The sequence below is a fragment of the Cololabis saira genome, chromosome 18 (genome assembly GCF_033807715.1).
Source record: "Cololabis saira isolate AMF1-May2022 chromosome 18, fColSai1.1, whole genome shotgun sequence".
Lineage (NCBI taxonomy): Eukaryota > Metazoa > Chordata > Actinopteri > Beloniformes > Belonidae > Cololabis > Cololabis saira.
In genome coordinates, this window is record NC_084604.1 from 35558856 (window position 1) to 35682709 (window position 123854).

At 43.0% G+C, this 123854-nt stretch overlaps 2 protein-coding genes across 2 annotated transcripts; one reads left to right on the plus strand and one right to left on the minus strand.

Annotated features, from left to right (window-relative positions):
- Positions 1–2021: 2021 nt before the first annotated feature.
- snap25a (synaptosome associated protein 25a) lies at positions 2022–80889 on the plus strand. The gene is made up of 8 exons (XM_061746455.1): positions 2022–2179; positions 32941–33084; positions 35974–36015; positions 58089–58137; positions 65419–65536; positions 71900–72019; positions 75979–76123; positions 79755–80889. The coding sequence occupies exons 2-8, from the start codon at positions 33013–33015 to the stop codon at positions 79821–79823; spliced, it is 615 nt and encodes a 204-aa protein (XP_061602439.1). The 5' UTR covers positions 2022–2179; positions 32941–33012; the 3' UTR covers positions 79824–80889.
- Positions 80890–97070: 16181 nt separating this feature from the next.
- Positions 97071–103652, minus strand: LOC133418630 (uncharacterized; the record flags this gene model as incomplete). The annotated part of the gene is made up of 3 exons (XM_061707430.1): positions 103581–103652; positions 99200–99511; positions 97071–97333 (listed from the first exon to the last, which is right to left on the minus strand). Coding segments are annotated over exons 1-3 (624 nt in total), but the record flags the coding sequence as incomplete, so codon positions are not given.
- Positions 103653–123854: the final 20202 nt, after the last annotated feature.

The window sequence follows — 123854 nt, forward strand, 5'->3', positions numbered from 1 at the left end:
ATTAGCAACCTGTGCTTTTATTATTATTATTATTATTATTTTACCTTATTTTCTTATAATTTCATTTCATTTTATTTGCTAAGTACTCTACAATTATCTCTTGCTGCTTTTAATGCCAATGTAAAGCACTTTGAATCACCTTGTGTTGAATTGTGCTATATAAATAAACTTGCCTTGCATTAGTCATTTTTTTGATTTGGTATTTATTTCATTAGGGTCAGAAAAAAGTTTTTCCTTATAAAATAACATTTTTGTGGGGAAAAAAAATGCAACTTTCCATTAAACTAATAAAAATGAAAATAAAGTCAAAGAAAATCAGAAAAGGCTGTTTGATAACTCTATATTTTAAGAAGGGATATAACAATGTAGGAATATACATCATACTCTCGGATCAGATTATTCAGAGACACAAGCTATCTGTGGGAGTTTTTACTTTGATTATTGAGCAGTTTGACAGATACAGGACTGTCTCAGAAAATTAGAATATTGTGATAAAGTTCTTTATTTTCTGTAATGCAATTACAAAAACAAAAATGTCATACATTCTGGATTCATTACAAATCAACTGAAATATTGCAAGACTTTTATTATTTTAATATTGCTGATTATGGTTTACAGTTTAAGATTAAGATTCCCAGAATATTCTATTTTTTTTAGATAGGATATTTGAGTTTTCTTAAACTGTAAGCCATGATCAGCAATATTAAAATAATAAAAGGCTTGAATATTTCAGTTGATTTGTAATAAATCCAGAATGTATGATATTTTTGCATTACAGAAAATAAAGGACTTTATCACAATATTCTAATTTTCTGAGACAGTCCGGTACATCATACTCTCGGATCAGATTATTCAGAGACCCAAGTGGGAGTTTTTACTTCTATTATTGAGCAGTTTGACAGATATATCAGATGGCCAACAGTTTGAAAGCAGGAAGTTTAGCACAGAGGGAGAGAAGAGTGGTTAAAATCTCTTGACGTTGCCATGAAAGAATCAGGGTGTTGTGTTTATGATCTGCCAACCTCGCAGGTCAGAGTCCGGAGGAAACAACTCCCTCGGAGATGACATGAACAGAAACTAGCTGCATCTATCAACATCCAGGGTGTCTAGACATTCCTTCACTCAGGATTACACTCTTAGCAACAACTGAAGTGCCTGCTCCTGTTCCGTCTGCCGTCTCTTTCTGCCCACGTTTGTTCAGAGAGGCTTTAGAGCCTGGAATATGCTCCTGCATCCACGTCTTTCCTCGTTCTCATGAATACTTTTGTTATCACATCAATGATTGAGGGAGGACATTATTTAAACAACCCACGTCTTCAGTCTCTCTTAATCTCACGTGAAAGGACCTGATGTCTCAATCAGCTGCTCTCTATATGCTATCACCCATCAAAACAGATGTTTGAAAGTGCCAGAATTATCAGCAGATATTAATTCAGCATCTCACAGTGTGGAAAAATCTTTAAGAAATTCAGTTTTCTGATGAAAAAAACAAAAGTTCAATTAAAAATCTCCAGAATTTGCCAGAACAGCAACTGCAAAGAGGCCTCCTCTGCTACTGTGGTGCATTGGAGCAAAAACTTAACTCCTCAGTCGATGACAGCGTGATTGAACTTCTTTATGAATCAGAGATTGGCCCAGGGCAATCAGAATAAAGATACGTTTGATCACAGATCTGCCTTGTCTCCAAATCAGGAAGTAATTAAATAATGCATGGTTCAGGTTTGCAAACGCTTTCCTGAATGAACATCGTTGTTGATGGAGTGATGCAACACGATGACCCTGCATGTCGCAGCAACCTGATCTCCTGGATCTCTGTCTTACACGCTGGTTTATGGAGCATGCAACATGCAAACATTCCCTTACTGAGCTGCAAACAGCCGACTCTTTTTTTTTTTTTTTTTTGAAGTCCTTCTGCTTCTCTCTCGCTGACAGATATCTATTAAAAGCTGCTGCTGACGTCAAAAGTGTCCGCCATCTTTGACAAGAACTGCACTGCCCCCCCATAACCCCCACCAATACCCCCTCCTCACTGAAGAAGAAGAAGTGAGGAGGAACCAGTGGACGCGCAGTGCCTTTGCAGCATCCCCGTCATATACAGAGAGAGCTGGTATCGCTTAGCTGTTGATATAGGCAGACATTTCCTCCCATCCTGACGGCGGGGAACCCACAACAGGCACAGGTAGGACTCTCCAGACCATTTCCAGGATATTGCTTTATACCAATTGTCGATTATATATATTTTACATCTTTTTTAGTAGATTTTTTAAACACGTGTGATACGTGGACGGCGCTGAATGGTCCTTATATCGAAGAGAATTGTGTGTTATTGCGTGTTTTCGAGGATGCATGTGATTTCTGAAGCTGAGGAGAGCTGAGACATGAGGGGAAAAGGAAGGCAAGGAAGGAAAGGAAGGCGATGCGTGACCTCCCGGGTGATAAACCCCCAGCACGCAGTGGTTTTCTGCGGGGAGACGAGGCTGCGCTGCAGCGGCTGATGCGCAGATTCACAGTGGGGCGTTTTCGGTGATTTCAGCACCTCGGACAGCGCCTTCTCCGGCGCTGTCCGAGGTGCTGAAAACACACAGGTGGAATAATAATCACCCTGGCTGATCGATGCATGTGTTATAACACTCAATCATGAGGGGTGACTCGGAGCAAAATCATAGTCTCTGCAGTGTTTTTTTTCCGGAGGGGAGAAGGTTTTTTCTCCGCGCTTCGGGATCCTGGTCGGATCAGGAGCCTCGAGGAGGCTGATGGAGCAGCAGAGAAGCAGGAATCAAGTCTGCACCTCTCAGAGCTCAGAATGCAACAGCACACACACCACGATTCTGCATTTGAAAAGAGCAAAAGAGCTGATTGCGGACGTGGTGCATGAGGGAATGTCGAGTAACAACTGCGCCACCGATTCCATGGAATCGGTGGGAGGAAGGAAAGTAGCCGAAATAAACAGGAGAAGGAGGGAGGGTGCGTGTGCGTGTGCGTGTGTGTGTATTTGTGCGTTTCAAGCTGTATGAATGCGTATCTCCTTTCTCATGTCACGCAGACTCTTGGCATCGCAGGGCGCATGTACGTGACCGTGGCATGACAGCAGCGCCACAATGTACCGGTGCTGGTGTGGTGGGCGGGAGGGGTTTTTCCCGCCGTGAAACCCGCACTACGACACCCCTGCACCCCATCCTCCCCCCTCCTCCCCCCTGTGCATCTTTCCCATCACTAAACCGTGAACGAGCCCTGAATGCGCGCTCCCGGTCCGTCCAGGACGCGCGGCGCGCCGCCGCTTTGCGCTTCTCCCCACGGGCGCAAGTGTGTGCGTCACTTCGGATTGGTGCAGGACTGGATCTGATTTAAGGCTGAAAAGCAGCGTAGCTGTGATTCATTTTCCAACAATATCACCATTTTATTGTAATCATAGCGGTTTTTTAGGAAAACCTCGTCATCTTCCGGGGTTAGAGGCTCGGATGAGTCTCGGGGTGATGGACTGACGCATGAGGCCATGCCTGCCTTTGATGCAGGAATAGAAACATGACTGTCTGCTGGATATCCTGAGGTGTGATGATGATGCAGCAGATTGAATATTGAAGTGGTGTTGATCTGTGGCGCAGGTGGAATTAGTTCATCACACTACAAGACGCAAACAGACGGCTGGCCGAGGGTCATGAGAGATGATGCACCTGAGCTTTGATTTCATGTTTGACAATCAATGTGAGGATGAGAGTCAACAAACTGCTCTTCTTTTTAACTGTGAAGTGTTTATTATTTACAATAAATTTCTCCAGAAACATGAGCTTTTTTAGAGAAATAAACACCTTAGAGCAGCGGTTCCCAACCTTACTAGCACCAAAATAGTATTTAATTGAAAAAAATTTACATTAATGATGTTTTTTGATACATTTCTCTTTGGTTTACTCTGTATACATATGACTTTGTTTTTCTCCAATGTCACCAATGTATAAAATACGCACAAAAGGACATAAATGACATAAACATGTTTCTGAAAAATGTCTTTTAATATGAGACCAACATTTTTTTTACATTTTTCCTTTAACAACCTATCGGAGTAGATTAAATGTTGAGTAATTATATAATAATAAGGAATTAAATCATTTCCTGTGTTTGTCACTGGTGTATAAAAAACACAAAAAATATTTAAGACATTCATAAATTATTCCTAACAATGTCTTATGAGTGACTCATTCGCAAATATAATTTTTACAACTGCATAATTTCAAATTAGACAAAGTTTCGCGCCCCCCCACTCCCCAGAGATCTCTGGCGCCCCCCCAGGGGGGGCCCGGACCCCAGGTTGGGAGAGACTACCTTAGAGGGTTTGTATTTGTGAGACTGGCTGGAAACGGCAGTAACAGTGAAGCCCCCCAGGACGCCCTGGTTGCCATGACCGCTGTCGCGTATCGGTGTGTGTTTGCACTGTTTGGACCTGGTGAGGGAGGGAGTCAGAAACGAGGAGAGGAGGGGTGGGCTGCACAGTGACGGGCTAGATAAGTGGTGACTCACAACATCATACCCACCCACGGGTTGTTTCCCAGAAACAGCCATTGTTCATTTCAGAAGGACAAGTTTATACGGAGCCCCTCTGGTGACATTTGAAAAAAATAAAATAATGCGTGGCCACGAGTTAATATCTTGTGGCCACGAGATAATTAATCCGTGGCCACGAGTTATTAATGCGTGGCCACGAGTTATTAATGCGTGGCCACGCATTATTTTATTTTTTTCAAATGTCACATGTTATTACTACACTAGCAATGACAATACTCTTGCTCTTTAATATAAATAGACTATAATTACCGTTATTAATGATGCATAACCATCCCACCAAGGAAGTTGCATCCACGAAGTCCAGACGGTAGGTTATAATGCCATCCACGAGTAAAATAATGCGTGGGCACGAGATACATAATGCGTGGCCACGCATTGATTATCTCGGTGTGGCCACGAGTTATTTTATTTTTTTCAAATGTCACCAAAATTAAAAAAAAAAAAGAAATAAAATTCCAGACTTGACATGAAATGGCATCTCTGGCTTCAGCATCTCTGCTGGGAGTTGGCGAGGCCTGAGTCGACGCCTGCGCACTGCGTGTTTCGGCTGCAGGTCTTATTTCCCCCAAAGCAGGTTCTTTCACCACCAAATCATCCTGATGAAAACCTTCAACACCGGGCTGCAAGTGAGAGCTGGCTACGATGTAAAACCAGCATTCAAAACACGTGTCCTTAGATGACATTGACATAGATTATTCATTTGATTATTAGATTAGATTATTTAATTTATTCATTTGGGAGAAACAATCAAACAATCTGACTTTAACCCTTGTGCTGTCTTCAGGTCAAGGAAGGAGGAAGGGAAGAAGGGAGGAAAGAAGGAAGGAAGAAAGAAAAGAAGGATGGAAGAAAGAAAAGAAGGAAGGAAGGGATGAAAGAAAGAAGGAAGGGAGAATAGAAGGAAGGAAGGGATTAAAAAGAAGGAAGGAAAGAAGGGAGGAAGGAAAGAAGGAATGAAGGGAGAAAAGGAAGGAAGGGAGAAAAGAAGGAAAGAAGGGAGAAAAAAAGGAAGGAAAGAAGGAAGGATGGGAAAAAAGAAGGAAGGAAGGAAGGAAGGAAGGAAGGAAGGAAGGAAGGAAGGAAGGAAGGAAGGAAGGAAGGAAGGAAGGAAGGAAGGAAGGAAGGAAGGGAGAAAAGAAGGAAAGAAGGGAGAAAAAAAGGAAGGAAAGAAGGAAGGAAGGGAAAAAAGAAGGGCGGAAGGAAGGAAGGAAGGAAGGAAGGAAGGAAGGAAGGAATGAAGGAAGGAAGGAAGGAAGGAAGGAAGGAAGGAAGGGAGAAAAGAAGTAAAGAAGGCAGGAAGGGAAAAAAGAAGGAAGGAAAGAAGGAAGGAAGGTAGGAAGGAAGGAAGGGATGAAAGAAAGGAGGAAGGAAGGAAAGAAGGGAGAAAAGAAATAAAGGAAGGGAGAAAAGAAGGAAGGAGGGGAAAAAAGAAGGAAGGGAAGAAGGAAGGAGAGAGCAGGAGGAAAGAAGGACAGGAGAATTAGGTCATTTTGACCCAAAGACAGTACAAGGGTTAAGGTTTACGTAGCATCACAAAAACAAAGTTTGGTAGTTAGTGAGACAAATGTACCTGTTTGTGCTTGAAAATGCCCTTGAAACTTCATCTTTAATGAAGTGTTCTGTTCCTGCGGTGCAAACTAAACACTTACTGCAGTTGTTTCTCATCGTCTCACGCTGCAATTCAGGTTTCAGCCCAGTGAGGAACAAACTCCTCCTCACTGGTACAGTGGTTTTTATCCTGCTGCTGCTGTGGCATCAGCACCTCTGGGATGGGAGGAATGTGACCCCGTGGTGGTCAAATGTTCCAACCTCCGTCTCTGTGTGTGTTCATGATGACACCTGGAGAGACGGCGGTTCTGTCTGAGTACACTGAAAAAAATAAATCCAAGCGCATGTAAATCTGTGATATTAACAATTAAAAATGAAGTTTGTTGCTTTACATGAACACATCTAGTTTTGAACTTAATCTGCATTTGTTCAAAAAACAAGAAGTTGTGCATTTTTTCCTTAACCAGCAGTATTTATGTAATCCCAGGCAATCTTTTCATTTACACACAAACAACAAGCAATGATCTTGTTGTTTTTACTTTTCCTTTAACAATTTTAATCTATTGGGCAGATTGACCAACGTTTAGATGAAACATGCTTTATTTTTTTAAGTAGAAACCACAGTAAAACATATCTTGCTTGATCTACTTTTAAAAATTAAGGCGATTTTTTCGCATGAGATTTTTATGTAGATTAAGAAAAACTAGTCTTTGTATAAACGACTCAATTTTTAGTATGTACAAAATTAATTTGCAAGTAAAGTGAACTTAATATTGATAAATAAAGTCAACTTAACACAATTAAGTATGTATGCAAAATGTATTATTTACATACAAAAAATTAAGTAGTTTAAACAAAGACTAGTCTTTCTTGATCTTCATAATAATCTCATGCAAAAAGTTTCCTTAATTTTTTTAAGTAGATCGAGCACAATATTTGTATCAGTGTAGGGGATGCTTTAGCATCTTAACAGGTTATTTGCTCTAAGGACCTTCTATCTTCTGACTTAAAGCCCCCCTTACTACCTTGCTACAGTTGTTTTTTTATTGGGTAAATCAAAACACAAGTAAATAAGATGTTGATCATTATGACACCACTAATGATTGTCATTAGTTAGTGCTCGTCAGCCCATTCAACACATCATTTGTTGGAAGCAACTTTACAGATGTTTCTTCTCCAAAGAATCATCATTTTATTGGTCTGCGGCACCTTTTCACTCGTAAAACATTTGGTCCATTTAGTAAAAGGAGCAAAAGACTGTAAGACAGAGAGAATGATATGGCAGAATTAAAAGAAAACTGAAGTAGATTAGTTCATGAATTTAAGCTTTTTTGATCAAGAAGAAGAATCAGATCAAGAGTTGGATGAGTTTCACTCCCAACTTACTACATACAGGACTGTCTAAGAAAATTAGAATATTGTGATAAAGTCCTTTATTTTCTGTAATGCAAAAATGTCATCCATTCTGGATTCATTACAAATCAACTGAAATATGGCAAGCCTTTTATTATTTTAATATTGCTGATCATGGCTTACAGTTTAAGAAAACTCAAATATCCTATCTCAGAAAATTAGAATATTCTGGGAATCTTAATCTTAAACTGTAAGCCATAATCGGCAATATTAAAATAATAAAAGGCTTGCAATATTTCAGTTGATTTGTAATGAATCCAGAATGGATGACATTTTTTTTTTTTAATTGCATCATAGAAAATAAAGAACGTTATCACAATATTCTAATTTTCTGAGACAGTCCTATATTGACACTTTGTCGGGCTTCTCATTGCAATGCACCTTTAACTTTTACCTTTTCATCAAAACGTAACTAAATATGCAAGAAAAATAAAAGTAGAAAAAATAAGAGAATTGAGAGGACTAATAATCACTCCTGCACGGTCAAAAGAGGTTTTGCATGCATGTCAGACATGTTGAAAGACTTTTATCATCCGTATTCAGACACATTCAGACCAGACAGTCGTTACGAGGATGTTTTCACAATCTAAAGCTCAAACCTTGATTATTTTACAGCAGTTGAAGCAAATGCTGCAGTCTGGGTTTTTACGATGCACCACTTGTAAATGGACCAAAGGAAATGTTGCTGCGTGTCATTCAGGTCCCAATAATCCCTCCTCTGCAGGCGTTAGCGCTCACAGACTCTTCCCTCAGGAACATCCACATGTCGTCTTTCATCCCAGCTAGTTTTATCCGTCTCACGGTTGTCGGTTTGGGGTTAGACCCCCGAGACGGTGAACGGCCACTAACGGAGGGATTACTGACCTGCTGCAGGAACTGATAATAGAAACTTTGCACAAACTCCTGTTAAAAAAAAACACATGCAAACAACTTAACTTTATTTTTTTCGAATCTTAGGTGTGCTAGGTTAGGATGACGAGTAGGGATGGGCATTTTTTTTTATCACAATATTTTCTGGCATTTATCCCGATAACGATAAAAATGACGATAAAAAAAATACTATTTCAACTCCATCTTTGTAACTATAAATCTATCTCATCATCATTTCTTTTTCTTTCTTTCTTTGTTTCTTTCTTTGTTTCTTTGTTTCTTTGTTTCTTTCTTTGTTTCTTTGTTTCTTTCTTTCTTTCTTTCTTTCTTTCTTTCTTTCTTTCTTTCTTTCTTTCTTTCTTTCTTCTTCCTTCCTTCCTTCCTTCCTTCCTTCCTTCCTTCCTTCCTTCCTTCCTTCCTTCCTTCCTTCCTTCCTTCCTTCCTTCCTTCCTTCCTTCCTTCCTTTATCGTTTTTACCACGAGATGACAAATTCTTACCGTGGGGAATTTTTTTGACGGTTTATCGTGAACGGTAAAATATCACCCATCCCTAATGACGAGTACTTAGCTCACGAACTTCGCTAATCTTAGTCTAAATCCTGTATTTTTTAAATATTATTGATCTTTTTATTGGTCAGGGTTGTTTTTTTTTTTTACCGACTTTACTCATCCTTCTCGTGTCAAACTTATGAAATAGGTTTGACACCTTTCCAAAGAAATGTCCTGGAGGGATTTCAGAGAAAAACGGAAACAAGAGAGCCTAGTTTCTGCAGGAAAAGCACGTCTCGTCTGTAGCAGGGTGAAGGAAATGGAGAAGAAAATGTCAGTTTTGCAGCAGAAATGGTGGCAGAAGAAATGTAAGAAAACTGCGTTGAGCATTTTTGACCCCAGTCGAGTCTCAGGGGACGACGTCTTATTTTCGACGAGAATTTACGGTAAACAGAAACAAAAGGAACCATTCTGAGGTTATCACTTATATCAAGTTTCTAATGTCTTGACTTGGAATTAATTAAGCGGGACAGAGAATACTCACATTAATGATAATTAGTGCCGACACACACACTGACAAAGACATGATTTGTCTATATTTAGTTCTGATCATTGTTCCTCGCTTGTACCTTTTCACAGAGGAGACGTGACAGCTGCGGAGAGTTAAAATTAACTCACTATAGTCGCATCTTTGAAGCTTTTCTGTAAAAGCTGAAAAAAGCTCTGTTTTTCCTCTTTGAAATCCACTTTTATGAGATCTGTGTCAGGGACTGTCATCATCCTGCCATCTGTCCTCCCCGTCTCTCGCAGGGATAGATTATTGTTCTTTTGATTAATGAAAGGGGTTTAAAGGAAAAGGAGAACGTTATTAAAGAGAGTGAGAGATTAAGTCTGAGTTATAAATATGAGGAAAAGAAAGTGCCACCGACAGGATTTGAAGAAAATGTGCACTCTCTCTGGAGAAACGGATGTAAATATCTCATGTGCAGGTGTAGCTGCAGAAACGTCCTGTCGTCTGCTAGAGTCTCATCATTCATGTGCAGACTGGGAAACTGCAAACGGCCTCATTTGCATATTGAGAGCTGGCAATGAAGATTTCTTTCACCACTGAATCTTCACTGGTTTTCCGCAGCGTCTTTGTCAACGACGGACATAAAAACCTCCATGTTCAGGATGAAAGCGTGCACAGACGTGTGACGTGTCCCCACGTGTCAGTGGAGCATGGAGTCAGTGATTAGTCGACATTAGGGGTTTAACGATACACTAATCCCACGATACGGTACGATACACAATATTGAGGTCACGATAACGATACAATATTATAGCAGTATTTTTTTAACAACCTTGAATGAGGAACATATGACTGGAAAAAATTGTCTTATATTTGAAAGACACAAAATACAAAACAATACTGTACGTTTGCCCTATTGTTACAGTTTGTAATGCTTTATAACTGTTTAAGTTTTAAAGAGAAAGCCAGGCCAACCATTTTCCACAAACTGAACTAAAAGTAAATGTCAGGTTTGCATTATGCATCTTCAGTTTCATACAATAAAAATATTTTTGCCACAATCTGAATAGTTTCTCTCATGTATGATTTGACTTTTTTCTTTTCCAGAAATTTAACAACTAAAATTAAATAAATAAATAAAAGTAAATAAATACATACAATTTTACATCATAAAAAAGATTGATTCATGCTCACTTTATAAGTGTAAGAGGAGATTTATTTTTGTTAAGAAGGTTATTTTGGTAATTCAGGGTTCATTATTTTATAAATATATTCTTTATATTCTGATGTAAATCAGGGACTATAATGACACTAGTCAGTTTATCTGTAGTGATTAGTCTGTTTTAGATTGGGCGGAGTGATACGCCACAGTACGGCACTAGGTGCTGTGTTGATGTTCTAAAATCCTACACTGTTGAGGGACATTAAAGACATTTTGTGGCACGATATATTGTTACACCCCTAGTCGACATGCAAGCAGGCCGTGCTGGTGTGGAGGGTCGTGGTGACGCCACCAGGAGTCTGGAGACTGGAGACACTGATCTGCAGAGCTGCCGGTTGCTGCTGCAAGTCTGCCAGGTCGTTGTGTAATTTATGTTGCTGCAGTGCAGCTCGCCGGCACCTTGGACAAGACGAGCATCCACATGCTTCTATGAGCATGAAACAGCAACTAAATGTACAATGGTTTAGATTCCGAGGACATCTTATTATTGTTTTGTGTTTTTAAGCCGTATCCATACAGGACTGTTTCAGAAAATTAGAATATTGTGATAAAGTGCTTTATTTTCTGTAATGCAAAAATACATTCTGGATTCATTACAAATCAACTGAAATATTGCAAGCCTTTTATTATTTTAATATTGCTGATCATGGTTTACAGCTTAAGAAAACTCAAATATCCTATCTCAAAACATTTGAATATTCTGGGAATCTTAATCTTAAACTGTAAACCATGATCAGCAATATTAAAGTAATAAAAGGCTTGCGATATTTCAGTTGATTTGTAATGAATCCAGAATGTATGACATTTTAGTTTTTTTAATTGCATTACAGAAAATAAAGAACTTTATCACAATATTCTAATTTTCTGAGACAGTCTTATAGATTTCAGTGACATTGCTGCTTATACGGCATGGATATGCTGTGCATGTGCACGTCTGTGCCACTTGCTTTGCGTTTCTGCATTGGATTTGAAACGTGGCAGTTTTGTCACATTAGTGTTTTTCAGTAGGTGCAAACGCAGCAGGATTTATATTTGCATTTATCTGCTGCTGGGGGTTAAAATAACAGATCTCAGCTGCATCTTTTCATCTGCAGTAGAAATTTACACCCCAATAAAATTCAGTTAAAGAAAGATGAAGATCTTCTAGGTGAATGTAATTCCTTTTTAATGTCTCTGCGTTTACGACCGACTCAGCATTCATCAGCAGCTTCCACGACACTAAATTGGCCAGGTTTGCTGAGTCCTGTCATAATTAGTGGTTGCTCTGTAGAAACCAGTCCGAAACTGTTAAATCTTTCCTGTTACAAGGTGAAACGTTTGGGGATCGCTGGCCAGGAACAATGTGACCACAGGAACAATGAAAAGGATCCGTATGCTTAAAGGCGTGACAGCCTGCTCTTCAGGGCTGCTGCTGCTGCGGCATCTCAAAAACTAAAACTCTGCTTCAGCACTTTGATGCCGATCTGTTCGCTCGCCGCCTGGGGTTTCATCAGAAGTGCTGGGATGAAAAAAGGATTTCTGCTGCATTTTTAACCCGGAGAGCCTTCAATATCTCGCTGCCCTGATATTTATGCGGTCGTAAAAGGAAGAATCTGATCCAAAACATGCTGCAGAGGGCTATAAGGAGCCTTTACCTGAGAGGTTACTGGTCATAATATCCATCTAGGTCAGGGGTCGGCAACCCAAAATGTTGAAAGAGCAATATTGGACCAAAAACGCAAAAAACTAATATGTCTGGAGCCGCAAAAAATGAAAAGTCTTGTATAAGCCTTAGAATGAAGACAACACATGCTGCATGTTTCTATATTAGTTATAACTGGGTCCTCGGCTGCAAATGTAGCATGTTAATGTCTTTCCACATGACTCTTTTTGTTACGTGAATCTGTGGAAGAGTATTAGGGCCAGGCAGGAGAAAAATCTAAATAATATTTTAGAGGAGGAATATTTTTTTGTTTCATTATGCACTTCGAGAACAAAGTCGAAATGTCGAGAAAAAATTCGAAATGTCGAGAAGAAAGTTAAAATGTCGAGAAAAATGTCAAAATGTTGGGAAAAAAGTCAAAATGTCGAGAAGAAAGTCGAAAGGACAAAACAAGAAAAAAAGAGAAAAAAAGGAAAAAAGAATAAAAGGAAAAAAAGAAGAAAAAAGAAGAAAAAAAGAGAAAAAAGAAGAAAAAAGGAAAAAAAAGAAAAAAAGGAAAAAAGGTCAAACATTTTTGAAAAATCTCCAGGAGCCACTAGGGCGGCGCTAAAGAGCCGCATGCGGCTCTGGAGCCGTGGGTTGCCGACCCCTGATCTAGCTCGTACCAGACTGCCCAGTCTGGAGCTTTTTCAGCTTTAACACAAGCCCCCGCCCCCCCCGCCCCCCCTGCCGTGCTTTGCTTGTCTAATGTCACAGGGTGACGCAGCTACAGCTCTCTAGGAGCCAAACCGTCATGTAGGAAAGCCTGTGGTGATAAAAGCTGCGACTGTGGCCGCAGGAGCAACGCCCCGATGATGCTCTTATTTAACCCTTGTACTGTCTTTGGGTCAAAATGACCCAATTCTTCTATCCTTCTTTCCTCCTGCCATGCTCTCTCCTTCCTTCTTCCTTTCCTCTTTTCCTCCTTTTTTACCCTCCTTTACTCCTTTTTCTTCCAACCTCCCTTTCATCATTCGTTCCTTTATTACCTGTTTGCTTTTCCGTCCTTCTTTCCTTATTTTTTTCTCCATTATTTCCTTCTTCCCTCCCTTCTTTCTTTCCTTCTTCTCCCTTCTTTCCTTCCTTTCTCCCTTCCTTCCTTCTTTCCTCCCTTCCATCTTTTCTCCCTTCCTTACTCCCTTTCCCACTTCCTTCCTTCTTTCCTTCTTTTCTCTCCTCATTCCTCCCTTCCATTTTTTCTCCCTTCCTTACTCCCTTTCCTACTTCCTTCCTTCTTTTCTCCTTTCTCCCTTCCTTCCATCTTTTCTCCCTTCTTTCCTCCCTTCCATCTTTTCTGTAAGGAAGGGTCCTTACTCCCTTCCATATTTTCTCCCTTCCTTACTCCCTTTCCTACTCCCTTCCTTCTTTCCTCCCTTCCATCTTTTCTCCCTTCCTTACTCCCTTTCCCACTTCCTTCCTTCTTTCCTTCTTTTCTCTCCTCATTCCTCCCTTCCATTTTTTCTCCCTTCCTTACTCCCTTTCCTACTTCCTTCCTTCTTTTCTCCTTTCTCCATTCCTTCCATCTTTCCTCCCTTCCATCTTTTCTCCCTTCCTTACTCCCTTTCCTACTTTCTTCCATCTTTCCTTCTTTTCTCCTTTCTTTCTTACTTCCTTCTTTCCTTCCTTCCATCTTTTCTCCCTTCCTTCATTCCTTCTTTCCTCCCTTCCCCCTCCCTTGACCCAAAGACAGCACAAGGGTTAAGTCAGTAGGTGATTCTCGTGGGAGCTTGACAGAAACACCCACTGCTCCCCTGAAGACATTTCTTGAAACAATGAAGCCATAAAAGCCCAGACCAATAAGGAAAGGAGCTGGCCGGGTGGGGGAGGTGATTAGTGCTCCTCTTCTTCAGTCTATCCTATCTTTATTACAAAGAAGGAGCTGCAACATCACCATCAAGAGGCAATAAATACGATGATGATATTGTTTCTTATTTCCGTGCTGCACGGTAATAGCAACATTAACATACACAGGAGTAATTTTCTGTCTGCCAGGATTCTCAGAGTGAGTGATGGCTCAGGAAGAATGGAGTTGATGAGTTGATATGTCGGTGGAGAAACTCTTATCCTCCCTGCTGGAAAATAGAACCTGCTCAGAATCATAAAACAATTCCAATCAATATAGATTTGAGACGGGGTCCGGCTTGTAACGGTTCCTAAGTTAATGAGCCTAATAAAGCTAAAATAACCCACGCCTGCTCCGTCCTCTCTCTCGCTACCGCGTGGTAAACATCCGCGGGCAAGGACAGGCCTGCAGAATCCACACACGTGTTGCGTAACAGGATCATATTTAAACGTTAGTGTGTCTCCACATAAAGAACATTTTGGCTCTTCCCCTCCAGTGATTATAATTTTCATGTTGATCACAGTCACACAGAAAGAGCATTCTACTTTGCACACAGTCGGTTCTTTTTTCTGCAGCTTTTTTTGACCCAATTCTTCTATCCTTCTTTCCTCCTGCCATGCTCTCTCCTTCCTTCTTCCTTTCCTCTTTTCCTCCTTTTTTACCCTCCTCTACTCCTTTTTCTTCCTACCTCCCTTTCGTCATTTGTTCCTTTATTACCTTCTTTGCTTTTCCTTCCTTCTTTCCTTATTTTCTCCATTCTTTCCTTGCTCACTCCCTTCTTTCTTTCCTTTCCTGACTTCTTTCCTTCCTTTCTCCCTCCCTTCCATCTTTTCTCCCTTCCTTACTCCTTTTCCTACTTCCGTCCTTCTTTCCTTCTTTGCTTCTTTCTCCCTTCCTTCCATCTTTTCTCCCTTCCTTACTCCCTTTCCTACTTCCTTCCTTCTTTCCTTCTTTGCTTCTTTCTCCCTCCCTTCCATCTTTTCTCCCTTCCTTACTCCCTTTCCTACTTCCTTCCTTCTTTCCTTCTTTTCTCCTTTCTCCCTTCCATCCAGCTTTTTCTAAGAGATAATCTCCCCCTTCAAACTCTTTCAGCCTCCTTTACATTTACCATGGCGTCCTAAAGGCCAGATCAATAAAACATCACTCATAAACCATTAGTTTTCCAGCAGATATTCCACTTCTCTATGTAAAATGTCTTGACAACGAGATGTTCTATGTTATATGAGCAATGCAATTATTTTGATCTCATGCCGCTTGTGTTAGTTTCGAGTACCATTTACCAAAATCTAATTTGATTTGCTGCTTCCTTAAAGTCAGTTTTATTCCCTGTCATTGGTATTTTTATTTCTTAAAAAAAAAGGACGTTCATTTGGCTTCAAGAAAATGTCTTAAAAGAAGGATTTCTGTTTAGTTAAAAATAAATGACGCAGCTGTAAAAGTTGGATGGACTGTATTTGAATGTTTATCTTATGTAACCGGCTGCATTATGACACCGCCCACCCCCATCAGTGGTGCTGAAATAACATTTAGCTATTAAACTGCAGTATTCACTAACAACAGTTTATAAATACATCTCACAATCGCTTTCTCAATACATGTATTGATAGTTTGGTCGATGTCAATTCAAAATTACTGTTTTTTACGTGACCATCATTTTACAGTTTAACCCTATACTGTCTTTGGCTCCCTTCCTTCCTTCCTTCCTTCCTTCCTTCCTTCCTTCCTTCCTTCCTTCCTTCCTTCCTTCCTTCCTTCCTTCCTTCCTTCCTTCCTTCCTTCCTTCCTTCCTTCCTTCCTTCCTTCCTTCCTTCCTTCCTTCCTTCTTTTCTCCCTTCCTTCTTTTCTCCCTTCCTTCCTTCCTTCCTTCCTTCCTTCCTTCCTTCCTTCCTTCCTTCCTTCCTTCCTTCCTTCCTTCCTTCCTTCCTTCCTTCCTTCCTTCCTTCCTTCCTTCCTTCCTTCCTTCCTTCCTTCCTTCCTTCCTTCCTTCCTTCTTTCCTCTTGCTCTCTCCTTCCTTGTTCCCTTCCTATTTTCTTCCTTCCTTCCTTCCTTCCTTCTTCCTTCCTTCCTTCCTTCCTTCCTTCCTTCCTTCCTTCCTTCCTTCCTTCCTTCCTTCCTTCCTTCCTTCCTTCCTTCCTTCCTTCCTTCCTTCCTTCCTTCCTTCCTTCCTTCCTTCCTTCCTTCCTTCCTCCCTTCCTTCTTTTCTCCCTTCGTTATTTTCTCCCTCCTTCCATCCTTCTTTTCTCCCTTCTTCTCTTCCTCCTTCCTTGACCCGAAGACAGCACGAGGGTTAAAAAACGTAATTTTTTCATTTTCTTTTTAACTCAAAGTAGCATCTATAGATAATTATTATAATTATCAACATTTTCAGCCGTCTAATCTTCTTTAGCCCCAATCTTTAGCTCCCAGCTCAGCGTTTAACTCCATTCACTGCTGAGATCCAACACAAAGTCTAGAGTCTAGACTGTCACGAAGCCACATTCAGGAGACTGTCCCTGTCCAGAGTCCTGAAAGACAGATACAAGTGAAGTGCTAAAACTGATAAAGGATTATGACAGCCACTGAATGATAATCTAACGTGGACGTTTTTAGTCAAAACCACACATCTAGACAAGTGTGCAAATACCTGAAACACTTGAAAGCAACTAATCCACCCGGTTTCCAGTGTGCAGTATCGGCACTCTGCTTTGTAGAAACCAGAAATATCAAGCCATTTCATGTTTAATTCAATTCACTTCATTTGTGGAGCAGCAATTCTGAATAAAAGTCATGTCGGGGAACTTTGCATGGATGCAAACCCGGTTTGATTGTCTTGTCTTTGATTGTCTAATTAAAAACAATCCCATTCAATCTCTTGTCAGTGATATAAATATGGAATATAGTAATCATGTTTGATTCCCTTCAAGTTCATAATTAAATATCTTCATATCATGCTGTTTGCATCTTATCTATGAAGATCAACAGATTGCATCTAATCTTAACTTTGATTGAATCGTCTTGCCCTGTCTCATCCTGCATGTGCTGCGTTATCAGTCAGTAAGTCTGTAGTTAGAGACTGAAGGAACATCAGGTGATGGAATAAAGCACCGAACAGTTCTCTAACTTTTAAGTTATACTCAGTTAGTTCAATTCAATTAAATTCAATTCAATTTTATTTATATAGCCTTTAATACAACAAAAGTTGTCTCTAGACGCTTTCCAGAGACCCATACCCAGAACATAAACCCCCGAGCAGTTATTACATAAACAATGGCAGGTAAAAACTCCCCTAGTGGGAGAAACACCTTAAGCCAAACAGTGGCAAGGAAAAACTCCCCTTTAGGAGGAAGAAACCTGGACCAGGACCTGGATCATAAGGGGGGACCCTCCTGCCGAGGGCCAGACTGGGGTTCGGGGACGGCCACAGCACAGCAGGCAGGTGGAAGCAGCAGCGGGATGACCAGGGGTGGGGACCGCAGGCCAGCATGCAGCTCCCGAAGCTCTGGCCCAATCTGCAAGCCCCAGGTTGGGGTGCAGGGTCGGGGAAAGGTTGAGAAGGGGCAGGGCCAGGGAGAGGAGTCTTGACGGACAAATCTCTCCCCCGCCTGCCCGGGCCGTTACCCTGCCCCTCTCACTCCCACGCTGCAGGTTCCGGTGTTGTGCATTCAGAGATGCTCTTCACCACCAGCAGAGGATGCTGCACCATGTACAAAAGAGAAAAAAGAGAAGAGTAGGGGGGTGGGGGGGGCAGCACAAGAAACTACAGGAGCGACTCTAACACACTAGAGTTTACACTAACTAGAGATTTACCAACACCAGCTAGAGGTTTACTAAACACTAACTATAGGCTTTACTAAACAGAAATGTTTTAAGTTTAGTTTTAAAGGTGGAGGTGGTGTCAGCCTCCTTAACCCAGATTGGAAGTTGGTTCCATAGTAGTGGTGCCTGATAGCAGAACGCCCGCCCTCCAAATCTACATTTGGATACTCTAGGAACTACGAGTAAACCTGCACTCTGAGAACGGAGAGCTCTGACAGGAACATAAGGCACTATCAGGTCTTGTAAATAATGCAGAGTTAGTCTTGGTTTCACCCTGGACACCATTGGTTCCCTTTCCTCCTTTTCTATTGATCATATGATTAGTGTTTGTCATGAAACCATCTTGGTTAGGATTGGAACAATATCATGATCTGGGATTGAATAATACAAATGGAGTCAAAAATGAGCAGAGCTTTTTTTTCGTTTTTTCTAAAATTCTTACAAAATAATAGGACAGGTGAGGTTTGACTGGAATATGTCTGAATATGAGTTCAGTTTCAAGAGCAAGGAGTTGTGAAGTTCTCTCGTTCTCATTAGGGGTCATAAATATTCTATTTGTAAAATGCAAATGTCATTATGCAGAAAAAGCCCCACGAGGCCTCTCAGATTTTACAAGGTTCAAGATGACTTTAAAGCAAATATTAAAACAACAGATGGCACGTGGAGCGGTTTTGACGAGAATAAAGTGCCCCCCTCTTAACACACTTAATAAAACTGCCAATAAAAACAGTAGAATGGAGGTGTTTCATTACAGCACGGTCAAATCGTTTAGCGTCCAGCTCCGAGCACGTGCTGGACTGCATGATAATGTCCTCTCTCTGCAGCCGACCTTCACCGTTACAGGGAGGTCACGGCTTAAATGCCTTTTAACTGCTCCAATCCTCCACCGTTTTTCCTTTTTTTTTCATCAGCCATGTATTTTGGAGATGTGGCTGCTGACGGCGATAAATTAGCGATGGGGTCTCGGCCTTCTCAGGTCAATGATGCACGAGACTCTTCATGGCGCGCTGCTGGGATACTGCTCCTCTTTGGAGACCGACTCCTCAATGGTAATGACTACGTTTACATGCAGTCAAAATTTGGGTTATTGCTAATATACCGGTTACTGAAACATTGGGAATATTCCTGTAGCAGTGTGAGTGCCACGGGGGCCCGACCGACAGGATGGAGAGGACACGGAGCTTTGTGCAGACCCTTTTATTTAATAATCACCCAAGCCAAGACACGTGCAAGCACCTTCTCCCAGCAGCAGACGAGACCCTTGCTGCTGTGCAGCTATGCCTTATGAAGGCTGGCAGAGTGGAGAGGCTGATTGGGCCCACCTGTGCCCTAATCAGCCTAAGTGGCTGCAGCTCCTCCACCCTGCCACATACCCCCAACGCCAAACTCGCGCCGGGGTCCGTCCGGCCGAGCCTACTCCCCCCCCGTCCATCTCGGAGCGGGAGAGGAAGCCCGGAACCGCCGTCTGCGCCCCCGGGCCCTCCCTGGTCGGACGGACGTCGAGACCGGTCGGGAGGCCGCCCTCGGCGTCGGGCTGACCAGCGGCAACGGTCGGGAGGCCGCCCTCGGCGTCGGGCCGACTGCCGAGAAAGCTGCTTTCGGGACCGGGCCCATGGTGGCCTCGGGCCAGACGGCATCCGCAGCCGTGGCCGGGGTGTGTCCAGGACCACCTCCTCCGTCACGCTGCCCTGCTGGTCCGTCCCCGGGACCGCCTCCTCCACGGCGCAGCCCTTCTCTGGAGCTGGTGTGTCCAGGACCGCCTCCTCCATCACGCCGCCCTGCTGGTCCGCCTCCACCTCTGCAGCCGACTCCGCCTCCGACTCCGTCCCAGGAGCCGTCGCCTGGCAGCCTGCAGCGACTGCCTCACGGCCGGTCGGCTGCAGCGCCGCCAGCACTGCCGCGGCGAACCTCAGGCGTGGAGCCGGGGTGGGCCGCTCCGTTGGCCCCGCCGTCTCGGGAGCCGTCGCTTGGCGGCCCGCAACTTCTGCCTCCCGGCCTCTCAGCTGCGGCGCCGCCAGCTCCTCCCACGCTGCTGCGGCGACCCTCCGGCGTGGCGCAGGGATCGGTCGCTCCGCCCTGGTCCCGGCGCAGGGCGGCCAGGTCCGCTATGGCCTGGGCGAGCGCGTCCAGGGCCCGCTCCATGCCTCTCCTCCCATCGGGCCCCACGTTGGGCGCCAGTGTAGCAGTGTGAGTGCCACGGGGGCCCGACCGACATGATGGAGAGGACACGGAGCTTTGTGCAGACCCTTTTATTTAATAATCACCCAAGCCAAGACACGTGCAAGCACTTTCTCCCAGCAGCAGACGAGACCCTTGCTGCTGTGCAGCTATGCCTTATGAAGGCTGGCAGAGTGGAGAGGCTGATTGGGCCCACCTGTGCCCTAATCAGCCTAAGTGGCTGCAGCTCCTCCACCCTGCCACAATTCCGTTTACATGGTAATTAATCATTCGGGATATCTGGATCAAACCAGCGACGCCCGGAGAACATCACTCATAAACCATTCGTTTTCCAACAGATATTCCACTTCTCTATGTAAAGTGTCTTGACAACGAGATGTTGTATGTTATATGAGCCGTTTGATCGGGATATTCCGTTTGGCGTTTACATGACCAAATATTCGGGTTTTAAAAGGAGTAACCCAGGGCTCATATTCGGGTTTTTAAAAACCCAAATATGAGCAAATTCGGGTTATTCAAAGGGGTTATTGGTGTTTACATGGCTGTGCAAAACCGGGTTATTGCCAATATTCGGGTTTTAAAAGGGTTATTGATGCATGGAAACGCAGTCACTGTTACATCACGGCTCAGGTCGACTGTTGTCGTAGTAACGTGTGCAGAGAAAGGCCAGAAGAGACACTGACACGTGCAGAACTATAGTCTCCAACTGGATATTATACAGTTAAGGGTTGCATAAGATACAGCGTGTGAAAAATGTGTGCTTTGGTATTCTGGTTTCCACTAGTGGTTGAGTCACGAATGCCAAAGCACGTGCTGGTAAATAGAATAACACACTCTGCAAAAAGCTTTTATATGTGAAGTATGTGATTTTAAAAAGGCCATTGTCTATTTCAGACCCAAAACTACTGGAGTTTCACTGCATTAGCGTTTCACTCACAGGGTTTCATCTTCACTGCAAAAACTCATTTCTGGGAGAGTGCATTAACAAAATAAAAGCCTTATTTTAAGAAAATGAATCTTCCTTTTAGTCTCGGAGCTTGTCTTTTATCCTACGTTTGAGATTTCGTGTCAAGACGAACTTCCTTTCCCCACGAGCAGTTATGTTTTACTTAGTATAAGAGAATTTGACTAGATTTAGGAATATTATGCTGATTTCTCAGGGCTGTTTTTTACATTTCAAAATAAACTTCCATGTTGAAGCATTCGGCTTTAATGCTTTTGTCTTTTTAACCCTTGTGCTGTGTTTGGGTCAAGGGAGGGTGAAGGGAGAAAAGAAGGAATGAAGGAAGGGAGGAAAGATGGAAGGAAGGAAAGAAGGAATTAAGGAAGAAAGGAGAAAAGAAGGAAGGGAGGAAAGATGGAAGGAAGGGAGAAAGGAGAAAAGAAGGAAAGAAGGAAGGAAGTAGGAAAGGGAGTAAGGAAGGGAGAAAATATGGAAGGGAGGAAAGAAGGAAGAAAAGATGGAAGGGAGGAAAGAAGGGAGAAAAGAAGGAATGAAGGAAGGAAGTAGGAAAGGGAGTAAGGAAGGGAGAAAAGATGGAAGGGAGGGAGAAAGGGAGAAAAGAAGGAAAGAAGGAAGGAAGTAGGAAAGAATGGAGAAAAGGAAAGAAAGAAGGGAGGGAAGAAGGAAGGAATGGAGAAAATAAGGAAACAAGGAAGGAAAAGCAAAGAAGGTAATAAAGGAATGAATGACAAAAGGGAGGTGGGAAGAAAAAGGAGTAAAGGAGGGTAAAAAAGGAGGAAAAGAGGAAGGAAGAAGGAAGGAGAGAACATGGCAGAAGGAAAGAAGGATAGAAGAATTGGGTCATTTTGACCCAAAGACAGTACAAGGGTAGAGACAAGTAGTTTCATGTCAGCAGCTGAAATGACGGCTGGTTTTAAGTTCCACTTCCACATCAGTAACAAAGATCTGTTGTCTCCTTTGAGCTGCAGCAACTAGGAGCAAACCTTTCTTCCTCAGAACACGACTGAGGGAAACATGGAGCATAAACACGACTCTCCTGCAGCCACAACAGCACAGAACACAGTAGAAATGAGCCTGACGGGTCATAACTGGTGTCAACACGGGGATGGTTGTGAGATTTTGTCTCGTATCCACTGATATAATCAGTAAAATAAATCAGGGGGGATGGTGGATTTTATCATATGGGGACAGATAATACAAATAATATAATATATTACAAATAATAGCGCTGACCAAAACACGTGCAGAAATACTGCAGGAATGACATAGCAGCAGTTAAATGCAGCCTTCTGTAAGCTTTAAATATCCACTGGGCTTACATCAAATACATCAAAACACAACAATAAAAAACACTTTTCTGAACTTATCAATATGACTCTGTCCTTCACAGGATAAGTAACATGGATCACTGCAAAAACTCACAATCTTAACAAGAATATTTGTCTTTTTTGTAGTTAAAATGTCTCATTTTAGTAAAAGAATCTCATTACACTTAAAACAAGACTCATCACTGGAAAAAACAACAATTTTCACCTGTTTCAAGTAGATTTTCACTTGAAATAAGTAGAAAAATCTGCCAGTGGAACAAGATGTTTTTGCTTGTAATGAGATGATAAATCTTGTCCCACCGGCAGATTTTTCTACTTATTTCAAGTGAAAATGTACTTGAAATAGGTGAAAATTGTCAAATAAGTTATTTTTCTGGTGTTATTTTTCTGGTGATGACTCTAAATGTTGAAATAGCAGTAAAACCACATTCATTGATGAAATGACATAAGGGATGGAAAGGGGGGATGTCAGTTTTACAGGGGGGATGATTTGGGCCATTTTTATTTCGGGGGGCGATGACATCCCCCCTCATACCCCCTCAACTCCAGTACTGGATATAATTGAATTTGGCTGTTCAGGTGTTGTCAAACCATGATTTCTTAGTTTTCTTACCAAAAAGATGTAAAAGGAGAGGAGAGATATTAAAGGTGAGCAGTGGAGGAAGAACGAGGCTGAGCATCTGGTGGGGGCTGGTAATCTGCTCCAGGTAGAGGGGGATTGGACCGGGTATGAAATATACACCTTTCTCTGGGGCGGGATGTGCCAGGAATGGAAAATGAGGGCAACTTCATCTCCTCTCCTCATTGCTCCGGTGGCGATTATATGGAAGTGTCGCTCTGGAGGCAGTAAACACAGTGATGGATGGACAGAGAGCTGAAAGTATGAATATTTGATCAAACATTCATGGAAGTTATTCCGTGAGAGTGTAATGTAAGCAGTGAATGCACGTATTAGCTGGGGGGGTTTCTTGCTTTATTTAAACCCGCGACGACTGCAGAGCAAATCGTCCATCATGTTTGTCCGCGTCTTTCTAGTGCCATAAATGAAATCACGCTGCATATCTGCAAACCTCATTCTGCTTCAGTCCCTGGAGCAAAATGGATGTAATAAAGCGTGGATATGACGGTATCTGCTAGACTTGTAGTGAAAACCGAGACCAAGACTCTACCAAGACCAGAGAGTATCAAGACCGAGACCGAGACTAGTTCAGATCAAGACCGAGACCAAAACAAACCTTTCCTGATCCTGCGTGATTGTAGAACATCATGCTGGTTCTAGTTTCCATATGAGCTTGTTTTCAACTGCAGCTCAATAACACAGAGAAGTGGATGATGATGTTGAACTCACTATAAATGTTTCCATCCATCAGCTGAGATCAGATATGTGTGGCGACTGCACTACCGCTATTTCTACACTATTGGAGGATTGACTCCAGTGCTTTTAAGGATTGACACGACTACTAACTAGTCCCAAAGTCCTCTAGCAGAATAACCAGCTCCAACACCCCCCTCCACCTCAGAAAAGTACTGAATAGTAAATGTTACTGATTTAAATTGGACTTAATTTGGAGATGAAACCTGAATTTTAAATATTAAAGATTGAAATTACATTATTTAACATTATAGTAATCAGATTACACCGTATATCAGCATCACTGAAATGGACCTGATGCTTAATCAATCACAACGATGTGCAAATATTATTCATATACAGGAAATTGGAATATTGTGATAAAGTCCTTTATTTTCTGTGATGCAAAAATGTCATACATTCTGGATTCATTACAAATCAACTGAAATATTGCAAGCCTTTTATTATTTTAATATTGCTGATCATGGCTTGCAGCTTAAGAAAACTCAAATATCCTATCTCAAAAAATTACAATATTCTGGGAATCTTAATCTTAAACTGTAAACTTGTCTAAAATGTGTTGAAAAAGGTGATATTAGAGTCTTACCTTTTCACAGAAGAAATTTTAAGACAGGTCAAGGTTGTCTTACGGTAAAGTTAAAGGAGCATGAGGCTCCTTTTAAGAAATGAGACTCTCTAGCGCCACCCTTCACCACGACGGTCGTCGGGGGTACTGCAGCCAACAGTGACGCCGGCACGGGAGAACGTGCATTAAGCGTCATTTGACGTCACATCCGCCGGACAGCGCGGGAAATTCGGGCCTGGAATTGCAGCACATTTTGCAGCACACAACCTGTTCAAGGCAACAGAGAGATACACTAGAGGGCTCATTCTTTTTGGTTTGGAACGCTTCATCTGACATTATTACTAGAAAACTTGAAACGTTTACGAATTTTTTTCATAAATCCTGCCTCAATCTCCTTTAAGAAAAAAGTCAAGAACAAATTTGAGAACTTTTATTTCAAGAATACCATTTTTTTCTTTCTTTTTAAGTTTCTTCTTAAGTAAAAACTTAAGAAGAAAGTTGAGAAATTAATTAGAACTTTTTTGGAGAATATGACTTTGTCAAGGTTTGACATTCCCCCCAGCTTTCAGTTTCTGTTTTGTCCCGCCTGTGTCCCATCTGCCCTGATTGTCTGCACCTGTGTCTCGTCATGTCTCGTTATCCCCTGTGTATATCTGGTCTTGTCATTCCCTTGTTCCGGGTCGGACCGTACTGTTTGTTCCCCATGTTTCCGGCCACGTTTTGCTCCTCAAGTTTTTTGATCCCTTTTTAGTTTGTCTTGATCCTGCCCAGCAGCGCCTTGTTTTTGCCTTTTCTTGTAATAAATCCTATTTTTTGCCGACTCCTGCCTCCCGCCTCCTGCTCTCTTGCGTTTGGGTCCACACTATACCCCCAAGACGTGACAGACTTCTTCTCTTTTTTCTTCTTAAGACTGAACTTAAGAAAAAAATGACACTTAATACGATTTTTTTTCTTAAGAATGTTTTGTGAATCCGGCCCCAGGTGCTGCAGAGGACAGGCGGCGTTGGGCCGGCCCCCCCGTAGAGCAGCAGGGAGGTGGATGCTGATCCCTGTCAGTAGTGGGTGTTGAGCCACCTGTGTGGCAGATGTTTGGGGGGGTGAAGGAAGGGACTCCATGTTAATTATATAAAGGACTCGGTGAGCGACAGATGGAAGGAAGTGTTGGTTAGCAGGGATCAAGCATCACACGTCGTGACAAACTCTCTTTTGATCATCTTATCGAAAGCCTGTTTAATGTTTTTTAAGGATAATCTCCTCATCCATGTTGCTTCTGATAAATTATTTTGGATATTGATCAAAACAGATCTGACACTTGTTTCAGACCTCCCAATGCTGTTTTTAAATGTTTAAGATATTCGTTTTACTTGGTTTCATGGTAAATCTAAAGAAAGTTCATTGTAACTATCCCATATGCTTGAAAAGTACTAAATCAAATAAAAATGTATTTGTACAGCACTTTTCATACCATAATATGGCAAAGTGTTTTACATAATAAAATCAACATTTAACATAGAAAAACTCATGTTAAAAACACACATCTGGTCATTTCAAAACACTCAGCTGCTTCGTGGCGGTACTGCAGTGTGGGCGGCTGCCGGCAGCTCTACGTATTTGCATTTCGCGTTATGTAATCTGAAAGTGTTTCCTCATTGTGTTGTAGGACCTTTCTAAAAATGAGATGGTGCATTTCAAGCGACCGTCCTTTAACCGTTGTGCTGTCTTCAGGTCAAAGAAGGAGGAAGAGAAGAAGGGAGGAAAGAAGGAAGGAAGGAAGGAAGGAAGGAAGGAAGGAAGGAAGGAAGGAAGGAAGGAAGGAAGGAAGGAAGGAAGGAAGGAAGGAAGGAAGGAAGGAAGGAAGGAAGGAAGGAAGGAAGGGAGGGAGAAAATAGGAAGGGAAGAAGGAAAGAGAGAGCAGGAGGAAAGAATGAAGGAAGGGATAAAAGAAGGAAGGAAGGAAGGAAGGAAGGAAGGAAGGAAGGAAGGAAGGAAGGAAGGAAGGAAGGAAGGAAGGAAGGAAGGAAGGAAGGAAGGAAGGAAGGAAGGAAGGAAGGAAGAAAAGAGGAAGGGAAGAAGGAAGGAAGGGAAAAAAGAAGGAAGGAAGGAAGGAAGGAAGGAAGAAAAGAGGAAGGGAAGAAGGAAGGAAGGGAAAAAAGAAGGAAGGAAGGAAGGAAGGAAGGAAGGAGGAAGGGAGAAAAGAGGAAGGGAAGAAGGAAGGAAGGGAAAAAAGAAGGAAGGAAGGAAGGAAGGAAGGAAGGAAGGAAGGAAGGAGGAAGGGAGAAAAGAGGAAGGGAAGAAGGAAGGAAGGGAAAAAAGAAGGAAGGAAGGAAGGAAGGAAGGAAGGAAGGAAGGAAGGAAGGAAGGAAGGAAAGAGGAAGGGAGAAAAGAGGAAGGGAAGAAGGAAGGAAGGGAACAAAGAAGGAAGGAAGGAAGGAAGGAAGGAAGGAAGGAAGGAAGGAAGGAAGGAAGGAAGGAAGGAAGAAAAGAGGAAGGGAAGAAGGAAGGAAGGGAAAAAAGAAGGAAGGAAGGAAGGAAGGAGGAAGGGAGAAAAGAGGAAGGGAAGAAGGAAGGAAGGGAAAAAAGAAGGAAGGAAGGAAGGAAGGAAGGAAGGAAGGAAGGAAGGAAGGAAGGAAGGAAGGAAGGAAGGAAGGGAGAAAAGAGGAAGGGAAGAAGGAAGGAAGGGAACAAAGAAGGAAGGAAGGAAGGAAGGAAGGAAGGAAGGAAGGAAGGAAGGAAGGAAGGAAGGAAGGAAGGAAGGAAGGAAGGAAGGAAGGAAGGAAGGAAGGAAGGAAGGAAGGAAGGAAGGGAAGAAGGAAGGGAAGAAGGATAGGAGAATTAGGTAATTTTGACCCGAAGACAGTACAAGGGTTAAAAACAACAAGCCAGACATGTCAGGAGTCGAGTGGAGAGTGGGTGTTATGTGTTACTTGGTGTCATTGGACCAGACAGGGAAGTGGAAGTGGACCAAATGCACAGATGAGGGATACAAGTGCACTAAATGGGCACACTGTGTGGCTCCTAAAATCCAGGTAGAGTCCAGGTTTAGGGAAACCTGCAGGACCCTTTTGCAGCCCACTTTCAGCCCGTATAGGGCGGCTACATCGCCAACCCTTCCTTTGCACAACTGGATGGTTTTCTGGGGACAGAAACTGCACAGAAACACGAGACGCTGCCTGAAAGATTAGATTAGACATCCGTGATTTGTCCTCCCCAGAATCCAGACATTCCAGGTCTCTGTGTTCATTTAAAAATGAATATCTCCGCTGCAACATCTAATCAGATGGCGACCTCAGGACAGCTCGTGTCCTTCGAGTGGAAAAGCTTCATGAATGACGGAGCAGACTCTCAGATCAGCAGACTGATTTCCCGATGTCTCCGAAGCCGTTTCATTCAGCCAGATCATGTGACGTGGCTGCAGATCGAATGTTTATCACTGCTTAACCCTTGTACTGTCTTTGGGTCAAAATGGCCCAATTCTTCTATCCTTTTTTCCTTCTGCCATGCTCTCTCCTTCCTTCTTCCTATCCTATTTTCCTCCTTTTTTACCCTCCTTTACTCCTTTTTCTTCCAACCTCCCTTTCGTCATTTGTTCCTTTATTACCTTCTTTGCTTTTCCTTCCTTCTTTCCTTATTTTCTCCATTCCTTCCTTCTTCCCTCCCTTCTTTCTTTCTTTCCTTTTCTCCATTATTTCCTTCCTTTCTCCCTTCCTTCCATCTTTTCTCCCTTCTTTCCTCCCTTCCATCTTTTCTCGCTTTCTTACTCCCTTTCCTACTTCCTTCCTTCTTTTCTCCTTTCTCCATTCCTTCCATCTTTTCTCCCTTCCTTCCTTCTTTTCTCCTTTCTCCATTCCTTCCATCTTTTCTCCCTTCCTTACTCCCTTACCTACTTCCTTCCTTCTTTCCTTCTTTTTTCCTTTCTCCCTTCCTTACATCTTTTCTCCCTTCCTCCCTTCCATCTTTTCTCCCTTCCTTACTCCCTTTCCTACTTCCTTCCTTCTTTCCTTCTTTCCTCCTTTCTTCCTTACTTCCTTCTTTACTTCCTTCCATTTTTCTCCCTTCCTCCCTTCCATCTTTTCTCCCTTCCTTACTCCCTTTCCTACTTCCTTCCTTCTTTCCTTCTTTTCTCCTTTCTCCCTTCCTTACATCTTTTCTCCATTCTTTCCTCCCTGCCATCTTTTCTCCCTTCCTTACTCCCTTTCCTACTTCCTTCCTTCTTTCCTTCTTTTCTCCTTTCTTCCTTACTTCCTTCTTTACTCCATTCCATCTTTTCTCCCTTCCTTCATTCCTTCTTTTCTCCCTTCACCCTCCCTTGACCCAAAGACAGCACAAGGGTTAAGCATTTATCAGCCGGAGCAGACACAAAAACATGAAAGGTTTGGGAAAATGAGACCACAATAGATGTCAGATCCAGAGAAATACAGAATGTGTCGTAAAGATGCAGGCGGTGCAAAGGGCAACTAACACGTCAAATGTGACGCTTCTTATTGAGATGTAAAGCGAAAGGTCAGTGTGGCCCGTTAGAGTGTAATTGCCTGGACTGGACGATGGCTCCCTGTCCTCCCTGCGCGGCTCGTCCTGAAGGATTCTTCTTTAATCTGCCCGGGCTCAGACATTAAACCCTGATATACTGGGTCGTTTATGTAACCCGGCAGGACCGCTGCCGATGTGAGGCGATGCAGAAGGAGGACGAGGAGGAGACGGAGGGAAGATCTGAATTAATGAACTGAATTAATGCCGTGACCAGAACACGCCTGCGCGGGACGCAGCTCTGAATTATGACGCAGCTGTTTTTGGATGAATATAAATGCATACGGCTTTTATATTCTATGATACGACTCGGCGAGGCTTTATGGTCCAGACTGTGACAGGGTTTGTGATATGAGCTGTATGATAGTGATAGGAGATGTTGCTGTGGACATCTCTGGACATGTGTAAGTTGCATATAATTATTACAAGAAGGTGTTATTTCAGTCTGTGGGTGACTGTCAATAGTAATTATATGTTGTTTAATTATGTATTTGGTTCCAAGATGTTTTTATTATACAGGACTGTTTCAGAAAATGTGAATATTGTGATTTTCTGTAATGCAATTACAAAAACAAAAATGTCATACATTCTGGATTCATTACAAATCAACTTAAACATTGCAAGCCTTTTATTATTTTAATATTGCTTATCATGGCTTACAGCTTAAGAAAACTCAAATATCCTATCTCAAAAAATTTGAATATTCTGGGAATCTTAATCTTAAATCCAAACCAGGAAGAAAAGAACAATTCAAAACTAGACAATTTCCTCACAGAAATTTCGAGAGTGCCATGGCGGGCTGCTGCCCATTTGTGTACATTGCTTCATTTTGCAAGCAATAAAGGTTAAGGACTCACATATCGGCCAATCAGAAGGAGGGGCGGGGCTAATTTGCACCAAAGAAGGTCAAGGACTCAATACCGAGTCCAATGACACCACCCATGACTCTCTATGTCAAACCATTCAAAAGTTATTGGACTATAACATATAAACCAATCAGAAAAAGGGGCGGGGCTAATTTGCACCAATGAAGGTCAATGACTCAATACTGAGTCCAATGACACCACCCATGACTCTCTATGTCAAACCATTCAAAGGTTATTGGACTATAACATATCAACCAATCAGAAGAAGGGGTGGGGCTAATTTGTATATATAATATACAAATGTATATATTTATATATACAGGTTAAAGTCTGTACTGACTGAGTCATGTGACTAGTTCTGGCTCAGTCAATCAGTCAGCAGCTGAGCTCTGGTTGCCCCGGCAACAAGAACCTCGACTTGAGGAACATTCCAGAATAGCTGTGAGAAAACCCCAGATTTTGCCTTGTGACAAGTTCTCAAATAACTCTGATTTGTGAGAAAACCGTAGCTCTTAGCAGAAAAACAAAGACATTGTAAGAGACACAGAACCCAGCAGATTCTGACAATCTTAATTTTATTCAGATATTCCTTCAAATGTGTTAGTAACGGCAGTGCGAAAACAAAGTGAGATTTTTTTGAAGAAAGCTTTAGCCCTCCCCGTTTAAATTTTGTGCATATACCCGCCTGTCAAAGTCACATTTTATTAATCCCAACACGTATGTCTACATTCTGACCAAAAAATATTTTTCCAGGTTTCACGGTTTGGCCGTGAGCTCGAGTTACAAATAAAAATTAAGGTTATTTTTTTACTCTCTCTCGCACTCTAGAAAATGACAGCTCCACTCTAGATTTGACAAAAAAGTGATTTCCTGCTTGAGTGCTCATATCTTGAAAAGTGTACATCGTAGGAAAAAACTGGTTGGTGTTTTGGAGAGAAGAGAAGTTTTCCTCCGTTTTGAAGTTTGGATGACATTTCTACGTGCAGGTATGGGAAAGTTAGATGACTCAGAAAAAAGGTGATTTTTTTTTTTGACGTTTTCCCATCCGCTTTGAATGGGTTTTTTTGGCCGTCTTTTGGGAATAACTTTGGGAAAAATGGGAATTTCAACACCAATACTCAGAACACACTATTCCAGATCGAGCCGCACGTTTTCATATATGATGTGCCTCGGTCGTCTGAAATCTGTAGGAGGAGTAGCAAACCGAAATCTGTCCGGAAAATGAATAAGCAAAATAATAAATCCACACAATAACAATAGTGCCTCTGGCGCACTCCTCCTCCATTGCTATGGTATAGCTTTGGAGGAGGCGTGCCTCTTGGCGCAGCTGGCACTAATAATAACAGTGGACTTGTTGAAATGTTAAACCCCTACTTTATGTTCAGTTTTCTTTTTCCACTGCAACTTGGGACCAATAAGCCATTATTGTTGAATGGTTACATTTGTTCAAAATTAAAGGACCAAAATATTATTTCTACCTTTCTTTATTCCCCATTGTACCAAGCTTGTACCTAACCGTGACTTCTGTGTACCGTTACACCCAGTACTCGAGTTGTAAAAAAAAATCAGGGGGGATGGTGGATTTTATCATATGGGGACAGATAATTTGTGCTGATTACAAATAATATAATATATTACAAATAATAGCAGTGACCAAAACACCTGCAGAAATACTGCAGGAATGACATAGCAGCAGTTAGAGTGTTACATAAACGACCCAGTATATCAGGGTTTAATGTTGAAATAGCAGTAATACCACATTCATTGATGAAATGACATAAGGGATGGAAAGGGGGATGGCAGTTTTACAGGGGGGATGATTTTTTTAATATTTCGTATATTTTCGTATACGTTTTTATTTCAGGGGGGGATGCCATCCCCCCTCATCCCCCCTCAACTCGAGTACTGGTTACACCCCTATGTATGCCAAGGTCAATTGCGCAACCCCCAAAAAATGTTAGCACCAGCCGCCACTGCTGAGGTCCCTGAAAACATATCTGCTCTCATTGGGCTCGGGGCCCCGGCTGCTGTTCAGGTAAACCTGATTATACTGTATATCCATGAACAGATCGTCTCTTCCTCTCACCGGGCGTGGGGGCGGGGTTATGAGTCTTCCTGTTCCTCCGGGGCCCTGGATGCAGCATCATGGCAGGATCACTGAAAGTTGGAAGAGAGAAAAGCCGATTTGATCCTTGAAGGTTTAAATGAAGCTGAATTCAACCCAGGGACTGTTTGTGAGGACGTCCTGCAGACATGTCCAGGGATGACTGTTAACCGCTCTGACACATGGCACAGTGTGTCACAATCAGTACTCCAGTTGTAAAAGAAAATCAGGGGGGATGGTGGATTTTATCATATGGGGACAGATAATTTGTACTGATTACAAATAATATAATATATTACAAATAATAGCACTGACCAAAACACCTGCAGAAATACTGCAGGAATGGCATAGCAGCAGTTAAATGCAGCCTTCTGTAAGCTTTAAATATCCACTGGGCTTACATCAAATACATCAAAACACAACAATAAAAAACACTTTTCTGAACTTATCAATATGACTCTGTCCTTCACAGGATAAGTAACATGGATCACTGCAAAAACTCACAATCTTAACAAGAATATTTATCTTATTTCTAGTTAAAATGTCTCATTTTAGTAAAAAAAAATCTCATTACACTTAAAACAAGACTCATCACTGGAAAAAACAACAATTTTCACCTGTTTCAAGTAGATTTTCACTTGAAATAAGTAGAAAAATCTGCCAGTGGAACAAAATGTTTTTGCTTGTAATAAGAAGATAAATCTTGTCCCACTAGCAGATTTTCCTACTTATTTCAAGTGAAAATTAGCTTGAAACAGGTGAAAATTGTCAAATAAGTTATTTTTCTGGTGATGACTCTAAATGTTGAAATAGCAGTAAAACCACATTCATTGATGAAATGACATAAGGGATGGAAAGGGGGGATGGCAGTTTTACAGGGGGGATGATTTGGACCGTTTTTATTTCACGGGGGGATGCCATCCCCCCTCATCCCCCCTCAACTCCAGTACTGGTCATGATCATCTTCAGCCTCCTCACAGCTTCCATAGCAACAGAAAGGATGGTGGTAACAGGGTTGTTTACGTCCCAAACAAACCTGCTTTTACGTGTTTCACCTATATGAAAAGGATGGATGCTGACAGCTGTGTGTGTTTCTCGTCCTCCTGCAGCCCACCCCTGACTCCCGTTAGGATCTTCTCGTCCCTGTCGGAGACCTTCTCCACCCCTCACATCCAGCAGCCATGGCAGACGACGCCGACATGCGCAATGAGCTGTCCGACATGCAGCAGCGCGCCGACCAGCTGGCCGACGAGGTGAGAGCCGCACGCTGACCAGCACCAGTCCCAAACACCAGTCCCAAACACCAGTCCCAAACACCAGTCCCAAACACCAGTCCCAAACACCAGTCCCAAACACCAGTCCCAAACACCAGTCCCAAACACCAGTCCCAAACACCAGTCCCAAACACCAGTCCCAAACACCAGTCCCAAACACCAGTCCCAAACACGTCTAACCTGGTGCATGTACATGCTGGTGTGCAGAGCCGGCCCAAGGCATAGGCCAACTAAGCGACTGCTTAGAGCCCCATGACCACTAGTAGTCCATGGTCCAGACCAGATATTAGTTCCACTCAAGGTGACAAACTTACTTATCATTTTTGAAAAGATCCATGTCTATAGATGATATTTTGGTATGATAACCTTCCTGAGTGGCAGCTGGATCATAGTTATCAGCTCATGAAGTTACCCAGCCCCTACAGAAAATTGCACTTTAGATGCTTGTTTATAAAACTAAGCTGGTTCCTTTATGTCCTGTATATGCATGATAAAGACCAGTTTGTGACATTAACCTAGTGGCTGTTATAGTTTCATAGGAGCCTAATGATGCTCTTCTAGTTTAAGGCTCACAATGACCTAAAACAATGATATAGTAGGGGTATATTATACATTTGCTGAATCCTTATGGTCCTATGAGTATTCCAGTTTTTGTATTTTGTGTCTCTGTTGTTCCTAGATGACACAGGGCTAAAAGATAGTATATCTTTTAGGCGAAAATTGTGTAAAAATGTGTGTTGTTTATAGTTTAAAGAGCTGCAGTGACCTCTATGTTGGTCAGAAAGATCCACATCTTAGCTTAGCTTAGCTAACCAACTACATTACCCACAATCCCCCTGACTACAGTAACAGAAATTACCGTAATGATCATATACTGTATAAGGCGCACTGCATTATAAGGCACTGCCGGTTTTTGAGAAAATTAAAGGCTTTTAGGTGCGCCTTATAGTGCGGAAAATACGGTAGTTTCACAAGTGTATTTGTAATGGCAGGGAAGAACATTAAATAAGTTTATAGTGGGTGTGTGAATGATCAATAATCAGTATTATTGGCAGTAATAGAGGGCCCCAAAATCACAGTTTGCTTAGGGCCCCATGGAGGCTTGGGCCGGCCCTGCTGGTGTGCCGGCCATGGATCCGACGTTATATAACCCCCCGAGAGTGCGTTTGTGAGGCATGCTGGGTACTGCGTGTGCAGGAATGTGTGTGTCTGTGCTGGTGTGTGTTTGGAGTCTTTGTCACGGCCCGGAGCGGCTCATCTCCAGACCTCTCCAGCTTCACACGTGACTAACGACTGCCGCAGCTGAGCGGAATACTAAACTAAACGCTCACGCACACGTGCATGAGTGCCGGGTGATGCACAAAATGGCGCCGGTAGAATAACAGTTTCCATCGCAGAGACGACGGCAGCAGCTCGTCTGAGTGTCACGCGCTCAAGTGTCGTGCAGGAACAGAAACAAAGAAAAGATGAATTAAAGCAAATCAAGAAGAAGAGAAGATCAGTTCTGCTGTGTCGTTATAATAAGGACCAAATATCCGCCGTCCTCTGGTGCTTCATCGGCCGGAGTGCAGCTCCATATCTGCCGCCGCACAGACTAATAATAAACCTCCTCCCCCCCCGGAGTGGGAGTGGGGGGCTGGGGGGGATCAAAGCTTCCTTTTATTATAAAACTGCAGTTATTTTTATCAGCAGAGCTGCAGCTTGCCCCAAAGAAAACAAGCACTCATGAGTCGCTCGATCCAAAAGTAGCTGCAGTTCCGGAGCCGAATCGTCCTCCATGAAACCTCCACGAAGACGGCAAAAGATGTTAACCCTTGTGCTGTCTCCGGGTCAAGGAAGGAGGAAGAGAAGAAGGGAGGAAAGAAGGAAGGAAGGGAGAATGAAAAGAAGGAAAGAAGGAAGGAAGGGAGAAAGAGAAGAAGGGAGGAAAGAAGGAAGGAAGGGAGAATGAAAAGAAGGAAGGAAGGAAGGAAGGAAGGAAGGAAGGAAGGAAGGAAGGAAGGAAGGAAGGAAGGAAGGAAGGGAGGAAGGAAGAAAAGAGAAAGGGAATAAGGAAGGAATTGAGCAGGAGGAAAGAATGAAGGAAGGGAAAAAAGAAGGAAGGAAGAAAGGAAGGAAGGAAGGAAGGAAGGAAGGAAGGAAGGAAGGAAGGAAGGAAGGAAGGAAGGAAGGAAGGAAGGAAGGAAGGAAGGAAGGAAGGAAGGAAGGAAGGAAGGAAGGAAGGAAGGAAGGAAGGGAGAAAAGAGGAAGGGAATAAGGAAGGAGAGAGCAGGAGGAAAGAAGGAATGAAGGGAAAAAAGAAGGAAGGAAGGAAGTTCTGTATTTATTTAACAAAAAGTAGGTTAAAAGTCAAGGCTGTTGGCAGCCAGGTGCTGATCAAAAGCTCTGGATTAATCAATCATCAATGTTTGGTTTTCCAATCTGAACTATTAGGTTGCATGTAAACACAATGTCAATGAGGAAAAATGTCAGCCAGGATCGGAGAGGTTTATAAGGATATTTCCAAACATTGTCTAAGTCCTGATTCTACAGTGGTGAAGATTTATCATGAATATTAAAACATTGGAGACGGCCGCCAGTCTTCCCAGCAGGTTCCCCCCCCCCGAGGTCCAACTATTCTGCAACCATTGTTGCAGAAAAACACCCATGAGCTTCGTCTCACATTCGTGTGTGTGTGTGTGTTTGTCTCTATGTGTGTGTGTGCGTCCTGCTGTATAATCAGTTCAGTCTCCAGTTCTTTTCACACAAACTTGCTAGTTTTCTCTGATCGTATAAGGAAGGTATGTTTTTATTTCACGATGACTGAACCTGTTAGGAGGAATCATCTCATTTCCTGTGAACGTAAACGTCTTCTTTGTGTCCCTGCAGTCGCTGGAGAGCACCCGTCGTATGCTGCAGCTGGTGGAAGAGGTGAGACACGCACAACACACTCTCAATCACCACTTTATCACAGTCAAATCAACAAGAGCAAGATAACAACCGTAGGATGCTCAAAGTCCCATGAGTTCAGTAATTTACTGTCCTGAATCTGTGTTTTAATCACAGGGAAGAATTAAATGAGGTTTATTGTAACTTTTATATATGTGGATGAAGAATTTAATTCAATTCAATTCCTTTATTTTCATTATAAGCAGTGCGAACAATGAAATTAGATAGCAACTCTGTGGTGTTACAACAACATAAAAAACATAGGACAATGAAATAATAAAAAGGATGTATCAACTAAGATCTGCTACTAAGCATGTATAATAATACATAATTAAAGCTGCAAGCAGCGATGAACGGGCCCTCGCACTCACGTCCACCGCCCCCCATAAGCATATCAGAAATTACACCACCCACAACTCTCTATGTCAAACCATTCAAAAGTTATAGCAGAAAAAAGGAACAACCAATCAGAGGAAGGGGCGGGGCTAATTCAGGCCAATGAAGGTCAAGGACTCCATAAAGAATCTGATGACACCACCCACGACTCTCTATGTAAAACCATTCCAAAGTTATAGCAGAAAATCGGGACAACCAATCAGAAGAAGGGGCGGGGCTAATTAAGGCCATCGAAGCTTAAGGACTCATTACAGAGTCCCATGACACCACCCACAACTTCCTATGTCAAACCATTCAAAAGTTATGGCAGAGAAAAGTATTCTAGGGGGCGCTGTTGAGCCGTTAGGCCACGCCCATTAATGCAAACCATGAAATATCACATTTATCGCCAAGTCTGTCTTGCATGTAAAATTTGGTGACTTTTGGAGAACTATTAAATATGGACCAATCAGATTTCAAAATGGCCGACTTCCTGTTCGGTTTCGGCCATGGCTCCAAGAGACTTTTCTTTAAGTTGCGCCATGATACAGGTGTGTACCGATTTTCGTGCATGTACATCAAACCGTATTGTGGGGCTTGAGGCACAAAGTTTTCCGGGGGGCGCTGTTGAGCCATTTTGCCACGCCCATTAATGAAAACCATGAAATATCACATTTATCGCCAGGCCTGGCTTGCGTGCCAAATTTGGTGCCTTTTGGGGAACTATCAAATATGGACCAATCAGATGAAGGGGGGTGCGCTTGTTGGCGTCTAGCGTCGCCACGGTAACACTTTTGAAAGAGAAAAGTAATGCGTGTAGTCGCAGGATGGAGACGCATATTTTGATGTATAACACACCTGGGTGCACGTTACGGTTCGGGCCGTATTAATTCTCGAAGGAATGGCATGTATTGCTCCAAAATTACGTGATTAATTCAGAATGTTCAAAATGGCCGACTTCCTGTTCGGTTTTGGCCATGGCACCAAGAGACTTTTCTTTAAGTTGCGACATGATAAAGAAGTGTACCGATTTTCATTCATGTACGTCACACCGCATTGTGGGGCTTGAGGCACAAAGGTTTTTCTGCCTGAACCAATCAGATGAAGGGTGGGCGCGCTTTTTGGCGTCTAGCGTCGTCACGGTAACGCTTTTGAAAGAGAAAAGTAATGCGTGGTGTCGGAGGATGGAGACGCACATTTTGATGTATAACACACCTGGGTGCTCGTTACGGTTCGGGCCGTATTAACTGCCGAAGGAATGGCATGAATTTCGCCAAAATTACACGATTAATTCAAAATGGCCGACATCCTTTTCGGTTTCGGGCATGACTCCAAGAGACTTTTCTTTAAGTTGTGCCATGATACAGGTGTGTACTGATTTTCGTGCATGTACGTCAAACCGTATCGTGGGGCTTGAGGCACAAAGTTTTCCGGGGGGCGCTGTTGAGCCATTTTGCCACACCCATTAATGCAAACCATAAAATATCAAATTTTTCGCCAGGCCTGGTTTGCGTGCAAAATTTGGTGACTTTTTGGGCACGTTTAGGGGGGCAAAAAGGCCCTCCTTTCGTCAGAAAAATAATAATAATAATTAAAGCTGCAAGCAGCGATGAACGGGCCCTCGCACTCACGGCCACCGCCCCCCATAAGCATATCAGAAATGACACCACCCACGACTTCCTATGTCAAACCATTCAAAAGTTATAGCAGAAAAAAGGGACAACCAATCAGAAGAAGGGGCGGGGCTAATTCAGGCCAATGAAGCTTAAGAACTCATTACAGAGTCCCATGACACCACCCACGACTTCCTATGTCAAACCATTAAAAAGTTATAGCAGAAAAAAGGGACAACCAATCAGAAGAAGGGGCGGGGCTAATTCAGGCCAATGAAGGTCAAGGACTCCATAAAGAATCTGATGACACCAGACACGACTCTCTATGTCAAACCATTCCAAAGTTATAGCAGAAAATCGGGACAACCAATCAGAAGAAGGGGCGGGGCTAATTAAGGCCAACGAAGCTCAAAGACTCCATACAGAGTCCCATGACACCACCCACAACTTCCTACGTCAAATCATTCAAAAGTTATGGCAGAGAAAAGTATTCTAGGGGGCGCTGTTGAACCGTTAGGCCACGCCCATTAATGCAAACCATGAAATATCAAATTTATCGCCAAGTCTGTATTGCATGCCAAATTTGGTGACTTTTGGAGAACTATCAAATATGGACCAATCAGATTTCAAAATGGCCGACTTCCTGTTCGGTTTCGGCCATGGCTCCAAGAGACTTTTCTTTAAGTTGTGCCATGATACAGGTGTGTAATGATTTTCGTGCATATACGTCAAACCGTATTGTGGGGCTTGAGGCACAAAGTTTTCCAGGGGGCGCTGTTGAGCCATTTTGCCACGCCCATTAATGCAAACCATGAAATATCAAATTTATCGCCAGGCCTGGCTTGCATGCCAATTTTGGTGCCTTTTGGGGAACTATCAAATATGGACCAATCAGATGAAGGGGGGGCACGCTTTTTGGCGTCTAGCGTCGCCACGGTAACACTTTTGAAAGAGAAAAGTAATGCGCGTAGTCGCAGGATAGAGATGCACATTCTGATGTATAACACATCTGGGTTCATGATACGGTTCGGGCCGTATTAATTCTCGAAGGAATGGCATATATTGCTCCAAAATTACGTGATTCATTCAGAATGTTCAAAATGGCCGACTTCCTGTTCGGTTTCGACCATGGTGCCAAGAGACTTTTCTGTAAGTTGCAACATGATACAGGTGTGTACCGACTTTCGTTCATGTACGTCAAACCGTATTATGGGGCTTGAGGCGCAAAGTTTTTTCTGTCTGAACCAATCAGATGAAGGGTGGGCGCGCTTTTTGGCGTCTAGCGTCGCCACGGTAACGCTTTTGAGAGAGAAAAGTAATGCGTGGTGTCGGAGGATGGAGACGCACATTTTGATGTATAACACACCTGGGTGCTTGTTACGGTTCGGGCCGTATTAACTGCCGAAGGAATGGCATAAATTTCGCCAAAATGACACGACTAATTCAAAATGGCCGACATCCTGTTCGGTTTCGGGCATGACGCCAAGAGACTTTTCTTTAAGTTACGTCATGATACAGGCATGTACTGATTTTCGTGCATGTACGTCAAACCGTATCGTGGGGCTTGAGGCACAAAGTTTTCAAGGGGGCGCTGTTGAGCCATTTTGCCACGCCCATTAATGCAAACCATTAAATATCAAATTTTTCGCCAGGCCTGGCTTGGGTGCAAAATTTGGTGACTTTTTGGGCACGTTTAGGGGGGCAAAAAGGCCCTCCTTTCGTCAGAAAAATAATAAGAATAATAATAATAATTAAAGCTGCAAGCAGCGATGAACGGGCCCTCGCACTCACGGCCACCGCCCCCCATAAGCATATCAGAAATGACACCACCCACGACTTCCTATGTCAAACCATTAAAAAGTTATAGCAGAAAAAAGGGACAACCAATCAGAAGAAGGGGCGGGGCTAATTCAGGCCAATGAAGGTCAAGGACTCCATACAGAATCTGATGACACCACCCACGACTCTCTATGTCAAACCATTCCAAAGTTATAGCAGAAAATCGGGACAACCAATCAGAAGAAGGGGCGGGGCTAATTAAGGCCAACGAAGCTTAAGGACTCATTACAGAGTCCCATGACACCACCCACAACTTCCTATGTCAAACCATTCAAAAGTTATGGCAGATAAAAGTATTCTAGGGGGCGCTGTTGAGCCGTTAGGCCACGCCCATTAATGCAAACCATGAAATATCACATTTATTGCCAAGTCTGGCTTGCATGCAAAATTTGGTGACTTTTGGAGAACTATCAAATATGTACCAATCACATGAAGTGGGGGCGCGCCTTTTGGCGTCTAGCGTCGCCACGGTAACACTTTTGAAAGAGAAAAGTAATGCGTGGTGTCGCAGGGTGTAGACGCACATTTTGATGTATAACACACCTGGGTGCACGTTACGGTTTGGGCGGTATTAATTGCCGAAGGAATGGCATAAATTTCGCCAAAATGACACAATTTATTCAAAATGGCCGACATCCTGTTCGGTTTCGGCCATGGCTCCAAGAGACTTTTCTTTAAGTTTTGCCATGATACAGGTGTGTAGCGATTTTCGTGCATGTACGTCAAACCGTATTGTGGGGCTTGAGGCACAAAGTTTTCCGGGGGGCGCTGTTGAGCCTTTTTTCCACGCCCATTAATGCAAACCATGAAATATCAAATTTATCGCCAGGCCTGGCTTGCATGCCAAATTTGGTGCCTTTTGGGGAACTATCAAATATGGACCAATCAGATGAAGAGGGGGTGCGCTTGTTGGCGTCTAGCGTCGCCACGGTAACACTTTTGAAAGAGAAAAGTAATGCGTGTAGTCGCAGGATGGAGACGCACATTTTGATGTATAACACATCTGGGTTCACGATACGGTTCGGGCTGAATTAACTCTCGAAGGAATTGCATGTATTGCTCCAAAATTACGCCATTAATTCAGAATGTTCAAAATGGTCGACTTCCTGTTCGGTTTCGGCCATGGCGCCAAGAGACTTTTCTTTTAGTTGCGACATGATACAGGAGTGTACCAATTTTCGTTCATGTACGTCAAACCGTATTATGGGGCTTGAGGCGCAAAGTTTTTTCTGTCTGAACCAAGCAGATGAAGAGTGGGCGCGCTTTTTGGCGTCTAGCGTCGCCACGGTAACGCTTTTGAAAGAGAAAAGTAATGCGTGTGGTCGCAGGAGGGAGACGCACATTGTGATGTATAACACACCTGGGTGCACGTTACGGTTCGGGCTGAATTAACTGCCGAAGGAATGGCATAAATTGCGCCAAAGTGACACGATTAATTCAAAATGGCCGACTTCCTGTTCTGTTTCGGCCATGTCGCCAAGAGACTTTTCTTTAAGTTGTTTACTGATACAGGTGTGTACCGATTTTCGTGCATGTACGTCAAACCGTATCGTGGGGCTTGAGGCACAAAGTTTTCAAGGGGGCGCTGTTGAGCCATTTTACCACGCCCATTAATGCAAACCATTAAATATCAAATTTTTCGCCAGGCCTGACTTGGGTGCAAAATTTGGTGACTTTTTGGGCATGTTAAGGGGGGCAAAAAGGCCATCACTTTGTCAGAAGAAAAATAATAATAATAATTAAAGCTGCAAGCAGCGATGAACGGGCCCTCGCACTCACGTCCACCGCCCCCCATAAGCATATCAGAAATGACACCACCCACGACTCTCTATGTCAAACCATTCAAAAGTTATAGCAGAAAAAAGGAACAACCAATCAGAAGAAGGGGCGGGGCTAATTCAGGCCAATGAAGGTCAAGGACTCCATACAGAGTCTGATGACACCACCCACGACTCTCTATGTCAAACCATTCAAAAGTTATGGCAGAAAATTGGGACAACCAATCAGAAGAAGGGGCGGGGCTAATTCAGGCCAATGAAGGTCAAGGACTCAATACCGAGTCCCATGACACCACCCACGACTCTTTATGTCAAACCATTCAAAAGTTATGGCAGAGAAAAGTATTCTAGGGGGCGCTGTTGAGCCGTTAGGCCACGCCCATTAATGCAAACCATGAAATATCAAATGTATCGCCAGGCCTGGCTTGCATGCAAAATTTGGTGACTTTTGGAGAACTATCAAATATGGACCAATCAGATGAATGGGACGAGCGCTTTTTCGTGTCTAGCGTCGCCACGGTAACACTTTTGAAAGAGAGAAGTAATGTGCGTCGTCACAGGACAGAGACGAACATTTTGATGTAAAAAAAACACAAAAATTGCTGACAAAAGTTTCGGGCATATTGCCAGGCTTGAACTCCCAACCTCTGGCACCAAATACCGAAATAATCTGGCTGAGCTAAGTCTCAGCTATTCCTTTCATTTGACCTACTGGCTTAGGACAGACCAACATAGCGATAAAATGTGTGGAACTTTTTTTTCCTAATTTTTTAAATATTTGTAAGTTATAAATATTAGTAAAACCCTACTATTTTAATTATTACTTTTTCTGTAACCATTCTGCCAAGGTTGTAACCGGGCTGAGCCGGGAATATTTCTGAGGTCACCACATTACAGGGAACTGATTGGTCGGGGGGCGGGGCCGTCATCACCCTACTCGCCACTGATTGGTCGGGGGGCGGGGCCGTCATCACCATACTCGCCACTGATTGGTCGGGGGGCGGGGCCGTCATCACCCTACTCGCCACTGATTGGTCGGGGGGCGGGGCCGGCAGATGTTTGAATCAGGAAGCGGGACTCTCTATGTCAAACCATTCCAAAGTTATGGCAGAAAATTGGGACAACCAATCAGAAGAAGGGGCGGGGCTAATTAAGGCCAACGATGCAAAATAACTCATTACAGAGTCCCATGACACCACCCACGACTCTCTATGTCAAACCATTCCAATGTTATAGCAGAAAAAAGGGACAACCAATCAGAAGAAGGGGCGGGGCTAATTAAGGCCAACGAAGCTTAAGGACTCATTACAGAGTCCCATGACACCACCCACAACTCTCTATGTCAAACCATTCAAAAGTTATGGCAGAGAAAAGTATTCTAGGGGGCGCTGTTGAGCCGTTAGGCCACGCCCATTAATGCAAACCATGAAATATCAAATGTATCGCCAGGCCTGGCTTGCATGCAAAATTTGGTGACTTTTGGAGAACTATCAAATATGGACCAATCAGATGAATGGGACGAGCGCTTTTTCGTGTCTAGCGTCGCCACGGTAACACTTTTGAAAGAGAGAAGTAATGTGCGTCGTCACAGGACAGAGACGAACATTTTGATGTAAAAAAAACACAAAAATTGCTGACAAAAGTTTCGGGCATATTGCCAGGCTTGAACTCCCAACCTCTGGCACCAAATACCGCAATAATCTGGCTGAGCTAAGTCTCAGCTATTCCTTTCATTTGACCTACTGGCTTAGGACAGACCAACATAGCGATAAAATGTGTGGAACTTTTTTTTCCTAATTTTTTAAATATTTGTAAGTTATAAATATTAGTAAAACCCTACTATTTTAATTATTACTTTTTCTGTAACCATTCTGCCAAGGTTGTAACCGGGCTGAGCCGGGAATATTTCTGAGGTCACCACATTACAGGGAACTGATTGGTCGGGGGGCGGGGCCGTCATCACCCTACTCGCCACTGATTGGTCGGGGGGCGGGGCCGTCATCACCATACTCGCCACTGATTGGTCGGGGGGCGGGGCCGTCATCACCCTACTCGCCACTGATTGGTCGGGGGGCGGGGCCGGCAGATGTTTGAATCAGGAAGCGGGACTCTCTATGTCAAACCATTCCAAAGTTATGGCAGAAAATTGGGACAACCAATCAGAAGAAGGGGCGGGGCTAATTAAGGCCAACGATGCAAAATAACTCATTACAGAGTCCCATGACACCACCCACGACTCTCTATGTCAAACCATTCCAATGTTATAGCAGAAAAAAGGGACAACCAATCAGAAGAAGGGGCGGGGCTAATTAAGGCCAACGAAGCTTAAGGACTCATTACAGAGTCCCATGACACCACCCACAACTCTCTATGTCAAACCATTCAAAAGTTATGGCAGAGAAAAGTATTCTAGGGGGCGCTGTTGAGCCGTTAGGCCACGCCCATTAATGCAAACCATGAAATATCAAATGTATCGCCAGGCCTGGCTTGCATGCAAAATTTGGTGACTTTTGGAGAACTATCAAATATGGACCAATCAGATGAATGGGACGAGCGCTTTTTCGTGTCTAGCGTCGCCACGGTAACACTTTTGAAAGAGAGAAGTAATGTGCGTCGTCACAGGACAGAGACGAACATTTTGATGTAAAAAAAACACAAAAATTGCTGACAAAAGTTTCGGGCATATTGCCAGGCTTGAACTCCCAACCTCTGGCACCAAATACCGCAATAATCTGGCTGAGCTAAGTCTCAGCTATTCCTTTCATTTGACCTACTGGCTTAGGACAGACCAACATAGCGATAAAATGTGTGGAACTTTTTTTTCCTAATTTTTTAAATATTTGTAAGTTATAAATATTAGTAAAACCCTACTATTTTAATTATTACTTTTTCTGTAACCATTCTGCCAAGGTTGTAACCGGGCTGAGCCGGGAATATTTCTGAGGTCACCACATTACAGGGAACTGATTGGTCGGGGGGCGGGGCCGTCATCACCCTACTCGCCACCGATTGGTCGGGGGGCGGGGCCGTCATCACCCTCCGCGCCACTGATTGGTCGGGAGGCGGGGCCGTCATCACCCTACTCGCCACCGATTGGTCGGGGGGCGGGGCCGGCAGACGTTTGAATCAGGAAGCGGGAGTCAGCGCGAGAGCGACTGGCGACTCGTGGCGATTTTATTATAAAAATGGGACAACCAATCAGAAGAAGGGGCGGGGCTAATTCAGGCCAAAGAAGCTCAAGGACTCATTGCAGAGTCCCTTGACACCACCCACGACTCTCTATGTCAAACCATTCAAAAGTTATGGCAGAGAAAAGTTTTCCGGGGGGTGCTGTTGAGCCATTTTGCCACGCCCATTAATGCAAACCATGAATTATCAAATTTATCACCAGGCCTGGCTTGCATGCAAAATTTGGTGACTTTTGGAGAACTATCAAATATGGACCAATCAGATTAAGGGGGCACGCTTTTTGGCGTCTAGCATCGCCACGGTAACACTTTTGAAAGAGAAAAGTAATGCGCGTAGTCGCAAGATGGAGACGCACATTTTGAGGTATAAGTCACCTGGATGCACGTTACGGTTCGGGCCGTATTAATTGCCGAAGGAATGGCATTAATTGCGCCAAAATTACACAATTAATTCAAAATGGCCGACTTCCTGTTCAATTTCGGCCATGGCGCCAAGAGACTTTTCTTTAAGTTGCGACATGATACAGGTGTGTACCGATTTTCGTTCATGTACGTCAAACCGTATTATGGGGCTTGAGGCTCAAAGTTTTTTCCCTCTGAACCAATCAGATGAAGGGTGGGCGCACTTTTTGGTGTCTAGCGTTGCCGCGGTAACGCTTTTAAATGAGAAAAGTAATGTGCGTCGTTGCAGGACAGGGACGCACATATTGATGTAGAAAAAAAAAATTGCTGACAAAAAAGTCTGGATACTGCAGGAATCGAACTCTGATCTCTGACTCCAAAGACGGGAACGCTCTGGCTGAGCTAAGACTCAGCTTCTCATTTCTATTTGACCTACTGACTTAGGAGAGACCAACATATCGATATTTAGTAATGTAAGTCTGGAGCTGTTTTTTCTAATTTTTTAAAATATTTGTAAGTTATAAATATTAGTAAAACCCTACTATTTTAATTATTACTTTTTCTGTAACCATTCTGCCAAGGTTGTAACCGGGCTGAGCTGGGAATATTTCTGACGTCACCACATTACAGGGAGCTGATTGGTCGGGGGGCGGGGCCTCATCACCCTACTCGCCACTGATTGGTCGGGGGGCGGGGCCGTCATCACCCTACTCGCCACCGATTGGTCGGGGGGCGGGGCCGTCATCACCCTCCGCGCCACTGATTGGTCGGGAGGCGGGGCCGTCATCACCCTACTCGCCACCGATTGGTCGGGGGGCGGGGCCGGCAGACGTTTGAATCAGGAAGCGGGAGTCAGCGCGAGAGCGACTGGCGGCTCGTGGCGATTTTATTATAAAAATGGGACAACCAATCAGAAGAAGGGGCGGGGCTAATTCAGGCCAAAGAAGCTCAAGGACTCATTGCAGAGTCCCTTGACACCACCCACGACTCTCTATGTCAAACCATTCAAAAGTTATGGCAGAGAAAAGTATTCAAGGTGGCGCTGTTGAGCCGTTAGGCCACGCCCATTAATGCAAACCATGAAATATAAAATTTATCACCAGGCCTGGCTTGCATGCAAAATTTGGTGACTTTTGGAGAACTATCAAATATGGACCAATCAGATTAAGGGGGCACGCTTTTTGGCGTCTAGCATCGCCACGGTAACACTTTTGAAAGAGAAAAGTAATGCGCGTAGTCGCAAGATGGAGACGCACATTTTGAGGTATAAGTCACCTGGATGCACGTTACGGTTCGGGCCGTATTAATTGCCGAAGGAATGGCATTAATTGCGCCAAAATTACACAATTAATTCAAAATGGCCGACTTCCTGTTCAATTTCGGCCATGGCGCCAAGAGACTTTTCTTTAAGTTGCGACATGATACAGGTGTGTACCGATTTTCGTTCATGTACGTCAAACCGTATTATGGGGCTTGAGGCTCAAAGTTTTTTCCCTCTGAACCAATCAGATGAAGGGTGGGCGCACTTTTTGGTGTCTAGCGTTGCCGCGGTAACGCTTTTAAATGAGAAAAGTAATGTGCGTCGTTGCAGGACAGGGACGCACATATTGATGTAGAAAAAAAAAATTGCTGACAAAAAAGCCTGGATACTGCAGGAATCGAACTCTGATCTCTGACTCCAAAGACGGGAACGCTCTGGCTGAGCTAAGACTCAGCTTCTCATTTCTATTTGACCTACTGACTTAGGAGAGACCAACATATCGATATTTAGTAATGTAAGTCTGGAGCTGTTTTTTCTAATTTTTTAAAATATTTGTAAGTTATAAATATTAGTAAAACCCTACTATTTTAATTATTACTTTTTCTGTAACCATTCTGCCAAGGTTGTGACCGGGCTGAGCCGGGAATATTTCTGAAGTCACCACATTACAGGGAGCTGATTGGTCGGGGGGCGGGGCCGTCATCACCCTACTCGCCACTGATTGGTCGGGGGGCGGCGCCGTCATCACCCTACTCGCCACTGATTGGTCGGGGGGCGGGGCCGCCATCACCCTACTCGCCACTGATTGGTCAGGGGGCGGGGCCGGAAGACGTTTGAATCAGGAAGCGGGAGTCAGCGCGAGAGCGACTGGCGGCTCGCGGCAATTTTATTATAAAAAAAGGACAACCAATCAGAAGAAGGGGCGGGGCTAATTCAGGCTAATGAAGGTCAAGGACTTCATAAAGAATCTGATGACACCACCCACGACTCTCTATGTCAAACCATTCAAAAGTTATAGCAGAAAATCGGGACAACCAATCAGAAGAAGGGGCGGGGCTAATTAAGGCCAACGAAGCTTAAGGACTCATTACAGAGTCCCATGACACCACCCACGACTCTCTATGTGAAACCATTCAAAAGTTATGGCAGAGAAAAGTATTCTAGGGGGCGCTGTTGAGCCGTTAGGCCACGCCCATTAATGGAAACCATGAAATATCACATTTATCGCCAGGCCTGGCTTGCATGCAAATTTTGGTGACTTTTGGAGAACTATCAAATATGGACCAATCAGATGAAGGGTGGGTGCGCTTTTTCGCGTCTAGCGTCGCCACGGTAACACTTTTGAAAGAGAAAAGTAATGCGTGGTGTCGCACGATGGAGACGCACATTTTGGTGTATAACACACCTGGGTGCACGTTACGGTTCGGGCTGAATTAACTGCCGAAGGAATGGCATAAATTGCGCCAAAATTACACAATTAATTCAAAATGGCTGACTTCCTGTTCGGTTTCGGCCATGGCTCCAAGAGACTTTTCTTTAAGTTGCGACATGATACAGGTGTGTATCGATTTTCGTGCATGTACGTCAAACCGTATTGTGGGGCTTGAGGCACAAAGTTTTCCGGGGGGCGCTGTTGAGCCATTTTGCCACGCCCATTAATGCAAACCATGAAATATCAAATTTATCGCCAGGCCTGGCTTGCATGCCAAATTTGGTGCCTTTTGGGGAACTATCAAATATGGACCAATCAGATGAAGGGGGGGTGCGCTTGTTGGCGTCTAGCGTCACTACGGTAACACTTTCGAAAGAGAAAAGTAATGCGTGTAGTCGCAGGATGGAGACGCACATTTTGATGTATAACACATCTGGGTTCACGATACGGTTCGGGCTGAATTAACTCTCGAAGGAATGGCATATATTGCTCCAAAATTACGCAATTAATTCAGAATGTTCAAAATGGCCGACTTCCTGTTCGGTTTCGGCCATGGCGCCAAGAGACTTTTCTTTTAGTTGCGACATGATACAGGTGTGTACCGATTTTCGTTCATGTACGTCAAAGCGTATTATGGGGCTTGAGGCGCAAAGTTTTTTCTGTCTGAACCAATCAGATGAAGGGTGGGCACACTTTTTGGCGTCTAGCGTCGCCACGGTAACGCTTTTCAAAGAGAAAAGTAATGCGTGGTGTCGGAGGATGGAGACGCACATTTTGATGTATAACACACCTGGGTGCACGTTACGGTTCGGGCTGAATTAACTGCCGAAGGAAGGCATGCATTTCGCCAAAATGACACGATTCATTCAAAATGGCCGACTTCCTGTTCGGTTTCTCGACATGACGCCAAGAGACTTTTCTTTAAGTTGCGCCATGATACAGGTGTGTACCGATTTTCGTGCATGTACGTCAAACCGTATCGTGGGGCTTGAGGCACAAAGTTTTCAAGGGGGCGCTGTTGAGCCATTTTGCCACGCCTAATAATGCAAACCATTAAATATCAAATTTTTCGCCAGGCCTGGCTTGGGTGCAAAATTTGGTGACTTTTTGGGCACGTTTAGGGGGGCAAAAAGGCCTTCCTTTTGTCAGGAAAATAATAATAATAATAATAAAAATTCCTACAGATACAATAGGGCCTTCGCACTGAAGGTGCTCGGGCCCTAATTAAAGCTGCAAGCAGCAATGAACGGGCCCTCGCACTCACGTCAACCGCCCCCCATAAGCATATCAGAAATGACACCACCCACGACTTCCTATGTCAAACCCTTCAAAAGTTATAGCAGAAAAAAGGGACGACCAGTCAGAAGAAGGGGCGGGGCTAATTCAGGGCAAAGAAGATCAAGGACTCATTACAGAGTCCCATGACACCACCCACGACTCTCTATGTCAAAACATTCAAAAGTTATAGCAGAAAATAGGGACAACCAATCAGAAAAAGGGACTGGGCTAATTGTCACCAATTATGGTCAAGGACTCAATGCCGAGTCCCATGACACCACCCACGACTCTCTATGTCAAACCTTTCAAAAGTTATGGCAGAAAAAAGTATTCTAGGGGGCGCTGTTGAGCCGTGAGGACACGCCCATTAATGCAAATCATGAAAAAAAAAATCAGATCACTCAAATGAACGACGATCATACAGGACAGCTGTATCTCATGGTCCAGAATGTATGATATTATATTAATCTATTATACCATATTATATTACATGTTGTTATTTCATATTAGCGTACCCAGTAATATAGCATATTGTATTATTGCATTGTATGTTGCTTCATTTCATATATTTTTGACTGTATTATATTGTAAAATTATATATCATAGCGATTGCATTATTATATAATTTCAATTTATAACACTAATATACAATTCCTCACACACACACTCCTTCCAAATGTTTCTTTTTTTTCTCCATTATGACAATTGTATGCTGTCATCCGTTATGTTTTTTGTTTTTAAGCTTGTTATGTCTGTTATTCAAATATATTAATACATTCATTAATATGCTATACTGTATTTTGTATTGTGTATATTGTGTGTGTGTGTGTGTGTGTGTGTGTGTGTGTGTGTGTGTGTGTGTGTATATATATATATATATATATATATATATATATATATATATATATGTGTGTGTGTGTGTGTGTGTGTGTGTGTGTGTATACCTGAAGTGTGACTACCTGCAGAACGTATTTTAGCATGAAAGCTTGCATATTTAACGTACATCAAGCATCCTGTATCATAGCTACATGTCTGCCGTTTGTAACAAAGCAAACCGCGTGAAAATCGGTTGAAAATCAAGTGAGTTATAGTTATTTTACTTATGCAGACACCTCCTTCCACAATAGAAGTGAACGCTCTAGAGTTAAAGCGATACCGATCCAAGATGGCGGCCACGCCCGACGATCTCAGGCAGTCAATGCGGCGCCTCGACCAAGATGGCGGCCGCGCTGACCATCAGCCCCTCCCCCCGCGGGAGCTGCGCGCGCAAACTCCACTCAAATTCAAAAGTTATGGCAGGAAATCGGGACAACCAATCAGAAGAAGGGGAAAGAGAAAAGTAATGTGCGTCGTCACAGGACAGAGACGAACATTTTGATGTAAAAAAAACACAAAAATTGCTGACAAAACTTTTGGCATATCAAGCCAGGCTTGAACTCTCGACCTCTGGCAGCAAAGACCGCAATAATCTGGCTGAGCTAAGTCTCAGCTATTCCTTTTATTTGACCTACTGGCTTAGGACAGACCAACATAGCGATAAAATGTCTGGAACTTTTTTTTCCTAATTTTTTAAATATTTGTAAGTTATAAATATTAGTAAAACCCTACTATTTAAATTATTACTTTTTCTGTAGCCATTCTGCAAAGGTTGTAACCGGGCTGAGCCGGGAATATTTCTGAAGTCACCACATTACAGGGAGCTGATTGGTCGGGGGGCGGGGCCGTCATCACCCTACTCGCCACTGATTGGTCGGGGGGCGGGGCCGTCATCACCCTACTCGCCACTGATTGGTCAGGGGGCGGGGCCGGCAGACGTTTGGATCAGGAAGCGGGAGTCAGCGCGAGAGCGACTGGCGGCTCGCAGCAATTTTATTATAAAAAAAGGACAACCAATCAGAAGAAGGGGCGGGGCTAATTCAGGCCAATGAAGTTCAAGGACTCCATAAAGAATCTGATGACACCACCCACGACTCTCTATGTCAAACCATTCAAAAGTTATAGCAGAAAATCGGGACAACCAATCACAAGAAGGGGCGGGGCTAATTAAGGCCAACGAAGCTTAAGGACTCATTACAGAGTCCCATGACACCACCCACGACTCTCTATGTGAAACCATTCAAAAGTTATGGCAGAGAAAAGTATTCTAGGGGGCGCTGTTGAGCCGTTAGGCCACGCCCATTAATGCAAACCATGAAATATCACATTTATCGCCAGGCCTGGCTTGCATGCAAATTTTGGTGACTTTTGGAGAACTATCAAATATGGACCAATCAGATGAAGGGTGGGTGCGCTTTTTCGCGTCTAGCGTCGCCACGGTAACACTTTTGAAAGAGAAAAGTAATGCGTGGTGTCGCACGATGGAGACGCACATTTTGGTGTATAACACACCTGGGTACACGTTACGGTTCGGGCTGAATTAACTGCCGAAGGAATGGCATAAATTGTGCCAAAATTACACAATTAATTCAAAATGGCTGACTTCCTGTTCGGTTTCGGCCATGGCTCCAAGAGACTTTTCTTTAAGTTGCGACATGATACAGGTGTGTACCGATTTTCGTGCATGTACGTCAAACCGTATTGTGGGGCTTGAGGCACAAAGTTTTCCGGGGGGCGCTGTTGAGCCATTTTGCCACGCCCATTAATGCAAACCATGAAATATCAAATGTATCGCCAGGCCTGGCTTGCATGCCAAATTTGGTGCCTTTTGGGGAACTATCAAATATGGACCAATCAGATGAAGGGGGGGTGCGCTTGTTGGCGTCTAGCATCGCCACGGTAACACTTTCGAAAGAGAAAAGTAATGCGTGTAGTCGCAGGATGGAGACGCACATTTTGATGTATAACACATCTGGGTTCACGATACGGTTCGGGCTGAATTAACTCTCGAAGGAATGGCATATATTGCTCCAAAATTACGCAATTAATTCAGAATGTTCAAAATGGCCGACTTCCTGTTCGGTTTCGGCCATGGCGCCAAGAGACTTTTCTTTTAGTTGCGACATGATACAGGTGTGTACCGATTTTCGTTCATGTACGTCAAACCGTATTATGGGGCTTGAGGCACAAAGTTTTTTCTGTTGAACCAATCAGATGAAGGGTGGGCGCGCTTTTTGGCGTCTAGCGCCGCCACGGTAACGCTTTTGAAAGAGAAAAGTAATGCGTGTTGTCGCAGGATGGAGACGCACATTTTGATGTATAACACACTTGGGGGCACGTTACGGTTCGGGCTGAATTAACTTTCGAAGGAATGGCATAAATTTCGCCAAAATGACACGACTAATTCAAAATGGCCGACATCCTGTTCGGTTTCGGGCATGACCCCAAGAGACTTTTGTTTAAGTTGTCCCATGATACAGGTGTGTACTGATTTTCGTGCATGTACGTCAAATCGTATCGTGGGGCTTGAGGCACAAAGTTTTCTGGGGGGCGCTGTTGAGCCATTTTGCCACGCCCATTAATGCAAACCTTTAAATATCAAATTTTTCGCCAGGCCTGACTAGGGTGCAAAATTTGGTGACTTTTTGGGCATGTTAAGGGGGGCAAAAAGGCCTTCACTTTGTCAGGAAAATAATAATAATAATAATAATAATAATAATAAAAATTCCTGCAAATACAATAGGGCCTTCGCTCTGAAGGTGCTCGGGCCCTAAAAATTCCTGCAAATACAATAGGGCCTTCGCACTGCAAGTGCTCGGGCCCTAATAAAAAAAATACAAATAATTCCTACAGATACAATAGGGCCTTCGCACTGAAGGTGCTCGGGCCCTAATAACGCGAAGAATTCCTACAGATACAATAGGGCCTTCGCACTGAAGGTGCTCGGGCCCTAATAAATAATAAACAGTAAAACAGCTGGCTTGTACATGGTTAAAGTGCAAGAGTGGCAACATAGCAGCATCAGCTTAATTAGTGCATTACAGAAATAATGAAAAGACATTTAAAGGGACAGTTGGGTTTATACCACCGGGGGATGGTCAGTGCTCACGTTCCCAGAAATCGCTTACCCTACCTTTAAATCTGAATCTTGACCAAGAATGTGGTTTGTTTTGCAAAAACGTAAAGCAGAAGTAACAGTGATCAACACATTTTTGATATTTATATTTACTTATATAGACTATATATATATATATATATATATATGTATATATATATTTTTTATTTTTTTTTTTAATTTTAGTAAAAGAAAAGATATGTTTTTTATGAAAGTCCGGGATCAAACTCCATCTTAGCTGCGCACATTTACTCCCCGCCTGTTTTCTCCCGTGTGAGCTGGAGGGAAGAGTGAAGAGTGAAGAGGGAGCCGTGTTGTGGCTCATGAGCAGACGTGAGAGTTTTATTCTTAAGTTCATCATAAGGATCTGGAGTTGAATGTTTGTGATCTCTCGTCGACACTCCAACAACACCAGATGACTCTGTGAGTGGCAGACAGACTCTCTTCTCACGGTTCAGCTGGAGTGCTGATCGTCTAACTGATAAATCAACGTTACATCCATCCAGCAGATACTTTTATCCCAGCCAACGCCGGCACGCCGGCCAAGGACTCCTGAACAACCTTCGGACTGGAAAACAAGCTTAGTCATGCAATAATCAAACTACGGAGATGAAGTTGAAGCGTAAACATTATTATTGTGGTCTGAGTGTTTGTCCGTCAGTGCTGTCACTGGGACTTACTGAACCACCAGTCAGAGGAGAGAGAGCCTGGATATCAGTTTATTATTATTATTAGGAAATGAGCAAACGCCAGCGAGCGGACTGAGACGGAGGCAGACGGGGGGGATGGAGGGAGGGAGGATGGAGGAAGGATGGAGGGAGGGAGGATGGAGGGAGGAATGTTGGAGGGAGGGAGGGAGGGAGGGAGGAAGGATGGAGGGAGGGAGGGAGGGAGGAATGATGGAGGGAGGGAGGGAGGGAGGGAGGAAGGATGGAGGGAGGGAGGGAGGGAGGGAGGAATGATGGAGGGAGGGAGGGAGGGAGGGAGGAAGGATGGAGGGAGGGAGGGAGGGAGGGAGGATGGATGGATGGAGGGAGGATAGATGGATGGATGGATGAGCGGAGGATGGATGGATGGAGGAATGGATGGAGAGAGGATGGATGGATGCAGGGAAGATGGATGGATGAGAGAGGATGGATGGATGGAGAGAGGAAGGGGCGGCTCCCTGACGGCCTGCAGCTCTCAAGGTCACAGCGATCAGCAGTGACGTATCTTAGCTCAGCTCTGCTGAGGGGAAACGAGGGGAGGAAGTTCGGATGGAGAGATGGAGAGGAGGAGAAATCACAATCAAAAGAAACAAGCATTAAGGGAGAAAATAAGGAAAATAAGAGGAATGTGAAGTTTTCCAGGGAGGTTGCGAGAAGTGCCGACAGGAGGAAATGATTTGATTAGAAAACCACAATAAGCATTTTTTTTCTGAAGAGCAAATAGAAATATGGATCCTTGGAAATCGATCACTAGTACAGACGTGATGGACCCTGGTGTGGTTGATCCCCTTCACAGTGGGTTAACAAACATGAATATTCCTGTAATAGTGACTGATGGGTTGAGCTGCGTAGTAGGGATGGGCGGTATGGACTAAAAAATGTATAATAATAATAATAATAATAATAATAATAATTTCTGGCATTTATCCCGATAACGATAAAAATGACGATGAAAAAAAGACTAATTCAACTCCACCTTTGTAACTATAAATCTATCTCATCATCATTTCTTTCTTTCTTTCTTTCTTTCTTTCTTTCTTTCTTTCTTTCTTTCTTTCTTTCTTTCTTTCTTTCTTTCTTTCTTTCTTTCTTTCTTTCTTTCTTTCTTTCTTTCTTTCTTTCTTTTTTTCTTTCTTTCAGGCTAATTTCTTTCTTTCTTTCTTTCTTTCTTTCTTTCTTTCTTTCTTTCTTTCTTTCTTTCTTTTTTTCTTTCTTTCAGGCTAATTTCTTTCTTTCTTTCTTTCTTTCTTTCTTTTTTTCTTCCTTTCAGGCTCATTTCTTTCTTTCTTTCTTTCTTTCTTTCTTTCTTTCTTTCTTTCTTTCTTTCTTTCTTTCTTTCTTTCTTTCTTTCTTTCTTTCTTTTTTTCTTTCTTTCAGGCTAATTTCTTTCTTTCTTTCTTTCTTTCTTTCTTTCTTTCTTTCTTTCTTTTTTTCTTTCTTTCAGGCTAATTTCTTTCTTTCTTTCTTTCTTTCTTTCTTTTTTTCTTCCTTTCAGGCTCATTTCTTTCTTTCTTTCTTTCTTTCTTTCTTTCTTTCTTTCTTTCTTTCTTTCTTTCTTTCTTTCTTTCTTTCTTTCTTTCTTTCTTCTTCCTTCTTTCATCTTCCTCCCTTCCTTCCTTCCTTCCTTCCTTCCTTCCTTCCTTCCTTCCTTCCTTCCTTCCTTCCTTCCCTTCCTTCCTTCCTTTATCATTTTTACCGCAAGATGACAAATTCTTACCGTGGGGAATTTTTTTTGACGGTTTATCGTGAACGGTAAAATATCACCCATTCCTACTGCGTAGGTCCATGTTCACGCTAACAGCCTGAGTCTGATCTTGAAAAGTCTTTTGGGTTCCTTGTAACGACACAAAAACACACGTCTGCCAGTGACTGCGGTACCAGAGGAGTCCGACCCGCCCTGACGTAGCGCCGGAGATGCTGAGACAAAACAGAACCAGATCTGGAGCCCGGCTCTGAGAGAAGGAGGCTGTTTCCAACCATTTCTGCTCCTTTGTGGGATCGTGGCAGAGTATCACTCTCTCTCCCTTCGGGACGACTCTCTCAACCACCTCGGGACGGCTCTCAGACCGAGGCCGACCGAGTTAAAGGTTTATTTATATTATCACGACTCCGTCCGCTCCTCTCAAGCATCAGTGCAGCGTTTCCAAACTGCTGAGCGAGCAGGGGGAAGGAGAGTGTGTCGTGGAGCGTGTCCGTGCACCCTGGCATGCAGGCGTACGGAGGTGTTTTCACCAACACACCGTTCAGGTGGAGCCAGGGGCTTCATCTTGGAGCAGAGCAGCTTTTTCTCTGAGGCAGAAAGGAGAAAAAGGCCTTTCCCAAACTCTTTCTACCAGCATCAGCAGTTTGATCCCATCCGTCAGTCAAGAGCAGCTTTTCTGCTGAACGCTCACGCCGACTCAGATGATCCCCAGTCAGGAAGGCTTGAAAATAAAAGTCTGAGCGTTGGAAGGTAAACCAGCAGACAAACCCAGAGGTTTCAAACACTCCTGCACTGTTTTGAGGTTTGAATTGCTGCACAAACTGTATGAGCTGCGAGGTGAGAGCCATAGGTGGAGTCAACTTCTGGTTATTTTTCTCTAGAAATAAAAATCAGGATAGATGTACAAATGACCAAAATAAAAGATATCTGAGACTCAGATCTGGGGACGAACACGAGAGCATTTCCACCACAGTTAAAGGCTCCACATGTGAAGTTACAGACGTTATTTTAAACTGGAAGAACGGATCTCTCTACGCCTGACTTCTTAGATAACATACCTTAAGCCGGGCATACACATCGATTATCGGCTCGTTTTGAGCCGATTTTCCAGTCGTGCGACTATTTTTTGGATCGGGCCGGATTCCGACCCAATCGTTGATCGTGCCTCGTGCAGTAAACGTGGGGTAACAACGAGAGATTAACACCTCACGACGAGAGATTACCACCTCACCACGAGTTCCCGATCACGAATCGTGTGCTCGTAAGAAAATCAAACGTGTTTGAAATCCTGGTCGTGCTACGACCCGATTTGCCTCATCCTTTCGCAGAGAGTATGCACAATCTCTGATGTCACGTCAAAAACTATTATTTGTAGTTTAAAGTGTTGCAAATTCACATTACAAATCATGTTTTAATAGCAGAAAAAAAATACAGCATTTCCCACGTCTGCCCAACCATACGCATACGGCGTACGGTATGCGGCGACCCGCACCGTACGGGGCGCATCGCCGCGTAGCCTACGCCGTAGCCTATGCCGTATCCTACGCCGTAGGCTCTGCGTTTGTGTAACGTGGAACCATAAATCAACTTTTAGTGTGTGCTCTGTGCACTGTTCTGAACACTTCTCTTATCTGTTGTGCTCATTTTGCTGGGACGCCGGGTCCCTCCGCCGAGACACAACTTTTGCGGTATGCGTTCATTGTTGTGTCTAAAAATGATGCGCAGTGCCCACCCAATCAGAAACGGTACAGATATTTTGGGATATCAAATATATAAAAATAAAGGATCCCCATAACCTTTGATCGGGTGGGCAGGACGCACGTTTGGGTGGGCACAGCCCACCCCTGCCCCAAAACCGGCCGAAAACCGAGTTCCAGTACACAGAAGTCCGACGGGAGGATTATGAACATATAGTGTGGGCAGACGGGTCGCATCAGAGCATCGGGTCGTACAGTGTGAGAACATAAATCGTGGGCTGTGAACTTTTGAACTCAGCGATCTAGTCGTGCAGTGTGAGATGGGGCTGAATCAAACGATTTAAAATATTGCACAGTGTATGCCCAGCTTTAGGTAACCAACAACTTAAGATAAAGACTTCTCCACGACCCCGGGTGTTTATGGCAGAGAGGCCAGGCAGGAGCCGGTCCGTACTTACAGGAGTGTGATTGCCCAAATGAGAGCTGACTAAAATCCACCCGAATAACTCTCAGACGGACGGAAGAAACTCTGATCTGACGAGAAACTGAAGTTTACGCAGTCAAACACGGTGGTGGCGGCATCATAGTGGGGGCTTGTTTTGTTTTTGTTCGATCTCGACTGAGCGAGATCAGGCTGAACTGGAGGTTTACTTTTCAACCAGAAGAAGAATATTTTGAAAACCAAAGCTCATTTTTCTGGTCATCTTGTTGTCTCTTTGCTGACCTTTACTTTTACTTTCCTCCGTCCACTCTTCTGCCCCTCCGCCCCGCCTGACGCTGCTCCGGGAGTAGAGCAAAGATGCCGGAATCAGGACTCTGGTTATGCTGGACGAGCAGGGAGGTAAGATCAATGTAGCTTTGATCGGGATGATCACACTGATGCAATATTTATGTAATCAATACAAATATGATCATGTTTATATTCTAGATGACAGAATCAATTTTAAATGTCTGATATTGAAACTTTTGTGAATTGTTTCATATGCAACTGCTTGTTTTCATTTAAATGCATTTTTCAAACTAATTTGTTTTTTACTCCCCGACAACGTTTTTTGTTTACAACACTAATTTCAGATTTTGGTCTTTGATTTGATGCATGTTTTATTTGATTGGTGACGGGTGCAAGATCACCCCGGGACCTTTTCTTCCAACTTCCTTTAACTTTTATTTCCTTTTGCTCACTTTTTCTTTTTCTTTTTTTTGCCTAACTGCTTTTAATGTGCCACCAGCTTTTCTTTTCATTTGATCTTTATTTTATTTTATGTTCTTAGCCAAGAGTGAAACACGGCGAGAGAAATCTGTAAAGTGCCAAACATCCATAGATCCAGTTAATGATATGTAAAGCCAGAAGCAGTAAAAACCCACAAAGAAACCTGCTGGTTACTGTTTGTTCCTGTGGCTGATTGTTTGTGTTCAAAAACAAGAATCACAAAAGAATCAACTCCCCCCACGGTCTAATCAATAAGCCCTGCAGAACCCATCATGTTTAAACAGGCCGTCTACCCTATATATAAATATTCAAGCGCTCATCTTTCAACCCACATACTGATTTGTACAATCCCTGGTTGCACGTCCATATTGAGTAGCATTAGAGTGCATGTACCATCAAATAGGTATTCTAGTGAGGAACTAATTATAAAAACATACTCCGTGCTCCACATGACTCCCTCGGCTCTCCGCCTGGAAAAACCCAAAAACCCTGCAGGACCTTCAGCTGCACCAGGACACCGGTGCAGTCACAGGCGCGAGAGCGCCTCCCCTCCTGCGACCACGATCCACTCATGATGTCTCTCGGGTTCTTTTGCTCTCGCAGGTTGGCAGTCAAACTCTAGCTGCGAAGGCTGGCTGGATGAGTGGGCGCCTGGGACGTCGTGCTGAACTCTGACCTCAAATAACTGACTTTTCTAAAGATCTAAACGTAGCCTGGCGAGCCATCCTAGATGTCAGTGGCGGGCGGTGCATTTCAGAATTAGGCCTTCAGTGATGTCCAACTTAGTCAATGACTTCGTTTACATGCTTACTAGAAGAAGACAAAAAAATTACACGTAGCGACGTTGAACACTAACCTTTTCACTTATTTTCTCGTTCGTTGTTCTTCTTATTCCACGCTCTTCTTATTTCTTCCTTTTCACTTACGTCCTCTTCGTCTTCTTCTTCTCCTCTCACGTAAAAAACACCGGTGCATCAGCAAAAATAGTCCCCGGTAATTCACTTCCGTTGTGGCTTTTGTATTTGCGTCTTTTTTTTTTTTATTTGCAGCAGCGTTTATTTTATTTGCAAAGCGTTTATTTTATTTGCAGATGCGTTTCTTTTTATTTGCAGCGTTTATTTTATTTGCAGCAGCGTTTATTTTTTTTGCAGCGGGGTTTTTTTTATATTTGCAGCGTTTCTTTTATTTGCAGCAGCGTTTATTTTATTTGCAGCAGTGTTTATTTTTATTTGCAGCGTTTCTTTAATTTGCAGCAGCGTTTGTTTCTGTTTGCAGCGTTACTTTTATTTTCTCGGCCACTGTAGATTAGCGATCCTGCAACCACCTCTGCTGTTTTGAATTGTGATTCTTGCATAATCCTGCATGAGTCATGATTTATTACATAACCCCCCCCCCCACCCCACTGATATCTGTTCGGTGTGCTAACAGGTAGAAATGGACGTGAAAGGGGGGGCTACCAGACCCATAACATTGCAGGAGAGAGCACTTTTGAGCAAAGTGAACTGGTACGGTTGGTACAAAGTGAAAGAGTTGAGACAGTTACGGTTAAAGTGGTGCACTTCTTCAAATAAAATCCAGACTTTTACTTTTAGCCACAGATAAACTCTTAACAATGAGTCTTTTAATTGGAACATCCTACTCCATGCCTCTACCCCACTGCAATGATACTAACTTTAGCCATTTGTTTTTGGAGTCCACGTACGGATATGCATGCCAACCAGGGATTTAACAAATCAACGATCAAGTTTCAGTGTCCACTCCATATTTAACCGTGCCACATCCTTTCACACTCTGCTTGCACTTTTTTTCCTTAAGTCTCCATCCAGATGGAGACATTTATGCTGTTGAGTAGACACCAACCCACCACCCACCACATCCGCATGGCAAAGTCCCCACAGTCGTAAACCTGAGTCCAGACAGAATTAAAACCCTCTCGATTATTCTGAGCGTTTAGAAAGCCGAGTAAAGCAACACAGGCAGAGTTCAGGTGGATCTGGGGGAGTCTTGGTTATATTACGATGGTGAATTTAACCCTTGTGCTGTCTTCAGGTCAAGGAAGGAGGAAGAGAAGAAGCGAGGAAAGAAGGAAGGAAGGAAGGAAGGAAGGAAGGAAGAAAGGAAGGAAGGAAGGAAGGAAGGAAGGAAGGAAGGAAGGAAGGAAGGAAGGAAGGAAGGAAGGAAGGAAGGAAGAAAGGAAGGAAAGAGGAAGGGAAGAAGGGAGGAAAGAAGGAAGGAAGAATGAAAAGAAGGAAAGAAAGAAGGAGGGAAGGGAGGAAGGAAGGAAGGAAGGAAGGAAGGAAGGGAGGAAGGAAGGAAGGAAGGAAGGAAGGAAGGAAGGAAGGAAGGAAGGAAGGAAGGAAGGAAGGAAGGAAGGAAAGAAGGAAGGAAGGAAGGAAGGAAGGAAGGAAGGAAGGAAGGAAGGAAGGAAGGAAGGAAGGAAGGAAGGAAGGAAGGAAGGAAGAAAAGAAGGAAGGAAGGGAGAAAAGAAGGAAGGAAGGGAGAAAAGAAGGAAAGAAGGAAGGAAGGGAGAAAAGAGGAAGGGAAGAAGGAAGGAGAGAACAGGAGGGAGGAAGGAAGGAAGGAAGGAAGGAAGGAAGGAAGGAAGGAAGGAAGGAAGGAAGGAAGGAAGGAAGGAAGGAAGGAAGGAAGGAAGGAAGGAAGGAAGGAAGGAAGGAAGGAAGGAAGGAAGGAAGGAAGGAAGGAAGGAGAGAGCAGGAGGAAAGAAGGACAGGAGAATTAGGTAATTTTGACCCGAAGACGGTACAAGGGTTAAGACCTAGTTTGGTTGAATAAAGGGGCTGTTTTGTCGGGTGGGAAGGGAATAAATAGAAAATACAGCACTGGCTTGGCAGCACCTGTGTCCAACTGGACTCTCAGCAGTCTGACCAGCACTTAACCAGGCTGGACCTCCTTTTATGGGATTTCTTCCTTTTGTTGTCATCAGATGTAAGTAGATGTAATTCTGCAAGACAAAAAGAAGCAGCTTCACTCTAGTCAGGCAACCTTAACATCTTACATGAAGGAGAACATGTCTGTGTTGCACGAAGCTGGCATTTTACCTTAAATCCCTTCCAGTGGGATTTCTTTGCTTTGTTTTGTTAAATTTGGAAGATATTGAAGGGATACACCAACCTTTTTTTTTTTTTTTAATGTGCTGCCAAACTAAAAGTTTGATATTACGACCAACACCCCTCTCTTCTCGGTGTATCAAATAATCCAGCCTAGTTTAGCATAGTCACTGAAACTGGATTGTTACATCTATCCTAAGTGATTAATAAACTTCTGAACCGCTCCAACATGCTCTTGTTTTCATGTTGTGACTTGTGTATTTCACTCTTGCAGAGCTAATTATATAAAATGGGACTATATAACTATGTAAAACAGGTAAGGTAAGGCAAGGCAAGGCAATTGTATTCGTATCACACGTTTCATGTACAGTACAAGGCAGTTCAAAGTGCTTTACACAGAACATACAGCAAGATGCAAAAAAAATATGAAAAAGTACATTTAAAATGGAACTGAAACAAAATATTATAGGACAGATACATACACAAAATTTAAGTGCGAGTGCAGTGTGGGGAATTAAAAATTGCTTTAATTAGAAGCAACAAATAGAAAAGTGTGTAACTGTGATTTAAAACAGCCGAGCATAAAAACTCAACGGTGACTCTTGCTGTTTAGTTCTGGGAGCAGAAAGTACAGTAGACTTGGCCCTGATGACCTGAGGGGTTCTGGTTGGTTTGTAATGAACCAGATGGTCTGAAAAGCATTTTAGCCCTAAACTTTTCAATGCTTTATAAGATAACAGTAGTATTTTGAAATGAATTCTTTGACAGACAGGAAGTCAGTGTAAAGATCCGAGGACTGGAGCTATATGATCCACTCTCTTGGTCTTAGTGAGGACTTAAAAAGCAGTTTTAGCAGTTTTATGGACTTTTTAGGGATACCTGTAAGGAGAGCTTTACAGTGGTCCGGTCTACTAAAGATAAAAGCATGGACACGTTCAAATGTTCTTTAGGTGTCAATAGGCTGACCCCACAACTATCATGTGACCTCTGAAAATCAGGTCTGAGCCATTACTGCTTCAAGATTTCTGGCTTGGTTGTCAGTTTTCAACATTACTGTTTGAAGCTCAGTACTGACTTTAAATCTTTCTTCCAAAAACAATTATTTCAGTTTTGTCTCTTTAACTAAAGGAAGCTCTGGCAGATCCAATCTCCGGTTTGACCAATGCATTTGATCAGTCTTAGAATTAGACTGTAGTCACCTTGTGAGATGGTTATGTAGGTTGATGTGTCCAGAGGCGCCGCAATGGGGCAGACAACCCAGGCAATTGCCGAGGGCCCCGAGCTGAAGGGGGCCCTGCGGGACGGCTGACGCCAACAACAGAATAATGGAACTCCTTTAAATGCTGCAATGACAACGCACTGGAAATGCCCCACATGGGGCCCTTTCCAAGTTGTCACTGGCTAGTTGATAGTAGGGGGGCCCTACAGACAACTGATATCGCTCCAAATCAGTGACACAACTTGAAACCCCCGTAGACACTGCAGTGACAGTGAGAAATCTCCCTAATGGGGCCCCATTACTAGCCAATATTAACACGCGGCAATAGTGATTCACAATTTGAAAAAATCAAGCAAACATTTCACTCTGGGCACACTAAAAAAGGTGACGGTGGTGAGAATGTGTAAGCTATGTGTGTTACATTATAAAAAACTAGCGCTGCTAGCAGCCGGCCACTTTATCCCAAACTCCCAGTCATCCACTGAGCAAGTTTAACTGACCATGAAAATCTGTTTAAAGTGAATTCAGCCATTTTCTTCTAAACACATTCAAAGCAACATAATAAGTTACTGTGTATGTAAAATCTGCATTAAGATAGGGGGCCCCATGGTCTCTCCTGCCCAGGGCCCCCAGGGGTCTAGAAACACCATCAACACACCATCATCTGCATAGTCCACTCCAAAGGTTGTTCTTTTGCTCACATTCCTGGACACAAAAAAGCCCCTGTCTTTTAAATAGGACTCAAACCAGTTAAGTACTGTGGCAGAGAGTCCTACCCAAGTGTAGCGATTCACTTCCAGTGACTTTGCAGAGCTAGGCTAGCAGGGGCTTTGTCAGACCGGATTATTGGATGCACAGAGAAGAGAACGGTATATACCCTCATCAAATAAGCTAATAACCTACATTTTTCTGTTGCAATAGTTTTGACTATGTTGTAACTGTTTCTCATCCTGACTTTAACCCTTGTGCTGTCTTTGGGTCAAGGGAGGGTGAAGGGAGAAAAGAAGGAATGAAGGAAAGAAGGAAGTAAGGAAGAAAGGAGGAAAGAAGGAAGGAAGTAGGAAAGGGAGGAAGGAAGGGAGAAAAGATGGAAGGGAGGAAAGAAGGGAGAAAAGATGGAAGGAAGGAAGTAGGAAAGGGAGTAAGTAAGGGAGAAAAGATGGAAGGGGGAAAGAAGGAAGGGAGGAAAGAAGGAAGTAAGGAAGAAAGGAGAAAAGAAGGAAAGAAGGAAGGAAGTAGGAAAGGGAGGAAAGATGGGAGAAAAGATGGAAGGAAGGGAGAAAGGAAGGAAAGAAGGGAGAAAAGATGGAAGGAAGGGAGAAAAGAGGGAAAGAAGGGAGGGAGGAAGGAATGGAGAAAAGGAAAGAAAGAAGGGAGGGAAAATGGAATGGAGAAAAGGAAGGAAAGAAGGGAGGGAGGAAGGAATGGAGAAAAGGAAAGAAAGAAGGGAGGGAAGAAGGAAGGAATGGAGAAAATAAGGAAAGAAGGAAGGAAACGCTAAGAAGGTAATAAAGGAATGAATGACGAAAGGGAGGTAGTAAGAAAAAGGAGTAAAGGAGGGTAAAAAAGGAGGAAAAGAGGAAGGGAAGAAGGAAGTAGAGAGTATGGCAGGAGGAAAGAAGGATAGAATAATTGGGTAATTTTGACCCAAAGACAGCACAAGGGTTAACAAGGGTTGGAATGGGTTGACATTTTTGGAGATACACATATTTGCTTTTTAAAGGAGTAGATGGCAGCTTGACTTAGCTAATACTTGAAACAAGCCAAGAAACCTGGTCCCCCAGTTCCACTGAAGCTCACTAAAACTGTAGGTGACTGTTTTATAGATGTTTATGTTTTATTTCCCCCCACCAGTCAAATCCTTAAGATGAGTGTAACTGGAACTTGAAGGCAGATGTTGTTCTCGTTGGACAGGGCAAAGTTTAAATGCTCCTATTTCCACTCTTACAGACCAGACTTCTGTGAGTGACCCCATATTTGAGAGTATAGTACTGTTATTGTTCCATCCATGCTTAATACTTAACGATATTTAGGTTCCAAATTAATTCACCAAGCAGCATTTTGGATTTCTGGTGCTTTCAAACCAATTTTCTGGCCCCAAATCCAATAAGTGCAGATAGGTAATAGTAGTTCACTCCATGGAAACCTTGTCCAGTCACGCTCACAAACATACCTTCACACCAGAATACAACTCAGTTGCTGCTCATCATAATTCATATTTTTGTCAGTCAATGAAATTCATTCCACTACTGTCATCCCTTTGTCCTGACCAGAGCAACTCGATCGTGTTGAAGATGGCATGAACCATATCAACCAAGACATGAAGGAAGCCGAGAAAAATTTAAAAGATTTAGGGAAATGCTGTGGGCTTTTCATATGTCCATGTAACAAGTAGGTACTGACGATGTACCCCAAAGGTTCTTTACATATGTGGTGGCGTCCAGTTTTTCCTCTTTTTTTTTTCATTTTTAATTTTGTTTTACTTTCTTTCGTCATAGTGGGTGTCTGAAGTTGTTGTCTTCTCTCCTTTGTCTTCTCTCGCTCGCTCTCTTTCTCTCTTCTTCTTCCTATCCCTTTCTTCTCGTGCTTCGTTCTGTGGGGGATAAATGACTTGTGTTTAATCAGAACAACTGGAGCGCATCGAGGAGGGAATGGACCAAATCAATAAGGACATGAAGGATGCAGAAAAGAATTTGAACGATCTAGGGAAATTCTGTGGTCTTTGCTCCTGTCCATGTAACAAGTAGGTGCTGCTTGCCTGCCTGCCTGCCTGCCTGCCATTCAGAAATAAGACTAAATATCTAAGAAATTAATAACCAACCGAGGAAGAAGTGGCATCACGATGGCCATCAGCCAATAGTCCGCTCTGCTCCAGCTCCAAATACACACTGACTCTGGCCCTCTCACCCATACAAGGTCGACACAAGGATCATATTCTTTAAAACACTTCATACACAGAGTTATAATGCACTTAAAGTGGAACTGAAATTTGAGATATTTGAAAGAGGACAGAGCCTTTTTTTGGATGCTGCAATAGTAGCATTATCAAGCTTCAAGTTTCTGGGTGGGCCTTTATGACTCCAAATTGTGGAGCCGTCAGCTGTTTTGCTTATCTATAGTAGACTTTAATCCTCTTCTAAGACTGCAATTTATTCACTGAATAATGAGAATCCAACCATGCTTCCAGCATTAACTTCCACTTATCCCAGTTCAGGATGTGAGGCAGCAACCTAAGCAAAGACGTTTAGGCCTGCACCCCCCAACCCACATCCACCAGCTCTTCTTTGGAGATACTGAGGTGTTCCCAGGGCAGTTGAGAGATATAAACCCTCCAGTGTGTTCTGGGTCTGCCTTTGGGGCTTCCTTGAGGTTAAACATGCCTGAAACATCTCCCCAGAGAGTTGGCCAAGATGCAACATAATCAGATGTCCAAACCACCTCAGCTCCCCCCTCTGGAGGTGGAGGACCAGTGACCCTACACTGAGCATGTAAACTTCTAACTCTATCTCTAAGGGAGCCTCCATCCATCTTCTGGAGGCAACTCATTCACAGAGACTCGTTCTTTCATTCACCGCCCAAAGCTCAAAAATGTAGGAAAGGATAGGATTAGATTTACCAGTAAATAGAGAGCCGGGCCTTTCATATATTTTTGAATCCCCACTTTTATCGGGGCGGATGGTGGGTTTGCATCCCCGAAAGATCCCAGGAGCTACGTTGTCTGGACTATTACCCCCCATGTAGGGTCTCTCAAGGCATATAAGTCCTGGGAACAAGCGAGACTAAAGCCTGAATTATGGTTCTGCGTCAAACCAATGCAGAGCACACCCCGTCACCGTGACACCGTCGTGAACCCTTCGGACTTCTCCGTCACTCCATTTCGCCGTGGTGCAGTACCCCTCGTGACCGCTAATTCGCGATCTTTTCCTGAATGGTTTATCCAACTTTTTCCGGTCACAGTGAATCAAAGAGATAAGGACAACTATTGTGCAAAAAACCAAAACAAAAAAAATCACACATACACGAACAAAAGAGCGCTGAAAGTTCACGACTGCTTCAAACCGGAAACCGGAAATGCGTTGCTTCCAAGCGAACCAATCACAGACCTCTCCGTCTGCGTGTGGTCTGCGTCGCCTCGACGCGCAGTTACAATTTTCGGGAGGTGCACGTCAGTGACGGCGTGTGGTACGCGTCGACGCCTACCACATGCCGTAGGTACGGCGTTGTTTTGACGCAGAACCATAACTCAAGCTTAAGGGTGCTTTCACACCTGTGGCCCGTTTGTTTTGTTCCGATTCAGGGGCTAAATCGATACAGTTGTTTCGTTTCTTGTTTGTCGCGTATGTGTTCACAAGGCAAGCGTCTGTAGCATTTCAAAGCTGTTAACAAATGCCATGCGTGAACCAACTGTTCTCTGATTGGTCAGAAATGAACGCGGAAGGAGTTTCGTCTTCCGCACCTCGGGAAAAACAACAAGCCCCTTTCACAGAGAGGGCGCAAAGCGCAGACTGCCACGCCGTCGATCCCATTAATTTATGTGCTACCGGCGGGCGAGAGGCCGCCTGCTGCGGCGTTTGCGCTGCGCAAACCCTGCCTGAATTGAACATTTTTTAATTTCACCGTGCTGGGACATCTCGGCACGTCCAATAGGAGGGAGGTGGTGGAGGCTGCGCCGACTCTTCTCCTTGCGCCGCGGTCGCACATACACAATGAATTGAGTTGTGTCGGTTGCTGTGTCGGTTGCTGTGTCGATTATGTTCTCACTCCAAATAAAAAAAATGAACCACTTCAGGTCTCGAATGGAATCGGGCCGAGACCAGCTCTCCTAGGCGATCTCGGCTTGCTTGTTTTGTGCCGAGCGCGATTAATGTGTTCACATATACCGAATGATCCGATCTTTAGAGGGAAACGCTCCCTGTTCCGGAACAACTGCTCCAAACGGGACAGGTGTGAAAGCACCCTAAGAAACATTCCTAAATGACGCATTTGAACCCAAAAGGAAATGGAAAAGCCTCATATACCTGGGCCAGACATGGGACACATGAGTCCCAGGTTGGAATCAGTCCTGGAGCTGGTTGGTGAGAGCCTGGTGGCCAGGTCCTCATCCATGGAACCCAGCCAAGCTCGGCATGAATGAGGGATATCTCCTCTCTAGGAGAGGCTGTATGTACCAGGTGTAATCTGCTATGGGCAGCTGAAGACGTGGGTGCAAGCATTCCGACCCCTGTTTGCCTTGAGGAGGGTTTTTTAAAACACTGGGAATTAGAAAAAGGCCTGCAGAGTCCTTGTGTATTGGTCGCCCTGTATTGGTAACATTTATCCATAGTTTATTGAGTTCACAATAGAAAGTAACAAATGCTCTTTGTTTTAATTTTATTTTGTAAATTCCGATTTCAGTTCAACTTTAATGCAAATGTATACACTGCTCTCTAGCATGCACTTGACCATGAACACATGCGGCAGCCTTGGGTTTCAGTTGGTAGCTTCTCGCCGCAAGCTTGTCCTCCTCAAATACAACATGCCCCAACTCGTATAGCTCCGTAACTGGGAAGCATCCTCTTGTCCGTCAGTCTCAGCCATCCCTACGATCGGCCTTGAGAAGATATGGCATCAACTGCTGAACTCCAGGCATGAAATATAAATCCGTGAGACTCGGTTAATATGAACCGTAAAGAGAAATAAAAAGAGTAAATGCCTCCATGTGTCACTTTTTAGGCTCTCTTCCACTCAGCCAATGGCCACGGTTCATCAATATGTGCCTTTATTAACACTCTTCTACCAAGTACCCTGTTCTCTAGGCTTCCACTTCTCTAAACATCTTTATAACAGGAGTCCTTCCAATGCAGGCGTACCATTGGTAGAAGTCCCACTTGCAGCTTTTGTATTGACCCCTTCTCAAGAGGGCTTGTCCCTTTTCCTGATACCGTAGGGTGACGAGAAGACGGGGACTTCTACAATGCTATCGCCCAACTCCAAATCCACTTAGTTTCGACCAAAAGAGCGAGGCTGGGGCTCCCAAAGAATCTTGGCACTCAGATCTCCAAATGTAGTGATCTCTGTCCCAAAACGACTGTTGGCCAGCCCGGTCCAGGACTGTTTGACACTTCTCCTCATGTGCATGACCTGTACCGCCACACCGCTCTAACATCCAGTAGATACTCAACGATGCATTTTTGTGTCCCCTCCTAAAACACCCCCTTCCCCTTGAGCATTTTTGAACCACCGACGTGCCAATGACATGGAATGACTGGCGAGCATGACCCTCGGAATGCTCATGCATGCATGACGATGCAAGTCATAACAGCAATGCTACACACAATGATGCTGATGTTAACAATGACGATGATGTTTTTATGTTTACTTTAACTGGAGCATTACTTCTAGGTGAGAAACCCTTCCCATTAAAGCTTTTAAGTACATAGGGATTCAATAGTAGATAGACATTAAACATGTTTATTTCTCGAAGGCTAAAATAGTCTGCATGTCTTGTATTTGTAAACAGGATGGTCGCAGAGTATACTTGGGTTGTATGAAGTCCTTCTATTAGCAGTAGGAAATGCAGCAGGAGAAAAAGGGAAAAAATGACAGACAATCAAAGAAAAGAGGAGAACAGGAGGGATTGTAGAACCCTATAATGTAGTAATTTCCTGAAAATGTAACAATGCCTGAAAATGTAATAAAATTTGCACTTAACTCAGTCGAAAATGTAATAAAACCGAATAATGTAATAACTTCACCGATAATGTAATAAAATATCCTGACGGATATTGTAATAACATTTTTACCAATAATGCAATACCTTACGTTATTGGGAATTTATTACATGGTACTCAAAGTCTGCAATTTAACCCAATCATCATCAAGTCAATCAATCAAGTCATTCTGGTGTTTCAAATCCAGTGTATATAACATTCTTAGATTCTTAAAACACAAAATGTAGAACTCTGGACTGAAAATGAACATATATATTACATTATATGTCAAGTATTACATTATCAGTTTTGGAAAAAAAAAAAAAAAGACCCAACTGAAAATGTAATAAATTCCCAATAATGTAATAAGGTATTACATTATCGGTAAAAATGTTATTACAATATCAGTCAGGATATTTTACTACATTATTGGATTTTATTACATGTTCGATTAAGTGCAAATTTTATTACATTTTCAGGCGTTATTACATTTTCAGGAAATTATGACATTATAGGGTGAAATTATGACATTATAGGGTGAAATTATGACATTACAGGGTGCTACAGGGATGTCTGTTGTGGTTGAAGGTGGAAAACTGGGTCGGGACACATGCGCAGTCGGGAGTTTTCAAGGATGCAGTCAGTTTTCCGATGTGTGAAACGGGTACACCTCCTTGAACATGGCTCCGTGTGGCGATCCGGCGCCGCCCCCCCGCCCCTCCTCCGGTTCTGCTGCAGTTTCTCTGCGGTGCCACCTCTCCTGCAGAGCGCTGCGCCGAATCAGCCTTTATCTGGCTGCGCAGCATCACTGCTTGCTAAGCTCCTCTCCCACGGGGACACTCGCTCACATGTAGGTCAGCCCCGTCACATGCTGGCAGGACAGCCTGCCGGGACATTGACTCAAACTGACTGAACACATAACAGGATGTTAGAGAAGGAAACGGCATATTTATATTGGAGTTTTCCCCCTATTTCCTAATCCCTCCAGCACGCAGGCCGTCTATCAGAATCAGCCGACAACCAGGTTTTGTTGGTGTTTAATACCTTCATATTCAGCCGGTCTGCACGCCTGGCGAGTTACTCGAGGAATAAATTAGAGAGAATGAGTTTAGTTTCTCTTCTCGGCGAGACTCCTGATAGTCAGAATCAAATCAGATCATTTCAGCTCAATCTCAGCAAACCCGATTAGCAACGTGCATTAAATCCACCCTGAGACTGAGAGGGAGAGCGACGTGAGAGGAGAGGAGCATGGACATAATCATGGAAGAAAGACAAGAACCTGTTAGAAAAAGGGAGAGGACAGAGGAATAAAAGACTCAAACTCGGGGAGCTTGTTTGTTTGCCACATCGCGGCGCGTCAGCGGGGATGGGGGTTGAAGCGAAGCCTTTGCCTCGGTCCATTTCTATTAATAAAAGCGATGTAGGAGGCTGAGCCATCACCATCCCCGATACGGCGAGAATCCATCCACCCAGCACTCAGAACCTGCAAAGGAGGCTGTCCTAAAGCGAAAGGGACAACAGAATGATGCTGAACGGATGAAGAATAAATCTGTTGATGTAAAATAATCCCTAAAGTGCCTTAAATGAATCTGACACCGTGAGGGTTGTGAGGTCTGACAGCCGAGGGGGCGTGAGAGTCACAGCGAGGGTGGCGGGCGGTTCAGAGCAGGGCTAGTGCTGGTATTCTCTACTGACTCCCTCCAGTTTCCTGTTTTGTTTTCGTTTCCTTTTGTCGTTTTTTGCAGTTTGTCCTCAGCTCTGGTCGTCGTCCGTCCGTCCGTCCGTCCTCAGAGTGTGACAGTCCCTGTTCTCTGTGTCGTCTGTCTGCCAAAGACTCGTCTCTCTGTTTGACTGTGGGAGCGGGATGGGGCGTGTCTCTGCAACAGAAGGAAGGACAGAGAGAGATAGAGAGAGGAAGAAAGAAAGAAAGAAAGAAAGAAAGAAAGAAAGAAAGAAAGAAAGAAAGAAAGAAAGAAAGAAAGAGTTATCATGAATGTTGCAGCTGTTAAATGCATGTCTAGATGGCGCCCGACGCGGCGACCGTAGGGACGAGCTCTGCCTGATCATGAGCCGTATGTTATACACCCGTCAGATATAACATCGTCTATTTGACTGCAGAACGAGCCTGAACCTACTAAACCCAGCCCATGCCTGCTCTGCTTTGCTTGACTTAGTCTAGTCCCCTCCATTTATTTATGTGCTGGATGCATGAAGCCAATTAACACGTCTGTGTCAGTTATGTCAGTTAACCGTGCGGCGTATACGTTAGATGTACCGACATGCTGTTGCAGCACCTCCAACCCAGAGGCTCCGTGTAGACTTTATGGGAAGCCAGCCTGGTTGAGGTGAAATGATGCACCGCTCAGTCGGACCGTTGACTAACTGTCTCCCCTCGTCCCGCCGCTGCCGCCGTCCAGGATGAAGAGCGGAGCCAGCAAGGCCTGGGGGAACAACCAGGACGGGGTGGTGGCCAGCCAGCCCGCCCGTGTGGTGGACGAGCGCGAACAGATGGCCATCAGTGGAGGATTCATCCGCAGGTAAGATGGGAGAGCTGGAGGTTTACCTGCCCAAACCTGCAGAGTTACCTCGGTGCAGAGTGTCAGACTGATTCATTTCAAAATAGAGGCTCAAGATGGTTATTTGAGACACATTATGTCCTTTTGTCAGGTTTAAACAACCTAGAACATCCAAAACATAATACAAACGACAATCTCCTACTGCTCTGAAGCGCACTCTGCCAACCCCTCTCTTTTTATTTCCTTAGGGTGGTCCCTAGTTACAATACAGTTGCAGCTCTAAGGGAGAGGGAAAACACACCTGCAACTCTTCACGTTTACATAACTCCCTATCTTCAACTTGATATACAGTCCCCAATTGTGCAAATTCTCCCACTTAAAAAGATGAGAGAGGCCTGTAATTTTCATCATAGGTTCTCTTCAACTATGAGAGACAGAATGGGGGGAAAGAATCCAGGAAATCACATTGTAGGATTTTTACTGAATGAATTGGCAAATTCCTATGTAAAACAAGTATTTGGTCACCTGTTAGGTCTAAATCAACATTACATAAATTCATAACGAGGAAAGACACAGACACTACCTTGGAATGGGTTTTTAATGCAGAAGGGGGAGAGCAGAGGAGTGCAGGGCAACGAGGCCCTCATTGTCATTGAGAACTCCTGAGCTTCCCCAAAGTACCCTCCTCCTGCATTATGCTTTTATTAAGAAACTTGACAGGAAATGACCATATAAGGACAGAACAGTAAACAGTAGACAGTAGACAATGGGGTGGAAGTGATAACGTGTGATTGAGTCTATCACACTACAGTAGATAGATGTCACCAGACAGTCCAAAACCTGAGTAGATCAGGAAGTGGCTGCTGTGACTTCTGTTGACAGAGCATGTGATAGTTTTGTAAGGACAAAACAAGTTTAATGGTTGATTAACAATTCCCTCCTGTTGTCCTTTTGAAACTTCAACTAAGATCCGTCCATTAGGCTTAGAATAGTAGCATATTAAGGTCAAACATTTAAGAAATAGCAAGGGGAGTTTATAAGACACTTAACGTAAGCTTGTTAACGAGTAATATGTCAAGGGACAGGCGAAAACCCCAGGCTATATGGGGCAAAATTTCTCTCCGACCCTCCTAGTGAGCGATCACCCAGGCCAAGAAACATAAAAGCTTAAAACATTTCACAGTAAACAAAATGAAACACTCCAGTGTCATCATAATCATCCTTCTCATCAGTTAGAGTAGAATACTGGACTAAGGAAGTTGGATGGTTCTTTGGACCATTGCCCTTAGACACCGAATGATACACACAGAACAGTACAAGGACAGTAATAATCAGAATCAGAATTTTAGTCATTATGTGAGTCCAGGGGCCGGAAGTCAGCCAGGACCCAAAAGTGGTGCCTGCTGAGCGTCTGTCTTCTGACACGACTTTGGCCAACTGACGTAATTCGGCTATAGCTTTGGTAGCTTAGCTTCAGCACCAGTTTATGAACGTACAGCAGTGTAATCATAATTACAACACAGCAATGTAAGTAAAGAGTTTTAAGGAACAATTCCTAAAATGTCAGCATGATCATTAGTGGAAGAGTTTCTTCCATCTCTCGGAGATCCTCTCCAGTCTGTTGTAGCCAGTCAGTTTGGGCTAGTCATCTTCTTCAGTCCCGTGGCTGGTGAGTAGGCGTCAGATGAGTTCAGCGGACAAAGGTTTTGATACCGTCCGACACTGTGACTGGTGAACCCACGTAGATCGTTCAGCCCCCTTTACTGATGTCAGGGTCGCAGTCTGGACCACAAAGGGACCATCGTAAACGTTGTGATGACCATGTTTTTCATCTCATCACTCCAATCAGGATCTGGCCACCTGGTTTCAGCAGTTCCTGCTTAGGAGAGAGAGGAGAAAGCGGCAGCTTACAAGAACTTTGAACATTTGTTCAGCAAACAGTTCACTCATCCACATCGAGAGTGGGTCTCTTCGGCTTAGCCTTAGCTCAGCTGAGCCTTAGCTTTAACAGTGCCATTAGTTCGTTCCACTAGGCCTGCTCCTACAAAAAAAAATTAAAGTAGGTATTGGAATACTTATATTTTGTGTACTATACCCTTCCTCCCTCCTGTTTGATACATGGGACTTCCCATGGCTCAATTTAGCCACGAGGGGGAACAGGTTTTCTGGGAGGTACTGGTTTACAGCATAAATGCCTTCTGAAGTTACAGTAGCACCTTCATTTAGCCAAATCATCCTGACCTTTGCATCCTGGCAGGTCGGCAGGTCTGACTTAATGATCTACAGGAGTAGGGGGTCTCTATGTCCCTCAGATCCCCCCGCCCATCACCTTAGATTAGATGGGGGTCTGACTTAACCCGTTAAATTCTGTCTCCTACCTTAGTCAAGGTTTCATGAAAGTAACAACACACAAGTTAACAACATAACGGTCCAGTAACAAAACGATTAGTCACATAACGGTCCTAGCCGTTCATGCTCCGATGCCTCACAGACAAAACTGTCCGTGCAGCAATTCTCCTGCAACGTAACACACTAGTCCTTATACATACATATATATATATATATATATATATATATATATATATATATATATATATATATATATATATATATATATATATACATTTTACAACAAGTTATATATATAATTGTATTGTAAAATGTCACGGACATGCAAATGACCGTAGGCTCATGAACACGCCCCTCCACTGTACCTAAAACACAGCGGCGCCTATTTTATGGGACGAAACCCAACCTGATGAAGCTGTCAATCATCAGTACGTGACTTCACGACAGATAAAATAAAGACAAATGATTGATATGTTTCCATAACACATACACATCTCATACTTGCAATGGCAAGAATTACATTTCCATACGATCCAGGTCAAATACAGTATTACAAAAGTAATCTGCAACCATACCTACTTTGAAGCATGGGGGTGGAAACATCATGCTCTGGGGATGTTTTTCTGCAAAGGGACCAGGACGACTGTGTAAGGGAAAGAATAAATGGGGCCATGTTTCGTGAGATTGTGAGTGAAAACCTCCTTCCATCAGCAGGGCATTGAAGATGAAACCTGCCTGGGTCTTTCAGCATGACAATGATCCCAAACACACCACCAACGAAGGAGTGGCTTCGTAAGAAACATTTCAAGGTCCTGGAGTGACCTAGTGAATAATCAATAGTTAATAATCAAGTACCTTTTTTGACGTATTTTTATCAAAATACCGCAGAGATACCCAACATTTCAACTGTGTCCTCTCATATCAGCTTTTAAATATGTTATCCCCGATTTTTTCCCATTTTTACCACCCATTGCTCCTACCTGAGTCAGTTGCCTGAGGCATTGCATCCTACCCCATCTGGTGCCCGGCTGGCCAGAGGGGGCATGTATAGCCCAGGACTGTGTGCATGTTTTTGTGAGGGTAGCTCACATTGCTACCCAAGGGAACACAGGGAGAACATGCGAACTCCACAAAGAAAGGCCCACACCCAGGGTGTGAGCGCTGAAGTCATGGGGGAACTAACAGCCCACAGTGTCCCCCGGCGGGAATTGAACCCAGGACCTTCTTGCTGTGAGACAGCTGCACTACCAGCTGCGCCACCGTGCCCCCTGCTTTGTGTCTTTTAAAAAGGTTGATGCATAAAAAGAGCAAAGTCATGTCCAATAAAGCTACTTTTTTTATTTTAATTTTTTTGATTTAGCTTTTCCAGCTTCCTCTTTCAGATAAAATCCATATTATGAGGTGAAAAGTGTAACTAAGCATATCTAAGTGATGATACAGATAGAAAAATACAGCAGAGATGTGCTGTTGTTTGGAAGTCTGCACGAGTCGTCCAGGTTGCTGGTCTGACGCCAACCTTTGATCCCCCGAGAACTGGAGGTGGAATCCCAACAAAAGGGTTACAGATGGCTAGGGCGGGTCGTGGTTCAAACAGACGTCGCCGTATTTAAATACAACCTCGCTGTGTTCAGGGTAACAGACGATGCCCGGGAAAACGAGATGGACGAGAACCTTGAGCAGGTGGGCGGCATCATCGGCAACCTGCGCCACATGGCCCTGGACATGGGCAACGAGATCGACACCCAGAACCGCCAGATCGACAGGATCATGGAGAAGGTAAAGACACACACGCGTAACCTTGTCCTTTTTGTTATATTTTTATTGCCAGCATAAATTTCTCTTTTTAAGGATAGATAGCGATGCATCATCAGAATCAAAGGATTTTCAGGTAGAACGACGGTAACCGCCCCCCTGTTGGTCCCAACTTAGAAATGACTGATTTGGACCTCCGATGTCAGCCTGATGGCTGTTTTACATCTGATTACTGCATCTTTAATTACCTGATGCAAGTGCTTTAAGTAAGAGGAGCATGAAATCATCAATATGTGACGTTGCAGAGCTCATACCCCTTTTCCACCAAACCGGTTCCAGGGTTGGTTCTTGGCCAGTGCTGGTGCTGGTTCACAACTCGTTCAACTTGGGAACCAGCTGAGAACCGGTTTGGTTTTCCACAGCTTGGGTGCTAAGGGGAGCCACGTCATTACGTCACTGCAAACGTCAGAAATGTCGCTGCAAACGTCAGCTACATCGTTTGCGTTGGCGTGAAAGTTGAAGCAACAACAACGTATTGCTCTAATACGGACTTTAGTTTAGTTTTAGTTTAGTTTATTTGCACATAAAAAAAATATACAACCGCCAAAAATTCAGACGAACAGTATGTAGAAAAAAAAGGAAACAAAAAAAGAAATACAATGTAACAGAAAAAAATGTGCAGGAGGAACCAAAAAAACCCAATAGGATCTTGTAGAGTGGTCCTCCTATAATGAAACAAACAATATCTACAGAGATATGTAAAACATAGAACAACTAAGGAGAATAAGCTAAATTACTAGAAAAACAGGAATCTGATGAGGATGTGAGAAGAAGTACTGGAAATTAGTTGTTAAGCTTTGCTAAGCTGGGTTAGCAAAGAAGTTGTGATTTGTTTTTTGAAATTATTTGTGCTCGAGCATTCTCTAATATTGAGTAGTAAGGTGTTCCAGTAAAGAGACTTGGTCCACATAGCTCCTCCGTGGACACATCTCTAAAGGACAGGTCGTCTCCTCCACAGACCCATGATGCTTTGCTGCATCCACATTCATTCTTATTTGAAAGTGTCTCTGTCTCCCAGTCTTGCTATTGCCGTTGGTTTTAACAACTCCGCCCCCTCCGTTTACGTAAGCGGTTCTTTCCTCTGGACCAGCAAAGAGTTGGTGCTACCTTGGAACTGGGTTTTCTGACCCAGAGCCAGTTCTTTGTCAGTGGAAACAGAAAGCCCAGTTCCACTCTGCACTCTGAAAGTCTGCACTCTGAAAGTTGGAGCTTTTACATCCTGTGAGGTTGCTTTTTAGAGCAAGAAACCCCCCCCGGCAGGAACCCAGTCGGTGGTCCTTCAGGAGACGTTTCCAATCACACTCTCAAAGAAAGCCGGTGTTCTGCCATTTTTTGCTGCTTTGCCAAAAAATGCTACATAATGGTTTTCTACCTTTGTGGAGCTACAATTTTACTGTGTTTTACTCCCTAAACCACTTCCTTTTCCCCCCAAGTGGTCTTTGTCGCTTGCCAGGCCATCATTGTAAATAAGAATGTGTTCTTAATGACCTGCCTGGTTAAATAAAGGCCAATGACTGAATGAATATCAAATAAAGCGATAGAATTGTTGTTTTTTTTTCTCTTTATCATATAATGTGTACAAAGTGTAATGCATTCATGTCATGGGTAAGTGTATTTTGAAGGATCAAATACTCAACATCCCATATTATCCATTTTACATCGTGCAAGAAATTATGCAAACTTTGAAAATCGACCGTGCGCGTGCCCAGAACCACAAAGTAGCATTTTTCGGCAGGTATCAGAAATTGGCAGAACACCTGCTCCGAGTGTCCTCCACCTCCTCTGAATGTGGCCGGCATCATGTGGTCCATCCTGAGTGTCTTCACACCTTTATTTGGTGCTGTCCACTTGTGACCCGATCATCTTGGACATGCGTTATCACCAAGTCCAAACAGGCTCCGGGTTGTCTGTCCCTCGTCCTCTTTAACGTTTGTTCAACATGACATGTAATTAGTCTCAAAGCAGCGCCAGAAAACCTGGCATGGGGGTTTACGATCACATGTTTATGCTGCTTCAACCGTGCAGAAAACGCAAAATTAGGCCATCATCTGTCAACTTTTGACTAGTTGAAGTTTTATTATAGCTCCAGGTACTCAGACCAGTACTGCAGGTATTACTACCACTACTATAACCTGGTATTACAGCTCCTAGTTGGACTGCTGTCATGGGTTATGTGGGTACTACTACCACCTTTGTGCACATCCGTGGTTGGGTAGTACTGCTCCTGCTACTTTATTAGCTGGTACTCAGGTACAACCAGCAACTCTGGCCACTGGGACAAGAGATCATGAAGTCAGAAAGAAGTAGAGATGCACCGATCAGGATTTTGAGGGCCGATCACCGATCTCGAAAAACCAGTATCTGCCGATCCCGATTTTGCAGATCACAGCGAGAAATCCATAAATTCGTCAATATTGTTGTCTCATGTACATGACACTGACATTGTATTATTAGGTATAAAAATTAGGAGATGAGAAAGTATCATGAATTGACTGTTTTATTGCAGGCTGAGGCAATATGCAATATTTCACCCTCTAGAGACTCTTAGAGACGATTTAGACTCAGTTACAAAGAGTAAGTGTAGCTCACTAGCTTCAGCCTTCCTGTGGTAATAATTATGTACAACATGTGCAACAACACAGACAACAGCAGACATGTCACTCTCTAAAAGTTGATACAAGTTGTAAACTATAAACGTTAGTTTTCCTGTGGAAAGAGGAATTAAATCTTAAAATAAAAATTAATTATGAATTATTAAGCTTTGTGAAAGCTTTAGCTGTAGCATCCGCTGCATGTGAGGAAACTCTTGTGAGTGAAGCAAAACTCTTCACTCTAGAGCTCCACATGTCACTCGTGAAGCCGACTGACACGATTGTTGTCCTGCATGAGGCTTTGGACTGTAAATAGTCCGGTATAACTCCGGCGGACTTTCATCAGTGAAATATTTACAACGCGGCAGCGCGGAGTTAGTGGCATGGCCGCACCTCCTTTTTTTTTCTCTGCCTTAGCTCCAGCCAACTTTGGAAACTCAATATACTCCTTCATGTGAAAAACTTTCAAATGTCTTATCAGCTTTGTTGTGTTGAAATTATTTTGTAACATTCGTTCTCTGGGTATCTCCTTTGCACACACTTCGCAAACTGCAAATTTGTTGTTCTTTTCGGACATTGTAAAACTGCCATACCAACGAGGCCATTCTCAGTGTTGATGTTTTGTAGAGACTACCACGCCCCCTTAGGACAGCTCGGTCTGAGGTGCGGGAACGCCCGCGCGGGCGGTGGGTTGCTGTTGTAAACGTCGTCAGATCGGCCCGCTCTGAACTATTATTTTCCGATCTCCGATCAAAACCGATAGGGGCATTATCGGCCCAATCCTGATCAGTGGCCGATCAATCGGTGCATCTATAGAAGAGGATGTATCAGTACCAACGGACACATCAAGAGTACTACCAGTGCAGAGAGAGCGGGTGTTCCAGTGATTTCAGATCCAAACTCGTCCTCCCTCACTGATTTCGTCCTCCTTCGCTGATCTCGTCCCCCCCTCCCTGATCTCGTCCTCCCTCACTGACCATATCCATCTAACTCGTCTCTTCCAGGCTGACTCCAACAAGACCAGGATTGATGAGGCCAACCAGCGCGCCACAAAGATGCTTGGCAGTGGCTAAGCTCCCCGAGCCCAGAGCTCCGTCTTCCAGGCATCCCGCGCCACACATCAACAGGCGCCCGACATGCTTTCTTCATGGTATTGACCTTCTAGGTTTGCACACATGCACATATCACTACCCCCTCCACATTGTAAATGTTGTTCTGTGTCGTCTGTCAAGCTTTTTCAAGATGATTGTCCTCGTAAAAAGATGATTTCTTATACTCCGTATATCATTCTTTCCAAAGGTTGTATATAGTGCTGACTTGATGGCTCTCTAGCTCACTTGTGAAGTTTTTATTCTCTTTATCAATATATACATATAAGATATTCATCTGTATCTTATATATATATAGCGATATATAAAAGTACACTGCTCTGGATGACAAGTATATAATAGGAATGCTAAACAAGCTGTTTGTTTTATCCAATTTCCTTTTCAGTATCTCAGTATTGTCTTTGTAAAACTGTGCCATTCCATCATGGCTACTGTCATGCTCTTTCTTTTGTTGTTGTCGTGACAGAAGAAGGGAAAGAACGGGTGGAAACAGTGACAAAAAAGCACCGGTATAGATTGACAAAGAGGCTGTACAGCAGGAGGGGATTTGCAAAGAGCGCTGTCGATTCATTTTCCTCCACCGCAGTCACTCTGAGTTCCTGTTTAGACAATGTGCAACTTAGACTCTCTGTAGCTGTATTAGACATTGCATTCCAAGTGATGTGAATTGTGCGTTCTCTGCATGACAAATGGTAGATTTTAGTCTTCTAAATAAAACCTGTCTGAAAAATATATATAAAAAATGACAACATGGCAAAAGCAAATGGCAACAAAGCGCATGCTCCGTATTAGGACTCAGCTCCATACTCCTGCAAGTTTGCAATAGTGCCACTCTCTCTGTCTCGATATATTTACCGACTGTGACCATATCGTTGTACAATAATGCAAAAGGGATTAAAAAAAAAATGAGCTCAAGTTGAAGATAAAAAAATCCGAGGACTTGGGGTTGTATTGCAAAAAAATCACAAATAAAGAAAAAATGAAAAAAAAAAGACCTGTTTTCTAAACGATTATGCAGCTCAGTGATGAAGACGTTGATCATGTGGCGAGCGACGAGGACTGGTTGTGTACTGTATCATAGGTTTTGGATGCTCTGAAAAAAAAATTAATAAAAGTTTGCAATGTAAAGCAAAGATGCATATTTCTGAGAGACCTTACTTTTATAAGAAGACTGTATCTGTAAGTTTACCCACCCCCATCCCTTCCCCCCCTGTGTGGTTTGTTATTGGTAAAAAATAGTGGTATTATTGAATAACAATACCTATACTCAAAAGAAAAAAGGAAGGGTTTTTCTGTTGCTTCTGTACTTTAGAGCTATGCACACCAAATCGCCAAAATGTTGAGTAGTTCCAGTGAGGTGATTAAACCTAAACCTGAATGACACAATAGGTTGAACTGTGAGATTGATGTCCTCAACGCATGTAATATTAAAGACTCCCTCTCTGTATCCTGTCGGTGTGTGAAGTGGTGGACATTTTGTAGCTAGCTGAATCGATTAAAAGTAATAAACCCTAATCCGTGTGTGTCTCTTATTCCGCGGAGGCTTGTTTTTTTTCTTTTTCTTTTCTAATTAATACTCAGAGGTACCAGCAATAACAAGCCTACAAGCAAGTTTTCTCATCAACGTATGAAGCTTTTTTTTTTAAACATAAATATGAGGGGGATGAGGGGGGGGGGGGGCGACATCTGCTGCAAGTCTGAAATGAGAGAAACACAGGAACAACGAGCACACAAGCCTGTGGAGTCTGCAAGAGAGAAAACAAACAAACAGAAATGGGAACAGGCAGAGACACAAACAGCAACCATTCCAGGTCTCTAAAACTGAATCAAGACTAGGCTACTGCAATTATCTGTCCCCCAAAACTGTGGAGTGAGTATGTAGGTGAGTGAGTAGGTGTGTATGTCTGCAGGCCAGCTGACAGTCTTGCCTGGGCCCCGGACAAAATAATCTAAGATGGGCCCCCCTACGCCCGGATCTCTCCTTCTCCTCTTCCTCTCCTCTCCCTCTGCTCTTCAGGTTTTTATACAAGCTAATGGACGTTAACATTAGAGCTAGCCAGTTAGGTTAAGTTACAAGGTTGGTAAACGTTGGCTGCGCTGTTTCTTACCTTGCTCTACGCTGACTTTATTAATTCCAGCTTCACCGTCACCACCTTTTTAAAATATTTGTGTAGAGAATCTCTGAGGCCTCTATTTTCTTCTTCTCTTCTTCTCTTTTCTCTTCTTTTCTGAGCACCGGATTTGTGCTGACTGGACATTTTGACCATTCTAATGGTTGAATTAAATGATAACATCAAATTTTGATCAGCGGCCAAACCATTTTTGTGTTGGGGGTTCTTGACCACAAGGACAATTAGGAAGAAAACAAATAACAAGCTTTTATGTAACTCAAACACTACATATTTTTTCCACAAATAGGCATATTTTGAAGCATTTTGAAAAATGATTCCATAATTTATTGAGAAAAAATAAATAAATAAAATTATTATATTTTATTTATTTTTTTTTCAGTTTTGGGCCCCCCCCCTACCCTGGGCCCGGGACAACAGACCCGTTTGTCCCCCCCTATCGGCGGGCGTGTATGTCTGTGTAACTGTTTGTGTGTGCAAAGTGAAAACAAGGCTTTACCTGAACCGCACCAAGAGTGGAGGAAGGAGGACACAAGCACGCCACCTGAGAGACCAGAAGTCGACAAGGAAGAAACCCAAACCCAGGCCACCAGCCGCCACATGGAAGACCATATGGCGTAGGGTACAGCGTAGGGTACGGCGTAGGGTACGGCGTACGGCGCGCGTCGCCGCGTAACTTACGGCGTAGGCTCTGCGTTGGTGTAACGCGGAACCATAAATCAGCCTTTATTCTGGCGAGATCTTCGCAACAACGGGCAAACGAGTGATTATGTACATTCACTAAGTGAATATTATGAAAGTAAATATATGTCTCGCTAGAAATGTAATCAAAACGCATTTTTATGCAGAAACTAACTAAAAATATTGATTTTATTCACTAAAAAAGAAGAAATGTCCGCCATGTTTTTTTTAATTCAGTCTGCAAATGATGACAAAGCATTCTGGGAAATTTTCTCAGGCCCTCGGTCGCGAAGTCAGCATCTGAAAACCCTCGCTCTGAAGGGCTAGATTGATACACACTCTCCCTCTCGCCCTCGTTATCCCCACTAGCCCTACATGCAAAGAGGAATTGGGACACCACTACCCTCACGGGAACGTGTAAAATTTAGGGGTAGGGCTGAAAAGTAGGGGTAGTGGGTGTATTGGGACTGGGTCTAAGTCTTTGTATCGCAGGAAAATAATCAGGACGGACATCCACACTAGTGATACATGTGATGCATAATAAGATTTGACCAGCGACGGAGCGACGGCCTGTCCAGGGTCCTGCCTTTCACCTCATGGCTGCTGGGATACCGGCTCCAGCAGACACCTGGGAACTGCAACAGGACCACGATGGATGACGACAAGTCTTGTTCATGTTTTGTTTGTGCCTTTAAATTGTTCAAACAATTATTAATGTGGAAACACTCTTGAGTTTCGGTCAGACTCCCTTCAAGTGTCGTTTATCAGGTTTACAGGGATGTCAGGTGGTGATAATTTTTATTGAACCACCTTTCTAAGAGCAGCAGCGAGCTTCATGGACGAGACATCCAAAGTGTCTTTCATGCCACATGCAGGTCTCAGAACGAGAAGGAGCAGATGGATGAACCCTGCAGAGGGGTGACCGCAAACGTGCCTGAATAAACTCCCAGGGATCCTTTCTTATGTGTTTTGGCTAAAAACGTAAAACTTTTACACTTCCTTGTGTAAAGATTGTGCGTGCGTAAATGGGAACTAAACGACCAGCAGTGCACACAGAGATGTCTCATGTTCAAAATATAAACTCACATCTCAAACTGTACGGTTCAATACAAATCATCACCTGATTATCAATTAATCTATTTAGAATTAAAAGTTACCGTTATTGTGCAACAAATGCGTTAAAGAAGTTAAATGTGTTCCTATAATTATCTGAATGTCATTGTTTTTTATTAAATAAAGGTTAATAATCATCTGAGAACTATTTAAGGGAGGATTTGATACAGAATAATGGATTTGAATGTATAAAGTTTGCTCTCTTTCGAAGAACATCTTCACCCTCATTCCTAAAGTAGGTAGATCTGCAGAGATGTCCTCTCATACCCCTTTTCCACCAAACCGAATGAATCTGGATGCAGCAAAGCATCATGGCTCTGAGGAGGAGACAACCTGTCTTTTAGAGACGTGTCCACGGAGGAGCTACGTGGACCAAGTCCTGTTAGAGCAGATACCTGGTTGTTGCTGCAACTTTCACGCAAACGCAGCAACGTAACTGACGTTTGCAGTGACATAATGATGTGGCTCCACAACTGGTTTAAACGTTGAACGAGTTGTGAACCAGAACCAGCACTGGAACCAGTTTGGTGAAAAAGGGGTACTGGTTGGCACGCCCGCCGATAGGGGGGGACAAATGGGTCTGTTGTCCCGGGCCCAGGGTAGGGGGGGGGCCCAGAACTGGAAAAAAAAAAAAAAAAATATATATATATATATATATATATATATATATGTAGTATTTGAGTTACATAAAAGCTTGTTATTTGTTTTCTTCCTTTTTTTTTACCTTGTCTGCACACATATTATTGATTGATACATGACGGTAGAAACCAAAAGTGTATATATGTGCATTATTACTATATTTAATATATATACATATATATACGCACACATATGCGTACACATACATAAATATACACATACAAACCCAGTGTTTTTTTTTGTTTTTTTTTTGGGGGGGGGGGGGGGGGGGGGGGGGGGTGACGACATCCACTGCCAATCCAGGAAGCAGGAACACACGGAGACACACGTCAAGCACTGGAAATCTGCAACAAAAAAAAAAAACCACAAACAAGGCACGAAACCAGCACGGAGCCAACCAAATCAATAACAGCAATCAACCTAAATCTTTAGATCTGATCGCAGTCTGAGCTAAGCTATCGCTACCGCTACCTAAACCCAAAAACTAGAGAGCCAGCATGCAGGTGAACAAGCCAGTGTGTATGTCTATGTGTGTGTATGTATATGATCATGCGTGTGTGTGTGTGTGTGTGTGTGTGTGTATATGCATGTGACTAAGTGACTATATATGTGTGTGTGTGTGTGTGTGTAATAAACCAAACAAAGCTCCACCTGAAGTGTATCTATAGTGGGGGAGGGGGGGGAGCAACCCCGCCACCCGCGAGACCAGAGGCCGACACGGAAGAGCCCGGAACCCAGGCCACCGGCAACCCCACAGAGGGGAGAAGTAGGAGGGAGGCAACCCACCGCCTGCGAGGCGAGCCCCCCCCCCCCCCCCCCGGCGGCGGCCGAGGGGGCCCGCGGGCGGAGCCCCCACGGCGCGGGAAGAAGCAGCCAGGGATCCCGCGGCGGCGGACCGCGACCCAGGCATTCCCCGGCCACCCGGTCCGGGCCGGACACGCGGCCAGGAGGCCCTCACCCTTCAGGCCAACGACCCCCACCCGGCAGGGGGCCAGCCTGCCCGGAGAGACAGAGCCCCCCCGGCCGCCGACGCGGGCAGGCGCACCCGTCCCCCACGAAAGTGGCCCTCCAAGACCAGAGGGGCGCCCCGCCGCAGAGGCAGCGGGGGGGACCGGAGACGGGCCCGGAGAGAGGGAACCCCCCAACAAGGCGACACCCGTGCAGGCCCGACAACGGAGGGCCCCAGACCCAGGCATCCCATTCATTCATCCATTCACCTATCCGATACCTATACTAATAATAATATAATATACTATACATAATAATAATAATACTACTAATAATAATAATAATACTAATAATAATAATAAAAACCATCTTTGTATAATATAATATTCATAAATTATTAAAGGAGCTTGAGGCCGGATTGTGGCAGGATTTATGAAAAAAATCCGTATACATTTTAAGTTTTCTAGTAATAATGTCAGATGAAGCGTTCCAAACCCAAAAGAATGAGCCCTCTAGTGTATCTCTCCTTTGCCTTGAACAGGCTGTGTGCTGCAAAATGTGCTGCAATTCGGTCCCGAATTTCCCGCGCTGTCCTGCGGATGTGACGTCACATGACGCTGCATGCACGTTCTCCCCATTCTCCCGTGCCGGCTTCACTGTTGGCTGCAGTACCCCCGACGGCCGTCGTGGTGAATGGTGGCGCTAGAGAGTCTCATTTCTTAAAGGAGCCTCAAGCTCCTTTAAGTTTTGATGTCCTGCCAATGGAGGCTCAGATCCTCCATGGCAGGACCCTTCCATACCGCATTCTCACCGACACAGACATACAATCACGCACCGTTTCCCCCTTCCCGGGGTGGTCCAGCACCGCCAGAAGGCACCCCAGGCTGCACGGCGGGCCCCGCCAGGCCCGGGTTACCCGACCCACCCGTCCCAGGCCGGTTTTCTTCCTAATTGTTGTAAAGTCAACTCCAATTTTCTCCAACTGGACAGAAGGACAACAACTCAGCTTCTTTCCAACCTCTTCCAACTTTATTTTTCCAACTTTTCAAATCAATTTGTTGGTCTTTGTTGGGGGTCTTCGAATAGTAGCGTAGTTAGGTTGTTAACCTTTAAAACAAGGAAACATATGATTAACAACATTGTCAAAATAAACAATAAGTTTTTAAACAAAAAGTCCTGTTTCAGTAGTTATATTTTTAAACATTTCTAAACAAATAATGTCTCTTAAATAAACAATTTGGTTTTAAACAAAGTATTTTTAAACAAACCCTTTAACAATTATTTTAGAGTATTTAAGTATTTAAACAAATGTAATTTTGAACAAACTAACTGTTTTAAACAATTACATTTTAAATGGTCAAATTAAATTACAATAAACCATCTTTTAATTAAAGTGCCTTCAAACACATTAAACAAAGTGTCCTTTAAACAATAATTTTAAATAAGTTTTAACACTAAAGTTTTTTAAACAAAGGCATTTCTTTAAATTACTTTTACTATGAAAGGTAGACACTTAAATTAAAGTCATACTAATCATTTACCAAAGTCAGTTTTAAATTATTAACCATATTTTAAATTAAAGCAATTCTATCCAAAATCATCATTAATTAAATTCAGTTGAAATTAAAGTGAATTAAAGTATTAACTTCAACTATTTAACCAATATATAAATTAAAGTCAGCATTTTAATCACATTATTTTATAAATTATAAAGTAATAATGTCAAGCAGCATTAAAGCAAACATGCTGAAATGTAACTTTGACTAAGTTCACCTCTAATAATAATAATAATTCAAATTAAAGTATACTGCAAGCTTTTAAATATACCATATTAACTTTTATCTAGATAAGTCAAGTATAATTATAATGAATGTTATACTAACAATACATTCAGCCACAGAGGAAGATTTGAACAGAATAAACAAAGCAGTCTTAACCGACCATTAGAGCCTTGGAGAAGAATTCCAGGAGTAGACTTGCTTGCTTGTCGTTTGGTGTCTGTCTGCATGCTCATGGCAGCAGCTTTCTCAGGTGTTCTGGGTTGGCCAAACGAGCTCCCAGCAGCCACCTTGCTGCTGGTGCATTGTGGGAGTTGTAGTCTTCTGGGTGATTGTCCTGTTCAATATAGAGATCTTTGCTCTCCTGGGTTAGGACTCAACAATTGTCCTTGTGGTCAAGAACCCCCAACACAAAAATGGTTTGGCCGCTGATCAAAATTTGATGTTATCATTTAATTCAACCATTAGTATGGTCAAAATGTCCGGTCAGCACAATCCGGTGCTCAGAAAAGAAGAGAAAAGAAAAGAAGAGAAGAAGAAAATAGAGGCCTCAGAGATTCTCTACACAAATATTTTAAAAAGGGTGGTGACGGTGAAGCTGGAATTAATAAGGTCAGAGTAGAGCAAGGTAAGAAACTATGAGAAACAGCAGCCAACGTTTACCAACCTTGTAACTTAACCTAACTGGCTAGCTCTAATGTTAACGTCCATTAGCTTGTATAAAAACCTGAAGAGCAGAGGGAGAGGAGAGGAAGAGGAGAAGGAGAGATCCGTGCAGGGGGGCCCATCTTAGATTATTTTGTCCGGGCCCCGGCAAGACTGTCAGCTGGCCTGCTGGTTGGTCTGCAACACGGCGACCATCGATACATGTCCACGGACTGGAGCAGTGACCCGTTGTGAAGGAAGTGAGGGCCGTTCAGTCTCACAGCAGTTTCCTGGTGCTAATGATGTCACAAACAGAGGAGTAAAAAAGAGATGCAGGAATTATGGCTGAAGGACTTTTCTGAGGAGGATGTTTGAACTGCTGTTGTTTTTAAAGAGGATGCCGCTCCATCACCAGATGACCAATCCCTCTGCCCGGGCTTCATCCATTATTCAGCTGAATAAAAATACCCTCTAAGGGGACTGGAGGATAGCTCTGTTTTCCTCTCGTTGGACCGACTCCCTCGTCATGTTGCAGCGCCGCCGGGTAGGTGGAGAGTTTACCACTTGATTCATATTATGAACAGGCATGCTTCACTATTATGGAGACATGGAACATCACCTGCAATCCATGTGTTTTTTTTGTTTTTTTTTTAATACATACAATGCAAACAACGACAAAAGACGACATCAGTTTGTGTTTGTGTGTGTGTGTGTGTGTGTGTGTGTGTGTGTGTGTGTGTGTGTGTGTGTGTGTGTGTGTGTGTGTGTGTGTGTGTGTGTGTGTGTGTGTGTGTGTAAATAAATAAATATAATAAATAATTATCAGAGTGGTGTAGCACAATATAATATAAATATAGCATAATAATATAGTATCAGTATAATATCCTAATATAACGTAATTTTTATAAAATATTATAACAAATAACCAAATTATGTCACCATACTATAATATATAACAATATAATAATACTATAGTTTAACATAATTTCATAACTTAATATAATAATACACTATGAAACAATATATCATGATAATGCCAGGAATAATTATTAGAGTTAGAATTGGTCATTTATGTTTTGCAATGAGGGGTGAGGTCAGACCGGGGCGTCAGGGAAGCGAGCAGGAGGCCCCCACCAGTTTTTTGTTTTTTATGTAGCTAAGAATTTGACTGGCATACGATGGCATGTCTTAAATTATGGGGGTATGTTAATATATTCTGCAGAGATCCTTCCCTTTCCTGTGTCTGGGACTCTTGCTGAAATGTTTCATCAGCAGCGATGTCTCTATAGTTTCCTGGATGTGGTGATAAATGTCCGTCTCCCAGTCTTGCTATTGCCGTTGGTCTTAATAACTCCGCCCCCTCCGCTTACGTAAGTGGTTCTTTCTTCTAGCCCAGCAAAGAGTTGGTGCTACCTTGGAACCGGTTTTTCTGGCCTGGAGCCTGTTCTTGTCAGGGTGTGACATTTCCCCCAGTTTGTGTTTTCTGTTCTGCCCCGCCTGTCTTCCATCTGCTCTGATTGTTCACACCTGTGTCTCGTTACCCCCTTGTGTATATCTGGTCTTGTCTTTCCCTTGCGCCTTGTGGTTCCGTCCTGTTTCCTTCCTCCATGTGTCCTGCCAAGTTTTCAGGTTTTGCACCAGTGTTTTAGTTAATCCTGCTCTGCAGCGTTTTTGGTTCTTGCCTTTTTTTTTTTAAATAAACCCTTTTTGCTGAACTCCTGCCTCTCGCTCTCCTGCATCTGGGCCCTAAACAACCCCCCTGTGACAGTTCTTTGTCAGTGGAAACCGAAAGTCCAGTTCCAAACTCAGCACTGACCCAGAACCAGCCCTGGAACCGGTTTGGTGGATAGGGGTGTTAGGAATTCATGAAATTGTTAAAAGCTCAAAGCATTTCCAACACTGTCTAGGCTCTCTCTTCAAAGTAGTAGTTACAAAGGGGCAAGGCTCAACTGAGATTATAGATAGACAGTTATTACTGTACAACCTGTTCGTTCTGTTTTTTGAGACATACAGGGATCATGAAGTGGGTGTGCTCTCGTCTCCAGAAGAACAATGGATTATTTTTTTGTTGCCTTAAACCTGGACACCTGGATTTCCCCATTTTTAACTGTGATGTATAACGGATTTGACACATGGTTATACTGATTTATTTGGTTTATTTGTGAAATGCTCATCCATTATGAGATGTACAATTGTTTACAATACGAATATTCAGACTTCCACAGCTTTAAATTTATGATTGTTGTTGAATGTATTTGTATATTAATCTGTATGTATGGTTCTTGATATTTGTGGGTTTTCTCTTTTGTTGCTCTGCTTGTATCTTCACATCTGGTGGTTATGTGTAATATTGCAGGATTGGGACTCTGTTTTGTCTATACAGCTAAGCAGGGTGTTCTTTTTATATAAGAAAGGGGGGTACAAAAACAACACATATATTTTTATATCCCAGTGGACATTTTTACATGGTTGATTTGAAAAACATGAATTAATCATGTTTTGAGTGGAAATTGTTAGGATTTCATGAAATTGTTAAAAGCTCAAAGCATTTCCAACACTGTCTAGGCTCTCTCTTCAAAGTAGCCCAAGTAGCAAGACACGGAGCCACCTCCTGGTGTTACGGGTAGATTCGAAGTTAAATACAATATACATACCATTGTTGAGAGGAGACATTGGGGGGGAAATAGGTGGTTTAGCATTGGGGGTTTTATCTGCCACCTGGGGTGGCACCCCAGGTGAGAGAAATAACAAAGGAGATAGAAGTGACACGTTTGGGGGTCTTTTCCCGTTCCCTCCACCAATGAAATTCACTTGCAAAGAACACCCCCTTTAGAGTATAAATTCAACCGGACTCATGAAAACGTCGTGCATTCCTCTCCTACCTATGAGAGAAATGTACCTCCGGCCGGAAAAACCTTGTGCTTGACATGATTAAAAGTTGTATTAACCTGTGATTCTTTCCACTAGTCTTTCTTGATTCACCAGACAAACGAACACATTATCTTTCAGGGGGTACGAGAGGACATCTCTGCAGATCTACTGTACCTACTTTAGGAATGAGGGTGAAGATGTTCTTCGAAAGAGAGAAAACTTTATACATTTAAATCCATTATTCTGTATCAAATCCTCCCTTAAATAGTTCTCAGCTGATTATGAACCTTTAATAAAAAAAAAACAATGAAATTCAGATAATTATAGGAACTCATTTACTCATTTAAGGGGTACAAGATGGCTGCAGTGGCGCAGCAACGCGGTAAAGCAAAAGCTTGTTGTTTCAAGGCGTTAGACATTTTGCTGCATCTCGGTTGTTTTGAATCTGTACCAGATCCATTTCAAGAGTGAGAATTTTCTGCATCTGGATGGCAATGCACCTTCATGAGAAGTCTCCTTCCCAGGCTACATTTGACCATGAACCACCACGGAAAAGCTTGAAAGCGGAGAAGAGCCCACTGACTCCGACTTAACCTGCAGATGAAGAAAAGAGAAGACGTGTAAGAAAGCAGGGGAGTATTGGGATGATCAAAAAGGAAAATGAAAGACGACGGAGAGGGAAAATGTTAGGGGAATCAGATAACAGGTGCAGATGGGGGGGAGAGATCAAAGAGGTGCGTAGAGGGAGATTTTGAATGGATAAAAGACTAAAAAGAAAGAAAAGGAAGGTGATGCGGAGGAAAAGAATAGGATTGAAGGGAAATAGGGACAGAGATGGAGGAAGCAGGGCCAGAAGATGATGAGATGTACAGGACTGTCTCAGAAAATTAGAATATTGTGATAAAGTTCTTTATTTTCTGTAATGCAATTAAAGGAGAATGAGGCCCCTTTTAAGAAATGAGACTCTCTAGCGCCACCCTTCGCCACGACGGCCGTCGGGGGTACTGCAGCCAACAGTGAAGCCGGCACGGGAGAACGGGGAGAACGTGCATGCATCGTCATGTGACGTCACATCCGCAGGACAGCGCGGGAAATTCGGGCCCAGAATTGCAGCACATTTTGCAGCACACAGCCTGTTCAAGGCAAAGGAGAGATACACTAGAGGGCTCATTCTTTTGGGTTTGGAACGCTTCATCTGACATTATTACTAGAAAACTTAAAACGTATATGAATTTGTTTCATAAATCCTGCCTCAATCCTGCTTCATGCTCCTTTAAAAAAACAAAAATGTCATACATTCTGGATTCATTACAAATCAACTGAAATATTGCAAGCCTTTTATTATTTTAATATTGCTGATCATGGCTTACAGTTTAAAATTAAGATTCCCAGAATATTCAAATTTTTTGAGATAGGATATTTGATTTATTTTGATCCTAATCTTAAACTGTAAGCCATAATAAGCAATATTAAAATAATAAAAGGCTTGCAATATTTCAGTTGATTTGTAATGAATCCAGAATGTATGACATTTTTGTTTTTGTAATTGCATTACAGAAAATCACAATATTCTAATTTTCTGAGACAGTCCTGTAGAAGTAAGTAATGAGCAGCGGGGAAGAAAGTGATGAATCACCCCGGGTGACTCATCATATTTCTGCTCTGCTGGTAGATTCTGGTCTAAACATCCCAATGACACATTTTTCTCAGCCCAGTGTTTCCGATCCAAACAGTCCCAGCTGCTGGAACGGGTGACCCAGTTACAGCCGTACGAAGCAGCTTCATACACGGAGAGGGAGCATGAAATATTTAAACTGCTTCGTGTCATTGATGCTGCACACAAAACGATGTTGGACACAGTCGGTACCAGGATATTAGTGGATATTAGTGGATATCATCTTTGTTTGGTCCTGAGGGATGCCCTCTGAGCAAAGCATCAGTGAAGCTGCACGGTTACTTACATGCCACGTTATTAATTATAGGCTGGATGGTGGACTGAGACGGCAGCTAAAGCCATTCGATTAGACAAATTCATAACTATAATAATGACATTGTGACTCATAAAAAATGAGAACTTTAAAAAATTTCTTTTTTTCAACACAAATATTAGACTTTCCCTCATTAAATACAACATTTAACCTATTTGCTATAAACATGCATGTCATCATTTGTATCTTTTTATGAATCAATGTTTACTGTATTTGTCCCTGTCAAATAAATGTATAAATAAATAAATAAAAATGATGTGGACCTTTGTGACGCAACAATTACAACTAGAAGTTTACAGTAGACTTGAAGTTCTCGAGACCGTCCCGGTCTCGTCTCGGTCTCAGACTTGGATAACTGAGATGCCGTTGCACCAAGGTGACAGAATCTGGTGATCAGCAGTTCTTCAGTGTAATCTGGCTACTTTAATGGTAAATGATGTAATTTCAAGTTGATAATTGTATCTTTAAAATTTTAAATTCAGGTTTCATCTCCAAATTAAGTCCAATTTAAATCAGTAACATTTACTATTCATTCCTTCTCTGAGGTGGAGGGGGGTGTTGGAGCTGGTTATTCTGCTAGATACTTTGGGACTAGTTAGTAGTCGTGTCAATCCTTAAAAGCACTGGAGTCAATCCTCCAATAGTGTAGAAATAGCGGTAGTGCAGTCGCCACACAGATCTGATCTCAGCTGATGGATGGAAACATTTATAGTGAGTTCAACATCATCATCCACTTCTCTGTGTTATTGTGCTGCAGTTGAATACAACCAGTACTGGAGTTGAGGGGGGATAAGTCGCTGACAAATCCACACAAGCTTTTAACAGCGTTTCACTCAGAGTTCATGAGGAGGATTCAAACTGACAGTCTGGATGTTATTAAGTCAAAACACCCACCTGTTAAAAAGCTCATATACACAGGTGTGGGGGGGTAAACAACAGCATATCTAATCCAACAGATGTAACAACCAGCATCTTCAGCAGTGATGTTGTTGATGATCAGAGAGCAGTTACTGCTCAAACTCCTCCTGTCAGCTCCAGGTGACGACTTCACAATTTCCATTTTGAACCTTGTCTTGTCCGTTTGCATTAACATCATTGTAATAAATCCAGTCAACATGAGAACATTGGTAATGTGATGAACCAAGGTCAGAGGGTAAAACGACATCATCTCCAGCTCTGTGATGGAGAACGATTCCATCACTGATTCCTGCTGCAGAGAAAAACACTGAGAAAAGTTTTGCACTTCACACATCAACCTGACCCAAGAAACATACTTAACGTACATATTTAGGTTTGTTAGCAGAGGGAAGACACTTCAACATCATCTCTGGTGAAACATTCAGACTTATGTAACGTTGTCTTCAAGTGGTCTGATTGTAACAGAGGTGAATTTTAGTAAAGAATATACATTCAGTGAAACAGCAACGTTCAACGGTACATGACAACTTCAGATTGGTGTTTACAGTCTTTTTAAATCAAATTAAACCCTAAAACATGAGTCAGAGTTTATCTTTACCTTCAAAGTGAAACAGTAAAGTGATGAGGAGCTGCAGTCGTGGTGTCATTCTGTCTCTGCTGGATGAAATGATGATTCTCTCTGCTGCAGGTCTGTATGTGATGGTGGAACTTCCTGTTTCTCGGCGACTTAACCACTAAAACCATCTTCAGAGTAACACCTCCGACTCTGATGTGTCTTTGTTTCCGGGTGTGTATGACAACAAGTCCAAAATAAAAGAAATAACCCTGAATGTTTAAAAGTGAACAAACAAAGCTGTTTCTGTAGAATATTTATTTTTGTTACACTTAGTCGACCCTTAAGGTGGATTTGTTGTAGAATAGTGATAGATTAGGTTTCCAATAAAATAATAAAAAAGAAAAAATGAACAAAACGTTGTTGTTTTTGATATATTTTCTCAGAAATAGAAAAAGAAACTTCTGCTTGTTTGAAATCAGTGAGCTGGGGGTGTGAACGTGGTTCTCCAACGACGACCCGGTCCTCCACTGATCCACGTCTACATGTTATACCAGCTGCTGCCACCGGGGGGCGTCTCACAGATGACAGGAGTGTCGGTGGAGGACGGAGGCTGAGGACAGACACCTGCTGAACCCCTTTGAGACGTTATGAAGGAACAATCAGCTCATCTTTAACATAAAAACACCCAGAAGATGGAATAAAGTCAACATGTTTCCATCCTGGACCAATATGAAGATAAAGTTACAACATCAGACCACTTTTAAAAATAACCACATGTTCTGGTGGTTTTCTCTGCTGCAGGTGTGTGATGATGTTATTTCCTTTATGTGGGTCACAAAAGACTAAAACTGTCTCAAGAAAAACACAGACATACATTCACTGTCTGTAAAAGAAGCATTTAAAAGATCCTTGTTTTTAGGTTTAATTGTATTAGACTGAACATTCAGTTTTTGTCTATTCTTTGTTGCACTTCCACTCAAACGATTTGTGTTGTTTCTGAGGTCATTGTTGACCTGGTAAACAAAACATTAACTTTTTTTTGTGTAGTTCTTACCTATAAAGTAACACATTTAAACTGCTATTAATATTTTCATTCTTATTATCAGTATGTAAACATCCGTGAAGAAGTCAAACAGGATTTATCCTACTAAAGCTTCACTGGTTTCATCCAGGAGGGAAATTATCATCTGGATCAAAGCTGAAGGTTCGACACTCACATCAATAACAAAACATCTGGAAGAAATAATAATGTAACTCAAACTGGCGAAAATATTCAGTTAGAGGCAGGTTTATTTGTAGAGCAGAATTCAACAACAAGGTGATTCAAAGTGCTTTACAGAGACATTAAATCATCATCACACAGCAGAAAAACAGGATTTAAAAAGTAAATAAAGTAAATGTTAACAAAGGATGAGTTTAGTTGGCTTAAAAACTGTGAGAATGAACCAGTAAAATCCACAAATCTAAGTCTTAATAAACATTTAAACATTAAATATGTGTAATTTGCTGCAGTTAAAAGGTTTAAGTTCGTTCCTGCTCCGACTACAGGTCCGATCTGTTTTGACAGTTGATTTATTGATCTGTGGATCGAACAGAAGCAGGCAGGTCTTTGTCGTTTTCATAGTTCACCACATCATCATCATCTTCATCCCTGTTCACCTGTGGAAACAGAAAACAGAGTTCATGTGTCATGAGAAAACACTGCTCCTCCCTCCTTCTTCAGTCTGAGAGATCCTCAGACTGAACCACAATGTTCTTGTAATTCATGTTTTCACCACAAGAGGGAGATAAAAGATAATATTTACATGATAATGTACCGTTCTTAATGGTTCCTATGAAATTGATCTACAAGTATAAACTCTTTTAATATCAATATCTGAATGAAAACCAGAAAATCATCCATTAATAACATTATTGAAAGTTTTAAGCTATAAATAGTTATTTAACGTCTTGTTAGTCAACTTAGACCACAATAATGATTGACTCTCTGGTATTTAGGTTTATCAAGAGAAAACCAAGAATAATCAGCTGGAAATGTTGATGGAAATGAACATTGGATGAACCTGGATATTCCATACATATTTATATTTTAAAGGTAGATATAAATAAAACATAAAATATTAGTGAAGATACTCACATACTGCTGCATTGGCAACTGAACATCTGGAACAAAGAATGTTAAGTTCTTAGAGTTAGTTGACAAGATAACACATTTATTATCTTTATTCTGTCTTTATTATTAATAATAATATAACTTCTGATTAACTTGTACATTAATAAGTCACTTTTGTTACATTTCCAGTGATGCTGGAGGGAAGAAATAGTTTCTACTTCCTCCTCTTTTCTCTACATGTGCAGCTTTGACGTCTCCTCTTCAAGTCTAGTTTAGATCATTTTATCCTGCAGTTCTTTCAAAACCAGCAGATGAAATCCAACATCTCAGACCCTCACTGACTCTCAGATCCAGAGGATGTTGTCCACCAGTCTCCACGCCATTTTCACAAATAACAACTTTAACTGCTTTATTCCAGTTTGAGAAATCGCTGTTTGTTGATTTTGTTTCAGAGTTTAATTCAATCTACTGTAACTTCAGAAACGAAATAACAACCTGACAGGCAGCTCAAACACACCTGTTTGATTTTTGGAATTGTTAATTTTAACAATGATGAGATAAATGATGAGAAACGTAGCGATGTTGACCAGAACCACCATCAGCCCCCTGACCACCGATCCAATAATCAATCTGGTATTGATCAGACTGGAATCTGGAATCAAAGGATTCAACAAAATGGTGAGAAAGTCAACATTAACACTTTAACTGATTAAAAATGTAAAGTCTGAATGATGACATCCAGTTTTTATTACTTTCATCTTAACCTAGTTTCCTTATCTTCATGATTTCAGGGTGTCTTACCTGTAAAGTCCAGCGTGTATTCAGCATCTATCTTCACTCTGTCTCCTTCAACAACCTGGCAGGTGAATCTTCTCTCGGAGCCTCTCTGATGTTTCACCATCAGATCAGAAACACAGTTGTTCTGTCCTCCAGACACAAACCCATCACCTTCACCAAGCAGCACAGTTCCTGTCTCATCGACCCAGACGATGCTGTTATGCTCACAGGGACCCAAACCACTGTATCTCATTAGAGAACAGTGTAATGTAACATCTCCCTCCCTTCCTGTATCCACATCTGGTGGAGATGGAGAGACTGAAAAAGACAAAAGACTGTTATTTCAGCCACTTGAATATGAGAAACTAATTTTACTGGTCCAGTTTTATTGAGTGAATGTCTAATGGAAACATCAAATATCAACCCTGTGATGCATGACCCATGATATACTGAGTTAAAAAAATGTTACTAAGTGTTTTTATGTGTTTTTAGACATAAAAATAAGAACTGATTTGGTTCTGTTTTTATACACCAAATTTTTCAAGGAGTTATGAGCATGCGTTTGTGGATTTTAACTAAAGTAATACAAAATCAACAAAGATCAAGTGATATAACATTCAATGTTTATTGAACTATGCAAAAACAATAAAATATACTTTTCAAAATATTTGAAAAGTATTTTTTTATTTATTTATTTTTTATTTATTTATTTATTTATTTATTTTTTTTTTTTTTTGAGAGATTTAGGCTTTGTTGTCCGGGTTAGGGTTAAAATTTATGGTATAGCTTAAGGTTGGGTTTAGGGTTTAGTTTTAAGTTTAGGATTTGGGCTAAGGGTTAAGTTAAGGGTTAGGGTTAAGGGTTGGGTTAGGGTTAGGATTTGGGCTAAGGGTTAGGTCAAGGGTTAGGGTTAGGGTTAAGGGTTTGGGTTAGGGTTAGGATTTGGGCTAAGGGTTAGGTCAAGGGTTAGGGTTAGGGTTAAGGGTTTGGGTTAGGGTTAGGATTTGGGCTAAGGGTTAGGGTTAAGGATTAGGGGTTAGGGTTAGGGTTAGGATTTGGGGTTAGGGTTAGGATTTGGGCTAAGGGTTAGGTTAAGGGTTAGGGTTAAGGGTTAGTGTTAGGGGTTAGGGTTTAGGGTCAGGGTTTGGGGTTTTGGTTAAGGTTAGGATTTGGGCTGAGTGCTGGATTAAGGTTAAATTTAGCGTTGAGGTTAGGATTTGGGATGTGTCAGATGAATGTAAAGGAGGAATGAGGACCCCTGGTGGCTGGGATGTGTCAGGTGCGTGCAGACGAGGTATGCCGTCACTGTACTGTAAATCTTCTGAGTCATAAGGCAGTTTCTCCACAATTCTGTAGGCCTTGCTGGGCCTGGCATGCCCAGCACTAGCCTGTACAATATGAATTGTGACTATTACTCATAATTAGGGTGGCGGCCAGCAACCCTGCTCATATTGAACAATACACAAAACTTAGATATTGATTTATACAATGCAGCTTACATTCTAATAGCATAAAATGTTGATTTATACAAAAGAAAACTACTTCAGATGAAGCATTGTCAAGAGTGATATACTGTCAGCAATTGCATGTATTGAAGTAAAAATAAAGCCATTGATGCATGCAGTCCACTTGAGTGGACATCTGGAAAATCGCGATTCCCTCCCAATCTAAAATCAATACTTGGAAATTTTCACAACTATAGTGATTAATAGGTGTTACTTGATGTTAAAATATTTTTTACGTACAGGAGTCTCCTACTGTAGAAGGTTTGAGTAGAAATCCCTGAGGTGCTGTGCAGGTTTTTATTACTAGCAGCCATCTTGAATGTTGTCACAATTATTCTGCAGTTGCAAAGGCTGACCACTGTATGGCAGTGTTTGGTGATTGTCAGGCGTCACTGTAGAGGCTTATATGCAACACTGCCATCAAAACCTATTCTTATCATAGAATATGACATTTTAATAGCTGTCCACTGTAGTGACCGTCATGCATGAAAGGGTTGTAAATAAACTTCAGGTGTTTGTGTTCCAGTTCCTCTGAGAAGATCCATCATGTTGAGGAGAATCCCAAACAGACCAGACGTTCATGTCGCTGACAAATCCACACAAGCTTTTTACAGCGTTTCAGACTTCATGAGAAGGATTCAAACTGACAGTCTGGATGTTATTAAGTCAAAACACTTACCTGTTAAAACACTCAGATACACATATGTTTCATAGAAATCATCATGTCCAATCCAACAGATGTAACGACCAGCATCTTCAGCAGTGATGTTGTTGATGATCAGAGAGCAGTTACTGCTCAAACTCATCCTGTCAGCTCCAGGTGACATCTTCTCAATACTTCCATTTTGAACCATGATGTCTACGTCTGCATTTTGAATCTTGTAATAAATCCAGTCAGTAGAACATGGGTCGGATGAAGAATTAACGTTAGATGGTAAAACGACGTCATCTCCAGCTCTGTGATGGAGAACGATTCCATCACTGATTCCTGCTGCAGAGAAAAACACTCTGAGAAAAGTTTTGCACTTCACACATCAACCTGACCCAAGAAACATATTTAACCAACGTATTTATATTTTTCAGCACAGAGAAGAGAGTTCAACACACATAATCTCTGATGAATCATTCAGTCATGTAACGTTGTCTTCAGGTGGTCTTATTGTAACAGAGGTGAGTTTTTTGTAAAGAAAACACATTCAGTGAAACAGCAAAACGACAAACGGTAAACGACAACTTCAGAGTGGTTTTTACAGTCTTCTTAAATCAAATTAAACCCTAAACATGAGTCAGAGTTGATCTTTACATAGGAGAGGAGGCGGAGTTGCCTCTCTGTTCAAGGACAGCTTCCAATGTAAGAAAATGTCTTATGGTCAATTTGATTCCTTTGAATAAGTTGCCATTCAGTTAAAATCCCCCTGTCGAGCAATCTTAGTGACCATCTACAGACCACCCAAATATGATGCAAGGTTTTTTGATGAGTTTGCCAAACTACTGTCAATTATGTGCATGGATTTTGACTGTGTTGTTTTAGTGGGTGATTTTAACATTCATGTTGATAATCCCAAAGATGGATGTGCTAAGGAACTTTTAAATATTCTGGATAATTTTGGGCTTTCCCAGCATGTCAAAGATTCAATGCATAACCGGGGACATGTTTTAGATTTAATTATTTCCAAGGGTCTTAATATCTCAGAGGTTGTGGTGAACGATGTTGCTCTGTCTGATCACTACTGTGTTTTGTTTAAAATGACCACTGTTGCCAATCCTATGAAAGGTGAAGCAGAGGTAATCAGAAAGGGTTATATAAATGATAACACCTGTGCATTATTTACCCAGGGTTTTACACCATCAACAACCCTGTCCTGAGTTCTAGTTGATGACCTCGTTAACAGTTTCAGTTCCAATGTTATGGCTGTTATTGATTCTATCGCCCCAATTAAGACCAAAGTTCTGTCCGGGAGGAAAAAGTCACCCTGGAGAAACGCCACACTGGTTAAAGCACAGAGAAGGATATGTAGACAAGCAGAACGCAAGTGGCGCAAAAACAAACTTCAGGTATATTACAACAGTTATAAAGAGAGTCTTCGCAACTATAACCAGAAACTGAAGAATGCAAGGCAATCATATTTTTCAGAGATTATCAATAGAAACAGTAATAATACTCGCGCATTGTTTTCTGTGGTAGAAAGACTGACAAACCCCACAGCCTCAATCCCACTTGAACTGATATCAAAAAAGACCTGTAACGACTTTACTGACTTTTTCACAAACAAAATATTACAGATAAGACAAACAATGTGCTCCACCTCAGGAATGATAACACTCTGGCCTTCCTATCTTGTAGTAAAGCTTGGACAGTTCAGCATATTAGATAATACAACGCTAACGGAAACAGTTTCAAAATTAAAGCCCACAACATGCTGTCTTGATATTCTGCCTTCAAACTTTTTTAAAACAGTTTTTAACTGCATAGCGCCGGATGTATTGCAGATAATAAATACTTCTCTTCAAACAGACCAGTTTCCCCAGGCGATGAAAACTGCAGTAATAAAACCTCTTCTAAAAAAATCAAATCTGGATGCTACAACACTTAGTAACTATAGGCTAATATCAAATCTGCCATTTTTAGGGAAAATCATTGAAAGGTTCGTTTTCCAGCAAATCCATGCTTTTATGATGCAAAACAACCTCTTTAATGTATTTCAGTCTGGATTTCGGCCACACCACAGCACTGAGACTGTACTCATCAAAGTCCTAAATGATATTCATCTGAATAATGATGCAGGCAAATCCTCTGTTCTGGTATTATTGGATCTGAGGGCTGCATTCGACACAGTTGATCATAACATTCTTCTCAGCAGACTGGAAAAGTGGGTGGGACTTACTGGCACTGTGCTTCAATGGTTTAAATCTTACTTGCATGTTAGGGCCTTTTTTGTGTCAATAGGAAACCATGAGTCTGAGAGAACCAAGATCACATGTGGGGTTCCTCAAGGGTCTATACTCGGACCGCTTCTATTCAACATCTATATGTTACCCCTAGCTCAGATTATGGAACATCACAACATTTCCTACCATACTTATGCGGATGACACACAGCTTTATATTTCAGTGTCACCACATGACTACAGTCCCCTGATCTCATTGAGTAATTGTATTCACCAAATCAATGAGTGGATGTGCCAGAATTTTCTCCAGCTAAATGCAGAAAATACAGAGGTGATAATTTTTGGCCCTAAAAATGAAAGGGAAAAGATCAGCGCTCACCTTGGCTCCATGTCATTGACAGCTACGAATCAGTATTAATCAATATCACCTAATTTGCATGCAAATTAGGTAATATTCATACATTCGGCGCAAAATTGCCCCCTTTCTATGCAAATAAGCCTCATTGCAAAAAGCGCCTAATTCACAAAGGCCAGCGCTATTTGCCACACGCAAAAATAGTGGAGCAAATACCGTCTTTCAGAAGCGTGTATTAAACTGCGCGCAAACCCGTCTGTCTCTGTTTCTCTCTCTCTCTTCAATATCATTCAAGCCTGTGTGATACTGAATGATATTAAGGGTGAAATCTACATTCAGACATGACTGTAGACAATCAGATCAAGTGGGGTTGTGGACTTATCGGATTTAAAAATAAAAGTAACAGGACGGAGTTCAGGATTCATCCATACATAAGAGGCTGCTTTATTACAAACAATTCCCCCATATAAACATATAAATCTAGAATGTGTGTGTTTAACAGCTTAATAATGTCATCACATATCACAACATATATCAGACTTAAAATAATAAAATAATAAAATAAAATAGCGCTGATCGTGTCCCTCTGTGTGAAGCTCAGTCAGTCAGGACTCTGGTGGTGGTGCTGCTGCTGCTGCCGTGGTGACATGCCGGGAACCTCCTCACACCCACCGCTTTAGGACAGAACAAATGAGGGGCTGCGTTTAGGGAGCCCCACGGAGCCCCTAAAGGGACTCAGATTTTTTTTCATATATATGAGTTTTACGCGCGCGTGAAACCTTTACGTGCGGGTGTATGGTGCCTAAATTAGGGTCCTGCGTTAAAACGACGCAGAGCCTACGGCGTAGGGTACGCGGCGACGCGCACCTACGCCGTAGGCGTTTTATTTTCACTCGCTTTATTTTTTATCTCTGCAGTTTTCATTATGGACCAATCTGTGTGCTGAAATATGGAGAACACTGGAAACAGCTCCGCTCACTTACTGAGACAAGGGCAAAAGCATGAGTTTGAAAAGTGGGGGGGGGCATGCCCCCCCTGTTCCCAGTGGAAATTGTGCCCTTGCGCCTCACGGCGTTTTATTTTCACTCGCTTTATTTTTTATTTCTGCAGTTTTCATTATGGACCAATCTGTGTGCTGAAATATGGAGAACACTGGAAACAGCTCCGCTCACTTACTCAGACAAGGGCAAATTGCACTCAGCCGCAAAACTTTATGGGCGTGTTTGCCCCGGCATATCATTAGAGCAAAATCTTTTGTGAATAGGACCTTAAAGCGGGGCAAATTGCGGGCGCAAATGCAGCGCAATTCACAGCGCTATTTGCGGGCGCAATCTGTTCTTTGTGGATTTACCCCTTACTGCTGGTCTACAAAGCACTGAATGGTCTTGGACCAAAATACATGCTGGATTTGTGAGTTCCCTATGAAGCTCCCAGACCCCTGAGGTTCATCTGGATCTGGCTTGTTGTGTGTCCCAAGAACCAGAACCAAGCAAGGTGAGGCAGCGTTCAGTTATTCTGCTCCTCACCGGTGGAACAAACTTCCTGTAGACCTGAGGTCTGCTCCAACTGTCAGCTCCTTTAAATCAGGGTTAAAATCATTACTTTACTGAAGTGTACTCTTAAATTAAACCTGCTGTATTCTACTGTCCTTATTTTTTTTTAACAGCTTGTGCTTTTTATTATTTTACTTCTTTTCTTATTCTTACCTATTTGTTATTATGTCTTGCCGCTTTTAATGTCAATGTAAAGCACTTTGAATTACCAGGAATAGTGTTGAATTGTGCTATATAAATAAATTTGCCTTGCCTTGCCTTTACCTTCAAAGTGAAGCAGTAAAGTGATGAAGAGCTGCAGTCGTGGTGTCATTCTGTCCCTGCTGGAGGAAATGATGCTTCTCTCTGCTGCAGGTCTGTAGGTGATGGTGGAACTTCCTGTTTCTGGGTAAAGTAACCCCTCCGACCCTGACGTGTCTGTTTGCTGAAATATGTAACAACAAGTCAAAGTTACAGGAAACAACCCTGAATTGTTTAAAAGAGAACATGCAAAGGTGTTTCTGTTGAATATTTACTTTCTCACACTTCAGTTGACCCTTAAGGTGGATTTCTTGTAGAAGAGTGATAGATTTGGTTTCCAATAAAATAATAATTTAAAAAAAGAGCAAAACTTTCTTGTTTTTGATTTATTTTCTCAGAAACAGTAACTTCTGCTTGTTTGAACGTACTGAAATCAGTGACCTGAGGGTGTTGTTGGAATAATTCTGTATATAGATATAGATACATGTTGAAGTTATCATTTGTCATGATTATGCCATAACTTTGAATATTAATCTTGTGCTTATTGCTTTATATGCGTCAACTGAAGCTGCTGAGAAACAGAAGCTGCAGTTTCACATCACTGCAGAGGATAGCGCACATCCTCTTATCAAGCATTAGTGTGTGTGTGAAAGTGTTCTTTCAAGCAGGCAACACCCAGGCACCAGAGGAAGGGGAGGCCTGACTGCATCTTGGACTGAAGATATTAACTGACTGCTAGTATTCTTCTATTGTGAGCTAATAATTTCCCACTTTGCATGAGCAGCCCTAACCCCCACCCTTATGCTGCCCGTGCCCGTGTAACCAGGGCGTTCCCAAATGAATAAAAAGAGGAGACGAAGCAGAGATGGACAGAGATGTTTGGAGGATTGTGACTGCACATCCTCTGACCTCTCTCCTCGCAAGTTTTTTTTAACCTGAACTGATGTCTCTGTCTTTTGTTAATATAAAGCAGATTTAGCCAAGTTGCTGAGGGTGTCAGTCTGGACCTGACAAGCATAAATGGGGCTCAAGCTGCAGTTTCATTGTTGGACAACAGTGTTTGTTCATGACTGTATGGATTGGATGTGTCTGCTGGAACTGCAATAAATTAATTATCAGCATTTGATTACAATCCAATCATTTCAAATCAGCTTAAATATCCTGGCAGCATCTCTTGTTCACTTCTGTACATGTGCTGTCAGACTTTCTGACTGTTGGATTGTGTTTTCTTAGGACTTCTGTACTTGTCTTGTGCTTCTTTTTTTTTTTTTTTTTACCTTGTCTGCACACATATTAATGATTGATACCATGCCGGTAAAAACCTAAGGCATATATATGTGCATTATTGGCGGCGGACCGCGACCCAGGCAATCCCCGGCCACCCGGTCCGGGCCGGACATGTGGCCAGGAGGCCCTAACCCTCCAGGCCAACGACCCCCACCCGGCAGTGGGCCAGCCTGCCCGGAGAGACAGAGCTGCCCCGGCCGCCGACGCGGGCAGGTGCACCCGCCCCCACGAAAGTGGCCCCCCAGGACCAGAGGGGCGCCCCGCCGCAGAGGCAGCGGGGGGGACCGGAGAAGGGCCCGGAGAGAGGGAAACCCCCAACAGGGCGACACCCGCGCAGGCCCGAAAACGGAGGGCCCCAGACCCAGGCATCCCATTCATTCATCCATTCATCTATCCGGTATCTATAATAATAATATAATATCCTTTTTTTTTTTTTCTTTTTTTTTTTTTTTTTTTTACCTTGTCTGCACACATATTATTGATTGATACCATGACGGTAGAAACCAAAAGTGTATATATGTGCATTATTACTATATGTAATATATACATATATATACGCACACATATGCGTACACATACATAAATATACACATACAAACCCAGTGTTTTTTTTTTGTTTTTTTTTGGGGGGGGGGGGGGGGGGTGATGGGGGGGGGGGTGACGACATCCACTGCCAATCCAGGAAGCAGGAACACACGGAGACACACGTCAAGCACTGGAAATCTGCAACAAGAAAACCACAAACAAAGCACGAAACCGGCACGGAGCCATCCAAAACACGAACAGCAATCAACCTAAATCTTGAGATCTGATCGCAGTCTGAGCTAAGCTATCGCTACCGCTACCTAAACCCAAAAACTAGAGAGCCAGCATGCAGGTGAACAAGCCAGTGTGTATGTCTATGTGTGTGTGTGTGTATGTATATGATCATGCATGTGTGTGTGTGTGTGTGTGTGTGTGTGTGTGTGTGTGTGTGTATGCATGTGACTAAATGACTATATGTGTGTGTGTGTGTGTGTGTGTGTGTGTGTGTGTGTGTGTGTGTGTGTGTGTGTGTGTGTGTGTGTGTGTGTGTGTGTAATAAACCAAACAAAGCTCCACCTGAAGTGTATCTATAGTGGGGGAGGGGGGGGAGCAACCCCGCCACCCGCGAGACCAGAGGCCGACAAGGAAGAGCCCGGAACCCAGGCCACCGGCAACCCCACAGAGGGGAGAAGTAGGAGGGAGGCAACCCACCGCCTGCGAGGCCCCCCCCCCACCCGGCGGCGGCCGAGGGGGCCCGCGGGCGGGGCCCCCACGGCGCGGAAAGAAGCAGCCAGGGATCCCGCGGCGGCGGACCGCGACCCAGGCAATCCCCGGCCACCCGGTCCGGGCCGGACACGCGGCCAGGAGGCCCTCACCCTTCAGGCCAACGACCCCCACCCGGCAGGGGGCCAGCCTGCCCGGAGAGACAGAGCCGCCCCGGCCGCCGACGCGGGCAGGCGCACCCGTCCCCCACGAAAGTGGCCCTCCAAGACCAGAGGGGCGCCCCGCCGTAGAGGCAGCGGGGGGGACCGGAGACGGGCCCGGAGAGAGGGAACCCCCCAACAAGGCGACACCCGCGCAGGCCCGACAACGGAGGGCCCCAGACCAAGGCATCCCATTCATTCATCCATTCACCTATTCGATACCTATACTAATAATAATATAATATACTATACATAATAATAATAATAATAATAATACTAATAATAATACTAATAATAATAATAATAATAACCATCTTTGTATAAAATAATATTGATAAATTATTAAGTTTTTGATGTCCTGCCAATGGAGGCTCAAATCCTCCATGGCAGGACCCTTCCATACCGCATTCCCACCGACACAGACATACAATCACGCACCGTTTCCCCCTCCCCGGGGGGATCCAGCACCGCCAGAAGGCACCCCAGGCTGCACGGCGGGCCCCGCCAGGCCCGGGTGACCCGACCCACCCGTCCCAGGCCCAGGCCGGTGAGGGAACGCGGGTGATGTGGGACCCCCTCCCGCCCCTTGTGTTGAGTGCATGTGATTAATGCCATAAAAACAGGGAGGAGGGAGGGCCAAGTATCGATTGACACAGACCCCCCCCCCTCCCGAACTACGTGTCCTTGTCAAATGTATTTATTAAGTGTTGAATGTGCAGTGTCTATTTTGCTGTTAAAACCGTGAGGCGGGGAGTGCCAGGCCCCGCGGGACAGTGCCCCCCACGACCCGGACCCCCCGCCTTTCGCCTATGTGCGTATGAATCGTGTAGGGGGGGCAAGAGGGGGAGCGGAGGCCGAAGCCAGGAAGCAGGACCAGCAAAGCCGGCCCTGATAAGACACCCGCGTCCCCCCACCGGCCGTCCAGTAGACGGGGGCCGGCCCCCCGAGCCGGGCAAGGGCCCCACCGTACCTCCAAGGGCGCCCCCGGCGCCGCCGGAGCCCCCAGACGGAGGGGGAAACGGTCCAACATCCTCCCATTCATACTGACAACATAAGACATAGATACCTGGGAATGGTGCCACCCCGCCGTCGCGCCCGCCCGTGCACCCCCCGGTCAGGGGAGGCCCGCTCCCCGGACCCGGCCCCACCCCCCCCCGAGGCCACCCCGGCGGACACCCCAAGGGTCCCGGAGTCCCCACATCCGCAGGGGCACTTGGCCCCCGCCCAGCGACGGAGGACCAAGGCAGCAATGCCCCCCCAGCGCAGACAGCCACCCCCCACCCAGGCAGGGCCGGGCCCTCCGGGTGGGACCCCCACGTCCACGGCCCCGCCCCCCCCGGGAGGCCCGGAGACGCCCCAGCCACAGCCCCCCGCCCGAGCCCTCCCCAGCCACCCCCTCCCCACCGCCATGAGGTAACCCCCCCCACAGGCCCCCAAGGCCCCCACCGGCTAGGGACAGGGCCCCGCGGCCCCCCCCACCGCCCCCCAGGGGCCACCCGAGGCCCGCGCCCCAGACCCCCCAAGCCGACCCCCAACCCCAAGGGCTACGAGATCACCACCCCCCCGCCCCCACTAGGTAACGAAGCCAATAAACGGGGACCACAGAGAGTGCAATTCAGCCGAATGTTGTTCAGTGGAGGCAGACATTATCTCACTACTAATATGATCTGATAAAAGATTCCTAAAATGGTTGATACATAAACTGGATTTTTGTTTCCAATTTACTAGAATGGTTTTCTTTGCGATACATAAGGCAGTGAGAACCCGGTGTGTCCAATTAGGATCTATTTGAGTGTCTCCCAGGTGACCTAATATACATACCGTGGGGCACACTGGGATTCTGTGGTTGATCCATGTGGATAAATCCTCACAAATCTCCTTCCAGAACCTCTGTACCGGTGTACAGAACCATAAAGCATGCATATAATTATCTGGGGTGTTCTCTGTGCACTGTGAACAGATATTAGAGGTGACAAAGCCCATCTGGAACATCCTTTGTCCAGTATAATGTATTCTATGAAGAACTTTGTACTGTATAAGTTGTAGGTTTGGGTTTTTAGTCATAGTAAACGTATTTAAGCATATTTGTGACCAAGAAAACTGGTCGGTATTAAGAGAGAGATCCGCCTCCCACTTAGAGATCGGGAGAGAGACTGAATCGTCCAGTTTAGACACTAACCTGTAGAGTTTTGATAACAACTTTAAAGTGCTTAGATTCAATAAATCTATTATCTTAGCGGGAAGTTGTAAATCTAATTGGCTAATTTTGTATGTTTTATTTATTATTGCCTTAAGTTGTTGATACTCTAAAAATTTATTCCTGCTAACTCCGTATTGAACAATAAGTGTATTGAAAGGTACAAACTGTCCTCCTACAATTACGTGCTGTAAGTACCGTATTCCTTGATCTCTCCATTGCACGAAGTTAACCATCTTTTTATCCTTTTTCACGATGTCTGGGTTGTTCCATATGGGTGTACGGTCACATGGAAAAAGTGAAATTTTAGCTATTTTAAGAAATTCCCACCAAGCTGATAAAGTTGTGCTAATATTAATGCTTTTGAAACATTGATGACGTTTGATACTTTGACTAATAAATGGTAACTCTGAGATTTCTAGTTCATTACAAAACACTTGCTCTGAGTCCAGCCATTGACTATCTAAAGGATGATCTTTTGACCATTTTAGAATATACTGTAACTTACTGGCTATGAAGTAATACTGAAAATTAGGTAATTCTAAACCTCCATATTCTTTGGATTTTTGCAATGTCTTTAAACTAATACGTGGAGTTTTATTTTTCCACAGAAATTTTGATACATATGAGTCCAACGATATAAACCAGGAAAGAGGGGGTTTGCATGGTATCATTGAGAAAAAATAATTTACTTTTGGTAAAACCATCATTTTAATGGTGGCTATTCTACCCATGAGCGAAATGGGGAGAGAGCTCCATCTGGAAAGATCATCTTCTATTTTCTTTATAAGCTGAACATGATTTAATTTTATTAACTCTGACAGCCTAGGGGAGATGTTTATGCCTAAATATCTAATGTTCCCTGATTGTAATTTAGTATTGGTTATATTCCTAAAATTGCAGTTAACACACAAAACAGTGGATTTAGACCAATTAATAGAATAATCAGACAGAGATGAAAATCCCTCTATAAGTGCAATTGTCTGTGATAGTGAAGATCGTGAGTTCTGGAGGAAGAGGAGTACGTCATCCGAATAAAGACTTATTTTGTGCTCTAATATTTTACATTGTATACCTTTAATATTTTGATTTTGTCTAATAGCTGCTGCTAAAGGTTCAATAAATATTGCAAATAATGAGGGAGAGAGAGGGCAACCCTGTCTAGTGCCTCTTTGCAAGGTAAAACTTGTAGAGATTTGATCATTTGTCCTTACACGTGCCTTGGGAGAGCTGTATAATATTTTTATCCAGTCAATGAAAGATTCGCCAAATCCAAATTTATGCAAAGTTGCCAATAGAAACTTCCAATTTACCTTATCAAATGCTTTTTCCGCGTCTAAGGATATAATAGTAGTCTCCTGTTTATTGATACTCGAATAGTCTATAATATTTAATAATCTGCGAATATTAGTAGACGAATGTCTACCTTTAATGAAGCCTGTTTGATCCGGATGTATAATAGAAGGGGTGACTCTTTTCAGACGTTCAGTAATGGCCTTGCTAATTATTTTAAGGTCTACATTTATCAATGAAATTGGGCGGTAGCTCGATGGGAGCAAGGGATCCTTGTCCGGTTTTAATAAAAGACTAATATTAGCAGAGTTCATATTTAAGGGTAAGCTTTTATTCTTCCTAGCATTTAGAATCATTTTATAAAATGTTGGTGCTAATATACTCCAGAATTCCTTGTAAAATTCAGCTGGGAAACCATCTGGGCCCGGAGCTTTATTATTGGGCATATGTTGAAGAGCTTCATGGAGTTCTCCTATTGAGAGCGGTGAGTCTAAATTCGTAACCTGTTCCTGATGTAACTTCGGAGATTAATGTCTCCAAGAAACTCATTAATGGATTGATCAGATGGTTCAATTTGTGACGAGTATAATTTATAGTAAAAGTCTCTAAAGACTGAATTTATTAAACAGGGATCATGTGTAACTCCCCCTGACTGGTCCTTAATGGATGTTATGGTTGTTTTTTCTTTGTTTATTTTTAATTGATTGGCTAAGTATTTTCCCGATCTGTTAGCATGTGCAAAGTTTTCCAGGCGAAGCCTTTGTACTAGAAACTGTGTTTTTGCGTCAATTATTTTATTTAATTCTATTTTAGTTTTCCTTATTCTGTTAAGGATACGTTCGTCTGCAGAGGTCTGGAAGGCCTCCTCTAGCGTCTTTATTTCACACTCTAATTCTTTTGTTTTTAAGTTGTCTTTTTTTTTCTTATTTGAAGAAAAGGAAATTATTTTGCCTCGCATTACTGCTTTTCCTGCTTCCCATAGAACGCTCGCTGATATTTCCGGCTGGTCGTTATTTTGTAAAAATATATCCCATTCTTTCTTAAAAAAATTAATAAAGTCGGGGTCTTTGAGCAATGATGTATTAAATCTCCAAACTTTGGAGGATGATACGCTCCCCCTCTTCCCCAGAGTGAAAGAAACAGGTGCGTGATCGCTAATAATGATTGGGTGAATTTGTGATTCTGAGATATCTCTCATCAGAGAGCTACTGACTAAAAAATAATCTAACCTAGAATATGAGTGATGAACGGCTGAGAAAAAAGTGTAGTTCCTAAGGGTTGGGTGTAGAGAGCGCCATGTATCGCAAAGACCCAGATCATTCATGTATTGCTTAACAATACTTGCTGACTGCCAACTCCTGTGTCCGCCTGCATTACTGAGCCTGTCCACTCCAGGGTCCAGAACCATGTTGAAGTCTCCTCCGATGATGACTGTGTTGTCTAGGTGAGCAGAAAGTGAGGTGAAAAAAGAGTGAAAAAACGAGGAGTCATCAACATTTGGGCCATATACATTAGAAATACATAAATTCAAGCTTTGAATTTGCAAGACTAAAATTAAATATCTACCCTCTGAGTCAATGTGAGTGTCCTTTACGGTGAAATTTACTCTTTTATTAATGAGAATTGCTACCCCTCTTTGTCTGGAGTTGTAACAGGCGCAGAAAACATGCGGAAATTGTGCCGTGGCCAATGCATCTACCGAAGCTTTAACTAAATGAGTTTCTTGCAGTAGGACAATGTCTGCCTGCAGAGTTTGTATGTGGTTAAGAAGTTTTAATCTCTTTGCCGTGTTCCCGGCTCCGTTTACGTTCCAGGTGACAAACTTTAATTTATCCATAATCCAATCATTGAAAGTAACATTATATGTAAGTGGTAATGTTGCATGAAAAGCTGTTGTATGTGTGTGTGCCATGTTATTCTAGATGTGTGAAATGTGTGTTTGTACCAATTTACCAAACCGAGAAAGAAAGTGCAGCAGAGTGGGACATAGAGGGAAAAAAGAAAAAAAAAGGGGAAAGGGAGTGAGGTGGGGGGGAGGGAGATAATTCTAAACATGATAGAAAAAGAAATAGAGAAAATAAAAAAAAGAGAGAGAAAGGCAATCACCAGTGTGAGCCTATAACTTACCGAGACTAGCAGAGCAAGAATTATTAATACATTAATATATACCGAGAATATTTTATGAAACTATATCTAATCTAATCACCAAGTGTTTATGTAACTATATCTAACCTAATCACCAGTTAGTAAGAAAGAAAGAGAGGAAAAGAAAGTAAATTTTGTACTCATCCTTTTTAGAAGAGCCAGGGCGTGATGTTGGAGTCGCGGTACAGTTGTCCGTTCACGTACAGCTTGTCCACGGTGATGACAGCACGAGATCCCTCCGTCATGAACCTCCTCCGGACCGGGAAGAGGACTCGGCGACGGTCCAGGATCTCCCGGGGGAACTGGTCGTTCACGGAGAACGGCAATCCGCGTAGCTGTGGCCCCCGTCTTCTCACAAGCTCTTTGTCTTTATAGTGTTCGAATTTAGCAACAATGGGCCTGGGTCTCTGGGCTTCGGGTCTTCTTCCTCCTAGGCGATGGACGCGGTGAAACGTGATGGAGTTCGCCAGGTCTTCTGGAAGCTTCAGGTGGTTCCGGATGAAATCCTGGACGGATTGTTCAGGATCTTCATCAGGTTTCTCCGGGATCCCCGAGAACACCAAGTTGTCCCTCATGGAACGAGCTTGAAGGTCTAAAACGGCCTCCTTTAAAGATTTATTTTCATTTTGGAGTCGGCTAAAACCCTCTGACATGGATTTCATCGACTTCTTCAGATTGGTGTTTTCAGCCATCAATTTTTCCACCTGCTGGTTACCGTATTCCACAGCTTCTCTTAATGACTGGAATTCCTTGTGCAGGACTTCCACCAGGGATAAACGGGAGTCATGGGAGGCCAAGCGGGTGTCAATGGACCTCAGAATGTCCTCGGTGGTATTTCCTGGAGGAGAGATTGCTCCAGGGGAATCCTCAGGACGGCAACGCTTCGGCGTGGAGGAAGCGCCGGAGGACGCGCCCCCAGACTTCTTCACCATGACAAATCTCTCAAAATACTCGTCTATAGATGCGTCTAAAGATTCGCTTTGCTCCAGGTTGGGTTCGGAATTATATAATCTAACTATAAACTACCCTTTCGTTATTTTAAACTGAGAGTATAATCGTTTTTAAAGCATTTATTGAAAACGAAAGTATTACCTCGCCATGTTGGATTCTGCTGCCTCGTTCTCGCGATACTACCACATCTCGTGGTGCGTTCGCTGCTGCTGGGAATCCCGTTCGCTGTATAATATAATATCCTAACCGCAATAATGATAACAATAATAATGATAATAATATAATAATAATATTAATAACCATCTTTGTATAACATAATATTAATAAATTATTACATTTTGTTGTCCTGCCAATGGAGGCCCAAATCCTCCATGGCAGGACCCTTCCACACCGCATTCTCACCGACAAAGACGCACAATCACGCACCGTTTCCCCCTCCCCGGGGGGGTCCAGCACCGCCAGAAGGCACCCCGGGCTGCGCGGCGAGCCCCGCCAGGCCCGGGCATCGCGACCCACCTATCCCAGGCCGGCAAGGGAACGCGGGTGATGTGGGCCCCCCTCCCGACCCTGGTGTTGAGTGCTTGTGATTAATGCAATAAAAACAGGGAGGGGGAGGTCAGGGTATCATGCTGACAATGATCCCCCCCCTCCAGAACTAAGTATCCTTGTTAAATGTATTTATTAAATGTTGAATGTGTCTACAGTGTTATTAAAACCGTGAGGCGGGGAGTGGCGGGCCACGCGGGACTCCCACGCCCCTTCGCCTGTGTGCGTATGAGTGGTGTAGGGGGGCAGGAGGGGGAGCGGAGGCCGAAGCCAGGAGGCACGGCCAGTTTTTATTTTCAATAACAAATTTGCAATACCAGGCAATCCCAGTGCAGTACCAGTACAACAAACTTGATGAGATGTGGACAAACTCATCACCACCTCCGTATCACATGTTTCAACCCACTGGGGGACTGTCTGGGCTGAACTGAGTGCATGAGACTATCAGGAATAACGATGTGAGAGATGATCCCAGTTTAGGAGATTTAATACATTGTTAGCATGCAAGTGAGTCAAACATACATCAGGCGCCTCGATGCAGGAGTGACACAGAGTAAAAGCTGCATAGTATTTTTGAAGATCACAAAATGATGAAGACTAAACACTACGATTCTCATAAACAGGCCCTGGTGACCCCAGAGCTGAGCTTTCAAAGACAAAACATCCGTCTGCTGCTCTGTACCCACGCTAAGGGTAATGTTTCCATCACACACAGCTGATTTATTGATCTGTGGATCGGACAGAAGCAGGCAGGTCTTCATCATTTTCATAGTTCACCTCATCATCATCATCTTCATCCCTGTTCACCTGTGGAAACAGAAAACATAGTTAATGGGTCATGAGATAACACTGCTCCTCCCTCCTTGTCTTGTGTCTTCCCGTCTCTTGTGCGGCTGCTTTGGTGTTCCTGGTTAGGAGGTGTGTTACCGGGGCAACAGCTGACACACCTGAGCAGTTACCGGGGCAACAGCTGACACACCTGAGCAGTTACCGGGGCAACAGCTGACACACCTGAGCAGCGTCACTGACCATCACACCCTGGATGAAACCAGCCGCCCCCACCAGTTTATCAGTTTCCTCCGTGGGTCAGAGATCCTCAGACTGAACGTCAATGTTCTTGTAATTCATGTTTTCACCACAAGAGGGAGATACAAGATCATATTTACATGATAATGTACCGTTCTTAATGGTTCCTATGAAATTGATCTGCAATTATAAACCCTTTGTATATCAATATCTGAATGAAAACCAGAAAACCATCAATTAATAAAATTTATGAAAGTTAGCAGCTATAAATGGTTTTGTTAGTCAACTAAGACCACAATGATTGACACTCTGGTATTTAGGTTTATTAACAGAAAACCAAGAATAATCAGCAGCAAATGTGGATGGAAATGAACAAACAGGAAACATTTGATGAACCTGGATATTCCATACATATTTATAATTTAAAGGTAGATATACAAAATATATGGTATGGTATGGTACCATATGGTATGGTATATGATAAAATGGGGAAAAAAAACCGGGATAAAAATATTTAAAAAAAAAAAAAAAAAAGATATACAAAATATAAAATATTAGTGAAGATACTCACATACTGCTGCATTGGTAATTGAACATCTGGAACAAAGAATGTTACATTCTTAGTTAGTAGACAAGATAACACATTTATTATCTTTATTCTGTCTTTATTATTGTCAATGTCAATGTCAATTTTATTTATAAAGCACATTTAAAAACGACCGAGGTCGACCAAAGTGCTGTACAGCATACAAGAAAATAAAACAATACCAAAAGAAAAACCCAGTACACAGTGTAGAAACAATAAAATCACTAACATACTAAAATGATCAATAAAATAGTAATAAAAAATTGATAATAGAGAATAGACGACAAAGAACAGACACATAAAGTGCACAATCACTTCACACAGATGTGGGGAACTAATTTGTCACACACTAAAAGCCAAAGAAAATAAATACGTTTTCAAAGACAACTTAAAAACCTCTAGGGTCTGGGCAGATCTAACATTTAGTGGCAAACTATTCCACAGCTTAGGGCCGGCCACCGCAAAAGCTCGGTCACCTCTAGTTTTGAGCCTAGATTTCGGGACGTCTAAAAGCAACTGACTTGACGACCTCAGAGCTCTGGCTGGTGTGTGAGAGTGGAGAAGTTCAGTAAGGTATTGGGGAGCCAAGCCATTCAGTGATTTAAAAACAAGCAGCAGAATCTTATTAATAATAATATAACTTCTGATTAACTTGTTCATTAATAAGTCACTTATGTTACATTTCCAGTGATGCTGGAGGGAAGAAATAGTTTCTACTTCCTCCTCTTTTCTCTACATGTGCAGCTGTGACGTCTTCTCTTCAAGTCTAGTTTAGATCATTTTATTCTGCAGTAGTTCTTTCAAAACCAGCAGATGAAATCCAACATCTCAGACCCTCACTGACTCTCAGATCCAGAGGATGTTGTCCACCAGTCTCCACGCCATTTTCACAAATAACAACTTTAACTGCTTTATTCCAGTTTGAGAAACCGCTGTTTGTTGATTTTGTCTCAGAGTTTAACTCAATCTAACTTCAGAAACTAAATAAAAACCTGACAGGTGGGTCAAACACACCTGTTTGATTTTTGGGATTGTTCCTTTTAACTTTCATCCTGTAAATGATGAGAAACGTAGCGATGCTGACCAGAACCACCATCAGCCCCCTGACCTCCAATCCAATAATCAATCTGGTATTGATCACACTGGAATCTGGAATAAAATGATTCAACAAATTGGTCAGAAAGTCAAAATTAACACTTTAACTGATGAAAAGTGTAATGTCTAAATTATGACATCCAGTTTTTATTATCTTCATCTTAACCCAGTTTCCTTGTCTTCATGATTTCAGGGTGTCTTACCTGTAAAGTCCAGGGTGTATTCAACATCTATCTTCACTCTGTCTCCTTCAACAGCCTGGCAGCTGAATCTTCTCTTGGAGCCTCTCTGATGTTTCACCATCAGATCAGAAACACAGTTGTTCTGTCCTCCAGACACAAACCCATCACCTTCACCAAGCAGCACAGTTCCTGTCTCATTCACCCAGATGATGCTGTTCTGCTCACAGGGACCCAAATGACTGTGTCTCATCAGAGAACAGTGTAATGTCACATCTCCATCCCTTCCTGGATCCACATCTGGTGGAGATGGAGAGACTGGAACAAAACTGTATTTTCACTAAAAAACCTTAAACGTCTTTCTAACCTGTGAGGAACTATTCTTCATCTTACTGTTTTAGCTTTGTTGAGTTATTGTCTGATAGAAACACCAAAAACGTGTGCTATGATTGATTACGACGTCGTAGTATAGACAGAAGGAAAAAATTATAATAACAAGCCGGATTGAAATGGTTCAAACAGGTCATTGGAGGTGAGGGGGGTTTTGAGTTGGGTGGCGACAGTACGTTCCAGTATTTTAAACAGAAAGTGGAGGTTGGAGATGGGCCGGAAGTTGCTCATGGTGTCAGGGTTGAGTCCAGGTTTTTTGAGGATGGGGGTGACAACAGCCAGTTTGAGGGTGTCGGGGACTGAACCAGAGCTGAAGGAGGAGTTGATGATGTCGGAGATGAGGGGGGAAATGGCTGGAAGACAGTCCTTTACGAGTTTGGATTGGATGGGGTCGAGAGCACAGGTGGAGCTTCTCATGGGGGGGTAGGAGGCGAAGTGGAGAGGGTGGCGGAGGAAGTCAGGTTACTGTGAATGGTGTCTATTTTGTTCTGGAAAAATGACAGAAAGTCATTGCATTTGGTTACTGTGAAGGAGCTGGAGTTTATTTATTGTGGAGAAGAGAGCCTTGGGGTTGGATGAGCTGGAGTGGATGAGGTTTGACTAGTACGTGGACTGAGTTAAGTTGAGGGCGTCTTTGTATTGGTGGAGATAGTCTGTATAGGCTTGGTGATGGATGGTTAAGCCAGTTTTTTTGAAGAGTCTTTCGAGCTGACGCTTTCAGGATCTGGTGGAGTTCAGGGGTGTACCAGGGGGCTGAGTGTGTGAAAGTGACTATTTTAGTTTTAATGGGAGCTAGCCGATCGAGACAGGAGGAAAGTGTGTGGTTATAGTGGTTCAGGAGGTCCGAGGGGTTGTCAGGAGGCAAGGGAGGCGAGGCGGACATGTGTGTGGTGAAGGAAGCTGAGAGAGCTGAGGGGGAGATGGATTTGATGTTTCTGAAGGTTATTTTGCGTTTATTTTTTGGGGTTGGGGATGGGGATGTTGATGTCCATGGTGATTGCCAGATGTTCGGAGATGTTGAGGTTGAGGCTGAAGAGCTGATGTATTGTAAGGCCGGAGGAGCAGACAAGATCCAGGATGTGACCTTGGGTGTGGGTGGGGAAGTTGATGTGTTGTGTGAAGTTGAGGCAGTGTAGCAGGTCCAGGAACTCAGTGGCAGGTTTGCAGTCTGGGTTGTCAATGTGGAAATTAAAATTGCCCAGGAGGAGAACGGAAGGTGAGATGGCACATAGCTGGGTCAGGAGATCGGAGAAATCAGACTCATAAACAAAGTTGGATACAAGCACCCAACCAACCAATTACTTATAGATTCAAATGAGCTTAAATTTAATGAACTGGTGGACTTCAAAACTGCACAGCTCATGTTCAAAATCAACAATAACATGCTGCCAGACTGTATCCAAAATATGTTCAATTTAAGACAAAGCCATTACAACCTCAGAGGGGAGAGAAGATACAGAAAATCAACAATCAGAACCAACACTAAACTGAGATGCTACAGTGGCAGCGGTGGATGTATGGAATAAATTAGATATAGATTTGAAATTATGTAGAACTTAACTTTATTTAAAAAAACATTGAAAAGAAGGATGATTTCCTTATATTAAATTAATGAGTGGCTTGATGTTGATTTGGGTATTTATTTAATTGGTGATTTGCTTTGATTTTTTAAAGATGAAGGTAAAATGTAGACTGCACCTTTATTTTAAAAATCTTTTTTATTTTTTGAGGAATGTTTGTTATCCCCACAGAGGCAATTTGTTTACCGGCAGTCTTTCTTTTACTTTTTGCTTTTATTTTATCAATTTAATAAATCTTTTGAGGGTAGGCAAATAATGAGCTTTGCTTCAGCCTACCCCTTTTTCGGTCTAGATGTTATTTGTTTATTTGTATACTGGAAACTTTTTTGTTATGTTTTCTTTGAACAGTTGAACGTTTTCTTGTTGTCAGTTTTATTCTTGGTTTTTTATTTATTTATTTTTTTTGTGTCATGACCCGAAAATAAACTAAACTAAACTATATCTGAAACAGGGGGGTGTGGTCTGGTTTAGTGAAAATTAGTCCAGGGGTTTGTGCCAGGTTTCAGTAGGGCAGAGGAAATCAAAGTTATTGTCTGTTATAAATTTGTTGAGAATGAACCTTTTATTGTTGAGTGAGCGGATGTTGAGCAGGGCCAGTTCAAGATGACGTTGGTTTGTGAGTAGCTGTGAGGACCGGGGAAGTGGACGGAGATTGACCAGATCTATGTGTCTTGCGTTGTGAGGACGGGGTTGCCAGCGTCTGATGATGGTGTGGATGTGAGAGATGACAGGTTGTAGTTGTGATCACTGGCGGGGCTGGGGCCGGGGGGCCTGGAGTGCAGGAGCGAGCTGTGAGGGGGGGCAGTGGAGCTATGGGAGAAGAAGAGGGAAGGGTTGGTGGTAGTGACGGGGGCGTGACAGGTAAATAGTCGTGCAGGTGTGGCAGTTTGGGCGGTGTGTTGCATGTTATCTGCTAGCAGGTGGCTACCGTGCCTGTTTGGATGGATGCTGTCGGCTTTAAAGAAGTGGGAGCGATTCCAGAACAGATTAAAACTGTCAATGAAGTTGATGTTGAGGGTGGAGCAGGTGGACTGTAACCAGGTACTGAGACTGAGAATCCTGGTAAAATGTTCAGCTCCGCGAGCCATGGTAGGAATCGGCCCGGAGGTAAAAACAGACTTTTTAACAGCGTTTCACTCAGAGTTCATGAGGAGGATTCAACCTGACGGTCTGGATGTTATTAAGTCAAAACACTCACCTGTTAAAACACTCAGACACACAGATGTGTAGGAGTAACCAACATCATGTCCAATCCTACAGGTGTAACGACCAGCATCTTCAGCAGTGATGTTGTTGATGATCAGAGAGCAGTTACTGCTCACATTCATCCTGTCAGCTCCAGGTGACATCTTCTCAATATTTCCACTATAAACGATGATTTTTCCGTTTGCATTTTGAATGTCGTAATGAAACCAGTGAACAAGAGAACACGGGTCGGATGAAGATTCAACATTCGACAGTAAAACGACATCGTCTCCAGTTCTGTGATGGAGAACGATATCATCACTGATTCCTGCTGCAGAGAAAAACACTCTGAGAAACGTTTTACACTTCACACATTAACCTGACCCAAGAAACATATTTAACCTACATATTTATATTTGTCAGCACAGAGAAGAAACTTCAACACACATAATCTCTGGTGAAACATTCAGTTATGTAACGTTGTCTTTAATTGGTCTGATTGTAACAGAGGTGATTTTTTTGTAAAGAAAACACATTTAGTGAAACAGCAACGTTCAACGGTACATGACAACTTCAGAGTGGTTTTTAAGTCTTTTTAAATCAAATTAAACCCTAAAACATGAATCAGAGTTGATCTTTACCTTCAAAGTGAAGCAGTAAAGTGATGAGGAGCTGCAGTCGTGGTGTCATTCTGTCTCTGCTGGATGAAATGATGCTTCTCTCTGCTGCAGGTCTGTATGTGAAGGTGGAACTTCCTGTTTCTGGGTAAATTAACCCCTCCGACCCTGATGTGTGTTTGTTTGCTGAAATATGTGACAATGAGCCAAACTTACAGGAAACAACCCTGAATTGTTTAAAAGTGAACATGCAAAGGTGTTTCTGTTGAATATTTACTTTCTTACACTCCAGTTGCCCCTAAGGTGGATTTGTTGTAGAAGAGTGATAGATTTGGTTTCCAATAAAATAATAGTAATTAAAAAAAAAAAGCAAAACTTTCTTGTTTGAATGTACTTAAATCAGTGACCTGAGGGTGTGAACGTGGTTCTCCAACAACGACCCGGTCCTTCACTGAAAGACTTAAAAATAACCACATGTTCTGGTGGTTTTCTCTGCTGCAGGTGTGTGATGGTGTTATTTCCTCTTTGTGGGTCACAAAACACTAAAACTGTCTTTGGATAAAACACAGAAACAAATGAAATGTCTGCAAAAGCAGCATTAAAAAGATCCTTGTTTTTAAGTATAATTGTATTAGACTGAACATTCAGTTTTTGTCTTTTCTTTGTTGCAGTTCAACTTAAAAGATGTTCTTGTTGTTTCTGAGAGGTCATTGTTGACCTGGGAAACAAAACTTTAACTTCTTTTTCATGTTTGTCCTGTTAGAGGTTTATTAAAAGATGAACTTGTGTATTTCATGTTTGTGGTCCACTAAGGGTTTGAAGATGGTCGTGTAGCAGCTCTGAGTCGGAGTTGTAGAAAAAATTGTTATATCCTGCTGCTACCACTCGGGGGCAGTCTGACAAACGCGTGGAGGTGTCGGATACTCTTCGTAATCTTGTATAATTGTATGAGTTTCTGTCATAAGATTGCTTCAAACACACAAATACACAAATTTAACTTATTTTGACAAATGGTTGAATTGGATAAACACACAACTTCATAGTTTTCCAACATCCTCTAAAACTAGATTCCCGTTTTGAAATAAGTCAAACTTTTTTGTAAAACACATTTTCAAATCTTGAAAGGATTTTGATCAACCGTGATCTTTGAGGAAGTCGTTGATGACGATGATCTTTAAGGAGAAAATAAAAGCCTTTGCGAGGACACGTGAACATTGGACTCTGCAGAAATGGAGGAAGGTCATGTAATCTCATGAGTCCAGACTGACTGTTCCAGAGTGACGAGAACATCAGAGTAAGAACATTTGAACTTTGCTGAAAAAACAAAAAATTGCTAAAGTTAAAACATTTGAAAATTCTTGAGATGAGAAGAGAGGTGTTGGAGACAGGAGGAAACACGTAAAAGGGAAATATTTGCGTAAGGGAAGAAGATGGGTTTAAGGGCAACAGGGCAAAGTCAAGGGCCCTCAAGAAGGCTGCGGAGTAACGTTCAGGGTGACGGCAAACAAGACGAAGTGGGGGATCCAGGTAGAAGGTAGAGCACAAGACACGTGGATACAAGCGTTGTGTTATGAAAAATTCTCTTAGGAAAGCTATGTAAGAGCTTGAGCATGTTAGTTATTAGGGCCCAAGCACTGACAGTGCGAAGGCCCTATTGTATCTGTAGGAATTGTTCTCGTTTTTATTTTTCCGACAAAATGGGCGCCTTTTTGCCCCCCTAAACGTGCCCAGAAAGTCACCAAATTTTGCACGCAAGCCAGACCTGGCAAAAAATTGGATATTTCATGGTTTGCATTAATGGGCGTGGCCTAATGGCTCAACAGCGCCCCCTAGAAAACGTTTTAAATGCATTTATTTGCCCTCTAGTGGACATCTAAGTTACTGCCTTAAAAATACTTATTTACCCTCTAGTGCAGGGGTTCCCAACCTTTTTTGTGCCAAGGACCAGCAGAAGTATAAACAAAAAGCTCAGGGACCGGTTGACAATTTATGTCAATTTTAATAAACATTTCAGAAAAAAACAATGCATTTTAAAATGCAGGCTATCATCAGCGACGTTAGCTGATGTTGTGGCCTTTAAAACTTGTTTCTGCAAATCTAACTCACGTTTTTTCCTTTCGAAAAAATCCACTGGTTTGTCTGTGAGAGAAGGATGTTTTGTATTTAAGTGTCTTTGGAGCTTGGATGGCTTCATTGCTTCGTTGGTGAGCGTTTCTCCACATAAAATACATAGTGTGTTTGGCGCCTCCAAATCGCCCGTTGCAACAAATCCGTATTTTATATACATAATGTCGTACTTGCGATTAAAGCTTTTGCTTTTCTTTTTGGTAGGATTTTCCACTTGTTCATCACTATTTCTTTTACTCGAACAACCAGTAAAGAAACGGCTCATGGAGGTTTGCTGAGGTCCGCTCATCTCTGCAGCTGACTGAACCTAACCTAATTATATGACAAAAAAATGCAAAAATTGTTTTCTTAAATTTAGTATGAGGTTGCTTTAATTATGTGGCAAATGATAATAAACACGAGAAAGATGGCTACTTCAATGAAAAATAAATATTTTATTCAACTTTGCTGCTGTTCATACAAAAAGTAAATAAAAAACAACAATTTTCACCTGTTTCAAGTAAATTTTCACTTGAAATAAGTAGGAAAATCTGCCAGTGGGACAAGATTTTTTTGCTTGTAATGAGAAGATAAATCTTGTCCCACTAGCAGATTTTTCTACTTATTTCAAGTGAAAATGTACTTGAAACAGGTGAAAATTGTCAAATAAGTTATTTTTCTGGTGTTATTTTTCTGGTGATGACTCTAAATGTTGAAATAGCAGTAAAACCACATTCATTGATGAAATGACATAAGAGATGGAAAGGAGGGATGGCAGTTTTACAGGGGGGATGATTTTGACCGTTTTTATTTCAGGGGGGGATGATTTGGACTGTTTTTATTTCAGGGGGGATGATTTGGACCGTTTTTATTTCAGGGGGGGATGATTTGGACCGTTTTTATTTCAGGGGGGATGTCACCCCCCCTCATCCCCCCTCAACTCCAGTACTGTTTGTTGCTAGGCGACCGAAAAAAGTTTTTCCGATCTGGCGCCCTTTTCCCACTGGTTTGGACATACAGTATAGCTACAGCTCAATTTGCAAAATGTATCTGTCCCTGCTTCAAAGAAAAGCCGTGGCTTTAGTTCTTCTGAGGAGGAGACGAGCAGCAGCAGCAAGGATTCCCCCAAATCTTCTCATGAGGATTTCATGGACCCTCCATGAAATCCTCATGAGAAGACAGGATTTGGGGGAATCCAGGCTCGTTGGAGCTACAGCTCCATGATGACCAGGTCTACTTCAGATTGAACAGGGAACAGTTTGACAGCCTGTTGGGGAGTGGGTCCTCAGCAGGATGACAACCATCTTCTCTCCTATTGGTCGCACCGAGATGCCCTCACAGCGCGATGAAATTAAAAAATGTTCAATTCAGACGCAGGCAGGTGAAACGCCCGTGGCAGGTGGCCTCTCGCGCGCCGCCGAGCTCGCCAGCAGAGCGGTCCACTCTTGCGCTGCGGTAGCACATACACGATGAATGGGAAAGCCGGCGGCGGTCGCCGCTTTGCGCCCTCCTGAAAGGGGCTTAATACTGTTGGCCCCTGAAGGTTACATTTGGCCCCATAATGGCCCCTGTTTCAGAAAAATCCTAGAACCGCCAGTGCCAAGTTTTGTTACCCGCAGCTGCGCTGAGACGCAAAAAAAAAAAAAAGCTTTGCTGAGAGAGACCCT

Excerpts from the sequence above, each read along its gene's own strand:
- snap25a (XM_061746455.1), top strand. The coding sequence starts at position 33,013 with ATGGCAGACGACGCCGACATGCGCAATGAGCTGTCCGACATGCAGCAG. Across the intron at positions 36,016-58,088 it reads TGCTGCAGCTGGTGGAAGAG|AGCAAAGATGCCGGAATCAG; the intron begins GTGAGACACGCA and ends CTCCGGGAGTAG. Across the intron at positions 65,537-71,899 it reads TGCTCCTGTCCATGTAACAA|GATGAAGAGCGGAGCCAGCA; the intron begins GTAGGTGCTGCT and ends GCCGCCGTCCAG.